The sequence below is a fragment of the Thyridium curvatum genome (genome assembly GCF_004353045.1).
Source record: "Thyridium curvatum strain D216 chromosome Unknown NODE_106_length_115904_cov_88.197656, whole genome shotgun sequence".
Lineage (NCBI taxonomy): Eukaryota > Fungi > Ascomycota > Sordariomycetes > Thyridiales > Thyridiaceae > Thyridium > Thyridium curvatum.
In genome coordinates, this window is record NW_022156861.1 from 1 (window position 1) to 115,904 (window position 115,904).

General features: G+C 57.5%; 33 protein-coding genes across 33 annotated transcripts; 19 read left to right on the forward strand and 14 right to left on the reverse strand.

Annotated features, from left to right (window-relative positions):
- Nucleotides 1-1,801, reverse strand: E0L32_011417 (uncharacterized protein; the record flags this gene model as incomplete). The annotated part of the gene is made up of 1 exon (XM_031134144.1): nucleotides 36-1,801. A coding segment is annotated over one exon (1,766 nt), but the record flags the coding sequence as incomplete, so codon positions are not given.
- A 2,908-nt stretch (nucleotides 1,802-4,709) lies between these two features.
- On the forward strand, nucleotides 4,710-6,059 carry E0L32_011418 (uncharacterized protein; the record flags this gene model as incomplete). The annotated part of the gene is made up of 1 exon (XM_031134145.1): nucleotides 4,710-6,059. The coding sequence occupies one exon, from the start codon at nucleotides 4,710-4,712 to the stop codon at nucleotides 6,057-6,059; it is 1,350 nt and encodes a 449-aa protein (XP_031000577.1).
- Nucleotides 6,060-6,386: 327 nt separating this feature from the next.
- Nucleotides 6,387-8,984, reverse strand: E0L32_011419 (uncharacterized protein; the record flags this gene model as incomplete). Its single annotated transcript, XM_031134146.1, has 5 exons — nucleotides 6,387-7,058; nucleotides 7,160-7,336; nucleotides 7,404-7,972; nucleotides 8,032-8,669; nucleotides 8,752-8,984. 5 exons carry the CDS (start codon nucleotides 8,982-8,984, stop codon nucleotides 6,387-6,389), a joined length of 2,289 nt encoding a protein of 762 aa, XP_031000578.1.
- A 969-nt stretch (nucleotides 8,985-9,953) lies between these two features.
- On the reverse strand, nucleotides 9,954-11,363 carry E0L32_011420 (uncharacterized protein; the record flags this gene model as incomplete). The annotated part of the gene is made up of 2 exons (XM_031134147.1): nucleotides 9,954-11,105; nucleotides 11,169-11,363. The coding sequence occupies 2 exons, from the start codon at nucleotides 11,361-11,363 to the stop codon at nucleotides 9,954-9,956; spliced, it is 1,347 nt and encodes a 448-aa protein (XP_031000579.1).
- A 992-nt stretch (nucleotides 11,364-12,355) lies between these two features.
- E0L32_011421 (uncharacterized protein) lies at nucleotides 12,356-14,476 on the forward strand (the record flags this gene model as incomplete). Its single annotated transcript, XM_031134149.1, has 1 exon — nucleotides 12,356-14,476. One exon carries the CDS (start codon nucleotides 12,356-12,358, stop codon nucleotides 14,474-14,476), a length of 2,121 nt encoding a protein of 706 aa, XP_031000580.1.
- A 389-nt stretch (nucleotides 14,477-14,865) lies between these two features.
- Nucleotides 14,866-16,673, reverse strand: E0L32_011422 (uncharacterized protein; the record flags this gene model as incomplete). Its single annotated transcript, XM_031134150.1, has 3 exons — nucleotides 14,866-15,439; nucleotides 15,556-16,306; nucleotides 16,430-16,673. 3 exons carry the CDS (start codon nucleotides 16,671-16,673, stop codon nucleotides 14,866-14,868), a joined length of 1,569 nt encoding a protein of 522 aa, XP_031000581.1.
- Nucleotides 16,674-17,955: 1,282 nt separating this feature from the next.
- E0L32_011423 (uncharacterized protein) lies at nucleotides 17,956-18,624 on the forward strand (the record flags this gene model as incomplete). Its single annotated transcript, XM_031134151.1, has 1 exon — nucleotides 17,956-18,624. One exon carries the CDS (start codon nucleotides 17,956-17,958, stop codon nucleotides 18,622-18,624), a length of 669 nt encoding a protein of 222 aa, XP_031000582.1.
- Nucleotides 18,625-21,127: 2,503 nt separating this feature from the next.
- Nucleotides 21,128-22,277, reverse strand: E0L32_011424 (uncharacterized protein; the record flags this gene model as incomplete). Its single annotated transcript, XM_031134152.1, has 3 exons — nucleotides 21,128-21,328; nucleotides 21,393-22,037; nucleotides 22,275-22,277. 3 exons carry the CDS (start codon nucleotides 22,275-22,277, stop codon nucleotides 21,128-21,130), a joined length of 849 nt encoding a protein of 282 aa, XP_031000583.1.
- A 447-nt stretch (nucleotides 22,278-22,724) lies between these two features.
- E0L32_011425 (uncharacterized protein) lies at nucleotides 22,725-23,906 on the forward strand (the record flags this gene model as incomplete). Its single annotated transcript, XM_031134153.1, has 1 exon — nucleotides 22,725-23,906. The coding sequence occupies one exon, from the start codon at nucleotides 22,725-22,727 to the stop codon at nucleotides 23,904-23,906; it is 1,182 nt and encodes a 393-aa protein (XP_031000584.1).
- Nucleotides 23,907-24,157: 251 nt separating this feature from the next.
- E0L32_011426 (uncharacterized protein) lies at nucleotides 24,158-24,652 on the reverse strand (the record flags this gene model as incomplete). The annotated part of the gene is made up of 5 exons (XM_031134154.1): nucleotides 24,158-24,178; nucleotides 24,245-24,339; nucleotides 24,399-24,402; nucleotides 24,462-24,554; nucleotides 24,605-24,652. The coding sequence occupies 5 exons, from the start codon at nucleotides 24,650-24,652 to the stop codon at nucleotides 24,158-24,160; spliced, it is 261 nt and encodes an 86-aa protein (XP_031000585.1).
- Nucleotides 24,653-25,327: 675 nt separating this feature from the next.
- On the forward strand, nucleotides 25,328-28,852 carry E0L32_011427 (uncharacterized protein; the record flags this gene model as incomplete). The annotated part of the gene is made up of 3 exons (XM_031134155.1): nucleotides 25,328-26,096; nucleotides 26,156-26,203; nucleotides 26,259-28,852. 3 exons carry the CDS (start codon nucleotides 25,328-25,330, stop codon nucleotides 28,850-28,852), a joined length of 3,411 nt encoding a protein of 1,136 aa, XP_031000586.1.
- Nucleotides 28,853-29,954: 1,102 nt separating this feature from the next.
- On the forward strand, nucleotides 29,955-31,833 carry E0L32_011428 (uncharacterized protein; the record flags this gene model as incomplete). The annotated part of the gene is made up of 4 exons (XM_031134156.1): nucleotides 29,955-30,027; nucleotides 30,098-30,167; nucleotides 30,223-30,458; nucleotides 30,515-31,833. The coding sequence occupies 4 exons, from the start codon at nucleotides 29,955-29,957 to the stop codon at nucleotides 31,831-31,833; spliced, it is 1,698 nt and encodes a 565-aa protein (XP_031000587.1).
- Nucleotides 31,834-33,180: 1,347 nt separating this feature from the next.
- On the forward strand, nucleotides 33,181-39,545 carry E0L32_011429 (uncharacterized protein; the record flags this gene model as incomplete). Its single annotated transcript, XM_031134157.1, has 5 exons — nucleotides 33,181-33,280; nucleotides 33,423-33,527; nucleotides 33,676-37,304; nucleotides 37,455-39,347; nucleotides 39,435-39,545. The coding sequence occupies 5 exons, from the start codon at nucleotides 33,181-33,183 to the stop codon at nucleotides 39,543-39,545; spliced, it is 5,838 nt and encodes a 1,945-aa protein (XP_031000588.1).
- An 871-nt stretch (nucleotides 39,546-40,416) lies between these two features.
- Nucleotides 40,417-43,503, reverse strand: E0L32_011430 (uncharacterized protein; the record flags this gene model as incomplete). The annotated part of the gene is made up of 1 exon (XM_031134158.1): nucleotides 40,417-43,503. The coding sequence occupies one exon, from the start codon at nucleotides 43,501-43,503 to the stop codon at nucleotides 40,417-40,419; it is 3,087 nt and encodes a 1,028-aa protein (XP_031000589.1).
- Nucleotides 43,504-44,638: 1,135 nt separating this feature from the next.
- On the reverse strand, nucleotides 44,639-46,605 carry E0L32_011431 (uncharacterized protein; the record flags this gene model as incomplete). The annotated part of the gene is made up of 3 exons (XM_031134160.1): nucleotides 44,639-46,256; nucleotides 46,320-46,354; nucleotides 46,426-46,605. 3 exons carry the CDS (start codon nucleotides 46,603-46,605, stop codon nucleotides 44,639-44,641), a joined length of 1,833 nt encoding a protein of 610 aa, XP_031000590.1.
- An 857-nt stretch (nucleotides 46,606-47,462) lies between these two features.
- On the forward strand, nucleotides 47,463-49,823 carry E0L32_011432 (uncharacterized protein; the record flags this gene model as incomplete). Its single annotated transcript, XM_031134161.1, has 3 exons — nucleotides 47,463-47,805; nucleotides 47,865-49,672; nucleotides 49,773-49,823. 3 exons carry the CDS (start codon nucleotides 47,463-47,465, stop codon nucleotides 49,821-49,823), a joined length of 2,202 nt encoding a protein of 733 aa, XP_031000591.1.
- Nucleotides 49,824-51,055: 1,232 nt separating this feature from the next.
- On the reverse strand, nucleotides 51,056-52,231 carry E0L32_011433 (uncharacterized protein; the record flags this gene model as incomplete). The annotated part of the gene is made up of 4 exons (XM_031134162.1): nucleotides 51,056-51,256; nucleotides 51,325-51,547; nucleotides 51,621-51,761; nucleotides 51,825-52,231. 4 exons carry the CDS (start codon nucleotides 52,229-52,231, stop codon nucleotides 51,056-51,058), a joined length of 972 nt encoding a protein of 323 aa, XP_031000592.1.
- Nucleotides 52,232-55,344: 3,113 nt separating this feature from the next.
- On the forward strand, nucleotides 55,345-57,180 carry E0L32_011434 (uncharacterized protein; the record flags this gene model as incomplete). The annotated part of the gene is made up of 1 exon (XM_031134163.1): nucleotides 55,345-57,180. One exon carries the CDS (start codon nucleotides 55,345-55,347, stop codon nucleotides 57,178-57,180), a length of 1,836 nt encoding a protein of 611 aa, XP_031000593.1.
- Nucleotides 57,181-61,250: 4,070 nt separating this feature from the next.
- On the forward strand, nucleotides 61,251-62,207 carry E0L32_011435 (uncharacterized protein; the record flags this gene model as incomplete). Its single annotated transcript, XM_031134164.1, has 4 exons — nucleotides 61,251-61,501; nucleotides 61,563-61,650; nucleotides 61,716-62,130; nucleotides 62,191-62,207. The coding sequence occupies 4 exons, from the start codon at nucleotides 61,251-61,253 to the stop codon at nucleotides 62,205-62,207; spliced, it is 771 nt and encodes a 256-aa protein (XP_031000594.1).
- An 871-nt stretch (nucleotides 62,208-63,078) lies between these two features.
- Nucleotides 63,079-64,527, reverse strand: E0L32_011436 (uncharacterized protein; the record flags this gene model as incomplete). Its single annotated transcript, XM_031134165.1, has 1 exon — nucleotides 63,079-64,527. One exon carries the CDS (start codon nucleotides 64,525-64,527, stop codon nucleotides 63,079-63,081), a length of 1,449 nt encoding a protein of 482 aa, XP_031000595.1.
- Nucleotides 64,528-65,755: 1,228 nt separating this feature from the next.
- Nucleotides 65,756-68,197, forward strand: E0L32_011437 (uncharacterized protein; the record flags this gene model as incomplete). The annotated part of the gene is made up of 1 exon (XM_031134166.1): nucleotides 65,756-68,197. One exon carries the CDS (start codon nucleotides 65,756-65,758, stop codon nucleotides 68,195-68,197), a length of 2,442 nt encoding a protein of 813 aa, XP_031000596.1.
- A 2,791-nt stretch (nucleotides 68,198-70,988) lies between these two features.
- On the forward strand, nucleotides 70,989-72,441 carry E0L32_011438 (uncharacterized protein; the record flags this gene model as incomplete). The annotated part of the gene is made up of 3 exons (XM_031134167.1): nucleotides 70,989-71,068; nucleotides 71,116-71,972; nucleotides 72,047-72,441. 3 exons carry the CDS (start codon nucleotides 70,989-70,991, stop codon nucleotides 72,439-72,441), a joined length of 1,332 nt encoding a protein of 443 aa, XP_031000597.1.
- A 1,307-nt stretch (nucleotides 72,442-73,748) lies between these two features.
- E0L32_011439 (uncharacterized protein) lies at nucleotides 73,749-75,068 on the forward strand (the record flags this gene model as incomplete). The annotated part of the gene is made up of 1 exon (XM_031134168.1): nucleotides 73,749-75,068. The coding sequence occupies one exon, from the start codon at nucleotides 73,749-73,751 to the stop codon at nucleotides 75,066-75,068; it is 1,320 nt and encodes a 439-aa protein (XP_031000598.1).
- Nucleotides 75,069-75,652: 584 nt separating this feature from the next.
- E0L32_011440 (uncharacterized protein) lies at nucleotides 75,653-76,597 on the forward strand (the record flags this gene model as incomplete). The annotated part of the gene is made up of 1 exon (XM_031134169.1): nucleotides 75,653-76,597. One exon carries the CDS (start codon nucleotides 75,653-75,655, stop codon nucleotides 76,595-76,597), a length of 945 nt encoding a protein of 314 aa, XP_031000599.1.
- Nucleotides 76,598-77,243: 646 nt separating this feature from the next.
- Nucleotides 77,244-78,434, reverse strand: E0L32_011441 (uncharacterized protein; the record flags this gene model as incomplete). Its single annotated transcript, XM_031134171.1, has 3 exons — nucleotides 77,244-77,929; nucleotides 77,994-78,201; nucleotides 78,270-78,434. The coding sequence occupies 3 exons, from the start codon at nucleotides 78,432-78,434 to the stop codon at nucleotides 77,244-77,246; spliced, it is 1,059 nt and encodes a 352-aa protein (XP_031000600.1).
- A 2,430-nt stretch (nucleotides 78,435-80,864) lies between these two features.
- On the forward strand, nucleotides 80,865-82,194 carry E0L32_011442 (uncharacterized protein; the record flags this gene model as incomplete). Its single annotated transcript, XM_031134172.1, has 3 exons — nucleotides 80,865-80,997; nucleotides 81,068-81,203; nucleotides 81,291-82,194. The coding sequence occupies 3 exons, from the start codon at nucleotides 80,865-80,867 to the stop codon at nucleotides 82,192-82,194; spliced, it is 1,173 nt and encodes a 390-aa protein (XP_031000601.1).
- Nucleotides 82,195-83,064: 870 nt separating this feature from the next.
- Nucleotides 83,065-85,843, reverse strand: E0L32_011443 (uncharacterized protein; the record flags this gene model as incomplete). Its single annotated transcript, XM_031134173.1, has 3 exons — nucleotides 83,065-83,567; nucleotides 83,663-84,618; nucleotides 84,678-85,843. 3 exons carry the CDS (start codon nucleotides 85,841-85,843, stop codon nucleotides 83,065-83,067), a joined length of 2,625 nt encoding a protein of 874 aa, XP_031000602.1.
- Nucleotides 85,844-92,382: 6,539 nt separating this feature from the next.
- E0L32_011444 (uncharacterized protein) lies at nucleotides 92,383-95,240 on the forward strand (the record flags this gene model as incomplete). The annotated part of the gene is made up of 9 exons (XM_031134174.1): nucleotides 92,383-92,467; nucleotides 92,523-92,594; nucleotides 92,650-92,723; nucleotides 92,782-93,160; nucleotides 93,272-93,385; nucleotides 93,447-94,514; nucleotides 94,608-94,731; nucleotides 94,790-94,983; nucleotides 95,041-95,240. The coding sequence occupies 9 exons, from the start codon at nucleotides 92,383-92,385 to the stop codon at nucleotides 95,238-95,240; spliced, it is 2,310 nt and encodes a 769-aa protein (XP_031000603.1).
- A 184-nt stretch (nucleotides 95,241-95,424) lies between these two features.
- On the reverse strand, nucleotides 95,425-96,351 carry E0L32_011445 (uncharacterized protein; the record flags this gene model as incomplete). Its single annotated transcript, XM_031134175.1, has 1 exon — nucleotides 95,425-96,351. One exon carries the CDS (start codon nucleotides 96,349-96,351, stop codon nucleotides 95,425-95,427), a length of 927 nt encoding a protein of 308 aa, XP_031000604.1.
- Nucleotides 96,352-97,626: 1,275 nt separating this feature from the next.
- On the forward strand, nucleotides 97,627-99,074 carry E0L32_011446 (uncharacterized protein; the record flags this gene model as incomplete). Its single annotated transcript, XM_031134176.1, has 4 exons — nucleotides 97,627-98,158; nucleotides 98,217-98,764; nucleotides 98,812-98,952; nucleotides 99,009-99,074. 4 exons carry the CDS (start codon nucleotides 97,627-97,629, stop codon nucleotides 99,072-99,074), a joined length of 1,287 nt encoding a protein of 428 aa, XP_031000605.1.
- Nucleotides 99,075-99,227: 153 nt separating this feature from the next.
- On the reverse strand, nucleotides 99,228-104,622 carry E0L32_011447 (uncharacterized protein; the record flags this gene model as incomplete). The annotated part of the gene is made up of 10 exons (XM_031134177.1): nucleotides 99,228-100,483; nucleotides 100,542-100,654; nucleotides 100,710-101,658; nucleotides 101,724-101,756; nucleotides 101,817-102,153; nucleotides 102,864-102,933; nucleotides 102,985-103,170; nucleotides 103,224-103,363; nucleotides 103,427-104,233; nucleotides 104,302-104,622. The coding sequence occupies 10 exons, from the start codon at nucleotides 104,620-104,622 to the stop codon at nucleotides 99,228-99,230; spliced, it is 4,212 nt and encodes a 1,403-aa protein (XP_031000606.1).
- Nucleotides 104,623-106,547: 1,925 nt separating this feature from the next.
- E0L32_011448 (uncharacterized protein) lies at nucleotides 106,548-109,501 on the forward strand (the record flags this gene model as incomplete). The annotated part of the gene is made up of 8 exons (XM_031134178.1): nucleotides 106,548-106,774; nucleotides 106,831-107,187; nucleotides 107,409-107,493; nucleotides 107,542-107,559; nucleotides 107,613-107,700; nucleotides 107,757-108,164; nucleotides 108,229-108,319; nucleotides 108,373-109,501. 8 exons carry the CDS (start codon nucleotides 106,548-106,550, stop codon nucleotides 109,499-109,501), a joined length of 2,403 nt encoding a protein of 800 aa, XP_031000607.1.
- Nucleotides 109,502-111,116: 1,615 nt separating this feature from the next.
- On the forward strand, nucleotides 111,117-115,658 carry E0L32_011449 (uncharacterized protein; the record flags this gene model as incomplete). The annotated part of the gene is made up of 8 exons (XM_031134179.1): nucleotides 111,117-111,815; nucleotides 111,874-113,241; nucleotides 113,297-113,397; nucleotides 113,443-113,450; nucleotides 113,528-114,136; nucleotides 114,206-114,447; nucleotides 114,511-114,996; nucleotides 115,080-115,658. 8 exons carry the CDS (start codon nucleotides 111,117-111,119, stop codon nucleotides 115,656-115,658), a joined length of 4,092 nt encoding a protein of 1,363 aa, XP_031000608.1.
- Nucleotides 115,659-115,904: the final 246 nt, after the last annotated feature.

Sequence of the window (115,904 nt, forward strand, 5' to 3'; positions counted from 1 at the left end):
GGGGAGGGGAGGGTAGGGGCTGGAGATCGACATACACAGCAGGCTTCGCTTCCTCCTGGACGAGCGGGCCCGAGTACACAAAGAACCCGTCACGGCTCGCGGCGGCCTGCTCCTCCCAGAGCATCTCCGAGTCGTCGACAAAGTCGTCGTCCTTGTCGTACTCATCCTCCTTGAAATTTCGCTTCTTGCGCACGGGCTTCGCAGGCGCGCCGTCGGGCCCGCTGGTGCCGCCACCGTTGGGGCCCTCGGCATTGCTTCCCTCGTCGCCGGACTGCAGGTCGACAGACATCTCGTCTCCAGACTCGCGGCCCGAGCCCTGCTTCTCCAACGCGGCCGAGGCGGCAGCGATCCGTGCCTTGCGGTCGCGATGTGCGGCTAGGCGGGGGTGGAGCGCGTCCCAGCCATACTGCTCCTCGGCCATGCGCATAAAGTTGATGTACTTGTTCGTCTCGCCGTTGAGGGGTACGTGCAGAATGATGGATGGTGCAGTGGCCTCCTCGCCGGGATTGACTTTGCCAAAGTCCAAAATTGATCGCTCCGGGAGATCGGGAATGGGCGGCAGGACATCCTTGAGGCTGACAAGCTTGGGAGATGAAGCCCGGCTGGAGCCTCGAGGCTGCTTGCGCTCCTGCTGGGCGGCAGACGCGGACTTCTTGCTGGATGCCGATGTGGTGCCGGACATGGTGACGTCTCTGCCGGAAGTGCCCAGGGCTGCCGCCTTGGCCTCCTCGGCCTTCTTAATGGTGGTAGGCGCCGACGGCAGAGGTGGGGCCTTCTTCGTCTCAGTGCTGCTTGCCTTGGGCGCCGTCGGCGCCGCCGCAGCTCCCGAAACACTACGAAGGGTATTGGAGGGCGATGGCGGATGGGATCCAGAGTCAGGATATCGAGAGGCACTGGTAGCGGCAGTGCTGTAGCTTTGACCAGGAGACCTCATGTTGGAAAAGGGAGGAGGGTCAACCAGGCTGGCGATAGATGGAGACGCACTGGTGCGGTTGGGAACCTGGGCAGGAGCCCGAGGGGAACCGAGGGGGCCAGTGCCGTAAGGGTCGCGGGAAAGCATGGTCTCCCGCACGGGGTCGTAGGTGGAGGAGCGAATGGGGTCGTAGCTTTGGCCGCGACTCATGGACTGTGAATGGGAAGGTGGCGAGTGCTGAGTATGTGGTGGGGGGTCGGCATTCAGGATGCTCTGCATAGACGTCGGCATGGCTTCGCGCTTGGCCATCTTCTCGGGAGGTTGAGAGGACCCGACCGACTGGGGACGAGAGTCAATGTCCATGCGCATAGAAGTCAGCTCCGTGATTTTGGGCTGGCGGCCGGAGGCCGAGGTGAAGGTGGTGGGCTCGGCAGCGGCGGGCATATCGGCAGGAGGCGCACTCTTCCTCTTGCGCTGGATGGGGGGCGCGTTGGGATCGCGAGGCTTCCTGGGCCGCCTCACCTTGGGAGCCTCGGTGTTGGTAGAGCTGCCATCAGCGGCAGGCTTGGGCTTGACGGTGGAGCCGGGCTTCCGACCTGGCTTCTTTCTGGGAACTCCGTGCACGGTCAGGCGTACACCTTCGGGATACTGCTGCTGCGGTGGCGGCTGCTGGACGTGTGCCTGTGTCTGGGGCACGTTGAGCCTGCTGCCGGTGGCCAGATCGACAATGATCTCGTCCATCTCGTCTGTGGCGATGTTTGCCCTGCCAGCATTCAGACGCGAGGGCGAGCCAGGCTCGGAGAGGGAGCCCGAGGGGGGTGAGGATAGCGAAGTGGGGGAAGAGCTGTAATTCCTCATCTCAACATCCTGACCATTCAGGCCTACCATGGTCCTGCGTCGCTCACAGGACAACAAGGGAGGAGAGAAACAGGCGCGAGGGACGAGGGAGCCCGGGAGTGGAATGGGAATTGACGGATATGGATCGACGTGCTATTCGCGATATGCGGCTGCACTTCGATTGCCAATAACCAGGCTTGCCAGGCACCTTGAAAGTTGGCCAGGATTGGAATTTAGCGGGCCGGCAGCAGTTCGAAGGGTGGACGGGTCAGACGGAGCGCTAAGGCTCGGGGAGGACTAGGGTGGCTAATTGGATGGACGGGCGGGTGGCCCAAACTCCAGCACGGCTAGCCTCAAAAAACACCACCTGGGCACCCACTGCCACTGCAGAAAAGACAGTCAGGTACTCGGTAAAGAGCTGCTCCCTCTGCAAGCAGATTTGTCCGATTTCAAGATGGCCTCAACGCGCACCGACAAGACAGAATGCGCCAAAACCGGGTCTAAACCGTGGAGATGGCGAGATCGAAGCGGCGGGTTCGATGCGGGCGATTGCACGGAACCAAATGGTGGTGTTTTGGAGATGCGGCGGATGGGGCGAGGGTGGCGGATTGATGAAGTTGGTGGAAACACCAGAAAGTGGTGGTGATGTTGTGGGTGGAAAGAAGAGAAAAGAGGAGAGAAATTGGCGATGTTGCGGGAGTTGGGGATGGCTGCACTTTTGGGAGCGTTTTAGTTTTTTGGGCAGGACGGGGGAGGGAAAACCGGGGCGCTGCGATGTGGTGACAAGCATCAAGTTGAATGGAATCAACCGAATTGATTATTTGGACAAAAGAGGCGAATGAGAAACACCAAAAAGTGGTGACTAGAGAAGAGCTAGCAGCTGGGAGCACGGAGGCAGGGGGCGTGGAAAGAAAGGGAAAGGGAAAGGGAAGGGGGGGGATGGGAATGGGAATGGGATGTGGATGTGGATGGAGACAAGGACCAGGGACAAGACGAGAAGGAGAGCGACTACGAGACAATAAACCATCGAATCCATCAGTCAGGTCCAGCATCAAGAGAACACGACGCACACCACGCACACCACGGAACCACACGACAAGACACGACACGACACGGACCAGCTGACGAGCATGGCGGCGGGCAGGAGGGCCAGCAGAGCCACGGGCTTAGTCGAGAATGGGGATGGAGACAAGACAACGTGAACAGCACAGGCAGGCATCGAGATGGATGGAGATGGGGTCAAGGGGCGGCCATCGAGCTGCCTAGGTAGGGACAGGGCGGCGGGACATGATACGCGAGAGAGAGAGAGAGAGAGAGAGAAGACGAGAGTGCGTGCATATGAGCACCCGGAATGGGCTCAAGTGGGCAAAAAAAAGGGAACCCCAAAGAAGAAAGAATCCGACAGGCGAGAAGAGGCAAAGGCGGCGACTGGACCCAGAACGAGGCGAGGGAAGCCAGGCCGAGCGAGCATGGAGGACGGAACACCATGAATGAATCAAGACGAGGCAACTGGACCGACGACCAGACATCTGGATGTGGTCCATGCTTTGGCACCAACCGGGACGAGGAGTTCTTTGAATGTGTGCCACTGCAACGCACCGCATGCACGCCATCTGTGGTTAACTAGTGGGCACTGAGAAAGGGAGAAGAGGAAGAGCGCTGCCGTGAGCGGGCAGACCAACCAGCAGCCCCCCTGCAAGCTTGTTTTTATCCCGAGCAGCAAGCCGGCGCTGCTGATGGGCGCTGGCGTGGGGAAGAAGCAAAGGAAGGCCAAGAAGGGAAACACAAGGGAGGGAGGGGGCATGGCAGATGCACAATTGACGAACAAAGGCCCCGTGTGAGTGGTGGGACCGTTCTGCCCAGAGCGGGCTGGGTGGGGCTGCACATCTCCAGAGTTGGAAAAAGAACTGGAAACGATGCACGCAAACCCGCGCACTGGCGTGACTGGCTCTCTGTCAGCAGCCCCAAAAAGGCCTGTCATAGGCGCTGAGGCACGTTAATAACCGCGCCGAGCCACACAGATAAGCGGCTGCCCCAGTCCCGAAGCGGACTAGCGCTCCCTTTCCTTGCCGCAATCCCAACCTTTCCAGAAAAGTCTTAATTCTTTAATGAAACAATCAAAGAGGCCATCTCCCCGACGCAGGAGAAGTAAAATCTAGATGCAAGGTATATGAGATAAGGCGATAGGTGCATTGTCGGGCCTGGTCTTGCATGAGGTTCGTGCATCTTTTATTGCTGGCACCAGAAGAGAGACCATCAGACAGGAAAAAATGGATTGACATTCAGCACCGCCAGGCGCTGGAAATGGCCTAAAAATGATCATTCCGAGCCCCATCATCAAACACTACCTCTGGGCTGCCCACCACCAACCCGGCCAGCAATGCAGCGCGAACGAGGGTACCGTACATACACTTCAACGACAACAAATACTCTCGAGTCTCCCGGCAAATTTTGATATTTGCAAATGTGCTGCTGTCCTCTGATGGCACGGTCGTACAAAGTGCAGCAACACATTGTATTTTTGTATTTTTGTATCTTCTGCAAATCTGCGCTGATCGACGCTAATGCAGGGTGGGGGTGTGCCTCAGACCTGCCGGGGCAGCCACAACCTTAAAACCCAGAAGTGTACAAACCTCGCCCAAGTAGCCCAGGTACCTAATAGGCCCAAAATGGCCCCTAGTAACTCAGGCTCGTGCCTGCAGAAAATCGCCCAGGCTGCCCACCGTAGCGATCCTCGCCGCCCAAAAAATGTACAAACGGCACTACTCCGTACATACAGGCTACCAGGCACTTCTAGCCCCCCCACCACAACGTCACAACCATCTTTTTCCTCAGCCGTCGCATTTCAAATCGGCTTCCAAGATCAACTTCACTCTTACACGGCAAACCACACTGCGGCTGCTTTGGATCCTTCCCGGGACTCAAGCTCCTCGAAAGCAGTTCTTCCTCACCATCCATCATGGATCCCACCCTGCTGATCCACGACGTCCAGGAGAAGGAAGTCACCAGCGTCAAGCCGCCAAGCTTCCCTCTCCCCAAATCCGGCCTCACCGGTTTCCCCGAGCACAAGAAGCGCACACGCATCTCCGCCTTCAAGCAAAAGAAACAAGCACAGGAGGCCGCAAATGCAGCCGGCCCGGCTCCAGCTCCCGCTCCCGCTCCCGATGCTGCTGGCTCGTCCTCCCATGCCCCGCCAGCGTCGACCGCGACAGACGAGAGGAGAAAGATCGACCTCGAGAACAAGGAGAGGATACGAAACATGTCGCCTACAGAGATAGCAGAGGCTCGGGAGGAGCTCATGAGCGGACTCGATCCTGCATTGATACAAATGCTGCTCAAACGCGCCAACCTCGACGATGCGGCCGCGAAGTCGCCCTTCCCAGAGTCGGCAGAGGCATCCAGGCCGGCTTACCAAGCACCCAGCATCGAAGTGGAAGATACCGATCGCCCGGTAAACAAAGACACAGATTCAAAGCCCAAGAAGACAGTATCGTTTGCCGCAGACCCCGAACCCAGCGGTCCACCCGCAGCAGCGAAACCTCCCGCGCCGTTCTACGACGAAGACGCGCCCCCCGCCGTCCCCCCTCCAGACCTCTTCCCCATAGACTCGCAACAAGCCCAACAAGCCCACCACGGCCACAAGCACGGCGACCACGATCACGACCACGACCACGCCGACGACGACAACGGCCACAGCGCGACGCACTTCCCCTCGGCGCCGCCGCTGCCCGACCTCGACCCGGCGGACCCGGACTTCCTCCAGCACCTGCACGACAAGTACTTCCCCAACCTGCCCGCCGACCCGGCCAAGCTGGCCTGGATGGCGCCCCTGCCGACCGCGCACTCCCCCGCCGACCGCGACTCCCCCTACTACCCGCGCCAGGACTCCCTGCCCGTCTCCCAGCTGCGCTTCGACTTCCGCGGCGCCCTGCTGCCGCCCCGCATCGCCCGCGCCGTCCCCGCGACCAGGGGCCTGCACCACCACGCCGAGGCCCCCGAGGCCGCGGGCTACACCGTCCTCGAGCTCGCGCGCCTCGCCCGCAGCTCCGTCCCCGCCCAGCGCTGCATCGCCTTCCAGACGCTCGGCCGCATCCTCTTCCGCCTCGGCCGGGGCGAGTGGGGCGCCGGCGACGACGAGATGGCCATGGGCCTCTGGCGGTGCTTCCAGGAGGGCCGCGTGCTCGAGACGTTGAACGAGGCCGCCGCCGTGGAGGAGGGCAGGGGCCACCAGGGCGCGAGGGCGTACGCGATCGAGGCCGTCTGGCTGTACGAGAAGGGCGGGTGGAGGGAGCGGTGGAGAGGGAGGTGAAAGGACGGGAAGCGAGCAGAGGTGGTGCAGTGATGAGTATTGGACACGCAAGACAGAAATGGACAGTATACCCCCCTTCGATAATTGAAGCACGAGTACTCTGCCCCCTCCAGGCCCGACCTCCGGGAACCTTCACGTAGTAACAGTACACACATTGAATTCGCTCGTAAATTTTTGGTTCCATGACCTGTTTTTTCTCTCTCTCTCTCTATAGCATTTCTCATTTATTGTTCCACGCCCTTTTAATTACCCTGCAACCACCACCCCGGCCCCCACCTACAAACACACACAACACACACACACACACACCATCTCCCCTGCCCCCCCTTAGAACAGACCCAACAAGTCATCCCCGCCACTGCTAGGCTTGTTCTGCTGCTGCTGCTGCTGCTGCTGCTGCTGCTGCTGCTGCTGCTGGAGCTGCACCCCAGGCGGCGGCGGAGCGCTCGTGCCCGAGAGGTCCATGCCCGCGAACCCGCTCATGATGTCGTTCATCCCGCTGCCGCCCATCATCGTCGCCGCGGTGCCGTTCTGGCCGCTGCCCCCCATCGTCTGCGGCTGCTGCGCAGGCGGCGGCGGCGGCGCATCGAACAAGCCCATCATGTCCGCCATGCCGCCGCCCGCCGGCGACGCCACGCGGTCCGGCGTGCCCGTGGGGTTCTGCTCGGCGCTCGCCGGCGCCGCGCCGTCAAAGTCGATGTCGAGCAGGTTCTCGATGTTGCCGCCGCCGGCGCCGCCGGCGCCGCCCTGCTGGCCGCCGGCGCCCTCCTTGGCGACCGAGGCGGCGATGGGGTTGTCGGCGGCGTTCTGGCGCTGCTCCTGGATGGCGGCGCGCTGGATCTCGTCGGCGCCGAAGCGGCCCTTGCCGACGAAGGACTCGGGCGGCTTGTGGTAGACCGAGGCCAGGGTCGAGAGCTCCGTCAGCAGCTGCTCGAGCAGGGCCGGCGGCAGCGAGGTCATGGTTGTGGTGATGGCGGGCTTTTGGGAGAGGACGATGTTCTATAAGAAAACAAGGATTACACACACAAAATGTCAATAATCTGCGTTTCTTGTAGGTAGGTGTAGTTAATCGAGGGGCACAGGAAAAGAGGGCGACGCACCTTGGCGATGTCGAGATCGCCGGACAGCAGACGCCAATAGACGTAAGCTCGGTCTCTGATGTCCGGGTTATCGTTATCCGCCGTAGCCTCCTGAAGCACCTTCTGCACCAGGCCTTGCGTGTTGCTGGGCTTCTTGAGGAACAGCTTGACGACCGCGGTCAGGATCTGCAGTTGCGTCTGAGAAAAGGGGAAAGTGTTAGTGTCGTTGTTCAGAGCTGTCTGAAGAGAGATATCCTGAGCATACCTGAGTAAACTCCTCCATGAACCCGTCCACAAACGTTGACAGGATCTCGTCGGCGTTTGTAATCTTCTCGGCATACTCGCCCACGATCCAGATCAATGAGCCGCGCGCTTCCGGCTCGTCCAGCTCGTCGATGTATTTGCAAAGCGTCGGGATAACACCCTCATAGCCTGGGTACTTCCGCAGTATGTCCTTGATGACCACGATAACCTCCTGTACTACGTAGTTGACTTTCGTAGAGATGAGATCGAGCAGGGCGTTGACACACTTCTCGCTCGCATTCTCAATCTTGATTGCGACCTGGCCGATGGCCTTGATCGCCCTCCGCACAAAGTCCATGTCGACCTCGAGTGCATATTCCTTCAGCTCGGCCAACAGCTGTTCAAAGTTCTTCTCGTTTGCTATCCGGACCATGATCTCGAGCTTCTGAAGCTTGACGTACGGCGGGTCGTTGTACTTGCAGAAGAAAACGCGAAGCTCCTTGCTAAGAATGTCGGGCTTTGCTTGAAGAAGGAGGTCGATGTTCCTCAGCGCAACATACTGGACCTCGGGGGCAGATGAAACCAGGGTGACTAGGGACAAGTCAATATCGAGCTCGGGTGGCACACGACTCAGAATGCGAAATTCTTACCCAATGGAGGCGCCATCTTCTTAAGATATGACCTCACGTGGTCCTGCCCGATGATCCTCATGTGGATAAAGACCACCTTGACCGCCGCAAGCACCACGCTGGGGTTGACGTGTTGGAACTGCGGCGCGACCCTTTCGCAGATGTGCTCCGACTCCTTCACATCGACCGGCTGGTAGTTGGCGAGCGTCGTGAGGATGGTGACTCTCCCCCACTCGGTGCACTCGTTGAGCGCCATGAGGAGCTTCTTCAGCGTCGCGGCGGTGACGACCAACGCAGAGGTCTCGGGAGCCGTTTCTGTGATCTCGGAAAGAGCCTGGACGGAGTTGGCCACCACCATCGGGTTGGGGTCGCCGATCAGCTCTTGCAGGGTCTCGAGGAATCCATTCTCTATGCACATCGTGGGGTTCAAGTCGAAGAGTTTGGCGACGCAGATGGCTGCCGTCTTTCGCACGTAGGGTGACTCGTCTCGCAACGTTTTCCGCAGAGGCTCTTCCATATAATCGACCATCTTGTCAACGCGAATGCAGCCCATCGTCCGGATTGCCAATGCCCTGATGAGAGGGTTGGGGTCCTCCGAGTCTTGTACGAAGGTGTTGACGGCCAGGATACACAGATCGGGATGGGACTTGGCGTAATTCCTGCGAGCAAGGCGCATCAGTACTGATGTAATCCAGCATACAAGCAACGAGGCGGTGTCTCAACCGCAAGATGGACGCCTACATCAGATAAAGATAGACCAGCTTCTTCTGGTCGAGGTCGCCTGTGGCAATGTTCTTCAGGACGTCTGGGAAGAGAGCCGACACGTCCTTCCCCAGCGTCATGGCCATGATGGTCTTCTGGATAGCCTCCTTCCGCTCGTACGCATACTGGGAAACCAGCCCCGCGCGGAGCTCAAAGGTCTCTCCTTTCCGCGGCACCGCGAAGGCGCCGCGGATCCGGTTGACCGCCGACATCTTGGGGTTTGGTCTCAGAAAGAGTGGAGGATGTTGAGAGAGGTGGACAAGAGACGCCCTTTGGGCGGTGGGAGAACGAATCGCGGATCGAGGACAGGTATGTCCAGGCTCGTTCAGGAAGGGCGCATCCACGGAAAGGGTTGCTTGTCGTAGGATATGAGTATGTACAGAAGCCGCTCTTCCCCGGGGCCTTGACTGCAAAGCGATCGGATACAGGTGGGGGATCACGACTCGGCCAGATTGATCAGTGGTGCCGGGAGGTGATGATGATGGTGGAAGACCGCCGCCGCTCTGATGCTTGGCTAGCGTGGAGTGGTGACACCCCTGGCCCCTCCTAAATTTCGGCCTGGCTCTCTCAGCTGTGTGCTTGCGACAGCGTGTCGAAGCTCGAGCCAGCCAGGTATCAGGGATAAGTGGGGGTCCGTTTCTCATCCATGAACAACGACAAACAACTTCAACCTCATAAACCAAGCAGTGAGGCAACTCTCTCCTGCTGTATTCAAATCACTCAAAGACTTTCAGCTTCATCAGCGCCGCCATCACATGGTAAGTGATCTTGATTAACCACAGCATGGCCGCCGTGCATCGTACTTCAATTCATGGCAAACATCAGACTAAGAACTCTCTAGGCCAACTTTCCCAATCTGAGACGACTCTTCATCGAAGCTCGGACGGACAACGAGGAGAGAGAGGTCTCACGGAGAGCCGTAAGCAGTGTAGCCCTTGCTCACGATGACTCGGTTCCATACCATTAGCTAACTAACTATCGCCTAGTTTTACAATGCCGTCCTGTTCATGGGTTCCGTAGCTGTGTTCAGTTTGATAGCCCAGAGAATGAACGCCTCCAAATAACCCCACGCCGTCCCATACTTGTACATGTGTATCATTTTACAGGATCAAAGCCAAATACGCGTCGCAAGCACCCAGACATGAATCGCTTGAAGCGAAGAGCCAGCCCCTTCCCACCCATCAATCTGAATCGCTCTCGCTCTCGTCGCCCAAGAAGGCGAGGTCTGCCTTGTATTTGGCCGACCCTCTCGACTTGGCCACAGGCTTTGATCCGCCATCGTCTTCGTCGGCATTTTCGTCATTGTTGTCTCCCGCCTCGCCTTCATTGTCCTCGTCGTCCGAGCTAGGCTCCTTGAGTGACTGCTTCGCCCGGCTCCGCGACGCCCGGCGGCCACCGTCCAACCCCCAGTTCTTGTTCATCTCTTGGACCGCCTCCAGGTCTGCCTCGAGCTCCCTCCGCTCCTTGATCTCTCGCGCCTTGGCCTCGGAGAACCGGCCATCCATGCCGGCGTCCTTCAGCATGTCCCTGAGATGTCTGATCTTGGCTTTTGCATTGTCGCCGTACTCCTTGAGCTCAAACGCCCAGATCTTGCGAATGCCGCACTTGACAAGCTGGCCTTGCAGCTTCTTGACTTCCGCCTCGTCAGGAGACAGTTCGCTACTGGCCTTGGTGCTGGCCTTCGCCTTGGCTGCCTTTGGCGGAGCTTGTGATTTGCCCTTGCGCTTTGGAGGCTCGTCGAGGACCGACGACAGCGAGCTATCGGAGTCATCGTCCTTCTTGGCTTTCGACGATGTGGGTGCCTGTGCCTTCTTGCGCTTCGGAGGCTCATCCAAAACCTCCGACATCTCGCTCTCATCATCGTCCGACAGGGGCTTGTCCTCCACGTCTTCGTCCTTCAGATCGCTCAAAGGTGACGAATCATCAGACTCGTCCTTCTTGACAGCTTTCATCTTCTGCGCGGGCTTCGCGGCCTCACTCTTTTGCACTTTGGCCTTTTTCCTCGGCTTCTCGTCTTCAAAGTCGCTCTCGCCCTCGACGCTGCCCTCTGCAAGCGAGGATTCGCTCTTGAAACCATCGTCACCGTCATCCTCGTCTTCATCTTCATCCGACTCCGCAGCCCGCCTCTTCTTGCTAAGTTTTCTCTTCTTGGCCGGCTTCTTCGCGCTGTCGGGTTCCGGTTTCTTCGCAGGCTTGGCCGCTTTCTTGGGTCGCTCAATCTTGGCTCGCTTCTTGACTGGGGAGCCCTCTTCCGCCGGTTCGCGGTTCGCACCGTTTTTGGGCGCGACCTCGGGTTGCGCAGATGCAGCATCGGCTCCCTCTTCCAATTCCGTCTAGCAGTAGATACATTAGTCCTGGGAGCGCGCCGTAGGATTGTGCGTTCGCAGCTGACTTACAACAGTAGACGTGATGATGTCCTTGCTGCGAGCCTTCCACTTCTCCGACTTGAAGAAGCCCGGGTCGAGATCGAGCTTGTCTTCGACCAGCTTGCGAACGGCATTGACAGTGAGCGAATCTCTATCAGCACCCTCAAACAGTTCCTTGGTACTCGACTTGAGCGATGCCTCGAGGGCGGCATCTCTGGGAGCCATGGTCAAAGCGCGGCAATGTCCGGCGCAAAAAGGTCGCGTAGACTTCCAATTGAGTCTGGACAGTTGCGATGGCACTACTGTTGAAGAGTCCGCGAAAAAAATACTAAGAAATACACAAGAAAGCCGGCGGAATATCGCTATACTCTAGACTTGCTCGTATCAAGAACAATCTTTCTGAGAAGAATTCGTCCAGGGGCCTCAGGCAGGATTAAAGGGCCTCGATACTTGTGATGAACATCAATGGATTGAATTGGGAGGCTAGCTGAATCGCGTCGCATTGTTTGAGACGCGAAATAATGGGCGGGTTGCGGGGAAGCTTACTGGGATTTACTAGGGGCTGCACTACAAGTACAAGTACCTGTCGTCACGCATGGTCCGAGCTTTATGCGGGCTGCGAAAAGACTAGGTAGTTACTTGTTGAGTAGAGCATGGCTTGAATGTTTGCATCCCTCCCGCTTTTCTGTTCTTTTTGCAATAGATTGGCTCCAGATCTAGGCCCTAGATGTTGCTTTCCAACTCCTGTGAATCATTGGTTCTATATCTCCGCTGGTCCCTACACGAACTCGAGAAGCCAGAATGACTCTACCTCTCCAGGCTGCTTTCCCAGAAGGAATCACTGGTGGGGTTTCAGAGTCATACAGGCTGTTCTGCCTGGAGCTAGAGGGCCTTGACTCCCAAAGAGTCCTCTAAGAGGATCCGCCTGGGCGGCACTCTCTTACTTTGTAGCACTCGCTCCAGCACAGCTCTAGTTGCAGGGACCAGTGAAATTTCAGCTTATGACGTCCCACATACAAGGGTCCTTTGCGTGAAGGAGTAGAGACTTTTGATAACGACAACGCAACTGTCATCTCGAGTCCAGGATTTTTAGTATAGTATATTTATTGCCTTGAAGCAACTCCCACGTCTTCGTTCTCGATTCATTCCAACTTATCTCCAAAAATACCACATACATGTCATATCATCACGGCACCTAGCCCACACACACTCCCGACATGAGGCAAAGTCTGGACAGCCTGCCAGACGACCTCTTGTTTCCCATATTACATGGCCTGGACACAGCCGGCGACGTGGCACGGGTCTCGGCATCCTGCCGCCGTGTGCGCAAGTTCGTCCAGGACGAAGGGTGGCGCATATTCGCCAGGACGAGGTTCCCGTCCCTTGACCTCCCCACCAGCACGGGTTTCGGCTGGGACAGGATATCGGACTCCCTGACCTGGCAGAGCCGGTGCTGGGACCGGAGGTCTATCTCCTTCCAGTTCTACGAGCCTCCGCAGGAGGAGAGGCCCGTCGACAGGCGTGGGCGCCAGAGACCTCGGCGCGGGCCGCCGCGGCGCCCCTACCAGCCCGTGCTAGATGCCCACTTCGACCTGGAGACGGGCGAGGAGCTGGTCGCTTGGGGTGCAGGCGAGAGTCTCGTGGCCAGGAGGCGGGCCAGAGCCAGGGACAGCCAGACGTCAACGTCAGTGTGGAAGTCGTGGGATGGGCAAGCGGCCGGGCACACCCCCGGAACAGACGACGTCAAGGCGTTGAAGATCGTGCCGTGCCCAGGCGCCCGCCACGGAGAACTTGCTCTGCTCACTGGAAGAGAGACTGGGGATCTGGTCCTCCACTCGGCAGAGGAAGGCAATTTCGGAGAGGTGCTCGCAAATTTCGTCACCAACGTGAGCGAGGACGCGGACAACAATCCGGAGAGGAAGTCCGCTGCTTCAGGGGGGATCCAGTCTCTCGACCTGAGAAAGAATCAAAACCGCCTAGCCGTCGCAGTCAACAAGGGCATCTTTCTATACGATCTACCGCAGGATGAAACCTCAGAGGTCACGCCGACCGCATTCCTTGATCTCCGTGATCACGTCGCGGAAGGCGATAGCGTCCTCCTCCAGCGAGCAAAGTGGATCGCCGACGACACGCTCGCGCTCGCCTTCAAGAGCCGCAGCACCCCTCTGCGCTGCCTGCAGATCACACCGTCCGGGTTCGAGCTCACGGCCGTCACCTCAGACACAAGCGTGCACATATGCCCGACCTCCATCGAGCCCGTGAGCCCGCCCTCCAGCAGCGGCAGCCCCTGCTCCTCTCTCCTCCTCAGCGCCTGGCGCGACGGCACCTGCCGGCTGCGGGACCTGCGCACGCCGTCCGCGCCCTCGGACGCCGTGTACCGGGACGCCGTCAGCGTCTGGCCCGCCTTCGACACCGTCTACCAGGACAACGTGAACCCGGGCCCGGCCTTCGAGGCCCTCCTGCCCTTCGGCACAGAGCGCTTCGCCGCGGGGGGCCTCTCGGGCTCCACGGTCAAGATCTTTGACTTCCGCCGCACCGCCGACAAGGCCTACCACCACACCGCGGGCCTGCCCTGCCCCCGCGGCCCCACCGCCGCCATGACGCCGCCCTACCCGGCCCCACACCAGCCCTTCTTCGCCCGCGCGCCGGCGCCCGGCCCGCGGGACCGGGCCCTCACGCCCGACGGCGGCGCCTGGCCCTGCCGGCCCCGCGAGGGCCGGCGCTGCCTCTGGCACCACCTCTCGCGCGACGTCTACTACCGGCCCAACTGCAGCCTCTTCTGGTCGCACCTCGCGCCCCCGCCGACGGCGGCCAGGGGCGAGGGCGGCGTGTGGTGCCTCGCGCGGGCGTCGGACCTCTCGCCCAACTTCTACGTCGGCGTGCAGGGCGCCGTCGTCGAGGCCAGCCTGCGGGACGTCGAGACCGGGGCGGGCGACCCCAACTTCGGCTTCCCCGGCAGTGCCGGCACCTTTACCGCTGCTGCCGGGTTGGCAGGCGACGACAGCTGCGCCGCCGCCGCCGCCGTGGGGTACGCGGCCAGCCCGCTGCGGACGGCCATCGTCGAGACGGGCGACGGGCTGGCGCACCCGCACAACGACAGGAACATCCGGCTGCCGCGCATGCGGCCCATGTTTGCGGACAAGGTGGCGCCCGGGGTGCCGGCCGAGTGGCGCCGGCGGCACCGCCTGGACCCGGCGTTCCAGCACGATGCTGATTTCGAGGCGTTTCGGGAGTTTGAGGCGAGGATGAAGATGGCAGAAGAGGAGGAGGAGGGCTGTAGCGATGTTGTTCATGAAAGGACTTTGAGCGAGGCGTTGGAGCGGATCGAGGTCCGATGAGCGAGTTTTTTGTATTGTTGCATATTGGTAGTTACGGGGTGGGCTTCGGTTAACACGGTCAATGAAGTCACGATAGAAAAATGTATGGCTGGGCAAAAATAGATACTCTGGTACATTAAAAGGCATCACTTCATTCTTTGTCTACCCTCCTTTTCCCCATCTCTGCGAGCATAGTAATGACGAGTCTGCCTCCATAGTGATGCTGCACTCCGACGTTTAGGAGACGGTCCCATGTCAACGTCAACACAGACACCTGCCACCCACACCCCCAAGTCCACTTGTCTCTCCTCCAATTCTATAGAAAATAACAACAGAAAGAATATTACACCTCGACACAGCTCTTCCATTCAACTGCGAACATCCCCCCCCCTTCCCTTAGCCTCCCTCTTTCAAAACCCCTCGATATACGTCCCCACGCCCTTCTCCTTGGCAAGCTCAATCAGCCTCATCCCCACCGCCAGATCCATGAGGCCCAGCCCGACGCCCTTGTAAACGATATTTCCCGAGGACATCCACCGGGCCAGATGGTCCGTCTCGTGGTCCTTGCTACTGCTGCCCTTGGCATCGTGGCCGCCAGACTGCTGAGGGCGGTGGTGGTGGTAGTGGTGCCGGTGCGACGACTTCTTACGCTCGTGGTGGCTCCCGCCGCTCTTGCCGCCCGACGTGGACCGGCGGTGGCCGTGGTGCGTCGAGGAGCCGCGCTGGGAGCCGTCCTCGGAGCCGCCGCCGCCGTTCTCGGACTCGTTACAGGGCAGCGTCTGCTGGCTGCTGTTGGGCGACGAGGCGCTGTCCTGCGTCGTCGTCGAGCTGCTCAAGGTGCTGCTCGACTTGAGCGACGAGGACGAGCTCATGTTAAGGCGCTCGAACTCGGCGGCGGGGACGCTGCACGTGTTGTCGTTGTCGTCGTCCCGCTCGGCCTCCCCCCCTATGGCGTTCCTGCGCAGCATGACGAGCTCTCCTAACCTGTGACGAGAGAGATATGGTTAGCATATAAGCTCTTCGTCACAAAAAGATGTTTCTCTCATGGTTCGGTTTGGTTTGGGGATGGGTTAAATGCTCAAAAAAAAAAAAAAACGTACTCAACAAGCTGGTTCGGCTGCAGGCCCGCCTCGATAATCTCCCCGGCCTCCTGCAGCGCGCCGTCGAGCGTGTCCACGACGATCACACCGCCCTCGATAGCGTGCTTGTGGTGATGGTGGTGGCCGCCCTTGGACCCCTGCCTCGTGGCCTGGCGGAGCAGCTCGACGGGCAGCTCGCGCATCTCGCGCTTGTAGCTGCCGATGGCGACGATGACGCGGCCCTTGGCGCGGGCCTCGTACGAGGTCAGGATGGCGGGGTCGAACAGCGGCTCCGTCGACGGCGTGCAGCAGAAGATGGCGTCCGACTCGACGAGGTGCTCCTCGACCAGGCGCGCGTAGTCTCCGTACCCGGGGGTGAGCAGGCCGATCTTGGCGTCGGCCCAGCCCTCGCGCTCCTTGACGGCGCCCGGGGTGGAGGCCAGCCTCTTAAAGATGAGGCGCGCGTGCTCCGAGAAGCGGCGGTTGATGATGTTGACGGTGCGGATCGAGTCGCCGCGCATCAGCAGCGCGAGCCGCACGTGCCAGTAGGCCTGCTCGCCGCAGCCAAAGACGGTGATCTGGCGCATGCGCTTGCGGCGCTGCAGCAGGCAGGTCGAGGCGAGGGCGGTGCGGAAGGCCGTGACCGTCTGCGCGGGCACGAAGCCGACCGGGTCGCCGACCCTGTTGTACAGAGTGATGGCGCCTCTAGCGCGCACGAGGTTCTCTGATCCAATGGCGTTGTCCTCGGCTTTCCGGTCTGGAAGGGTGAGGACTATATGCATCACGTTAGTCTCTTGTGCGGCAGAGATCGCAAAACTCTGAAGCCATGCGCTTGCATGGAAGAAGTAGTGAGTCTAGGATCACAGAGTGAGACCCCACGCCTCGCCTTACCTACCTTTCATACTGACGCCTCCTATGTTCGACGACGGGACAAACATCACCTCGCTGCCGTTAGACGACGAGGTGATGGCCGTCCGGCGGGGCTGGTGAATGTCGGCATTCTGCGAGGACTGTGTTCCCGTAGAATAGTCGTGCAGTGCGGCTCTCAGCGGATCCCGGAAGGACTCAAACTCATCGTAGGTCAAGTTCTCCAGCAGCGCCCGGACTTCTGGCTCGTTGAGCACGGTTAAACCGGCCATCGCACAAGGGGGGCCCTCGGTGTGGTCGACAGTCTTCCAATCAATAAGTCGACCTCATGCGCCTACCACCGGACCCTGTTATTTAACGATCTTCGTGTCGCATTCCGATAGAGGTGCTGCTCACCGTTTACAAACGTAACAGGAACCCAAGCTTCTGGGAAAGGCAAGTTGATGAAGCTTGGCTTGGTCTTGGGGAAAGCTTGACTGTGTTGTATTCTCCACAGAACAGTGGAAAATGAGACAGAGGAAGGAAGGACAAGCCTTTTTGTTCTTCTTGGGACTTCTTTGAAATCAGCTGTTTGGCCCAGTCGGCAAGCTTGGCGTTGACTGAGGGGGCAAAGATTCGCAAGGTTGGATCGGGACGAGTTACAAAAACGTACGTACATATGCCAAGCAGAACACAGACACGCACATCAATGACAAACGGTCCAGATTTCTGGAGGGGGGCGAATTCGAGCCGAACAGTTTTGGTGATTGCCTTACTTTGGCTCGACGGACGGGACTGTCCATCCTTCAAGGTTCCACAGCCGTGGATGGCAAAGACGGTGGGAGTTTAGCATATCGCCCGAACTGCTCGTGTGCTTGGCAGTCGGGCTTCGGGCTTTCTCAAGCATTGCCTCGCCCGAAGATCGGCTCGTTCGGCTCGACCCAGCTGTTCTACACGGACTCGTAAGACTACCTTTTACAGGACTGACAATGAGGCAGCCTCGATCACCATTGCTTGTCAAACCCAAGCTGCAAGTCCGCTACGGCAGGTCGGAGATCCTAAGAAGATAACGCCGATCGCGGCTCCGGATGGAGCTCTGGAGGGGGTTCGTGACTCGATGCTCTATGATGACGTGTAACTAGAGGGGTTTCTATGGCCCGCATAGGCTGCCTAGTGGGTGAGCAGGACCCCTAAATTAATCAGTTACAGCGCTAATCAATCACATAATCACGAGCCAATCGCCTGACTGAGCCAGCCCGTCCCCTCGAGCAGATCTGTCCTATGCGAACGGAGATATCGGCGTACCATCTGGATGGCTATTCGCTGTGACTGAATGTGCCTTCGAGGTAGACGATGTTACTGGGGGCTGTTGATCGCTTTGAGCCCTCATCGGGTACACAGACAGAAAGATGCATTATTCGATGGACAACTCAATTGCAGAGGAGATGCTCCCTAACCGACCCTGACCTACTTAACGAACCTACCCAAGCACTTTACTTATCCCAACCCATCCAACGTGAACGCCAGGCAAAGTCCCGAAGAAGAAACCCCCACAAGCACAATCCCTTCCATGCCATGTATACAGACACCAACTCACTCATGGCAAGCTACCTATCTGATGGCCATGGACGCGCCCCCGCCCCGGAAGACGAGCATGCCGTGGTTGCCCCTGACCATGCCCTCCCCGGCGGGCCCGCCGGCCCTGCCCTTGCCGGTGCCGAAGCCGAGGTCCCGGATCCGCCCCGTGCCGATGTCGAACAGGCACCCGTGCACCTCGAGCCCGCGGTCCCGCACCGCCTCCTGCACGACGGCGTTGGCCATGAGCGTCGCGACCCCCTGCTGCACGTTGAGCTCGGCCACGCGCACGGCGCGCCGCCCTTCGTCGCCGATGGCCCGCAGCTCCTCGTCGTGGGCCGCGCGCACGGCGCGCAGCGGGGTCAGCCAGGTGTCCAGGACGCCGCCGACGCGGGACCCGGCCAGCGCGGCCAGGGCGCCGCCGCACGACGAGTGGCCGCAGAGCACGACGTGGCGGACCTTGAGGTGCACGACGGCGAACTCGATCACCGCCGACGTGTTGATGTCGGTCGGGCTGACGATGTTGGCGATGTTGCGGTGCACAAACACGTCGCCCGGCTGCAGGCCCAGGATCGTCGTCTCGGGGCAGCGCGAGTCCGAGCAGCCCAGCCAGACTGGCGGTGTAAAAAAGGAGAATTAGCAAGTGCCGGAATAGCCGCACAGAAATAGGTACTGAGGTAAAATGATACAAAAAAAAAACAAGCTTCACACGGCCCCTGTCTGCCCCTGTAATGAATGACACACGTGGGGGGGAAAAAGGTATGTGAGATCTCATTCAGGTGGGGAGCTTTCAGGGCACCGGTGCAATTCAGGGCAGATTTGGGTACAAGCTGGCATGGGATTTCAGGGCAACTGTGGGCACAAAAGCCCGCTAATGGGATCACTCACGGATCTGAGGCGATTGCCCGCTAGCCAGCTTAGGGAAGAACTGGGGATTTTGATGGGCCTTGTAGCCCGCCCAGGCGTTGTTGGAGCTTAACGCGTAGTGGAACACATCCTCTTCTGTTTCTCAACATGTTAGCCTCTTGAGGTTTGTTGACCGCCGGTTCCTCCTGGTACTGCTCCCAGAACCGTCCACGTCTTGGACACAGATGAGAGAGACACAGAGAGAGAGAGAGGTCTTTGTGTATGGATGAGCCATGAAATATACTTACGGTTCTGCGCCATATTGATCAAGTCGTGGAATGGGAGAGAAGTGTAGGGGCTCGGTCTGTCGTCGCGGCGTTCGAAACTCGTCCCGGGTACTTCGAGGCTGGCTCTCCTTGGATCTCGAGGAGGATGGGAATCTTATAGCACAACCTCGGGGTTATGCAAGGGCCTCACCGGACTGCGCGGGATTTTTTTTTCTCTCCCCCCTTTGCCCTTGGCTGCTGTTCTACAACAGCTGACGAAACGTCTCGCGGTTGAGGCGCCAAGCTGCTCGTTCTCCGCCTTCGACCTGCGTCCAGCGATGGCAACCTGCCGTCAGTGCGGCGGCAGCGTGGGACTTTGCTGGACTGATAAGCAGGGGTGCGTGAGACCGGGATGGGGGAGAAAGAGAGATGCGAGTTGCGCGTCAGGCTGGTCGTGGGCGGAGCTGATATGAGATTGGCACGCTTCTTCTCCTCGGGGACACACACACACACACACTTACTCACACACAAAGAGAAATGCCCGGTGTCTTTTCGTCTCTTCCTCTTCCAATGGGACAGCTAAGGCAGGGTTACGGCACTTGGGACGAAGTCGTACGAGGGGATATGTAAGTGATGCTGCGCGAGGTACCCAGTAGCGCCCGGCATGGGATCATTCGTGGCTTGATTGTCGTGGATCGGGGTGTGTGTGGGAAGCGGCGGAGAACGGGGAGACCAACAGCTTTGTTCTGTGCAGGAGGATGCTGGTGATGCCTGCGCAATAAGCGGCGGGTCCCAAAGATCAGACAGAGTATCTTGTCAGGAAAAAAAAAGACCGAAGCGGAAACAAGACACATGCAGACGAATGCGGAGGTCGAGGAAGAACAAGATGCACGATGCAGCCCAGACGGCGACCGAGATGTTCCATTTGACTCTTTTAAATTTTACCAGATTGGCCCCAAGGACTCTGCCGTCTTGGTATCATCTACTGGAATGACAAAAGGTTGTCTTTGCCATCGTGGTTGACGATGAAACTCAAGCCTCTTCAGCCAGGGAGTGCCGCGGTCACGGCAGATGTAGCACATTTTGCCCTTCTGCCCAGGAACAAGGTGTGATGGAAATGTCTGAGTGCGACGGGGGTACTGATGCTCGGCAGAACCAACCAAGATGCTGGGATTGCAGGACGTGAGCACTGATACGAAAAAAGAAACACACAGACAGAGCGAGTGAGAGACCCCAGAGAGCGAGACCGAGACGAGTGGAAGACAAACCTGAAAGCCAAGAACCATGAAAAAAGGCGGTTCCCCCCGTCGGTGTCGACCGAAAAAAGCGCCCCTCCAACAAACCTACATTGTACCAACATGATCCCATCCCTGCCACTAAGTATGCATCTGTATCAAATGCACCTCTCCCTCTCTCCAATAGGACAAGGCCAAATCGCCATGGTGCTGGCTGGCCCTGCAGGAGTCTCAACGCATCTGATCGGGGGTGCCCTGTAGGGAGGGAAGCCCGCCTCGCACTTCCCATTGCGGCATGGCATTATGGGATGGGATTCGCATAAGTGTGCGCCCGGGTCTGTGAACCTGGTGCGGCGCCTCCAGTCTTCTCGCGCAACCATGGCGTCCCGTGTGCCGCTCCTAGCCATTTCGGCTCATAAAGATCAACGGCCTCTGAAGCACGGAGATCCTGCAACGGTGTCACAGCTGCGCTACGGCTACGGTATGGGTGGTAGCCCCTGTCCCATTCAAGTAGAGTAGCCTGCCGTTCGGCCGTTCAGCCGTTCGCCTCTTGTTGGTTACGCTACATGGCCAAGGCCGTCTCACATAAACCCCCATCTCTCTTGCAGAAGCTCGACAGGCAAGACGGCTGATCAGCGACAGAAGCACAACGATAGAAGCACTGTGATTGGTCAATATCGGGAGGGGGAACATATCGCGGCGGCACACAAAGAGACACAGTACTGATGGCGGCGGTACTTGAATTGAATTGTTTCATTGACCTTTTGACCCGACCGAACGCCGAAAGTGCAACCGCACGCCATGCCTAACATGCTGGTATCATATCTAGACCTTGAGGGCCGACTCCGCGGCCTTGCGCTTCTTCTCCTGGCGCTTGTTGGCCTTCTCGCCCATGATACCACCACCCCATCGTCGGCGGGACTCCTCGCTCTTCTCCAGGTAGCCCTCCTTAACGGCGGAGACGAGCTTGGACAGCTCGCTCTTGTCCTCAGATCGGACCTCGGTGATGGCAAGAACGGCAGCAGTCTGATAGTAGCCTAGTTAGAAATCGTACATTGGCAAGGAATATGAACAAGCAAAACGGACTGACCTTCTTGTGGACGACGGTGCCGAGTCTGGCCTTGCCCTTGACAATGGCATAGGGAACGCCCATCTTGCGGCAGAGCGAAGGCAGGAAGACAACGAGCTCGATGGGGTCGACATCGTTGGGGATCAGGACGAGCGAGGCCTTCTTGTTCTCAATCAGGCCGACGACGTGGTTCAGACCGTACTTGACAGTGTAGGGCTTCTTGCTGACGTCCTCCTTCTTCTTGCCCTCCTTGACGGCGGTAGCCTCCTGGAGGAGACGCTCCTTCTTCTCGGCCTTGGTCTCAGGGCGGTACTTGTTGAGGAGCTTGAAGGCCTGGGCAGCGGTGTTCTTGTCCAGGACGTGGGAGAACTGGGCAATCGCAGGCGGCACCTTGAGGCGCATGTTGAGGATCTTCTTCTGGCGCTGGAGGCGGACATACTCCGGCCACTTCACCATGCGCGAGACATTGCGGCGGGGCTGGATGTCCTGGCCGATGCCGAAGTTGCGCGGGCGGCGCTCGAGGAGAGGGTTCTGATCACATGTGAGCATACCTCCGCCGGGATCAGGGTGGGATATAGAGGAAAGGGGACTGACCTTGGCGGCCTTCTTACCAGCCTTTCCCTGGGGGAAAGGGGCGGGCGCAACCTTCTTGCCGGACTTGGGAGGCTATCATTGAGAAAAGAAGACATCAGCAAATGTGTTCCATTGACTGTAGTCTTCCTTTGAACTCTAGAGAGCTCACGAGTGGCATTTCTGCGCACATCGCGAAGCTCAAGCCATTCTTCACCCGGTCCGAGGACACGAGCGGAAAACCAGGCTGCTCGATATGAAAATCGAGAGCGCTGGCTCGAAAGCGCAAATTGCGCGATCGAGAGAGTAATAATCAATGCATCATGAGCTTACCATCGTGTTTGTCGTGGGTTGTCTCGGGACGTTGAAAGGTGATGGTCAACCGAGTTGAGAGTTTGGCGATGGTCGAAAAAAAAGATCACGGGCACAGGGCAAGAGAATGGAAATGTGTGGATTTAGGGCTCGAACTTTTCGGCGGAAAAATGTCGGCACCAGTGGCAGGTGGGATCCGCAAGCACATTGATAGTGGGGCTGCGCTCCATCCTTGGGACGCTTTGATGACTAAGCGAAACACCATGCAGGGCTTTGATGTCCAAGTTGCTCTAATACAGAAACTTTTGGCACCAGTGACTCCTCAGTGGCGATGCGGTAGATGGATATCAAGAATTTCAACGGCATCCTGTTCGACTTCTATGCTGTCTTGAACTCCAAAATTACACAGGAGGCTTTTGCTGGCGCTCCCTTATCGCTTCGATCCAAGCTAGGCTCAGACGTTTTCCCGACATGGCCCCCGCGCCCTGTGCCATCTGCAAGACAGAAAGAGCGCTGATCAAGCGGCCCAAGAATCACCAAAAGCTGTGCAAGCAGTGTTTTATCACAATTTTCGAAGATGAAGTCCACCATACAATATCCTCATCTCAGCTCTTCTACCCTGGTGAGCGGGTGGCCATAGGCGCCTCTGGAGGCAAGGATTCCACAGTCTTGGCCTCCGTCTTGAAGACACTTAATGATCGTCATAACTACGGGCTCGACCTTATTCTTCTCAGTATAGATGAAGGCATCAAGGGATATCGAGATGATTCCCTTGAGACGGTCAAGAGAAACTCTCAACAGTATGATATGCCCCTCAAGATTGTTGGCTACGACGAGCTCTATGGCTGGACAATGGACCAGGTCGTCGAGACCATTGGCAAGAAGGGCAACTGCACATACTGCGGGGTGTTCCGGCGGCAGGCCCTCGACCGGGGTGCGAAGATGCTGGACATCAAGCATGTCGTCACTGGCCATAACGCGGACGACGTCGCGGAGACTATTCTAATGAACCTCCTGCGGGCTGACATTGCCCGGTTGTCCAGGAGCACCAACATAATGACTGGAAGCGATGCCTCCGAGGTCAAGCGCAGCAAGCCGCTTAAATATGCTTACGAAAAGGAGATTGTCTTGTATGCACACCACAAGAAGCTCGACTACTTCAGCACCGAGTGCATCTACAGCCCCGAAGCATTCCGAGGCAGCGCTCGTGGTTTGATAAAGAGCCTGGAGAGAGTGCGGCCAAGTGCTATTCTCGACATTGTTCGAAGCGGTGAAGATATGGCGAGGCTGGTCCCAGGCGAGGTATCTGGGTCCTGTGAATGCAAGGGAGGCGGGCAGTCATTGGACAATGAAGTTGGTGGCGGCTGCGGGTCACGGAACGGGCAAGGAACCAAGAAAGAACTGGCCGCGCTGGAAGCGAAACAAAGCGAAACCGAGGCAGCCGAAGCCCTGGAAACAGACATTACTACTCAAACCGTCCCCGTCACGAGGAAGGTTGCCCTGCGTCCTGCCCCGGGTGCTAAGAGAGCCACCGTCACTCAGCAGGTGCTGGGAAGGTGTGAGAGTTGCGGCTACATGTCGAGCCAGGCAAAGTGCCAGGCATGCATGCTCCTGGATGGTCTGAACAAGAACCGAGCCCAGATCCAGATATAGATGACTCTGAATAATACCCCGAATAGACTTGCAACGCACCACTTCCATAGCATACCTTGGTCAAAATGTAGGTTTGCAAGAGCTTTTCGCTCCCGAAGGGACTCATTCAAGTGCGTTCAATGTTGTCATATTGTATTGTATTGTCCGCGGACCAGCGTATAGTACAGTCGTGCCAGCTCGGTCGCCCTCCCAACCTTCGATGCTTGGTGTAACCCGTGGCGGCCGCCCAGTCTTCTTCACTCAACCATGACTTATGAGAATCGCTTCTCCACCTGTAGGAAGCCATTAGCTTTTGCCGCACATGAGTCGAACGCATGCGTATTCTCTCAAAAACCTACCCTCCAAGGGTTGTTCAATTCGAAGCCGGCTGGCGCTGCCGTGTTGTCCGTTTGACCTCGTAAATAGCCTGTGAGTCTGCGGTCGCGGTCCATCACTTGATATCGTTGTCAGCAGATGTCTACAATCCCAGTATCGGTCGTCCCGGAGCCTTACTTTGCTGTGAGGGAGTTAGTACAATATCGAGGAGAAGCTTCGTGACGGAGAGGAAATGCTCACCCTATCCCACTGGTCCACGGAGTGTCTTGACCGCTTTCCACCTGACTGCATGTGCTTGATCTTGGCCAAGCCAGCGCCGGAGACTCCGAACATCTATACTTGGTAAGCTTTGGATGCATGGTCGGAGAGTAGGAAGCACCTACGGCAATCATGATTCCATAAGGAATCAACGTCTCGAAAGGGACCGGCATGGCTGCGTCGATAATCGGACCTGATCAATTGGATATGTCAGAAGCCAGGCAGCATTTATCCTCTGGCCACAATACTTACAACTTTGGGGATTTCGTTGTCTCTCGTGATCTGCTCGTTGGACTGACTGTTCGACCAATCTCGTCAAAGGTGATTGTGATGCCGGCTCTGAATTGGGGGACTGCCAATTTAGCTCTGCCTGAGGCACTAATTTCTGGACGGGCCTGGGATCTCTACATTCCCAGTGGCACCCGATACCACATTACCTAAGCAATATCCAACCCCCAGATGTTCCATCCAGTATCCACGATCAACTTCGCGCTTTCAGACCTCTCTCACGGTCAGTACGACCTTGTTTCTACGTGTCAAGCTCCCTGTTTGAGGATCTGCTCTCATCAACTTGTCAAATAATTGCCCGAACGACCCAATTTGGCGCGTTCCTCTCACGACAATCCCCTACGACTGTCTGCTTCAGCGCCGCGGCGCCCTCAGTCGCGATCGAGTTCAAGCCCGAATCATTAATATCCTACGAAATCTACGGTGTTATTCTTCTTTGGGATGAATGGAAGCGCATCAGCCGTGTATCTTCTTCCGCATCCAGCGTAAAGTCTAGCTAGGAAGGACCGGCCAGACGGACTATACCGCAAGGCGTCCTGTGCGCACGCGAGGAGGGCCCCATGGCGGAGATGGCAAGCGCGCAGCTCATGGAGGAGGAGCTTCAACACAGCGTCATGGTCTCCGAGGAGGATGGCGATTTCGAGGTGGATGGAGCTGCAGGATCGACCGCCACAGATAAGGCTGACACAGTCGCGTCAAGCACGGAGATCAATGTTCGCGGGGATGATGACGGACCCGAGGACCAGGATATGGATGGTGAGGGCGCGTCCGAGGACCTTGAAGAGGAGGGATCTGGAGCGAATCTCCAGGAATCATCTCAGAACGGGTCTGCCCAAGAAAGCCAAGACATGGAAATCGAGGATGGTGCCGAAGATGAGGATGCTGAGGGCGAAGATGATGATGGCGCGTATGAACAAGATGCCGAAGGAGAAGAAGACGAAGAAGACATGACAGTTCAACCCGCCATATCACACGGCAACGCCCTGGAAACGCCGGATGATGCAGATCAGGATGCCGAAGGCGACGAGGACGATGAGGGAGTCGGGGCTGTCAAAATCAGACCCGGCGAGGATGATGAAGAAGAGGAAGAGGAGGACGAAGATGAAGGTAGTGAAGCCAGCGCAGGCTCTGAGGCAGATGCGCAAAGCGCCAGCGACGAAGAATCAGAGGGGGAGGAAGCCTGGGAGGATAACGCCGAAAATGAAGAAGACGACGAGGAAGAAGAGAATGTCAATTCGAATGTCTGCATGTTCTGCAAACAAGACGAGGAGAACGACCCCAGTGAAGAGTTCGAAACCTTTCTTGCCTGTAAAGGGTGTGGTGAAAATGGTACGTGGTCAAGCTTTTCTTTAATTGGTAGATTGAAAGTCTAACTGACAACACAATAGCACACCAGCAATGCGCCCGAGAGAATGACGCCATTGATCAAAGAAACGGTATGTCTTTGTGCACAAATCGCGTGGTTAATAATCCAACGCTAATTTTCACCAGGCCCCGAGAAATGGAAATGCCCAGAATGCTACGACGCCGAGCGTGAAGATGCTCTGCTCGAAGAGGGTGAGGGCGAGGATGCCGAAGGCGAGGAGCAAGAGGGTGAAGGTGACGAAAATACGTCACCAAGTAGTAGGATATCAAATGGACGACTTGGCCGAGAACTTCTGCCGGCCCCAAAGCCAAAGCCGGATTCGCACTCTGTCTTCAACCAGCTCGTGCTTGACGAAGATCCCATGGACGGTTCTCGTGTGCTTAGGAAACGCAAGACCTCCTCTGCGGAGGTCGATGAGGAAGTCATGTCTTTGCGGAAACGCAGGAAAGACACGGGCGATGAGATGAGTGTGGATGGGGAGACCGATGGGGAGGAGACGCCCCGACCGCGGTCGTCGAGGTCTCTACGGCAGAAAGCTACGAACACCCCCTCTTCTGCTTCGATCACGAAGAAGACCCGCAACAGTCTAGTGGTTAAGGCGACACTAAACGCTGCGGAGCTTAAGAAGATCACTTCGCAGAAGCCGAAGGGCGCTCTTAAGCCGGCCAACAAAGCAAGCACCTCAAGATCATCGCGGCCGGGCACGTCGCGAAGTTCAGTTCACGTTGGCGTACCCCTGACGGCACCCTTCGTCTCAACGAATTTCACGCAACCGTTCTATTCTTTCTTTGACAAAGATACAGACGAGCTCAAGGGCAAACCCTACGGCGGTATTCTGACAGAGGCAGAGGCGGACACGTCCAAGACACTTCCCACAAGTGAAGATCGCCGTCGCTTCGACGAGGCGAAGCAAAAGGCTGAGGAAGAATGGCGGGAGCGGCTTCTCAGGATGCAAGAGGAGAACGAGCTTCCGGTCAAGAAAGCGAAAAAGGCATCTGGCCCAGCTAGCCAGATCGAGTGCATCGAATTCGGCGGGTGGGAGATCGACACTTGGTACGCAGCTCCGTACCCGGAAGAATATAGCAGAAACCGGGTTCTCTACATCTGCGAGTTCTGCCTCAAGTACATGAACTCGGACTACGTCGCATGGCGGCACAAACTCAAGTGCCCCGCCAAGCACCCTCCTGGAGACGAAATATATCGGCATGGCTCTGTGTCGGTCTTTGAAGTCGACGGCCGCAAAAACCCAGTCTACTGTCAGAACCTTTGTCTTTTGGCAAAGCTCTTTCTGGGCTCCAAGACACTCTACTACGACGTGGAGCCTTTCCTCTTCTACGTCCTTTGCGAGTTCGATGACCTCGGCTACCACTTTGTCGGGTACTTCTCCAAAGAGAAGAGAGCAAGCAGCCAGAACAACGTCAGCTGTATCCTGACTTTGCCCATCCATCAGCGAAAAGGCTATGGCAACCTCCTCATCGACTTTTCCTACCTGCTCACTCGAGTGGAACAGAAGACGGGATCGCCCGAGAAGCCTCTCTCAGACATGGGTCTTGTCTCGTATAGAAACTATTGGAGGCTGGTTCTTAGTCGCTACCTGCTGAAGCACGTTCCCGAGGACAGGTTTGAGCCCAAGGGACTGAGCATCAAGCAGATCTCCGACGATACAGGCCTGACACCGGACGATGTGATTTCGGCACTTGAGGGTCTGAGGTGTCTCGTTCGAGATCCACCGACGGGCGTCTATGCATTCCGGGTCGACTTGGCATACTGCCAGGAATATGTGGCAAAATGGGAAGCGAAGAAGTACGTCACGCTAAACCCGGCCGCCCTCACCTGGACGCCATACGTGATGGGGCGCAACAACGTTGCAAACTTTGAGCTCGGACCAGCCCTCACAGCTATGGCCTCAGCGGGCGATGAGGAAGAGCCAAAGCCCACGAACGGTGAGACATCTGCAGCGCACAAAGCGGTGAACGGAGACGGACCCGCCCCCGGCGAGGTGGTCAAGGCCGAAGTGGATGTTGATGCGAACGTCATGGAGTCTACTGAACCCAACGAAACATCAGCAGATACGAACGGGTTGGTGAACGGGGAGGGCCAAGCCAAGCCGGATGGTGAGCAGGAGCAGAACCACAACGCGGCCGGCGCAGGCTCGGTCGAGCGATCGCATTCAAGTGCCATTTCGAAAAAGGCAGAGGACGAGGACTGGACGAGTGCGTACAAAGCCATACCGCCAACCCGGTTTGTGGTCTACCCGCCTTTGAATGCTCGCAGGGTCGACAGGCCCCGGCCCACGCTGGGTTCGGTTGCCACACCCGTCGTGCGTACTATGAGTGCATCGCGACCGCGCCCGCGACGTTCAATAGGCGGTGGCTCGGCCCGGCGTGCCTCGGCGTCGAAGCCCAAGAGCTCCTCCAAGAGGAAAACGGGTGGGACAGGCAGAGGCCCGGGTCGTTGGCCCAAGGGCACCAAGAAGAGCGACTACGGCGGGGCTGACAGCGGTCCCGGCATGCCCCCGGGCTGGCTCGAGAGTCGCAAACAGGCACAGGCACAGGCTCAACTCAAGAGGGACGAGAAGAAGGCAGAGCGAGAGGACCAGGCGGAAGACACGGTCCAGGTGCAGACAATAACCACAGCGAACGCTGTGAACGGAAGCCTCCATTCTGCTGAAGGGGGCGGAGACGTGGTCATGGCGGATGGAGATGGCGACGACGAATGAAGAGCGTCTTTTTGGCAGGGCACGGGTTTCAGGCCATGATATCTTCTAGGGCGCCGACAAGGGAGCGATGAGTTTTGTCACGAGTAACCATGTAACACCAGATCGGGGTCGTGAGGTTAAGCACGAGCCTATTGTGCGATTACTTAGAAATAACTTCTGCAGCATGTCTGCCTCTATTTTGCTGACAGGATTGAACCCGTCAATATCGTTCGTTGCCGGCTGACTGTGCATGTTGAGTGGCTTGTGGCAAGGCTACACGCGGCTTCTCAGGAACCAAGACACGACACCAGACCGCCCGTTGCTGCATGTACCTCTGGTGTGTGTGATACGAGGCTAATAGTAAAATACTAAAATATACCTACCTACATAGGTACCTTACCTACCACCCGACGCTTCCAGAAGAGTTCAGTTCATAGTGCCGACTCTGCCTGGGTTCGCCGGGTGTGGTCGTGCGTGGCGCCTCTTAGCGCTGCGAATGCGGGATTCGTCATAAGTGGACACCCTCCCAATCGAATCGGCACCCAAAAGCATAGGGATCGTCCACAAGTCATGCAACACGGCGCCAGTGTCGAAGAAAAGTGGTGGATTTGACTAGAGGTAAACTTGACCTCTTCTGTTTCATACACCTGCAGACCCTTCGACTCTCCCAAAGACATTCCCAACTGTCCACCCTAACCAAACTGACTGCCATCAGCGCTCCAGGCTACAGAGAGAGTGTTTTGAGGCTTTTCTCCAAAGGCCCAGCACCAACCTTCGTCATCCTGCGTTTCCGGATCCTGGGCAGCCCCGGGTCCCGCTTAAACAGAGACTGACTGGCTCTGGCCAAGGCTAGTGGCCGAGCTTCGCCCCTCTCTCTCGCTCTCTCTCCCAACCTCGCGACTCACAAGCTCATATCTGGTTGCCATTCCGGTGCATGCGACAAGTATCTGCGCTGCCAGAAGACACTCGCTACCAAGGCCACCGCACCCTGCGCGACCTCATCGGGCAACCCAGCTGCCTTGCTGCTCTTCCTTGCGCCTGGATCTTCGCTGGTCGGCCACCAACTGAGTGATCCTCCCGTTATCCATTCCACCACGTCACAAACACCCCGACAGCCGCCAATATGTCCAAGGTCATCAGGAGTGTAAAAAATGTCACCAAAGGCTACTCCAGCGTCCAGGTCAAGGTCCGCGATGGTCCGTACAAACCCACCCAATCGCCTTGGAGCCCGCGATAGTTTGATATACTGACGTTTGATCCGTGCAGCGACCAGCAACGACCCCTGGGGCCCGACCGGCACCCAGATGGCCGAGATCGCTCAGCTGACCTTTAACTCGTACGTCGCTCTATGCCGCTGATGACGGATCGCGCAATCGTCGCTAACCCTCGAGGCCCGAACCTGACAGGTCGACCGAGTTCTACGAGATTATGGACATGATTGACAAGCGACTTAACGATAAGGGAAAGAATTGGAGGCACGTCCTCAAGGCGCTCAAGGTGCTAGACTACTGCCTGCACGAGGGCTCCGAGCTGGTCGTCACGTGGGGAAAGCAGAACATATACATCATCAAGACGCTCCGAGAGTTCCAGTACATCGACGAGGAAGGAAGAGATGTAGGGCAGAACGGTAGGCGCATGCCGGCACATCCGTGACCCAACACGACCAAGCTGACCAGATTGTAGTGCGTGTCGCTGCGAAGGAGCTTACGTCACTGGTTCTCGACGACGAGCGACTGCGGGCCGAGCGGAGCGACAGGAAGTCGTGGAAGTCTAGGGTGACGGGGCTCGATGAATACGGACCTCCGCCACATGCCGAGTCGTCGCAACCGAGACGGCGCGAACCACGGCGCCAATACAGCGACGAGGAGGATGCCGAGTACAAGCTTGCTATCGAGGCCAGCAAGTTCCAGGAAGAGGAGGATCGCCGAAAACGCGAGAGCCGCAGCGGCGCCAACGAGGAGGACGACGATCTTGCCAAGGCGATCCAGCTGAGCAAGGAAGAGGAGGACAACCGACGCAGAGAGCTGGAGCAGACCAATGCGGCCTCGCTCTTTGACGACTCGCCGGTCCAAACCACCCAGAGCCAGCCACAGTACACCGGCTTCAACCAGGGCTATCAGCAGGGAAGTGCGGTTGACTTCTTTGCCAACCCGATCGAGCAGAACCAGATGCAGACGCAGCCCACGGGATACATGCCCAATGCGTACACGGGCTTCCAGACCCAGCCTACCGGCTATCCCAACGGTGCGAACGGATTTGGCATGCAACCGACGGGCTATGATCCTTATGGCCAGCAGAACATGCAGAACATGCAGGGCATGCAAAGCATGCAGTCCTTCCAGCCGCAGCCGACAGGCTACAATCCCTATGCCCAGCAGACACCAGTACAGTCGCCGCAAGATCCCAACCCGCAGCCCGGAAGCAACAACCCCTGGGCCACCAACAACACCCAGTCGCCCTCGGGCATGCAGCCCATGAAGACCGGCTCCAACAATCCGTTTGCTTCCAACATGGCGCGCCCGCAGACCTTCAAGGCGCCATCGATGCCGGCGCTCAGCAGCCTCCCGGAACAGAAGACCCTCAGCAGCTTCAATCAGCCGCAGCCGACCTCGTTCACTCCTCCTCCTCCATCCATGCAGAACAGCAACGTGAGCGAGCACGAGGCGAAGCTCAACGCGCTGCTGTCCAGCGGCGAAGGTCAAGACACCTTTGGAAATACTGGACAGCTGCGTATCCCGGCCCAGCACACCGCGCCCGGCACCTTTGTCAACAGTGCTGGCTCTGGTGTCAGCAGGCTGACGGCCGACGCGACGGGGAGCAACCCCTTCCTGCGCCAGCAGTTTACCGGCATGCCCAACATCTCTTATGGCCAGCAGATGCCGGCGGCTACTGGCCCTGCTAACATGAATGGATTTGGCGGTCAGGGCACCAACAACCCATTCGCGGGTCGGCCACAGCAGCAACAGCAGCAGGGAGGCCAGGGAGATCTGATTCAGTTCTAGCGGGGGTCGGTGTTGACGATATGTCTCTTGGGCCATGGTGGACCTCTTTGATTCCGCACTACATCTCTCGTCATAGTGCCATGCGCTCCCTACTGTCTCTTCTTACTACACATTGCATGTGACGTTGCTGCCTTGTTCTTTTTGATTTTCTGCAGGGTAGCGGGAGGTACGAGAAAAAGCTTCTTTCGGTGCTATCGTCCTGCACCTTTACACCAGATGAGATAGCCGCTTCTCCTTTTTTTTTATACACCAATACAGTGTTTTTTTTTGGCAGTGGATGACGGCAACGACATTGGAATTTTTCAAGATTATGTCGAGAGCGTGTATCTGTATCTACATATCCATCTATACATGCACGAAGCGCAGGAGGAGATATATGACTTGGAGGATGTGTGGTGGGTGAGATAGGTCACAGAGAATCGATGATTTGCAATCAAATGCGCACAGCCACAGTACAGCCCTTGTTTTCGTCGAAATTAGTGACCATATGACCTGATGATGAACAAAGAGTGTTTCACAAAGTGGAATAGGATTGAAGGCATTCACGGTCGCTGCCTCTTTACTGGCAGGTCTGGGCAGCCTGGCCAATCAGGCGAGGGAATTGGCATTAGGCAGGTGAGTGGTCTGCTGCCTGAGGTGTTTTGGTAGGGACAGCTGGTCCTCAAATACGGGCCCCACTCTGCGACAGAGCTCAGGCCCGCCCACCATTTTCCTACTTCACTACCCGACTTCACTACCTTATTCCCTAGCCCACTCAACCTCGAACTCCGTCACCACATCTTCTCTGGTCACTGGCAGGGGGGCACTCATACATCAGAGAGCTCCAGCTGCCTACCTAGTGCGAGAACAACTCCAGCTCCATTTGCGGCTTTGTCCTCTGTCTTCGAGGAGGGGTCTCTTCTTTGTCTCCTTTACCGCTTTCATTCGTTTCCATTCCCCAATACCTTTTTATTTTCCTCACTCCTGCCTCACGTAGGCTCGAGGTCTTGGCTTTGCAAGACGGAGGCTTCCAAGGCTGTCTCCACCAGGATTTTACCTTAGCTGGCTGCAAATGTCAACCAGCCTCATTTAAAAAATACCTTTCATCCCCTCGACCCAAACAACCCACACCCCCAAACGGAGCTCTCTCGACCGCCCGCCGCTATAGCACGCGCGCAGTCGACTGTATCTCCGTACGAGCATCATTCCCTAGGTCGGCAAATATCGGTGCGTCGTCTTTGATTATCGAAACAAAGGCCACAGGCTTCGACCGTTCCCAACGCGTCGGGCGCGCGACACCTTGCCCTCGCGACCTGCGACTGTCAACCCAAACCATCTTGACATCAAGCTCTCGATAGCAGAAACAAGATGTCTTTTGGCGGCGGCGGTTTCTCTGGCTTCGGCCAGCAGAATCAACAATCCTCGGGTGGATTTGGTGGCTTTGGCTCCCAACCCTCGACTAGCGGAGGTAAGTTTTGTGTGTACTGTCATTTTGCTCCCTGCATCCTGCGCGTCCCGTCCTGCTTTCCGCTTTTTCTGCGTCGAGATCCGTCTCGGACCCCATCACCATCGGGACACACCGAGCTAACGTCGTGATTCCGTGCCATCAGCCTTTGGCTCGACGAGCGGTGGCTTCGGCAGCACCCCGGCCCAGAGCTCGGGAGGAGGTCTCTTCGGTTCCTCCTCGACTGGCGGCGGTTTCGGCACCACAAGCGGTACGCTTTACTTCCTCGTTCTATACCCGAGACTTCCTTCCTTCCTCGCCTATCGATCAGAACGATGCAATGAGCTTTTTGCTTTACCTGTCAACTTTTTAGTGATGGTGCACAGCAAACGCGTTACTAACAAGAGTCTTTGTTCTAGGCGGTTTCGGCTCAGGCACTGGTGGCGGTTTTGGCGCCAAGCCCGCCTTTGGTAGCACGACCACGACAGCCGGCGGTGGTCTCTTTGGATCTTCGACGACGGCTACTGCTGGCGGAACGGGATTCGGCAGCGGTGGCTTCGGCTCGAACACCGCGTCGTCATCCACCCCTTTCGGCGGCGGCGGCGGCTCGTCGATGTTTGGAGGAAACAAGCCCGCCACCACCTTTGGCGCTGGCACGACCGGCACGACCGGTTCATCACTGTTCGGCGGCGGCGCAACTGGTGGCTTTGGCAGCGGAAGCACAGGATTCGGAGCTACAAGCAACCCTGGTATCGGCACCAATGTTGGAGAACCCCCAGGCACAGCTCAGGTGCAGTTCCAGCCGACCGTTGAGAAGGAGGCAAACAACCCCAGCCAATCCAACTCCTTCCAGAATATCCTCTTCATGGAGCCGTACAAGAAGTGGTCTGCCGAAGAGCTGCGGCTTGCCGACTACAACCAGGGCCGACGACATGGCAATGCGAGCGGCTCGACTGGAGCTTTTGGTGTGAGCTCCGGATTTGGTAGCGGCGGATTTGGAAGCACGGGTTCCGGGTTCGGCAGCACCAACACCGGTACTACTGGCGGCGGCGGTCTGTTCGGTAGTACCCAGCCTGCCTCGACAGGTTTCGGTCAGGCAGCCACAACCGGCAGCGGCTTTGGCTCAGGCACCTCCGGTGGTCTTTTTGGCCAGCAGAACAAGCCTGCAACCGGCCTCTTTGGGTCTACATCACAGCCTCAACAGACCGGCGGCCTTTTTGGATCGGCATCCACTTTTGGTAGCACGTCCGCCGGCAACGCATTCGGATCTGGCGCTAATACCGCCGCCACCACTGGCAGCGGCCTCTTTGGATCTGGTACCACACAGGCCAAACCTTCTTCATCTTTCAACTTTGGTACAGGAGGCGCGCAAACTGGCTTTGGCGGTGCGGGCACGACCGGTGGCTTCGGAAGCACCACTGGCACCGCCACCGGTACCGGAGGCGGTATTTTCGGCGGTGGAGGCAGTCAGACCACGGGCAGCGGCCTCTTTGGCGGCTCAACCCAGGCGGGTACCGGCAGCGGCTTTGGTGGTGGCTTTGGTGGACAGGGGCAACAACAGCAGCAGCAGCAGCAGCAGCAGCAGCAAGGTGGAGGTCTCTTTGGTAACGCACAACAGCAGAAACCAGGTGGACTCTTCGGAAACACGGGAAACACCAACACCGGCGGTGGCCTCTTTGGTAACGCGAATCAGGCACAGTCAGCGTTTGGTGGTGGCCAGACTGCTCAGCCTTCAGGCGGCCTGTTTGGTAACAAGCCGGCAGGATCGACAGGCGGTGGTTTGTTTGGTAGTGCCACAGCCACCCAGACAGGAGCAACTGGTGGAGGTCTCTTCGGCGGTCTTGGTGGCGCCGCCCAGACCCAACAACAACCCGCCGCTCAGCCCGGCGGTCTCTTTGGCGCAAGCCAAGCCAAGCCCTCGTTGTTTGGAGGATCTACGCAGTCGACTGGAGGTGGTCTGTTTGGTGCCCAGACCGCTCAACCCCAGTCCCTCTTCGGTAACACCGCAACGCAACAGCAGCCCCAAGCCACCAACCCCTTGTTCGGTGCTTCTCAGGGCGCGCAGAACACTCCTCAGTCGTTGACGACTAGCATCAATGATGTCTCTGCCTTCGGCACACCGTCTCTTTTCCAAGGTCTAGGCGCCGGCGAAGTGCGCGACCCTGGTCCGCTGGCTACTCCCTTGTCCGGTAGCACCACCAAGACGCCCCGACGCGGCTCCATTCTGCCTCTTTACAAGCTTAACCCGGGCTCGGCTTCCAAGTTTGTCACTCCCTCGAAGCGTGGCTTTGGGTTTTCATACAGCAACTTTGGCACCCCCACCAGCCCTTCGAGCGTAGCAAGCACTCCCGGAGGGTTCGGCCAGAGCCTCCTCATGGGCAGCACCCGCGGTCTGAGCAAGAGCATCTCTTCCAGCAGCCTCCGCCGCAGCTTCAATCCCGAAGACAGCATCCTCGCTCCTGGCGCTTTCTCTTCTACATCCGGACCCAAGTACCACACCGGCACTGGGAGCGTCAAGCGACTTGTCATCAACCGTGAGATCCGCAGCGATCTCTTCAGCACTCCCAACAAAGAGAAGCAGCCTGCTGAGCTGCTCAACGGCTCTCGCAAGCTCTCTAAGCGTGTCAGCTTCGATACAAGCACTGTCCCCGCTATCGAGAACGGTGTTGCGGGCGGAGAGGCCGTTGAGGAATCTGCCCAGGACTTGGGTTTCATCCGGCCATCCACGCGCACCAGCAACAATGCCAACGGGTCGCGGCCCAGCTCTTCCGATGCCAACCCCGAAATGGAGCAGGTCAAGGGTAACGAACTGGCCATCGTACACGAGGAAGGCTCCCCGACCGTCACCAAGTCAGTTGAGCCCCCCAAGATCAACGGCGAGTACTGGATGCGACCTTCTATGGAGGAGATCAACGCCATGAATCGCATGCAGCGCCAGCAAGTCTCAGACTTCACTGTCGGTCGCAAGGGCATTGGTCAGATCCGATTTAAGGTCCCCGTCGATCTGAGCAACATCAATATCGAGGACATCCCCGGTGGAATCGTCCTGCTGGAGACTCGCTCTGCGACCGTCTATCCTGTCGCCGCCAAGAAACCCCCTATGGGCAAGGGTCTGAATGTTCCTTCTGAGATCTCGCTCGAGCATTCGTGGCCGCGTGGTCGCGTTCATGAGAAGTCCGGCCCGCGGGTTGCGAAACATGTAGAGCGCCTGAAGAAGATTGATAACACCACCTTCATCAACTACGACGCCGACACGGGTGTCTGGACTTTTACTGTGGAGCACTTCACTACCTACGGCCTGGACTATGACGAGGACGAGGAGGAGACCGAGCCGCAGGCCGACACCCAAGAGCGAGAGGATCTGCCCGTTCTCCCTCCTCACCAGCCGGTGCAGACCTTTGTGGCGCCCCCGGAGGTCGACGATGATGACACGTTCGAATTTCGTAGGAACCGTAGGGCCGTTCCCGGAGCTTTCGATGATGAAGCTATGTCGGATGATGAGATTGTGCCCCAGAAGCAGTCTTTTTTATCTAGTGGCTCCGCGGAATACGTATCCGCTCGCTCCGTCGTGCCTGTGATTGCAGACGACGAGGAGATGGATCACGGTGATGTGGCCTTGGAGAACGAGGATATGGCGATCTCGACTTTCCAGCCCCATCATCCCGCGGAGCCCCAAGCAACGTCGCCACAACTAGGCTCGACTATGGTTCCCGACACGCCCGCCGGCATCGTGCGAGCGAGGATGCGGGCGATCAAAGAGTCTGCTACACCCCTCAAGCTCCAGGTCGCTGGCGGTGATGACTGGATGGACATGCTACGTAGGACTGTCAGTCCTCAGAAACGTGACCGGGCTGCGCTCAGGGCCCTGAACGATGTTGAGCTTCATGGGCCAGGTGTACAGGAGAAGGCACCTGTAGTTAGAAACCGCCTGGTCTCGGACGGCAGGGGCTTTGCGACGAGCATCGACCTGATGAACTCGCTCTTTGAGAAGGCCCAGGCGCCTGTCCAGCCCACACAGACCATTACGCCCGCAACGGGCTTCATGAAGGTCGGTTCTTAAATTTGTTCTTTTACCGCTGTTTGCCACAAAGGCAGCAAAATTCAGAGCCATTGTTCTGCTTTGAGCCGCCTTCCCTGTTTTGCAATGTGATTTCTGTTCATCTCTACCGTTCCATGCCGTCACTAACTCAGTCTACAGTGGCCCTACAAGCGACAGTCAAAACAACCCGAGAACGAAGCAGACATGGACCCCAAGGATCGATCTTTCCACGACTCCTTTAAGCCTTCTTGGGCTCCTGATGGGGCCTTCCTGGTTCGAAACAACAAGTTGAACGGCTTTTCCGACGGTGTCGGTGTCGTCAAGAGCTCTGCATTCACCGGTGACTTCCCTATTGAGAACCCCCTCGAGGGTATTGCCGACCATCGGGATTTGGTGGACATTCATGTCGTCAACGGCGTCCCCACCGTCTCGACTCAGCGCGTTCCTAATCTCAAGGCCTTTTCAACTTTCAGTTCCGCTGCGAAGCGCAAGCAGTCGGATCGCCTCGACTCGATCTCGCGAAACATCGACTCCTACGAGCGATCGGTGTGGGAGTTGGCGAGTGTCCTATTCGACCCCGTCGACCGTGCTGTCAGCGCCGTGGAGGAGAAGCGCATCCGCAAGGTCAACCTGGCCAAGTTCTGGAGAGGCGTCGTGCAAGATGCGTTCGCCAAGAACCTAGACCGCGCCTTCACGGCCGAGGAGAAAGCTATCGCATACCTGTCTGCCAACAAGGTGGCCGAGGCCTGCAAGCAACTGAGCGACGGCAAAGATCTGAAGCTCGCCACCCTTGTAGCGCTCATTGGCACCAGCGATGCGGTTCAAAAGGACATGAAGGAGCAGATGGAGGAGTGGCACGATGGCGATGTCCTCTCCGAGTTTAGCTTGGCCATCCGGGCCATCTACTCGCTTCTGGGTGGCAGTGTTACGGAATGCAAGGGCAAGAAGGGTGTCGGAGTCGAGAACCGCCTGGACACCGAGAACATTGCAGAGCGGTTTGGCTTGAACTGGAAGCAGGCCTTTGGTCTGCGTCTGTGGTATGGCATCTCCTCCGAGGACGACATCACCATTGCAGTGGATAAGTTCCTGGATGATGTGGAACATGGGAGCGTGCCCGCTCCTCAGCCCTGGTATGTTGAGCAGGGTCTGCAGGCTGGTTACGAGGACAACAACCTTAACCGCCGAGAGGATCTCCTGTGGGGCCTGCTCAAGGTTTTCGCCGGCCGCGCTAAGCTTGAGGACATCCTCCAGCCGGAGAACTCACAGCTCGCGCCCTTCAACTACCGCCTCTGCTGGCAGCTGAGCCAGGCACTGGGCGCCAAGAACAAGCACCTCTTTGGCGACAAGGCGGAGGCGAAGGCCGACGCGCTCACTGTTTCCTTCGCGACCGAGGTCTTATACTACCAGAAGGAGGGCAGCTGGGTCGCCGCCATCTGGGTCCTCCTGCACCTCAGCGACCCAGCCGCGCGCGCCAAGGCTGTGCAGGACGTCCTCAACCGCAACGCGGCGGCCCTCTTCACGCGCGAGTCGCGCGAGCACAACTACCACGACCGCATCGTCGAGGACATGAAGATCCCCCCGGCCTGGTTCTGGCAGGCCGCCGCGCTGCACTGGCGCAGCCGGCAGGACCGCCCCGCGCTCGAGGCGCGGTGCCTGCTCAAGGCGCGGGCCTTTGCCGACGCGCACAAGATCTTTGCCCGGGAGCTTGCGCCGCGGGCCGTCGTGGCGCGCGACTACACCGACGCCGTGGCCATGCTCGTGCGCTTCCAGCCGCACCGCCAGGCCATCCCCGACTGGGCGCTCGGCGGCGAGGTCTACGGCCACTTCTTCGAGCTGCTGGCGGAGCGGGCCGCCGCGGGCGGCAGCATCGGCGGCGGGCAGAGCAGCAGGGCTTCGGCTTCGTCGGCGCCGCGGCTCGTCGAGGCGCTCATGGCGAGCCTGCCTGCCATGTACGAGGCGTGCGGCGAGTCGGACACGACCGAGGTGGCGGCCATCACCGAGATGGCGGACGTGGTTGCCGGCGAGGCTATCGAGTTGGCTGGCAAGGGACGGGTAAGTTGTGTGCCTACACACAGGATATCATTGTCCATTAACGTTGGGGGATGAAATTTGGCTAACTAAAAGTGTTTGTTATTGCAGATGGATCTGTCCAAGATCTCGCGCCTGCCGCTCACGGAGGACCGGCACCTGAGGTACTCGAACGACCTCGCCTCGGCGTACTACCGCGAGGTTATGAGTGCGCGAGGGTAAGATGAGATGGAATTTCACGATTGAGAACAAGAAAAGGAAGAGAATGTGGCTTTGCATTTCCCATCAGCGCCTTTTTTTTCCGGCACCCAATTTTCTTTTGACCAACTCTTCCCGGTAGCGTGATGGGGGCGTGATGGGAGCGAAGCAGAGCGATGGAACAGGAGAGAGGTGGAAAATGGGGGAGAGGAACGTAGCATTGATCGACATAACATAATTGCACGAGTTTTCTTCGGTTTGGTCTCCTTCCGCATAGCAACATGGTTCGGGGACGTTATTCCTTTTTGGAGGGGAGAGAATCCTGTGGAGAGAGCATAAAAAAAGATGGGAAGAAAGGGGGGGGGATAGCAACACCAAGAACCACCGTCTGCAGAGGGAGAGAGGGATGAAGAAAACCTCTTCGAAGTGTAGTAGATAGATATGTAACACCCCAACACGCGCGCGCGCAAACACAACAACATCCGATGCTCATGAAGCTCATGAGAATTTGGACCCTTAGATAGTTTCCCCCCTTTTTTTTGCCAAAATAAAAAGACATAAAAATGTCTTTATACATTCTCCATCTGTCCCCGCCGCCTTCACTGTGCGTGATATTGGAAATCTTTGGCACATTTGTAATACACGATGGGTTATCGTCGAAATCTCCTCGAATACCAGAATCGTTTTTATCCTTCTACAAGTGAATCTAACACCACAAGTTGACACAATCCATGCATGCCCCTTTGGCACAGGTGGAAGGAAGTCTATCGAAGAAGAAACTCCGTCGCCCTCATCCATCCCTTTAGGCCGAAAACGCCCTGAACGCCACACCATCCATCCATCCATCCATCATCGTCATCGTGCGTGCCATTGTCGTATCGTCCTGCGCCGCATCTTACCATCGCCGGTCGTACACAGGATCCCTGGCCTTGGGCTTCTCGACCGCGACGCCTCCTCCCCTGCGCATACCGCTCATGACACCACCCACATCCTGCACCGCCGCCGTGCCGTCCGTGCCGACGTTGCCCGTGTAGTAGTCCATCCTGCTGCCGCCGCCGCCGCCGGCAGCGGCGCCGTCGTGCTTGAATAGATCCAGAATCTCGTTGAGGCCGAGCTTAAGCGCGTTCTTCTTGCGCATGCCGCCCTCGATGGCCTGCTCGGCCAGCAGCCTCTTCTTGTCCTGCAGCTCGAGGATGCGCTCCTCGACGGTGCCCGCGACCGTCAGGCGGTAGACGACCACGTCGACCGTCTGCGTGAGGCGGTGCACGCGGTCAATGGCCTGCTCCTCGACAAAGGGGTTCCAGAAGGGCTCGAGGATGACGACGCGCGTGGCGGCCGTCAGGTTGAGGCCCAGCGAGCCGCACTTGAGGCTGCACAGCAGGATGCGCGTGCCGGCATCGTTGCGCAGGCGGTGCAGGCTCTCCTCGCGCGCGTCGTTCTTCATGCCGCCGTCGTAGCGCGTGAACTTGAACCCTTCCTTGCGGAAGAAGGGCTCGACGAGGTCCAGCATCGAGGTGAACTGAGAGAAGACGATAAACTTGTGCTCGTGGACCTCCTTGTGCAGGATCTCTACGAGCTGGCGGATCTTGGCAGACTGCATGGTGTGCTTTGATGCCGAGGAGCCTCCCTTGACGCGCGATGTCAGGCGGCCTGGCTTATTATGGAGGAATCGGCCGGTGTCATCGGAATCGATATCCGATTCCGATACGCCCGTGTCCTCGTCTGCTGACTCGTACTCCGTCTCCGAGCCCGTGTCAGATGCAGAGGCCTGCGAGCGCTTCTTCTCTTCGACAACTTGAGAGTGAACCTTTGCGATGGAAAGGAACGTATCGTCATCAGCAGTGGCATCGGCCTTGCTCTTATCTGCGCCACCCTCGTCATCCACGACGAAGCTGGACAGGCGGCTACCATCGTCTTCGTCCTCGGAACGATGTATCGAGTCGTCCGAGTTGATCCAGTCGCCCCCACCTTCCGCATTCTCGTCCTCCTCGCCACCAGCCTTGCCTAGGTGGAGAGATCCTTGCTCATCCTCCGGGACCAGCCAGCTCCCAGCTTCCTCTTCATCGTCGCTGTCAATAATGGCACGCCGGTTCCTCGGTTTCCTCTTCTTGACCTCCACCTTGACTTCCTCTTGCACGACCTTCTTGACCTTCTTCTTCTTTGACCGCTTCCGCTCAGGACTATCCTGGTCGAATTGGGCGCGGTCCTCAGCACACGCATCACAGATGGCCCTGCCGTCGGCGGCAGCGTCCTTGGAGAGCTCGCTCATGCACACATCGCATTGCTTCGTCTGGATCCCCATGCCGCCAAAAGCATCGGCAAGCGCGTCGAGGTCGTCATCTGCAGCCTTGGGCTGCACAGTCGTAGTAGTGTCGGTGGAAAGCGCATCCTTGTCCTTCTCCAGCTTGCCATCCACCAGTCTTGGGTGGTTGCATGCCTGCCGTAGTCGAAGCAGCAAGACTAAAGCATTAGCATAGTTGACTTTGCCCTTCATCATCTTCTCGAGACTCTTGTCGGCACGCTCCGCGAGCCGGTCATAGAACTGGCGCTCAGCAGGCGAGAACTCGGCAGACATGGTAATGACCTTGCGCTCCGTCACCTTGAACGCAGGAGCTGGAGCAGCAGGGCCTCCACTCTTGGCAGCGGCTTCGAGGGCCTTCTTGCCGCCTGGATTGAGGGCGCCCTCCTCCTTGAGGATTTCTTTCGTACGCCGCTTCATGAAGCAGCGCAAGAGACTATGCAGTCTCCGGATTGCGATGTGGCCCTTGCCGCTCTTCATGGGCGCATCGATATGGGCTCTCCATTCCGACAGGTTATCATAGGGCGTAATTCTCAGGAAATTGACCAGGCTCTGTAGCTCATCGAGGTTGTTCTGCATCGGCGTACCGGTCAAGCACCAGCGGTATTCTGACCGCAGCGCGCAGCACGCCTTCGTAGCTTTGGCGTTGCGATTCTTGATGCTATGAGCCTCATCCAGAATCACTCGGTACCAGTGCAAACCGAAGCAACCAGCCATCACTGAGTCCTTGCACTGGCCATGCTCGGATACCAGAATCTGGTATGTGGTGATGACAACGTCATATCGCGCAAGGTCTTGGAACCTCTTGGTTCGGTTCGGGCCATGATGCACACAGACCGTGAGTCGATGGCTGTTAGACACCTTCTCCTTAATCTCGGTCTCCCACTGCCGAATCAGCGCAAGGGGCGCAACCACAAGGGTAGCTCGCTCGACCTGGTCGAAATGCTTCTTCCAGCCTTTCTCGTCGTGCTTTGGCTTCGGGTTGCTAATGATCAGAGAGATTGACTGCAAAGTCTTGCCCAGACCCATATCATCGGCTAGAATGCCGCCTTTTGGCAGTTTTCCCCTCTTGATAGGACCAAGCTCACGACCTTTCATCCACTCTACGCCCTCGACTTGATGTGGCAAGAGTTTGACCTTGACACCCTCAAGCACGCCATCTTCCAGTCCTTCGTGGGCTACCTTGTCTTCATCCTCCTCTTCCATGCCGCCTTCAAGCAGAGCCTTGAGATCCGCAGACGCCTTTGCGGGGTCTGTATAGAAGTGCACGTCGTTGTAGGCTGACGGGGTGTATGTCGGGGCAGCGTCGAGCGAAGGTAGGGAGCTATACAGCTGAGGCGGGGTAGGCTTCTTGTCCTCGTACTTGGGTGCCAGTGGACCTGCCACCCTGTGTACCGCTCTATGGTGCTCAGGCCTGTTCTTCGGCTGGTAAAACATGCTGCTCTCCTTCTTCTTCTGCTGCTTGATCTGCGAGTGCATCAGAGTGGGGTGGCCAAATGTCGGAGCCTTGGTCGCAGGGCTGTGCGTCAGGTCGATGGCGGCGCTGTTGAGGCCCAATGGTCGGGCGGGGGACTGGCTGGGAGTCTGATTGAGACTCATGTCCGCGAGCTGGGAGCTTATCGCTTGCGAACCGATTATCTTAAGGTCGTCCTCCGAAAAGGAGGAGCTCCGGGAGCGCGCCATCTTGGTAGTGGATAGAGACTGTTGAGATGCCTTGTTGGCAGAGGTAGACTCGAGTGGACGACGGTGATCGCTGCCGGCAATGGGCTTCTTGCTGGGTGAAAGAGGCAAGTCTGGTTTCGTTGCTGCCCCAAGATCGTCTCTTGGCTGGAAACCAAATCCAGCGCCTGGTTTCCTGCAGAAGGGAAGGCAGGATTAGTTGCGTTGCTTGTCCAGCGGTAGGCTTTTATTATGCAACTGTTTGCATCGGTATGACTGGGGGGTTCCGTAATGGAAAGGGGAGACGTACCGCATTTATACAAACAAAGTGGTCGCAGCAACACGGACTTATTACGCGACTGGGATGTTCGTAGTTAATTGACGAGAAGCGAAAACCGCGTTGGCGCCTGTTGAAGACCCCTGGAATTTGGGTCGCTTTCTCTGCTGCCTGCCTCTGCTGGTGTGTTGTTTGCTCTTACTCTATTCGGCCTCACCAAATTTATTATGTCATTGTCAACATGGATGGCGGGGTGGCGCGGCAACGGCAGGTGCGACAGGGTGCCTACTGTCCCCGCTGTGAACTGGTACACTTGCTGCTAACACTCAACACTAGCCTTGCGGAGATAGGAGGTTTTATGCCCGTTGTGCAACTTTTATGCGACATCTCCCACTAACAAGAGCTCATGCACACCTGCACAACATGATGAAATTCAACAGATGCCTCTCGTCAAGCAAGTGATGCTCAGATTAACTGACGGGCTGCGAATAGAAGTACTTGACTATCAATCAAGCCCATCTGTCTTGGGTAGTGGGATACTACCTCAAGATACCAGAGCAAGAAAATGCATTGTTAATATTGAGGTAGCTCTTGATGAACTTCTGTCAATTATTCTGACATTCACTTGGTCAAGGTGTCGTAACAATGCTAGGAAGCATGAGAATTTTAATTTTATCAAGACGACCGAACCAGGAGAGTGGCCAACAAATTACAAAGGAAGAAAACGATGGATAATCCAAGACGAAATAACACACAAACTTAATCACTCCACCAGAAACCTGCGATATCTTACATCGTTGAATTTAATCAATGTTTCTTGACTATGTAATTCACACTAGACAGACAACTAACTCGTTCTATGGACGACAGCCCAAGTGCCGTCTATTTGGAAGGGGTATCAGTGAAAGGATCAAAGCCAACCTTTTTCTTCGTCTCGTTGCGAACCTTCCACCTCTCCTCCCCCCTCAGGCCAGTAGTCGAAGTCTCCTCGAGGAAGAAGTTGATAATGTGATCTGGCAAGGAAAGGTACGACGCCTGTTGACACTCCTGCAGACTGGCAAGGCGTATCAACATTTCCATGAGCGAGAGCGATGTCGTGATGGCTCCGAATGGAGACCGTGATATGAATGAGTCGTGGTTGACAACCTCTTCCTCCTGGCTGTCGCCTCCAACAACCCCATCCTCAACGTGCAATGCCTTGGGAGGCCTTTTTCCAGCCGATGATCCAAGGGAGACATTGCGAATCTGAGTGATCAGCCTCGAGTCCACAGAGGACCGTGGGCGCGATCGTGTCTTTGGCATTTTCAGGGCTTCGTCGTCGTTATTATCTTCCAGAAGAAGACCCGCTTCCAAGTCACTGTCATCGTCGCCAGAAGGATCATCGTCTTCCTCAAAGACTTCAAATGCCAGCCACTCAGGGTCGAGGTGTGCCGGGAACTTCCAGGACGACTTCTCTGGCTCCTGCTGCTCTGTGTCGACAAACACGCCGCTCTCGTCCGCTAGCTGCTTGTCGATATCCTGCTGTTCGATGCTGTCAGCGGTGCAGCCTTGACGATTCTCGGCTAAGTCCTTCAGCATCTCGGTGGAGGTTGGGGCGAGTGCATCCCGCTTGAAGAGCAAGATTGGGTTGCTCTCAAGACCACCGTCGCCACTCAAGTTGAGGATCCTCCCAGTGTCCGCATAGAATATTTTGGAGATCTGATGGAGAGGTATTGACTCTCGAATACCCGCATTTCGGATGTCGTCAAAATGAGCTGGGAAGTCACCCTCATCCTCGTGAACCCGGCCATCTTCGAGATCCTCAATAATCTCAAGATGGTATGCAAACTCATCCGAGTTGCCAACGCCGCGATGCGCCAACGGGAATGGCTCAAGTCCGGCCTCCCTATGCTGGTCTTGTGGTGGGACATATCCGGCTTCTCGGTCAAAAGTCCAACCCAGAGGAGTCCTGCACAAGCGAACACGAGCCTTGTGGAGTACTTCCTGCCATACTGGTGCCCTATCATGCTCGGGCAGCCGAGTGCCAGAGGGAGTCGTCGAGCTTGCGACGCTATTGGACGGCCCTTGGTGAACACTGCCATGGGCTTGAAACAACATGTACAGTGACAGTGAAAAGGACGGCCCAACCTGGACGGCACGGGTTGGGTTGCTTGCGAATTGGGTATCTCCGAAGATGAGGAATGTATTGGCTTGCAGCAGCCTCGACGGCGACACCCCAGACGGTATCGATGCAGAGAGACTGACGCCAGATGTTGAGATGGCAAGCTGCAAGGCTGGAATATCTTGGTCTATACGCCGCAGCAGATCTCTCATGTCTTTGACAATGAGCATCAATTCCGCGAGCTGAGCCTCTGTCGTGCAACCTTGGGCACTGGCAGTACCTAGGCATTCTTCTGCTACCGCAGCAGCTTCCAAGCGCTTCCCCAGAGATAGGATGTCTCGCCGTACCGACTTGGCGACATCAACGGCTCCTTCCATGAAGACATTTCCTCGCCCTGATCTACCAGGCCATCAATCATTAGCACAAGTGTGAACTTGAAAATAGGTTCTCGCCGATACTAACGCAAACTCGATCAAGTCGATGGCCGGGGAAATAATCTAAGCAGAAGGGTCAGGTTAGCAACCAGCTTTCCAGACCTGACATGTCTCCAGAGTTGTGACATCATTACCTTGATCTTGTTGTTCAACGACTGTTGTAGGTCTTTGAGTTCTTGACGGATACCTCGATCATCCACCGTCCTCAGAAGTCGCGAGCATTGGTTGAATGCAAAATTCGAAGTGAAAGCAATGCCACAACGGAACGTCATGTTCAAGGCCTGGCTGCCCAGTCGGGCAAGGAGGGCGTCCATGGTATCTGGACTTGGGCGCTTGCCATGGCACAGCACAATGCAGTGTACTACAGGTGGAAGCTGGCTTGGGGGACTGGAGAGGGAGAGAAAGATGGTGGTGATTTTTTTTTTTTTTTTCATCTGAACTGTTTGCTCTACATGGACCACTTTCATTCACGCGACGTGCAGACGCGATGTTGGTGAGCTCAAGGTCACCCTGGTGACTGAAAGAAAGCAGTGACTCTGTGCGTGTCGTGTTCGTTCATTCTGTGTTAGTGCTCCTGTGGATGTTGAAGTCGACTTCCAAGCCCCTTTAAGTACAACCCAGTCGAGAGGTTACAGGGGCCTGCTTTACGGCTCCTCTGGGCACTGTGTATCGAGACCAGGACAAGGTGGGGCAAATACAGTGCACAACAGGCTGCCGACTGTACAAGTGGGACCAGTTGACACTGCTGGCTGGTCTCCCCCTCTGGTCTTGGTGGCATGGTGGGGGGGGGGGCTGATAATGAATTTGATCTTTCCCTCCCGCCTCATCGCCTCGACGTCGCCGAAATTACAAGGCCTCGATAAACAGCCTGGCATCAACGTCCTGACCCTTGGTTGTAGACATAGCTGCCTGCTTGTTTGCATGCTGGTGACTCAGAACAGCCTGACGACCCTGCCATCTTCAGCCCAATCAACCATCGGCACCTGAAGAAGCTTTCGCGGGGGAAGTCTTGCCGCCAAAAAGTGGGTAGGACGACGATTTTGCGACCCGAGCCTTCGACACCTCCTACGCCTTTTAACAACCTCCCACCTCCTCTCTTGCCCGGACGAGCAATTCCCTCTCGGTTGTTTCACTGCCATCAATTCTCGTCCCCCTAATTCAACCAGACGACATGTCGAACCTCAACTCGTGGGAGGACGACCCCGCTGCTCAGGATGACAACCTGGCGCAGCAGGCAGGACAAATGAACCTGGGCAACAACCAGCAGGCCGGACGTGGTGGCTTCCGACCGGGCGTCTCCAGCTTCCAGCCCGGAGCACAGTCTTTCCAGCCCGGAGCGCAATCATTCCAGCCAGGACAGCCCTACGGCGGAGGCTTTCAGCAATACCAGCAACCGCAGCAATACTATAACCAGGGCTACGGCCAGGTCTATGGCCAGGGCGGCTACGGTCAGCAGGGCTATAATCAGGGCTACGGCCAAGTCTACGGTCAAGGCAGTTACAACCAGGGTTACGGTAGGCGACTGTCGGTCTCTTCTCACTCTACGACCTCTCACTGACATGTTTCACCACAGGCCAGTACCCTGGTTACCAGCAGCAGCAGCAGCAGCAGCAACAGCAACAGCAACAGCAGGCTCCAGCTTCCCAGCAGCAGCCCGCTCCCACTCAGCCCAAGGCCACCCCTACGATCGCCAAGAGGCCGGCTGACGGAGCCTCCTCGGCCGATGCGCCTAAGCCCGTCGCAACCAAGGAGGGCGGGGCCAAGGTTCTGAGCATTGGAGCGGAGACGGCGAAGCCCAAGGCCAAGGTTCTTTCGATCGGCGGCACGGCAGCTCCCAAGGCGGAGCCCAAGAAACAGGAGGCCAAGGAGGCGGAGAAGGCTGAGCCCAAGGCGGCAGCGGCAGCGGCAGCGGCTGGAGCCGAGGCTGGAGCCAAGGTCACCGCGGCCAAGGCGATCGAAAAGACGACGGGGACCGACAAGACCACATCGAGCGGGAAGACCTCGCCGACCCCGTCCTCAGGGCGCTCTAGCCCGTCCCGCGGAGCCAAGTGCCCTGCTCGTGATGTCGACGCCGTCCAGAAGGAGCAAGCTGCTGATGTCGACGAGGACACCCTCAAGGAGATTTACGGCAAGGAGCACGTCAACATTATCTTCATCGGCCACGTCGATGCCGGAAAGTCAACTCTCGGTGGCTCCATCCTCTACGCCACCGGTATGGTGGACCAACGCACACTCGACAAGTACAAGAGGGAAGCCAAGGACATGGGACGTGAGACCTGGTATCTGTCTTGGGCTCTGGATTTGACCAACGAAGAGCGTTCCAAGGGCAAGACCGTCGAGGTTGGCCGTGGCTACTTCGAGACCGACAAGCGGCGGTACAGTATCCTCGATGCCCCCGGTCACAAGACGTACGTCCCCAACATGATTGGCGGTGCCTCACAAGCGGATGTCGGTATTCTGGTCATCAGTGCCCGCAAGGGCGAGTACGAGACAGGTTTCGAGAAGGGTGGACAGACCCGTGAGCACGCTATGCTTGCCAAGACCCAGGGTGTCAACAAGCTCATCGTCGCCATCAACAAGATGGACGACCCTACGGTCAACTGGTCGCAGGAGCGCTACAAGGAGTGCACCACCAAACTATCTCAGTTTCTCAAGGGTACTGGTTACAACCTGAAGACGGACGTCTTCTTCATGCCCATCGCTGCCCAGCAGCTCATGGGCATCAAGGACAGGGTCCCCAAGGGCGTCGCCGACTGGTACGACGGCCCCTCCCTGCTCGAGTACCTCGACAACATGCAGACCCTGGAGCGGAAGCTCAACGCCCCCTTCATGATGGCCATCAACGGCAAGTACCGCGACATGGGCACCATGGTGGAGGGCAAGATCGAGGCCGGCGTGGTCAAGAAGGGCATGAGCCTCGTCATGATGCCCAACAAGCAGTCGGTCGAGCCGGCGGCCGTGTACGGCGAGACCGAGGACGAGATCCCCATCGGCCAGTGCGGCGACCAGGTGCGCATCCGCCTACGCGGCATCGAGGAGGAGGACATCCTGCCGGGCTTCGTGCTCTGCTCGCCCAAGCGCCTGGTGCACTGCGTCAAGGCCTTCGAGGCGCAGATCCGCATCCTCGAGCTCAAGAGCATCCTGACGGCCGGCTACAACTGCGTGCTGCACGTGCACTCGGCCATCGAGGAGGTCACGTTCGGCGCGCTGCTGCACAAGCTGCAGAAGGGCACCAACCGCAAGAGCAAGCTGCCGCCCTCCCACGCCAAGCGCGGCGACAGCATCATCGCGCGCATGGAGGTCACCGGCGGCGCCGGCGCGGTGTGCGTCGAGCGCTTCGAGGACTACCCCCAGATGGGTCGCTTCACGCTCCGTGATCAGGTAAGCAGACTTTTCCTTCCCGACGATATGCACATGATATCAAAGTGTGCGTCTGTATTTTTCGGAGTCAATTATGTACTAATGCCGTTCTTTCTAATAGGGTCAAACCATTGCCATTGGCAAGATCACCAAGCTCATCCTTGAGGAGTAAATGCTTGGAAAGGGGAGGGGGGCTTTCACTGAGCTTAGCAACCCCCATTGAGGCATTTAGTAGAGATGATCGAGAGTAAAAGGGAGTCTGGGATGCATCTTCATCAAAGCAATCTGGGATAGAGCGGAGGGGGAGGGCCGAGTGGTTTTGTTCTCTTGACCCTGTGATGCCAATTTGCCGAGCAAAGCATGCATGGCCTCGATTTGTCTCCATCCATAGATACAAGGCGCAATTCAAAAGTACAAAATTATGGGCAATGCCAAAGTCGGTCTCCTTTGAATGTAGGTACTCCCAAGAAGAGTAGATCTTCGAGCCGATACCTCGAGAGAACATCTTGTTCAATCTTTGAAGAACTTTTTCTCATCACTCCTTGTTCTATCCCTTAGAAGCCCTTCTAAGTCATGCATTCCTTCTCCCCCCCCCCTTTCCCAGTTAATCGCCTACAAGGTTTCTTTTTTCCCTTCTTCTACAAGCATAATCTCCCCAGTGGCTATGGATCTACGTACGTACGGAGTAGACGCCCGCCCACCCTTGGAGCAAATCCTCCCTTGGCTGTTCCCGTCGGCGGCGGGGGCATGATGATGACCGTTTCATCTGCACGTTTGATCCACGCATTCCCGGCGCAACGTGCCTCAATGCCTAGACACATCACATCACATCTGCGCAAGTTAAACAAGAAAAAAGAAATCCTGGTCGACCTTCGGGGCATTTGGCCGTGAACAGTCGGTTCAGGTCATCTTGGCGGCAAGTCGAGGCGAAGGCAAGCCCTCCCCTCCCTGGCTGTGGTGATCATTCATCGACGCACGGAGAAAGGTCACAACGATTCTTTCAGATCTTGAAGCCAAGGGACAGAATGGTGAGAACAGTGGTCTGGTGCATGCCTATAGTACAATTGTATTGATGCGCTTCATTTTAACTACATGGCTCTGACGGACCTCCAAAAGTCAGCCAGGCACGTAGCAGAACCGGGTAACCCATAATTCTTGGTCCAGCCTTGTGACTGCCGTGAAATGAAGCGGCATATTTTCTTTCTATATCGTGGCAATCGTTCCCGCAATGAGCTCTGCTCACCGGAGCAATGCCCCCTTTCTGTTCTACACAATAAAAAAAAAACCGAAATAGTGTGGGTTGCTCACAGTGTCAAGTACTTCCTCCACCAGTCGATATAGTAAAAAAAGGTCTCCAAGCCCATCATGTCTCACAAAACGCCTTGTCTTGAAAAAAGACGCCTTTTATTCGTCGTCAAGGTCCAGAGCATCGTCGACGCGGGCAGCGGCGTCGAGGTCGCGACCGAGGAGCCTCAGCAGGTTTGCGATGTCCACGTTGCCGGCGGCGCCTCCTGCTCCAGCATTGTTCTTGCCGTTGTTCTTGCCGATAATACCGGCTCCGGCACCGGCACCGCCGCCGAGGATCTGGGTGAGCTGGTTCTGGAGCTAATAGATGGATACAGGTCAGCACTGTGCTGTTCCAATGCACTTTTTGAGATCGAAGAGAGCCTCACGTTCTGGATGATGCCGTCAATGCCGTTCTGCTGGCCTGCGGCCTTGCCCTTGTTCTTCTTGCCGTTGTCCTTTCCGTTGTTCTTCTTCCCATTGTTCTTCTTTCCGTTGTTCTTCTTGCCCCTGTTCTTGCCGTTGTTGTTCTTCTTGCCGTTGTTGTTCTTCTTGCCAGCGCCGGCAGTGCCGTTCGTGGCAGCGCCATTCGTCGGGTTGACGAGGGTAGAGCTATCACCCCGAGTTAGACCACATTGCATCCTTGGTCGAGGGGCTGTGTAGTAGAGGCGAGCTGTCGACTTACTTTCCAGCAGCCGCACCCTTGCCCTTGCCTGCAAGGTCGGCCTTGCCCTTGCCACGGTCCTTGCCCTTACCCTTCTTGCCCTTGCCACGGTCCTTGCCCTTGCCCTTCTTGCCCTTACCGGCTGGGTCAGCGACAGTGGAGCTGCCATCGAGTCAGTTACGCTGCTTCTCGAGAAGTTATGTGGGCAACAGATCGAGAACTCACTTTCCAGCAGCGCCGTTTACCTTGCCCTTGCCCTTGGCCTCCAGGTCGGCCTTGCCCTTTCCCTTGGCTTCAAGGTCGGCCTTGCCCTTTCCCTTGCCCTTGCCGTCGGGGTCGACGGGAGGAGGGGGAGGAGGGGCCACGCCAGTCCCGGCAGGAGGCGGAGGCGGGGGAGGCAGAGTAGCGGCGGTGGCCGGGTCGGCCGCGGCCGCGGCAGCAGTCCTCTCGTCCTCGGCGAGGTCGAGAACATCGACGCCGGCATCAGCCGCGTTTCCGTTGGCGCCCCGAGCATAGATCTCGAGGGCATCGTCGTAGGCAGCGGCCCGGGCGGCCATGTCTCCGGCGGGCATCGCGGCCACGTACGAGGCCGATGCTGCCAGCAGCACAAGAACAGATCCGAGATTCTTCATGTTGGGCAGGTGTATTGGGGATTCTGGATCCGGCCAAAGAAATGGGGTGAAAGATGAAAAAAAGTTGTTGAAGTTGACAGTAAAGGAGCTCAGCTGTTGAACGGATTAGTCTTGTGTGTCTCCCAGCATCCTATGTCCTTGAATACAAACCTCTGTGTGTGTTGACAAAAGGAGTCGTCAAGGCACGAGAATTGGAGAATGAAAGAAGCGAACAGCTAGTGTTCGAGAAGAAAAGGAATGATCTGAATCAGAAAGAGAAATGAAGGCGAAGTGCGTGAAGAGGAAATCATGATGAGATAGGATTGGAGAAGGGAAGCAGACTTATATACTACGTCGACTTACTACGTCGACTTACAGAGCAAGTCAACAATCCATCTCTTCCCCTTCTGGAACTTCGAGACGGGATGGGGCTGATACATCACACGCAAGAGAGCCAACAACCTACATCCTTGACAGTTGACGGCGTGCGAGCCAGGATCCCTGGCTGCTCACCTTACCTTATTCCCTTAGGCGAGGGTCTCCTACCTTGTAAACGGCGACTACTGCCAAAGACGTTTTCGGGGCCGTTGTAACAGCTATTGCGCAAGCTTCTGCCAGGGATATGATGGGCTGTGCAGCCGCCCTGGGCGTTGATCACAGCGATCTGAGGGCACAATCTGGAACCGTGGGTGTAGCTTGTTGTCCAAGGTTCTCGAGGCGTCTGGACTCGTCTCGCGAGGGAGGGAGTTGAAAGAGAGTCTTGGCGCCAATGTTGGGCCAGCCAAGGTGTCGGGTGCCCCCCTACCACGCGTGCCATCCAAAGAGCCTCGAGTGCAAGGAACGTGTTTCTCCCCAACTTCTCCTGCACAGAGCGTGGCCTAGCTAGTTAGGAGGCGGCTCTGCGGGTCGCATCGATCACACAGATTTTGCCTGGGTTGGACCCCGGTAGTTGAGGCAGTGTTCAGTGCTCCTGGTGGTGTGGGGCAATCTGATGCTCGGATCGGAGTCGCTCAAACGGCAGATCAAACAGCCGTGAGCTCCAGGCGCATCAATATGCTAAAGTTAGGTTGCACCAGTAAAAAACTCCTGATCTGATGTCAGTTAGCCCGCACAGCGTGTGTTGCAGCTGTGTGACAGCGAGCAAGGATCTTGTCCCGTTTCAAAACCCGGCCTTCTACTTGTAGCTCTGCTGGATGAGAGCATTGTCCCCCAGGCCCCCCAGCCCCCTCGATGGCTGGCAAAACAAGGTTGAACTGGGATGCGAGATTAGGTTTTGGAGTTGGATGGAGCTTGTGTGTTTCTGGCCCCTGCAACCGACCTTCCGCGGCCCTGTATGTCGAGCTGGTGGGAGAAGAAATGCCTCGCTACACTCTGTTGCTCCTGAATAACCCCAGCCAGGTCTAGGTAATCCGTCCGTGCTGACCAGTCCTGACTTGGCTCTGTTGCTGGGTCGCTGGTGCGAAGGCTGGGGAAGCCCTGGTACAGTTTCAATGCTCTCGGTGTTTCATCCCCCACAAGGTCTGGCCCACGAGGTCTAGACTCTGACATTCTCCGCTGACTGACAGGCTTTAGCTTGGCGAGGAACTTCAGGTGAAGGATCCGAAGTAGTTCAGTCCAATTGCTTTGGGATGTCCAGTTGGAATTCTCTCGGGGTTGGTCGCAGGCCGAATGTTGAGATGGTGTTGTTGCCGCCGCATGAATTACAAGGAAGGAGCAACACAGATGCATCAAAACCAAGGGCAAAGCTCTTGGGGGAAGGCAGGCACGACGCATTCACGAGTCATGACCGAGCCCCAACTTCAGGAGAGTCGAAAGTACCTATCTCGTAAGCACTTGACATGCCTGATCAACCGCACATCAAAGATTTTCTGTGATGTACATAACAGGGGCAATCATAAACCAAATGATCCTGGGTACGGTACTTACGGAGCCGGACGGCTGAGCAGAGGTGGAGCTCCAGACAACAACAGTGCGGGCTGTCTCCTTTCGCTTACAGCTGCCAGAGCCTGTGTGTTGATCTGCTTCAGGAAGAGCGCCGCCTAAGCTCTGCTGTAGCTCTGATCTACGGGGATTTGCACCAAGAAAATGGTCCTACCGAGATGTGCACCCAAGGGTCATTCTTTGTCTTTGAAGCTTGGCATCCCCGAGACATTCAACGATTCGAAACGGGTATTTTGAGAGATATACGATCGAACCAATCACCTATTAAGCAGAGGTTACATTCCTGATGGGAACACGAAAAAGTCATAACCAAGACAAGAGAGAAGAACAAGATAAAACAGAATAGGATATCAACAAAGGAAAAACCCATGGATTCCTCAGTTATTTCACCACCTACCTACCTACTGTATTAAAAGTTATCATATCCGATTCTCCTAAACGAAGTGACTCTCGATGGCAGGAGGTGTCCTCGATGACATCAAGTCACAAAAAGATGCTTGGAGATGTGCAACCGTCAAAAGCTAACTATATTTCGTGTGCTGGACAGCCAGCTGCGGTATCGTATCTGGACACCATCAAACTCTGTCCAATCAAGAAATGCAAGACGAGTCCGTAGCGAAATACGCAGCATGTATATTTTCACTTGCACCACTGCACTGACTTCCCTTTTAATGAGTACAAGTTGAGGACCTCTGCTGATTTGCAATAAACATCCTTCGACGCTTTGCTCTGCCTCTCCCTTTTACATCCCTCTCTCTCGCGCAGAATGAGGGCCTCTCCGGTCGGCTTAAGCTCTGAAGAGCACGGACCAACCCCGGCGGCTTGTCTCGGTAAAAGGTACCCTGTGATAGGTCGATTCAGTTCAAGCTCGGCTCAAGCCGCCTCTGACGGCTTTTTTTCTGGAGAACGTCATGTCCGCCTCGGCAACCCCCGACCGAGTCATAATCCTCTTCCCTCTCTTAACTACCACGGAGTCGTCGAATACTGCGTCTGCACGCGTATTTAACGGAGTGCTGCGCCACAAGTAATACAGGGACAACAGTGGGAGAGGCCAATTGCTCCTATCCGTGGCAGAGCGACAGCGGGAAAGAAGTAGAAAACAGTGTGCTCTTGGCCCTGGGCTATGTCGTTCTGACATCACACCTCCCACCAAGCTCCCCCGTATCATCAAACCCCCCGCACGCACGCACAACATGTCCGCACCTTCGCGGGCGGCGACACGCGCCTGTCGCAGGACAGTATCGTCCTTCCCCAAGTGTCAGAACGCCTCGAGGCACAGCTCGACCGCCGCCTTCGCCAGCCAGTTCCCCGCACGACGATCCACGACGACGCCGAGGCGGCAAAGACTGCAGACGCCGCTCCCCGCGAGACTGCAGAGCAGGTTCTTCTCCGCCACGAGGGGATGCCGAGACGACGAGGCGGCGGCGGCGGCGGAGGAGGAGACCTTCGACCCCAAGGAGATTGAGCGCGAGAGCGACGAGGTAGACGTGTGCATCGTGGGCGGCGGGCCCGCCGGCCTCAGCGCGGCGATCCGCCTCAAGCAGCTGGCCGCCGAGGCCGGCAACGACGACTTCCGCGTCCTGCTGCTCGAGAAGGCCGGCGAGCTCGGCGCCCACATCCTGTCGGGCGCCGTCATCCAGCCGACCTCGATCAACGAGCTCATCCCCGACTGGCTCGACGAGGACAACCCGGACCGCTTCGAGCACGCGACGCCCGCCGGCGCCGACAAGATGCGCTTCCTGACCAAGACCTCGGCCGTGCCGCTGCCGGCCCCGCCCCAGATGCACAACAAGGGCAACTACATCGTCAGCCTGAACCAGTTCACGGCCTGGCTCGGCGCGCGGGCCGAGGAGCTCGGCGTCGAGGTGTACCCGGGCTTCGCCGCCTCCGAGGTGCTCTACAAGCCCGACGGCTCCGTCCGGGGCGTCGCCACCAACGACCTCGGCATCTCGCGCAGCGGCCGGCCCAAGGACTCGTTCGAGCGCGGCATGGAGTTCCACGCCCGCGTCACCCTCTTCGCCGAGGGCTGCCACGGCAGCCTGACCAAGCAGGTCATCAACAAGTTCGACCTGCGCCGCGACAGCCAGCCCCAGACCTACGGCCTCGGCGTCAAGGAGGTCTGGGAGGTCGACCCGGACAAGTTCCGCAGCGGCGAGATCGTCCACTCGATGGGCTACCCCCTGCCCTACGACACCTACGGCGGCGCCTGGATGTACCACTTTGGCGAGAACCTCGTCTCCGTCGGCCTCGTCACCGCCCTCGACTACCCGAACCCGTGGCTGTCCCCGTACCAGGAGTTCCAGAAGCTCAAGCAGCACCCGCTGTACCGCTCCGTCCTCGAGGGCGGCAAGTGCATCTCGTACGGCGCCCGCGCCCTCGTCGAGGGCGGCTTCCAGTCCATCCCGAAAGTCGCCTTCCCCGGCGGCGCCCTGATCGGCGACTCGGCCGGCTTCGTTAACGTGCCCAAGATCAAGGGCACCCACAACGCCATGAAGTCGGGCATGCTGGCCGCCGAGTCGGCCTGGACGGCCCTGACCGAGGGCGACGCCGACGGCTCCGTCTTCCTCTTCGGCTACGAGGACGCGCTGCGCAAGTCGCCCATCTGGAAGGAGCTCAAGGAGGTGCGCAACCTGCGGCCCTCCTTCCAGACGCCGCTCGGCCTGCTCGGCGGGCTCGCCTGGTCCGGCCTCGACACCTTCCTGCTCAAGGGCCGCGTGCCCTTCACCTTCAAGCACCACCCGGACTACGCCGCCACCAAGCCCGCCGACCAGTGCAAGAAGATCGAGTACGAGAAGCCCGACGGCAAGATCTCGTTCGACATCCTCACGAGCGTCTCGCGCACCGGCACCAACCACGAGGAGGACCAGCCCGTGCACCTGCAGGTCAAGGACTGGGACCAGCACGCCGTCGAGACGTGGCCCAAGTTCAAGGGCATCGAGAACCGCTTCTGCCCGGCGGGCGTGTACGAGTACGTCGAGGATGCGTCCAAGCCCAACGGCGTGAGGTTCCAGATCAACGCACAAAAGTAAGTTTTCGTCTTCTTTCAATTCTATTCGTATCTTGCCTATCTGCTCCAAATGCTGTGCGCGCACACTCCACGCACGCAAACTAGAACACTTGCTGACTTTCTTGACCCTTTTCCAGCTGTATTCACTGCAAGACCTGTGATATCAAGGCTCCTAACCAAGATATAAACTGGCAAGTGCCTCAGGGCGGGGAGGGACCAAAATACTACATGACATAGATCAAAGGCAACATTTGGCTTCAATATACTGTAAATACCCCCATACCTATATCTGTGCTGCAAGTCAAGCGTACGGAGTAGTTGAACAGGCGCTGCGCAATGTGCAAGTGCGGGACTGCCCGTCGGCGTCGGGAATGTCCCAGAAAAACATCATGACAATGATATGCGACAGCTTACGTATACCTATCGGAAGGGAAATAGGTCCTACTTGGTGGATTATCGATTTTCTTTGGCGTAAATGGTTCCCGGTGCTTCCGCCAATACGAAGATCATGCCTTCTGCAGGCTGCCAGGAGAGAAAGAAACATATATAGGAATGCACGTCTGGAGCAAACATATTCTCCGCATTCCAGATGTAGCTTTCAGCTCTGAAACAAGGGGCTGGAGACGGCCAAGTACTTCGCTCAACGCATGCAGTCGCACGAAAACGACGCGCGCGTGTGGAGGGCGCGTGGTGTGTGAGCATGCATGGTCTAGAGTGCCGTTTGCATATGGCTGACCCCCAACCAACCAAACAGGAGGCATCCAGTATCGTTCTTAATTTGGTTGCATGGGTTCTTTGATTAAATAGAGCTGACATGCAGCCTTTGCCCAACTGCCATAGGGCCTAAGCGCTTTTTGTCCCCGGCCTAGCCAATGGCATCCCCCCGTTTGCCTCCTGTCGTCATCTGCTGTCAATTACCGTACCGACAAATGCAGGACTGCAGCAAGTGGGCACCCGTCGACGGCAAACAGCAAAAGTCCGACGCCTGGGTCAGAGCGAGGGAGCGAGGCGTATGGAGTACGGTGCAAAATCCACTGAATGGAAGCGAAGCTCTCGCTAACCCGCGATCACGGAAGGACTGGCTCGCGCTCAAAAGTCTCAGTCGAGCATATTTCAATGTCGCAAGCCACAAGCCACACGGACACATATGCAGTGCGAATGCGCCTGTTATGCGATGGATCAAGGCAGCCATGGTTCAGCCAAAGGTTGTGCAATCTGATTTGTGCACAACCAGAGACACGAATGAGTCATAGTGCAAGAAAGGGGGGGGCAAGGCTGGGACCGACACAATGCACAAACGAAGGCGAGCAGGAGCGGGTCAAGCACCGACAGGGATGCTTGCTGTTGGCGGCCTGAGCTAAGGCGTGATGCGGGTTGTACCTCTACATCTGGACATCCGAGGGGAAGGCATGCTCAGTGCGGCCTGGGCTTTAGGGCCTGCCGCCGAGGTTGGGAGGGGCCTCCAGGGGGTTTAGGAACGGGCCAGAACCTCCACCCCCTCTGTAATTTGCTCTCTGAACTGATAAGCCAGGGGGGTCCAACCCCCCCTGTGGAGGACAGGGAGGGGAAAGAGTTGGAAAGCATGAGAATCTTTTCCCACCTCCTGAGACGGGGTCTCGAGCGGCGTGTGTAAAGCAGATCTCCAAAGCGTGTGATGTCGGCGGCATCAAGCAGGTCTGCTCTGTCTCCTGTACGACCCAGGAGGCGGTCAAGAGACAGATCACAGGGATCACAGGGAGCAGGAACGGCTCGTAGCACGAACAGCTTGCTGTTGGGTGCAGAAAGAAAAGAAAGGTTGAGAGGAAAAGAGACTGCGATGCTCCAAAGATGACGGGTGGGATGGGAGAAGGAGGAGAACGAGGAGCGAGGAGGGGCGCAGGACGAATGGAAAGAAAATGAAATGAACAGGTCCTACCAGGCCCTAGGGTTGACAGGGATGCCTGAGGCTGGGGGCCAAGCTGAGTGGATCGCACTTAGCGGCCTGGTTATCTCCGAAAAAGCATGTTACACGAATCCGAATCCGCGCCGGCCACGGTCATGGGCTGGCTTGCTCGTCATGGTGGAGATTCGCCCGAGCCCAAGGGAGATGTGATAATCCTGAATCGCGTCGGGGTGGTGGGGAGGGTTCCGATAGAAACCGAAAAGCAATGCGCTTTCGGGGTTCGCGATAGCTTCGCCGTGCAAACAAGCACTCGACTCTTTTCCTGGCTTGTTGAGTGCGGCCTGTGCCGGGCAAAGATTCAGTGCGAGATCCGACGGGAATAAGTAGACAGAGTACAGAGCAGGCAGAAATGATGACGGCTTGCAGCCTGGTGCGGAAGCGGAGGTAGCAGAAGCTGCCCATCTCGTCGCCACATTTCTACCACGGCTCAGAACCCGTCCGCCATCGCGTCCAGACGCTTGTCTTCGCAATCGTGCAGCTGCAGGAGAAAACAAAAGAAAAGAAAGAAAGAAGTGATGCGCAGCATGAACGCTTGGGGCATTCCGTGATCGCATCGTAGGGAGAGCGTGTTTGATCGAACACGACTCGGTATGCGAAAAGAAGCGAAAGAAGATGCCTCTTGATCGCTCCCATCCAAAACACGAAAAAGGATGTGTGTAAGAAGAGACGAGTAGAAAATGAAAACGGAATCCAGCGACAGTTGACCAGCTTTGGCTTCGGCTGCTTGAGATAAGGAGGTGCAAAGTGTTTCAGAGGGAGGGTGTGGTGGTGTTGCATGTGCGCCCGAGTGTCGCCAGTCCAGGGTTGGATTACGAAAATCGGTGGGCTGGCTGTGGATTTCGCAGGAAAAGCAGCGGCATCAGTGGCTGCCAAGGACCGGCATGGCCAGCGCTCGACATGCGCAAGTACCGGTACTTCGAGCCATGGCATGCATCGTCTCCTGAGCGACAGCCAGAGAAGTGCGGTTTGTGGATCCCAAAAACAGAAAAGGGGAGGGATTAGAGCCGTTTGCGCCCGGTCATTGGCCCAAACTTTGCTAGTGGCCCCCCTGAACGACTGGCCAGGAAAGCTTCCCAGCAGCGGACCCGCCGCCACAGCCAGATCTTCTTGCCTGAGGTTGCCACAGCGTGCTGCAGGCGAAAATTATAAGAAGGCACTGCTCCCCTCGCCCGCCTGTTTTGAAAATTCTTGCGCGGAAGTCCCGACCGGCCCTACGTATTTGCTACATCTACGTTTGGCCTCATTTTTTTTTAATACCCACCCACACACACACCCCTCCCCCTCACCTTACCACACCGAACCCCAACGTCACCACGACGATTGCGATTCTCTTGGCAATAATCCCATTGCTATTTCCTCTCTCCGCGTTGTGTGTGCGCAAAACCCATATTTAGATTTTTAATCTCGTCGACGAGTCCTCAGGAAGACATCGCGACAAAGCCCACAGGCGTTCGGACAGACTGCGCTCGCGCTCTATCGACTCGGACCCTCAACCCTTTGTCGACGACGTCAACTTGCTCTCGACCGACGATCACCTAAGGCAAAACCCATTTGCACCACCCACGTAGTGCATCGCCGAAATCAAGAATAGAGTGTGCGGCCGTCGCCATACCTTCATTGAGTCTGATTTGGAGAGAAAGTGAGAGGATTGTTTGAGAATCCTTCACCAGTGTTTTGAGCATTCCACCCTCATCGCACAGCACAAGAGCCATCACCGCGGCTTGTGTTCCTGTCTGCAGAGTGCCCAAGATTGAAAAGTCTGGTCCTTTGCCCGTCCATCTCTAGAGCAGCGTCTAGTTGGGGAGGCATTCACTTGTTCATCTCCTGCTTCTGGTAAGTCGAGACTTTATGCTGCCATTCAGCAGCGCCTCAGAGCCAGCTTCACCTACCCGTTCACCCTGCCGTTCACCTTGGCCTCGTTTGAATCTCTGAGCGCGCCACCGCTGTCTGATTCACTGTGCCCCTCCGCTTCAAGTTTCGCCTCCCCCCAAAAAAGTATTTAAGGCACACCACTTCCCCCGCCCCACTGAAACTGAACCGCTCTACCACATTTTACATTCTGGGGATCTGGCTGCTAATCAGATCCGTTTCAGATCTGCTCTCATTGGTTTTTCACCATCAGAACGGATTCCCTGACCCTCTATTTCAATATGGAGGCGATTCAAACCCATCCCGCGAACGCGGCCCAGGCCAAGGCCTTTACCGCTCCGGGCTCCCTGTCCTTCCCCACCGGTCACAGCGAGTTGACACCTCCAAACGACGCGGTCAATGGCCAGCGCCCCGTCATGAACGGTGGCCAGCAGCCAGCCCAAGCCGTCAACGGTACCGGGGTGACTCCCGCGACTCCTGCTGCGACCCCTGCTGCGATCCAGGGAGGTAGTGGTTTGACACCGACTTTGCAGTATGTATTGCCCCCGCCTTGCATGCGTGGGTGTATCTGAAGGCTTATCACGCCTGTAAAGGAACATTGTTGCAACGGTCAATCTCGACTGCCGTCTGGACCTCAAGACCATTGCGCTGCACGCTCGCAACGCCGAGTACAACCCAAAGGTACTACTGATCCGTCATAGGAGACTTTGTTCTTTTTGACACAGTTGGCTAACACGCAAGAAAAGCGTTTCGCGGCCGTCATCATGCGTATCCGCGAGCCCAAGACCACTGCGCTGATCTTTGCCTCTGGCAAGATGGTCGTCACTGGTGCCAAGTCTGAGGATGACTCGAAGCTTGCCTCGCGCAAGTATGCGCGCATCATCCAGAAGCTGGGCTTCAACGCCAAGTTCACGGATTTCAAGATCCAGAACATCGTCGGTTCTTGCGATATCAAGTTCCCTATTCGTCTCGAGGGTCTGGCTTCGCGCCATCACAACTTCAGTTCCTACGAACCCGAGTTGTTCCCTGGTCTGATCTACCGCATGATCAAGCCGAAGATTGTCCTGCTCATCTTCGTGAGCGGCAAGATCGTCCTCACTGGCGCCAAAGTCCGTGAGGAGATCTATCAGGCCTTCGAGATGATCTACCCTGTGCTTCAAGGTTTGTTGACACTGATCTCAACTCATGCGCACACATGTAATTTGCTAACTGGATGGTCAGATTTCCGCAAGGTCTAATATCGACCTGTCGGTATCGTGTTGCACAGCTTCACAAACCCTCTACATCCTCTTCACTGTACGATACGACTTATCTCTCACCTGAAGAGATACCACAACCTCTTCTGCGTTCTTGGCATGTGGGGCATGTAGTACATCACCAGTACTACTCCCACCCCTGCCTGTAAAACTTTGTCGATTTTTTCCAACTTGCATTGCATTGGCGTTCAGAAGGACCGGCCTACAAAGGGAAGGGCCATACATCACGGTTGTTTTTATGGGCGGGAAGAAAAAGCCTCGTCACGATCCGTTTTTCTCTACGACAAACATCACGCACTTTTAGATTGCACCTGGCATATCACTCTGGCCTCCCCACTTGCGCAACAAGGCGGGTTGCGCTCTGGGACTTGGCCTTGCCGTCTTAATACGCGCTGCTTTCCCGGTAGAAGGGAGCAGGCGGTGGATGGGATGGAGTAGATTTTTTTTATGACGATGTTTGGATTGGCTGTGACTGACCTCACTGTCTCGCGACCCGACTGGCAATACTCCTTTCGCGGGCAGTGGTTCAGACCCTCACAGTGTGGTCAACACTTGCATTTATCCGTTAAGACAAAAACACAAACCATGCGCCTTGCCTTGCCTGTTTTACCAGATGAGGCTGATGGATTCTTTTTTGAGTCGCAGATTTTTTGTCCTGCGCCCTGTGCTCACAGCATTGCTACTCAGCAATTGCCTCAGCAGGGACTGGTCCTCAAAGTAGACAAATTCCATCTCATTTTTGCGCAGAAACCTTTTGTCATCGCTTCCACTGCATTGTGATCGTGTCTGCTGCCCCTTGGATCAATTGCTGGTGAGATTTGTAGATCGTAACTGTTGTGCAGTGTGGGTGGTTCTACAGCTTGGACCTCTTCTGCTCGGATGCCTTGAGTTCTCTCTCAAGTATCAGGCCCGGGATGCCACCTCGGCTGCCGTCCTCTGTGACGACAGAGTCCCAGGCGGAGAAGGTCCTGCTGTCTTTCAGCGACCACTTGCCCTTGAAGGCAGGAGGGCAGTTGCCAGACAGGGTGTCGACGATCTTGTCGCCGATGACGGGCAGGAACTTGAAGCCATGGCCGCTGCCGCCCGTCGCCAGGAACAGGCCCTTCCACGAAGGGTGGTAGTCGATGATGAAGTCGCCGTCGGGCGTGTCCGTATACCAGCACAGCCTGGTGTACTTGAACGGGCGGTCGTGTATGGCCGGCAGCGGCACCATCTCCCGCAGGCCTTCTCGGAGGTCGCGCACGCCCTCGTCGGGGATGACCAGGTCGGGGTTGGTGAGGTGTGTCATGGGCAGCGAGACCGTGGGCTTCGAGGGCGCGGACGCCGGCGAGGGCGGGAGCGGGGACAGGCGCGAGGACGGGTTGAGGTAGCCGTAGGCGTGGCGGGCGACCTTGAGGAGGCGGTTCGCGGGCGGGATGACGAAGACGCCCGTAGTCAGGTTGAGCAGGACGGGCATCTTTGACAGAGCGGCTTGCTCTTCCTCCGTGATGTCGATGTAGCCCAGTACCTGGCCTGTAGCCGAGGCGTGGCCGGTCAGGTCCAGGAGGGCGCCGGTCCAAGCTCCCGTCGCGAGGACGACCAGGTCGGCGGCGAGGACGGCCCCGTCCGAGAGCTTCACGCCGCTGACCCTATCGCCGTCACGCTCGAGGGCAGCGACTGTGCCGCTGATGAACTCGACACGTCCTGTGCTCTTGACGCGGTCGTAGAGCCACTTCATGCTGGCCTCGGCATCGGCCCACCCGCTGGCCGAGTTGAGGTAGCCTGAGCTCCCCGATGTGCCACCAGTGCGGACAGCATCGCGGATGGCCTCCTTGGTAGGCAGGAAGCGTATCCTTTCTTGGAGGGCGGGGTCCTTCTGGGCCATGGCCGAGATGTTATCCCAGCTGGCACGGACATAGCCTACGCCGTCCTTCTTGGCAGAGTCCTGGCCCTGAGAAGGAACGGAAGCGATGTCGCCGTCTGCCACGAGGGCGAGGCCGCTCTCCGTGTAGCGTCCCTGCCCGCCTAGCTCGTCAGGGCCTTGCCGGCGCCAGTGAACCTGGGCCTCGGCGGCGAGGTCGGCGTAGGCAGGGTCAGCATAGTCGGGCCGGATGATGCGCGACGTGTCGATGCTCGAGGCGTCTCGCGAGGGAAAGACGGCCTGATCGGGCGTCCGGTCTACGACACGGATGGCCGTGCCCGCGAAGGCAGGGCGCTGGGACAGAGCATAGGCTGTGCTGAGCCCGAAGACGCCGGAGCCAACGATGAGGATGGACGAGGGAGGAGAGAAAGAGGAGGGGGAGGAGGAGGAAGCAGGTGGCATTGTGTAAGAAAGGGAAGGAAAAGAGCAGGAATTAAATGTGGTCGGGTTGAGACAGGTAAAATTACCAAGCTTTCGTGCCTTCCGCTCCAACAATGCGTCCCGGGCCAATCAGGGGCCTGGCTATTGGCCCTGGAAGCCTGTAAACTCTGGGCAGAGTGGATGCGAGACTGGCAGTAGCGCGGGACTCGGAGCCAGAAGACGGACGCGGTGAGCCTGGTCCCAAGTCGAGACAGACACCTGATGCTGCTTTGGGGTGATCGATCGGTGAGCGGGATCAAGGCCTGGCTGGTATGCGTGAGGTATGTGGCTTCCGTGAGGTCTGGTTGGGCGACACGCCTCTGACTCTCTGGCGTGTTTGGCCACGCCAAGGTAAGGGAGGAATGGGCAGATTAAATGGGCAGCGATGGACCTCACGAAGCGGCTCCTCTATCGGAGCCAGCTACGGTGAGCTACCGCAGTCTAGTCCATGTGGGGAGGCTCGCCCCCTTAGACCGCACTTTGCCGGAGCCCATGATAGAGAAGGGCGTCCGAGAGGAGACCTGGGTCGAGTGGAAACGGAGCGAAGACACCGCGATCCGATCGATGTCGATTTCCCTTGGAAGTAGGATGCTCGTACAGAAGATCGAGGGATTCATGCAAGAGGCAAAGTCTTGAAGCGCAGGAAGGACACAGAAAAAGGAACACTTAATAAAGGATTGAATTGAGCCAGTATCTGAGTTACCTCCCAAGCGGAGTCGGGTACATATCTAGGTGGACTTGCGGTGAGCGCGCTCTCCGTTCAACGCATTACCGATTGGCGAGGTCATCATGTCAACGAAGACTTGTACTGCCTTCTCGACAAGCAAAATCCAGAGAGTAAAACGATAAAACGCTGATTAGGGTGCAATATCTGTGCTGTCTGTCTGACTTGCCAAGGACGTGAAGTGCGGTGGGGCAGCCTCGCCCAAAAATGGTGTCCTGTCCCCACTTGAGCTTGGACCTGCCTAATGAAGTTGCGTGGATCGCCTCAGCTGCATCGCGACGAGGCTCACGTCCAACGTCGGATCATTCTGTCAGCCAAGCCAGATAACTCGTTCTGCGCCTCCGCAGGCCAACAGAAACGCCTCAAAGTCCCTCAATCCACGTGTTCTACGACCAGATAGGTTCTCAGTAATCGAGGCTGCGGTCGAGCGCTCGGCTTGCAGGCGCCGATCCCTCCGTGCGCGTGCCGGCATGCACCTTGCCCACCATGTCGGCCTCGAAGAAGCTAGCAGAGTTCCCTGATGTCGAAGCGAAGCTCCAGAAACCAACCAAGAAGTCCGCATTCGAGCGGCAGAGAGCCGAAGCCGAAGAAAAGAGGAGGAGGGAAGCCGCCGAGACAGCAGCCGTCTACGAGGACTTTGTCAAAAGCTTTGACCGCGACGACGATGGGCCCAATTACAATTCGCCTCGAGGTGGCGGGCGCCCTCCGCATCCGAGCCGATTCGAACGGCCTGTAGGTCCGCCGACTCTTGGAGGCGCAGGAGGCAAGAGGCACTTTGGGATACCATCAACACCGTCGGGTCTAAAGAGCGGACCGGGTAGTCTGGGCCCTGCCCCGACCAGCTTTGCGAAGAAGAGGAACTTTGACGGCTTCAAGGACCGCTCCGAGAGCAGAGGGCGCCCCGGCAATGACGACCATGAGCCGCTGTCTGTTTCAAAGGCGTTCAATACTAGCGATGACGAGGGCGAAGCTACTGTGGCGGAGCGCGCTGAGGAGAAGGCTTTGGCGAGACCGACGCTGCGGATGGCGAATCTGCCGCCCGGGACGTCTCCATCGTTTGTCAAGACTCTTGTGGCAGCCAGCCTCACGGTAGAAGACGTCAAGATGCTCCCGCCTAGTGGGTCGGTCAGCCAGGCCCGGAAGTCCCTTACCGCCATCATCACTCTCTCCGCCGAGACAGCGGCGACAGACATAGACGCTACTGTCAGCGCCCTGCAACACCGCTATTTGGGCTACGGCTATTATCTTTCTCTTCATAGACATCTGTCATCGGCCGCCATCACTGGTGGCCTTGCCGATATCAACAGCCACTCGTCTACGTCCCAGCCTTTTGGCGCGAAGCGTGTGGATCCAGGAGCAAAGGTGCACAGCTCAGTTCCCCATGGCCATGGCAGGGCTTTTGCACCTCCCACTTCGTTCGATCCAATGATGGGGGCCGGCTTCAACCGGGCAGACATCTTCCATGTGCCTGTGCAGCCCCCCAGAGACGTCAAGCAGTTGAGAATGATACACAAAACAATCGAGGGTGTTCTGGAACATGGCCCCGAGTTTGAGGCGCTTCTCATGTCACGGCCCGATGTACAGAAAGACGAGAAGTGGGCTTGGATATGGGACGCTCGCAGCAAAGGCGGTGTCTGGTATCGATATCGTCTCTGGGAGATCATCACCGGGTGGAAGCGGACTCGGGGTCAGAAGCGGTTCGTGCCGCTATTTGAGGGCAGCCATGCCTGGAAGGTCCCCGAACAACCCCTTTCCTTTGAGTTCACTACCGTGGTCGACGAGTTTGTCTCTGATTCGGAGTACAACTCCTCAGACGAGGAAGATTACGAAGACGAGATCAAGAAGCAGCAGGAGCCCGGTAGCACCGACCAGGAAGAGAAACTCCTCAATCCGATCGAGAAGTCGAAGCTCACGCACCTCCTCGCTAAGCTACCGACCAGCCTTTCAAAGCTCAGAAAAGGAGACATCGCACGGGTGACTGCATTCGCCCTTACCCATACCAGCAGGGGGTCAGACGAGGTTGCGGAGTTGATCGTATCGAACCTGGAGCGGCCCTTTTCTCACACCTTGGCCAACCCGGACTACAAGCCAAATGACAAGGACAAACCTGCGGACGGTTCGCGGACCTCCACGCCCCCCGCCGCTGAAGAGAAAGCTGCCAACGAGCGCGACACGAGTGCCTCTATGCTCGTCGCATTGTACGTCATCAGTGATATCTTGGCTTCCTCGTCGACCAGTGGCATCCGGCACGCATGGCGGTACCGGCAGCTGTTCGAGGCAGTCCTGAAGGACCGCAAAGTATTCGAGGGGCTGGGCGTCATGCCCGAGAAGATGGGGTGGGGTCGACTACGGGCTGAGAAGTGGAAGAGAAGCATCGGGCTGGTCTTGAGCTTGTGGGAGGGCTGGTCAGTGTTCCCGGTCGAGTCGCAACACTCCTTCGTCAGCAGCTTCGAGAACCCGCCCTCGCTCAAGAAGGAAGAGGAAGTGGAGAAGCCCGAGGAGGAAGCCAAACAGGGCGGCAAGTGGAAGACCGTCGAAGCTCTGCCAACCAGCAAAGCCGGCGAGTCTGGCTTTAGACCCGCCCAGACAGACAAGGCGGCGGGCAGAACTGCCGATGGCGAGGAATCTATCGCTACGCCTGATGCTACGGACGACGACGAGGCGTATTCCGAGTACACGGATGACGAGGAGCTGGACCTGGCGTGCCTCGAGGAAGAGGACATTGATGGAGAGCCGTTTCTAGCCGGAGATCTCGAAGGCTTGTCCATTGACCCCGACGTAGAGATGGGTAGCGACGGGGCAGGTGGCGGGCCAGAAGTGAAGTCGGTTGGCGGCATACAGCTGTCCTCTGCCACCCTGGCGCCCACCAGGAGGCGGCCGCGCGCTGTGGACATGTTTGCAGACTCTGGCTCCGAGGACGGGAAATGAACGCGCGCTCACATGATCAAAAGATGGTGCTTGCGGGATTAGGAGTGTGTAGCCAAACAAAAAATGATTGATACCCCTTACCCCTGAAAGTGGCCTGGCGCACGTGCGTGAACTTTGTTTCGACTACACATTTAGTGTGGTTTGATGTTTTGTTTCACGCCTCTCTAGACCAACCCCGCCCTCGGCTTCGTACACTCAGGTCGCGAGAATGATTCATCGAGGTGGCAAGATGTTTCCTGCTATCGATGACACATGTTGTATCCGAGTACAATGTGTGGATGGAACAATGGGACGTCTGTGCATCAAGGCCCAGCAGGGCCAAGAAGTGAGGCTCTTTCCCCGCGGAAGTCGGAGCAATTGAGAGAACAAGAGATGAAGTTGACGAGAAAAATAAACAGAAAAACGCTTGAACTGGAGTCATGGCATGCGTCTTATCTGCTCGCTTTCCGGAAGGGCCAAGCAAGTTAGTCACCGAGCAAGTAGTTCGGTAGGAGAGCCAGCAACTACTCCGTACATCGGAACGGACCTGCGTGTCACGCTACCAGGTACCGAGCTAAAAACTTTGACAGGCTGCGCGAAGGGACAGCCTTTGGTCCTGAATAGGTAGAAACTAGCTCTGTCAACCAAGATTGAAGCTTGGCCCAGACGATCAAGTGTGAGTGTTCCAAGCTTTGACAGGTCCGTCGTTCAGATGGAGGAGAGTTGGCATTACATCACGCCTCGGGGCACTGGCGCACGTCAGAACATGGGACGGACATTGGGTCCCGGCAAAGGCGCTTGCTGCATGTCGAGAGGTGAGATGGGAAGCCGGAGTTGGCCCGCAAGCCGTGGTCCTGGACTCCTGGCGCGTGGCCCCCATGCCCGTAGCCGGTGCTAGGTAATGCCATGCAGTTGCCAGTGCGTGGGAGGGCCAGCCTCCCCCTTCCCAGCTTGTGTTATCGAGGCCATCTCGAATAGGGCAGGTCTGGCCGCCGAGCTGTCAGTCCGGTAGCGTCCGTGTGCCAGGCCCAAGTGAAGAATAAGACAAAGAACAGGCACAGGCTGACCCCTTTGCCCGCCCTGGTTGGTGTGAACCCCCCGCCGCAGCGCCCATCCGGCGTGGTGGTTTCCACAATACGGGTCCGCCCGGCCAATGGAAACTTGCTCAACCGAACCTCCAACTACAAGTACCACCCGGCGCCCCACCGAGGATTCCGCCCATTGAGGTGTTCCATCTTACATCTGACTTAGGTACTGACCCTGCCGACACAAGAGTCTGGTCTTGCAGGAAGTTACATACAATTCAGTCGCTTCTTGGGGAAGGCACTTCTGCTTCTGCTGCTGCTTCTGCTTCTGTGCTCTTGGCCTGGGCCTAGCTCTGCTCTCGCTTTCTTCCGTTTCATACATCGCCTCTCACTCTCTGCCTCAACTCGCCTGTGCTCTTCCACGGCCGACCGGAAAATCTTGTGAAAGAGCCGCCGCGCCGGTCCCGTCACCAATCTCAACTCTGGGAGGCGACGAGTCGCTTGACATCTTGCACGCCACTGCCAGAACCCCGCGCAATGTTTCGTCCGGGCCCGAAAGTCTAGGCTTTGCGTCATCCACGGAACCGCGCCTGCGTCTCCTCAGGATCCGAGACTTGTTCAGTCCGGTGCGGGCAGGGGCTGGGGCTGTGGTTTCCGTGAACCAGACTTTCTCCATCACATCCTGTTCCGCGTCCCTGGATCGGTCTCGACGAGACCAGACGACACTGACGAGGAAAGGGCTGTGGTTCGCGTTGCTGGCCTACCCGCTGTGACTGCTCGTTTTCATGCTCTGCGCGCATACCGCTCGAAGCTCGTCAGAGGCGGCCGACCCAACCACGCGGAGAGTACTTTTGCGCAGTATCGCCACCGGAGCCTGGACCGGACTTGGGGCTTTGCTGGACTCCTCTGTCGAGAATACGCTCACCTGCTGCGAGTCCGCATGATTGCGCTGGTGTCCGTCGTTCAACAATTGGCTCTCTGACTATCACTGGTGCTCAGTGTTTTTGTGTACGTCCAGGCCGCATGGAGCGAATCACTCCCACGAGCGCATATTGCTTATCGATAGACTTCTGATTTACCTTGGTCCTTGTGCCCAGCTGTCTATAAATCCGGACGGAGTCCAACCTCTTCTGTTTCACCTCGATCACTCTCACCTTAACTCAATCTGCGATTAACGCGAGCAGGGAAGCCATAACTTATGCTTTCCTGCTCTGGAATATCGCCGCCACCATCCTCCAGTACCACAATCTCCCCATATATTCATCATCCCCAACGCTCGACTTCCTGGCACGGCACAAAGCATCGCGACGATAGCGTCGCTCTTGCAGGCCCGGGCCCAACCAGCTCGTCCAAAAGAGCCCTCTGATATCTTCACTCTCAGGTCAGTGTTCTCGTCTTTTCTTGCTCTCGACGCCATCGAGACCATGCTGGTGGTGGAGGACAATTGAGCAAGATAGGTTTACTCTGCTTTGGCTCTCATGCTGACTCTTTCGATACTAGATACAGCTTGCTCACCAAGCCCAGTTGACCTTCTGTCGACTTCTGCTCGCCGCCCTGTCGATCCTCGGGCTGGTACGAACTGAGCAAGATGCCCATAATCAATGGACAAAAGATGGCCTGGTAAGTGGTTATGCCCTCTTGACGACCCCGGTCTGCATGCTTTTTGCGCCGCCTCTTTTCATCGTCCAAGGTACGCCCTTGGTTGGGATGGATGACTGGGGCCTGTTGTCGTGATCGTTCCATTGCAACAAGTATTGCGTCGAGGATCCGGTTATGCTAACGTCGTCATGTTCACAACAGCGAGCCATGCATTCGCGGCCATCGATCGACGAAATGCAGCCACGGGTCCGAGAGGCTCATGGTCCCGGTGAGGAAACCGGGCCGGCCCCTGAGCAGCTGCCCCCATCCGGCCAGCGGCAAGTCGTGTACGTGTGCCGGCGTCACTGCGGCCATCCCGAAATCGCAGAAATGCTGCTGCGGAGCCAAAGGCTCTGCAGGAATCAAGTCGGAAAACTCGACCCCGCCCGCTCATCACCGTAACTACTCGATAACAAAGAAAGGCGCCGAACGACCGGCCCTTAGACTCGACGCAGAGACCTTGGCAAGAATGCACCCTAGCCTGCTGAATGTGCACTTGCCCCAGGGTGTTACTGGAATCGCAAACCCGCAAGCGACGCTCAACGCGATGATTCATCGTGACTTTGTAGCCCGGCTGGGACTGGACCCCGCCGCGATGACGTCTTATTCTACGACGGACATGTTTAACGGACAGTTCATGGGCTCCCCCGCGCCACAAGCCGTACAGCCCGGCTTCCCTATGAACGGTGTTGGCAACATGAGTATGAATGGCGTTGCTCACACGAATGGGAACCTGGACGGGAACCTGGACGGGAATCTGGACGGAAACCTGGACGGGAGCCTGGATAGTCTACCCGGACAGGTAGCGCCTTGGGAAACGTACCAATCGCCCCCGCTGCAACCGGAGCAGTGGGGCCAGACGACAACGACTGGGCTGACGATGGGTGATATCAACCCAGCGCCGCCGGCCGTGCCCATGCCCATGCCCATGCCCATGGGCATGACGCACGACTGCACCTGCGGTGACGGCTGCCAGTGCGTGGGATGCCAATTGCATCCCTACAACGCTGCATCGTATGCCTACGTCCGCTCAGCGATGACCCTGCAGATGCAGGACCCGCACCACGCCTCTTCCTCGACATCGTCTTCGACGTCCTCCGCCGCCGCCCCCGGCGCACCTGCCCTGCAGAACGGTAACGGGCCGATGTCTGCCCAGAGCGGACTTTCGAACACCACCATTAACGTGACTACCGCTAACAATGTGGAGGATTCTCAGGTGTGGTCGTCGATGACGGCGCCAAGTCCGGCGGTCGACGAAACGGCGTCGCCAACGCTGGCGCAAACGCCGTCGGACGCATCAGACGACCAGGCGTCTCTGCCGCAGATGTCCGTGGAGGACTACCTATTCGTAACGTACGATCTGAGTGCGGTGGGGTGCGACGGAGGCGAGTGGACGTGCCCGTGCGGGGAGGACTGCGCATGTCTAGGCTGCCTCCGACACCCGAAGAAGAGCACGACGACGACGACGACGACGACGACGTCAACGTCAACGACGACGTCGTCAACGAGGTGATGAACCAGGGGGACGCCTCAACGAAAGACGCCCCCCCGCCACCCTACCCTACCCACGTCGCCCACGATACCGACGAACGAAAGATTTGAAAGATGGAAGAGAGTTTACGGAAAGGGCTCAGGGGGTTCCTGGAATCCTGCTGGCAGTTTACTGTTGGTGGAGAATCCGGTGAAGTAGACACATCAGATGTGGTGTCGACCTTGGCCCTGCTTTGGCTTTTACCCCCTCAGTTCATTTAGATTGGGAACGAGGGGGCACGACGACGACCCCCCCACGAACGAAAGATTGGAAAGATACGACAGACTATACGAAAAGGGCCCGACAAAGACCCCCGCGAACGAAAGATTCGAAAAGCTATGACAGAGTATACGGAAAGGGCGCAAGCGATCCCCTGCTGGCAGTTGCTGTCGGCGGGATACCGGTGAAGATCACCGGGATGTGTCGACTTGGCCCTAGGATTTTCTTGGCATTTGCCCTCTCCGCTCATTGAGATTGGGAGCGAAGGGGTTGGCTAGGGGGGATTGTATGATTCATGGGACGATGCGATGAGTCCGGATTCAAAACGTGTTTTTTTTTCCTTCTTTTTTTTCCTTCTTCTTTTCTTAAATATTGTTTATTGGCTCTTGGGCCATTCTGGATCGATATCGTTGATCCTGCACTTGGGAGTTGTATGGTTCGGTATGGTTTTGATGGCTTTTTTTCTGGATGGATCGATAACCTCGATCCTGCGCTTGGGGGCGTTCTATGGTTCTATATGTTTTATGGCTTTGCTGGATCGACACCCTGATCCTGCACTTGGAGGCTCTCTGGTTCTACATGTTTTATGGCTCTGCTGGATCGATAAAGTCGATCCTACGGTCTTGCCTAGGAGTTTTATGGGTTTGCTGCGTTGATTTATCTATATCCCCGAAACGGTTGTTATACTGTAACACACAATGGGGCGGTCAGAATAGTTTTAGGCTCTGTTAATGGACAGAATTGTTGTCTACTTCTACTTGCAGAATGCTGTGCATTGTGAACATTGATCAATGACAGTTCGGTCGTCTATCTCTCTCCTGATGAGCATCTGCCAATGAATGCACCCTTCCAACTGAGTGAGACCTAATAACAGGGACCAGGCCCCGGCTCGGCAGGGCCCACTACAGGCATGTTCCCTCCACTGGGGACTATTCTTTTCTTATCTTAGCGCTGTTTTTCTTTTGTTTGAATTCCGTCATGCTACGAATAACTCCAGAGTGCAAGGTGTGCTGTTGTCATCGAGGACTTGCACCTTGTCTTCATTATAATATCTGCCAACCTTTGCAAAGAGCTCTCTCAGCCACCAAATCCACACTCATTTGTTTGGTGTGGAAATCAAAGATCCGCCCCAGTGCTACCTAATATACAAGACACTGGGATGTCAGGTTCAAGGGACCGGTCCATGCCGCAGGACCTCAGACACTCGGAGGACAGACGACGACACAGGACGAGCTCAAGATCGCCTGATCGCTCACATCACCCCAAGAGCTCACGCGACGATGAGAGACACAGCAAGCATAGGGACTACCGAGAGCGGGAGGATCGCCATGAGAGGAGCCACCACCACGGGGCCTCAGAGAGGTCCAAGCACGGCTCGGAGCGCAAGCACAGGCACAGCGAAGACCCGGACGCCTCATCCAAGTCCCACCACAAGCGCCGCCGGAGACGCTCTCGCTCCCCGCCCGGCTCGCGCGCCCTAGAGAAGCCTTCTTCTTCTTCTTCAGCAGCAGCAGCAGTAGCGACCATGGCGGCGGCGCCGGCGCCGCTGCCCTTCGACGCGCGGGCCCTCTCGCGCGGGGACTACGCCGCCTTCGAGCCGCTGTTTGCGCACTACCTCGGCCTCCAGAAGCAGCTGTACCTGCCGGACCTGGACGGCCGCGAGGCGAGGGGCCGGTGGAAGAGCTTCGTGGGCAGGTGGAACCGCGGGGAGCTGGCCGAGGGCTGGTACGACCCGGAGATGTTTGCGCGGGCGCGCGAGCTGGCCGAGGAGAACGGGGTCGGGGCGGCGCCGGGGAGGAAGATCGCTGGAGGTCGTCAAGGCGGTGATGACGATGATGATGATGGTGGTGGTGGCGACGGCAAGCATGCGGAGAGCAGGAGAGATGGCGACGCCCGGCGGGAAAAAGACGACGGCGACGAAGAAGAAGAAGAAGAAGAAGACGAGTGGGGCCCGACGTTACCCGGGGCAGCAGCAGCAACGTCCACCAGCAGCAGCAGTAGACGCGGGCCCGCCATCCCCAGCATGCAGGACCTGCAGGACCGGCGCGAGCAGGACGGGGAGGACCGCCTCGCGCGCGCCGACGCCCTGCGCCTGGCCCGGAGGGCCGACCGCGCCGAGCAGAAGGAGCGGCTGGACGAGCTGGTCCCGCGCGCCGAGCCGGGCACCCGCGAGCGGCGGCTCGAGAAGCGCGCGGCCGTCAACGACAAGATGCGCGCGTTCCGGGACGCCTCGCCGGGCGGCAATGCCGTCGACGACGCGGAGCTCATGGGCGAGGGGGGCGACGGGGGCGGCGGGATCGAAGAGCACAGGAGGGCCGTGGCCGCGGCGGCGCGGCGGCGCACGGAGCGCGAGATACGGCGCGAGGAGGCGGACAGGGCGAGGGCGGAGGAGCGGGAGGAGAGGATGCGGGAGTACCGCGAGCGCGAGGAGGCGACGGTCAGCAAGCTGAGGGAGCTGGCGAGGGCGAGGTTCGGGTGATAATCTCTGGGTGTCGTGGCCGTGTTGGAGAAATGGATGACTTGAGTTCGTGAAGTGGAAACTCTAGGAGGTATTTCATGACGATGAATACAAATCCATTAGGGACTTGTTGGGCTACATCATTGTGTAGTAGGGTTGAGGTTGTTCTGGAGAAGTGCACTCTTGGTGTAAATATGGTCTCAAGGAAAAGACTAAGATTAGGTAGGGTTGGTTATATGACAGAGAACTAATACTACACATTATCATCATATACCTGACACTACACTTATTGACTCTGTTTCTTTCAAGCGTTGATCTAATACGAGTTATCGACGCAGGACTTGAGATGTCGATCTGGGCATGGTGTTTGGTGCTCGAGGTTATCCTGAAGCCCATCACATGATCCACTTTTCACGATTCAAACAGAAATTTCCTCTCCGGACCACCAAGCCGGCCTGTCGGAACCACTTGGGCAAATAACTGTTCGCATCTTGATCAAATTTTATTCATTTTTGTTTCCAGAGAGGATTTAGCCGTTCAAGCCGCACCCACGGGCTACAAGGGACAAAAGGGCTCACTTCCGTTCAACCGCCGGCCCAGTCACCATGCCCGCCGAGCAGGACCCGGCCCGCGACCCCGCCACGGCGGCGGCGGCGGCGGAGGACGTCGTGGTGGTGGAAGAGGACCCCTCCACGGGCGACCTCTTCGCCGACCCGGAGGACTACTACCCGCCCACGCCGCCGCCCAAGCAGGAGTCGTACACGCTGCGCTCGGGGGAGCGCGTCACGCTGCACCTCGTCGGCAGCAGCCCGCTCGAGGCGCACCACCTGTGGAACGGCAGCCGCGTGCTGGCCGACTACTTCGAGGCCGACCCGGCGGGCACGGTCCGGGGCCGGACGGTGCTCGAGCTCGGCGCCGGCGCGGGCCTGCCGAGCCTCGTGGCGGCCGTGCTGGGCGCGCGCAAGGTCGTCGTCACCGACTTCCCGGACCCGGAGCTCGTGGCCACGATGTGGAAGAACGTCGACGGCGTGGAGGACCTGGTCCTCGCGGGCCAGAAGCAGAAGCAGCAGCAGCAGCAGCAGCAGGGGACGGGGGGCGGCGACGGCGACAGGCGGCAGACCGCCCTCGTGGCGGACGGGCACGTCTGGGGCGCCGACCCGGCGCCGCTGCTGGCGCACCTCGACGACGACGACGACGACGGCCTGTCCCCGGCGCCGCTGCCGGTCCGCAAGTTCGACGTGCTGATCCTCGCGGACCTGCTGTTCCGGCACTCGGAGCACGGCAACATGCTGCGCTCGGTGCGGACGACGATGCGCCGCCGCGCCGAGTCGGCGGCCTACGTCTTCTTCACGAGCTACCGCCCCTGGCTGCGGGAGAAGGACCTGCGCTTCTTCGAGCTGGCGCGGGAGCAAGGGTTCCTCGTGGACCAGGTGCTCGAGCGGAGGATGGACAGGCCGCTGTTCGAGAACGACCCGGGCGACGAGGAGGTGCTCAAGACGGTGACGGGGTGGAGGTTGCGGTGGCCCGAGGGAGAGTGGGATGAGAGTTGAGGACAGGACGAAGGGTGGGAAAGGGGGGGCATTTGCATCGGGGTCATGGAAAAGCATGATGGGGTTTTTTTTTGGAAGGCATTACCGGCTTTGCATCGATCGGAGGGGTTGGCGTCAATAAAAAGGATACCATACCAAGACAGGAATGATCAGTCACTTCAAAGTGCGTTCAACGTGCTCAGTATTATTTATATTGTATTATGATTATGGCGATGCGAAGTATTTCGCTCTGGCCAAGTCTCCGGGCCCGGCTCTCCGAGGTTTCGAAGCCCTCCCCATCTGCTGCATTCGTTCCCATCGCTCAGACGCGCTCCAGGCCTGTTCGTTGCTATACGGGGGTGCAAGTTGGAACTCTTCATCTACTGAAGGTCTTGTTGACGAGCCAAAATGGACTCAGGTCTGTTCTCTGTGCTGGCCCCTTTCCCGGCGAGATTACGGTATGAACTCGCGAATCGATCTTCCGCGCGGGCCATCGGCGAGCCGAGTCCACCTTCAGATCGAGGCTCTCTACGCATTGAAGCGGAGGCTTGGCTTTCCCCGAGCCCGATGTCTCCGGGAGGCTTGTGCCTGAGGTGGCATTATTAATGGGTCGTGAGCGACCCAAATATCGGTAGCTGTGTGAGTCTTCTCCCAAAGCACCCCTCTTTCAAGTCCCGGGATAGCGAACTGGACTCGCAGGCCTGCTAGAATACTCGGGCAGTTGTTCACTCTGGCCAAAGCCATCGCTCACGAGACACCTGTTGACAGCAACAGAGTAGGTCGTCTCCATGGACACGCGCGGCGCGGAAGGTGGCTCGCCGGCTGAGAAGCCGTCGGACACGGTAGCCAGGTTGGCGTGGTAGGACCACGTCGTCTCCTGCGACAGCCGGGAGCGGTAGGACGGCGGCGGGGTGTTGTTTGGGTGCGACTTGTCCTTCTTGGTGCTGCTGGCGTTCGACCCTACGCTGCTTGCGCGGCTCCGCGACAAGTGGCGGGAGACGCGGCCGACACCGGGTGCCGAGGTCGTCTCCATGGCCATTTCGGTGTCTCTGCCAGACCCGTCCGCTTCCACAGGAGAGTTGAGGGCCTTTCGATATTTATGAAGCCTTACGATCGTCAGGATGATCGATAGAATATAGGTAATGCTGAAAAGGGATGGGTTAGTTTGGGAGGTGTGCTTCATAAGGTCTTGCAACGATAATACGAACATGGTGAGCGCAGACAACCAAAAGACCACAAAAGAGGTATAACACTGCTGGTCGACTTCGTCCCTGCCCATGAACGAGCCGATCCGGAAGATGGACTTGGCCAACTCTCTGAAGGGGTGGTGGTCTCGAAGTTCGTTCTGGAAGTCTATAACAGCGCCGGGAGTCAGCTCAGCCGGCCGGGACAAGACCAGATCGAGATGGATGCTTACACTTCTCCCTGATCACATCGTGGCACTTCTCGGGCAGCTTGGAGGAGCCGATGATGATGATCTTGGCGAGGAGGAGGCCGATCATGTGAAAGTCTCCAGAGACGGAGACGACGCCCCAGGCGAACCAGGCCTTTCCGAGCCTGCGGGCGAGGGAGCAGTAGAGCACATAGCCGAGGAGGAACAGCGAGTAGAAGAGGAGCGCGGAATCCTGCGCGTCAAGGTCAGCCTTGCCTGTTGCTGCTTGACCAAAGTGTATCATTGCATTCGAGAGCATACCAGGTACGGAATAACATCAATCTTCCGGCCCTTGGTTCCGGGAACAACATCGCCATGCAGCTTGACGAGGCCGAAAGAGGCGAGCAGGGCAGAGAACCATTGCAGATGACGCAGGATGGCAAGACCGTAGCCCAGACGCCTGGAGGGCTTCTTGTCGTCCGACATGGTGGCTGTCGTCTGCTTTCTACCGGAGCATTCGTACACCGGAGAGGAGAGAGAGGTGGTGAGCGAGGAAGGAAACAGCCCTTCGATAGATAGATAGACTACTCCGTAGAAACAAGAAAGTGGTCAAGGCCCAGGGCGGAATGCCAAGAGCTGATGAGGTGTGTTAAAAGCCGGGGCACAGGGAGAGGTCCACAGGGCTGGCGGACAACGTGAAAATGCGTCAAAATGCGTCAGGATCCGGAGACGAGCGCGGCAAAGCAAACGACTCAATGTGGGAGATGTGGTGGATCCCGTGGGATGGGACCAGAGTAAGAAAGGTGCTGGAGTGGCTGACAGCTTTTCTGGCTTCCTCTTTTGGACTGAGCAACAGGGAATGTGTGTGCTTCGTCTCTTTGTCTGTCTACGAAGTACCTAGCAGTTGCACATATATGGCGCCTTAGTAGAGTGCTGCCTAGAAGCTGGGTTGCATATGTCAGATGACTAACGGCCTCCGCGCTGCTGACGGGCCTGGCGAGTTGGCTGCATCAATGTGTCGAATCAGAGCCGACGAGGCGGTGCCCTCCTCATCCCGCAGCCATTGGGCTCCCGTCTCCATCTGAATGGTGTTCTTGACAATATTCCCACAAATTGTCTCTTTCGAGAACCCTGTCAAGCACAAGCTGGACCCGCCCTTCCCGAGCTTGTCTGATGGGCGGCGGCCCAACGCCAGGCGCAAAGGAGACAAGCGTATCGCTGCGATTACGCGTCTCCAAGCAGACCACATCCCACAACCACACCTTACGGCGTACCTGACTTTTCTCCAAATCGCCTGCTTTTACGTTGTCACCAGTCATCTCAGCCTGTGCCAGCGACTGGGGAGAAAGGGGCGCGGGTCGACTGCAACCCCCTCCTCGCGCCAGGGCCATCAAGAAAGAGAAGCATCAGCAGCTCGCGTCTCAGCCTTCCCTCCCCCCCGTGGACAATGGGATGGGCATGGATGGACATGGGCCGCGATAAGGCTCAGCTGCTCGCAGGCCTCCAACAGCTTGGACGCAGTGCTCGCCTGTCTATTCTGTGCCTAGACTCTGTGGATTACATCAGGTCCATCGCTGATACCAGCATCTTCTTCAACTCCACGGTCCAGGGAAATACGAGTCTCCAATGAATACGCATCGAGTAACTACAAACAAGTAACTACAAGCGCCAGCACTAACTACAAGTAGTGATCTCCAACTACTCGGAATTCGCCGGCGTCGCCGTTTCCACTGCTGTACCTCGTCACCGTGCCTCGATCAGGGTTTGATGCCAATCAGGACTCATCCACAGCCGTCAAGACGGCACCCACGGCACCCAGGCTCTGTATCGGCAACTGGGGCGTTGGTGCGTGCCACCACTCTTACTTGTGCATACCTGGCATCCTGGCACCATCGACAGAAGGCCGGGTCCATCATCCGGGGTCTGGAAAGCCAATGTAGTCCCACCACGGCATAGGCTCAGCCCCTATGCTCCGCTCCCTCAGGAGACCATCCCCCAACCGGTCACTAGTATGGCTTGCAAGTCTTGGGGCCCTTTGCTTGGCTGATGTCTTTATTGCTCAAATGGCAGATCCTGGCCTCTGCCCTGCCCATCTCGCTTTATCTACCTGCACTTGCCTCCTCCAGTACAAGTAGTCTCTCGCGCAAAGATTGGCACAGATGCGTTGCAACGGCACGGCCTTCTTGTCGTTCCCTTGCGTCTGCGTCCGGTGAACCTTGGCAGCCCGGCCTGCAACACCCACACACGCTGCACCAAGGGCTTCGGCACTTGGCTTGCTCCTCTCCCTGCAACACATCTCGCCGTTGCTGACCCATTCCGTGCATGCTTGCAGCTGCACAGCCTCTCGCTCTGCTAGACGCCATCCCGCTTTCCTCTCCAGTGCGCATCGCGTGCTGTTATCTCCTCTCTCTCTCTCTCCCTATTCTGACGGGACTCAGCGCGACTTGTCGTCTTTTGTTTCGTTTCGTTTCTGGTCTCGTTTCCTCACTCACTAAGAGAGATTGGCTCCGTACCGCCCGTGTGTGTGTGCGTGTGTGTTCCTCTCTGCTCTGCATGACCAGACCTGACGGCATCCTCGAGGAAAATAGTCTTCTGCAAGACTTGAGAGATGGCCTGGGACATAGCGTCATGGCTCATCCTCATTCGTTCCGGCCAGATGCTGGCGGCGTTTGTCTGTGCCGCCGTCAATGGATATCTCTTGGGGCTCATCTACCTTAAGCACCTCGGCTTTACAAGCACTCTGGTTGCCCTGGAAGCTACGGTGCGTATACTTCAATGCTGCTGTCTCGATGTCTCGATCTGACATCGAAGCATCGGGCTCGTTCTTCCATTGGATCGCCAGCTGACAGCGCCCAGATATGCCTGCTACTGTTCTTCACGGCTCTTGCAGCCATCGTCCTACACACGGGGCCCAGGATGCAGAAGACGTCGTGGCTCGTGGCATCCATCGTCACGGACGTGATCATGAGCGGCCTGCTTGTGGGGATCATCACCATCGCCGCCCGTGCCGGCATCCCGTCCAACTGCGGTGGACTGACAAAGAACCCTCGTGAGTATATCCGAGTGTAGGAGAGAGAGGCCGGTTCAACAAGACGACGAGACTGACTCCTCGCAACCAGCGCTCGACGTCAAGGAGCCACCCAAGGAGCCTTACACAACGCATGGCTTCAGCAACCAGTCTGACGGCAAGAAGGGCAAGCTCGATAATCTCTGTGCTCTCGAGCGCGGGTACTACTTCATCGCCGTGGCCATCATGTAATGCTCCCTCGCTCAAATCATGTCCTCCTGCCTGTGCCTCCTGGTATCTGACACACTTTTCTTCCTTTGCGCCCACAAAAACAGGTTCAGCTACATCCTCACCATCGTCCTCACCGTCCTGGCCATCGCCAGGGACGCCTACGCCCGCCGCTTCAAGGCCGACTACCGCCTGCTCTACCGCGGCGGCGGCACCGCCGCCGAGCGCGCCCTCTTCTTCGGCAACTCGACCTACGAGCTCGACGAGTCCGACAAGCCCTCTGACGACCCGCGCCTGCAGACGCCCCGCTCCTCCCCGACCGCGGCCGGCGCGCTGCAGGGCCAGCCGCCCCAGGCGCCGCCCAGCGAGGGCGTCATGTCGGCCCGGCAGTCCCTGCGCGTCGCGCCCGCGCCGGGACCCCCCATGCACCACCAGCAGCAGCTCGCGGCGGGCGGCGGCCTGCACATCCAGGCGCCGCCACCGCCGCAGCAGCAGCAGCGTCACCAGCAGGCCTTTGCGCAGTCGCCGCAGGCTACATCCCCCGCCACGATGCACTTCATCCCCTCGCCGACGAGCCCCATCCGCCACCACCACAACCACCACCACCACCAGCAAGGCCCGCCGCCGCCCATCCCGCCGAGGATACCCACGCCGCCCTCCGGGTCCATGTCCCCCCCGCCCTCGAAGCCTCTCGTCCTCGTCCCGGGCCTCGCGTCCGACGAGTCGCAGTCCGACGCCGCGGCAGCGGCCATGATCACCGACGGCGCGCGGTATCGCGACCACCACCAGCACCACCACCACGCCGGGGGCAGCTCGTCCTCGTCATCGTCGGCGTACGGTCCTCATCACCAGGCGGGGCTGCTCCCGCCGGCGTACACGCCCTCGACGCAGGCCGACATGCCGGGCCACGGCGCCGGCGAGAGCAACGAGATGCGGCTGAGCGGGTACGTCAAGGGCGAGACGCGGGCGCAGGCCATGAAGGATTCTTCTGGGCGGGGGCCGGGGCTGTAGAACCGTACCAGCCAACCAACCTGGTTTTTTCGAATGGGCTCTCAAGAAAGAGGGGGGGGGGAGGGATGAGAGGGCAAAAAGATGCTGCCACTTTTGTGTGGTGAGGGGGTCATGATGATGATGATGGGAAGGTATAATGCTGGAAAGGGGCTGGAAGTCTTGCATACATCCACGGCGTATTCTGGGGGCACGGGGATAACAAAGCAGAGGCAAAGATTGGATTTCTTCTGGCTCATCTATGGGGGGATATTCTTTTTTTATGGAGTTGGGGCCAAAGAGCCATGGATGCTTTTCGTTTTTGGGAGGAAATTGGACCGTTAATGATACCACGACGCAGCTATCACAACAATGTATAATGTTCCCCGGGTCGGGGTTTCCGATATGCAAATATCCGGTGGGATTCTCGAGACCTAATGGCCCTTTGGTGATGAAATGCATCCGAGAAATCATGTTATCAATCCTCATGAGGTAACACAAGGCCAGCAGCATATATGCACAATAAAACCCTAACCGTGACATACTAAACGATCAACCTGGCGCAGTGTCAAATCCCAAAGATTCGCGAGGAATCAAGAAATGCAACTTGTACTCATATTCGAATCGATATCAATCAAACGCTTCCCTCCCATGTCTTGCGCCCCAGAAACTCTCAAAACTCAACCCCGGACGAAAAGAGACGAGATACGTACGTGCTAGCACACATAACAAGTCTCTCAACGAAGGGGGATGGGTATATGCTGAAATCACAGACTTTCCTATGCTCCCATTCCTCTCGCTCCCAAATCTGAAACAGGACAAACACACACACACACACACACACCTACCACATGCCACAAGCCCGCATCCCCTTGAAAACCCCCACGGGTATCATCAGCCAAGACTCGACCCGGACCCCAGCCGGCCCGCCGCACCCACGCCGCCGCCGCCGCCGCTGCCGCCACCGCCCACCACGACGAGCCCGCCCGGCGCCCGGTCCTGCTTGGTCAGCAGGTCGGCGTACCCCTCGAGCCCGACGCTCATGACCCGCACCATCTCAAAGATGTGCGTGCCCTTGAACGTCTCGGCCCAGAGCCGCACCACGGCGCCCGCCAGCTGCCGCAGCTTCTCCGGGTCGCTACTGCTACTACTATTACCAGCTGTAGTAGTCCCGCCGCCGCCCGGCGACGACGCCAGCGACGGGTCGATGGGCACGGCGAACTCGGTCTCGTCGAGCATGCGCCGGACCATCTCGAGCAGGGTCTTCTCCTCCGGGCTGACGGCCGGGTCGGCCACCGTGACGGCCGCGAGGGTCATGAGCCACTTCGAGAGGAGGATGGCGCACTCGAGGTTGCAGACTGGGTCCCGGGGAGATTGGTTAGTATGATCAAAGCCTTCTGAAAATACACATTTTGCTGAATGAAAAAACAAAAACAAAAAACAATAGATGGCATTGACCAGGAAAGAGAAGGAAAAGACAAGCAAAACTTACGGGTGTGTTGCATGCTCCACTCCAAGCTCTTGGTCCGCGCGACATAGTTGACGCCGACCTTGACCAGCAGCGACAGCGCGTGGATCGCCTGCCAGATGGCCCTCGTCAGGCGCTGGCTGCGCACCAGCAGCGGCGCCTCCTGGAACCCGTTGGCGATGAGCACGTAGTCCCGGCTCTCGAGCGTCCGGCTCGGGCTCAGGTCCGTGTACAGCCGGATGTACGCCAGCCGCAGCAGCGCCGTCGAGTTGAACGCGACGGGGCCGTCCCCTCCCCCTGCCCCTCCTGCCCCTCCTGCCCCGTGCGCGTCTCCGCCGCCGCTGCCGTGCTGCTGGCGGTGCTGCTCGAAGCCGACCTGCCACACGCGGAGCGCCTGCGTCACGTCCTCGACGTCGTCCATCTTGAGGCCGCGGTGGGTATCGAACGGCGACGCCGTGGCAAACGACGTCTGCTTGAGGAGGTAGATGTGCTGGATGAAGGCGTGGATGAGGACGTAGTTGCCCAGGCACGACATGTGCTCGAGCGGGCCCTGGGAGGGCCGGTTCAGGTACCTCGAGAACCCGTCCTGGAGGGAGATGTCGAGCGCCGGGCAGGCCTGCCGCGCCTCTTGCCACTGCCACGACGACTCGGCTCTCCAGAGCCGCGAGGGGTGCGGCAGGTGCAGGTATATCTCGGACGTGAGCAGCATCGGCGGCGTGTTGTACGCTATGCTGCAGAGGTTGAAGAAGCAGAACGCGATGAGCTTGGTCCGCTTGCTCCCTTCCAGCCTGATCCACGACTCCCAGTCCACCGGGGGTGCGGCCTCGGTAGTGAGACCTTCCTCCCGGATGAGAAGCGCCAGTTGGCTCTGAAGGGACAGCGCCTCGTGCAGGATCGCCTTGGCCCCCCACAGACCAACGGCAAACAACAAGAGCAGCGCCTGGATAGTCTCAAGACGAGACTGCGGTGTGTTGGGAGAACTATGGATGATGGTTAGTCAACCTACCAGCCGGTCATATCAGCTCGCTAGGACACTTACAATGGCTCGCGGTGAGTATCCTGCGTGATGGGGCGTTCCTGGTGGACCGAACTGAAAGAATGCCGATAGGTGTTGCTCGGCGAAGGACGAGTCGAGTGCGGACTGTAGGCCGCCTGCGTCGGAAGCAAGCCGTGCACCTCGTGGCTATGCCGCCGCCTGATCTGTTCCAGAGCAACAGCCTTGGCAGCATACCACAACGCATGCGCGCGGTGACTCTCGAAACGATATTGTGCACCCACGGCTAATATGGCAAGCAGCAACTCTGGAGACAGTTCGGCAGGCGACAAGGTGGGGATGTGCAGGAACGGAAGATGCTCGTGGAAGCCGGTGATGTAGCCCTCCAGGAATCGAGTCAGGGTATGCCGCGAGGGGAAGACGAAGTCGGCCGGCAGCACAGGCGAAAACTCGTCAAGTCTGTTCTTGATCACGGTGTGGTCGCCGGCGGATATCCTCCACATGGGCGCCCTCATGGCGTCGTCCTGCATGCTCTCGGCCGGATTCCGCATGTCTGGCTGCAGCGATGAGAACCTCGTCGATGGGAAGGATGACATGCCCTTGAGGGCTCCGCCACGACCTTGCATATCTACACCTTGCTTCGGCCAGAGGCCTGACGACGGATCTGAGTCCAGGGGTGGAGGGAGGAAGTGAGGCGATGAGGCAAACTCGTCAAGGAACAGATGGTAGTCGTCAAAGGAAGCCGTCGCGGGCTGTGCTGGGAACTGCCCGGGCATGGCAGCAGGCTCGTTCTCCCGTCCACGGTCTCCGTACTGCATCCCCTCGTCGTACTTGACCCTCCCCAAGCCCCCCGATGCCTGCGCTACGTCCGACATCAACGGTGCGATGGAGTGCACGCCGCCAGCGCTGGCGAGATGGGTCGCGGCATCGGACAGAAGATCAAGGTTGCAGGCAGGCGCCGTCCTCTGTGACAGTTGTGCGTCCGACGACAAGGACGAAGGCGCGGGCGTCATCATGGGGTCGGCATTGTAATGCGGCGGTGCCGCGCGATGCGGTTGTATGCCGAGCATCTGGCCATCGGTCCTGCTGTCGGGCGGCGGGCCCGTCTGGACGTTGACCGTCGAGGTTTTCCTCGGACGGGAGCCATCCTTGTTGTTCTCGTTGAGGTGAACAAGCTTTTCATGGCGAACAAGGAGGTCACTGATGTCCATATAAGCATGCCTTCACCGGAGAGGTACAAATTCATAGCATATGTTTTGGCCGCAAGCATGAGAACGGAGGAGGATGAAAGAGGAAAGAGGAGGAGGGGGTGTTTATCGGTGCGGCACAGGAGTGAATCGCCCGCAAGAGCAGGATTTGGCGCATGTCAACCGCTAGTGGGTTCACAGCATTGTGCAAGAGGGGTAGGGGCAGAGCGTGACAGTTGTACGAATAAGAGACTTGTGTGTGTGTGTGTGTGAAGAAGAGACTCGAGACTCACCGGCGCCCGAATGTCTTTCCGCAGCGAGCCCACGCGCAAGAGAACGGCTTCTCTTTGGTATGCGTTCTCTCGTGCCTCTGGACGTGCTCCACCCGCCTAAAGATGAAAGACAATGTAAGCTAATATGCGATAGAGAGAGCGCGGAGAGAGGGTTTCCAGCTCACCGAAAGCGTTTACTGCAGTACTTGCAGGGCAAGGTCTTTGGCTTCTGCTGTCTGGGCTCTCCATTCTCGCCAGCGAGGCCGGCGCGCGCCGGGCCGTCGACTGACTGTATTGGATGCATCCTGAGAGACCTGGTCTCCAACATGAGGGGCGTTGGGAGTCGGACGAGCGAGTTGTGTTAAAGGGAATGAGATGGTTCCAAACACACACTGCAGTGCAACCGGTGAGGGGTCCCAAAGGTCAAACACGGACGCACGCGGAGGCTGGCGGTTGATTGAAATTGTTTTGCGGGGTGAGACGCGTATGTGGATGGCTGAATTAGACAAACAGAACCATTCGTGCTGCTCGACTTGTGTGACGGAGAGAATGGGGAAATCGTGTGTGCGTCTCTCTCTCTCCGCTGGTTGTACCTACCCCTCGTCCGGCCTCTTCACTCCGCTGGTCGACAGGTCCGGTGCTGGTTGGCCCTGGCAACTGCCTGGTACCAAAGCTCTCCCTGGAGATTAACGCGGGTGGCAGAATGCCCTGTACGCTCGAGATGCAATGGACCGAGGATTAGGGCAGCAGGGCAGCGGGACCCAGGAGATCAACCACGCAGATGCGAGCTGGGAGGAGCCGAGAGCCAGGTGCAGATGCTTCTGTCTCAGCAGCACGGTGGCTCGGAGAGGTTGGTACGGCTCCGAAGAGGACAGGACCAGGACCCAGGGTTGTAGGGGGGCGGCGCAGATAGGATGTGCAGTTCGAGGGTGGTATAGGCCACTGCCGTGAGGCCTCTATGGGTGCTTTCCTTGACACGAAAGGGAACCGTCGCCAGCTTGGGGCAACTCGCTGCTACTGCCGTGGGTGGGTGAACGTGGCATGCAGTGGGTAGTGCCAAGAAATGGGGAGAACCCAACAAATCAAGGATGGATAAATGGCTCTGCCTGGGGGTCAAGACTGGAGGGACAGGCGGATGGCTCGAGAAGAAACGGGAAATAGACTCGAAAAGCGGAGAAGTGATGTTGAGAAAAGCAAGAGAGGAGGCCACAGTACCCCGTGGGGATGGAGTGCAATTCAAGTAGGTAAGGCGGAGCAGAGCGGGGAAGGCAGATGAGGGAGGAGAAGGTTGGGCGAACGACAGATGGGTGTGGTATTTTGGTTCCCGGGGTTCGGAAGCCAGAGCAGGGCCGCCGATGGACCAGAATATACTTTGCAGGACGCTCAGCTTGGATGAGGGGGTGACCGGAGGACGGCAAGGGCCAGAGAAGAGAGACAAATGGAGTCTGTGCAAGCGGCAAGAAGGCAGCAGGATAGCTGGGTGGTGATGTGCTCGATCCAGTCTCCCGAGAAGGACAACGGGAAAGTCGTTGGCCAGCTCGCTCGATCTGGGGTAGAAGAAACCGGGGAATCCTGGGGCTCGAGCCGTGCCTTTGCTGTTGCAGGAAAATGCCAATGCGTGGGAGCCCGGGCGTACTATGCGTGCCCGCCCGTTCCTGTTGCACAAGCACGAGCACAGGCACAAGGGAAGATGAGGCAGACAGCCTGGAAGAAAGGCGAGAGACGGAGGGACAAAAACCAGAATGACGAGGTTCCTGTCGCGCTGAGATCGTACATGAACAAGGTGAAGCTGCGGCTAGGTGAGGCGAGGCTAGACAAGCCTCCGGAGAGCGAGAGTTTTACTGGGGGATCAAGGTCAAGATCACCATGGATAACTGGATAACAGGATCTTGGGCCCTTCGAGTCTAGGAACCGAAAACTGTGTTCCGGGAGCAATGGAGCGATGGTGGCTAGTGGGTGGTGTGGGTGGTGAGCTCTCCGCAGTAACGCGAGGCGTTTGCCCGAGTCTATCCCTATCTGACGAGAGAGGCGGGTTGGGGACCAGGTCCAGAGGGCGTGTTAGTGGTGAACCAGCTTCCCCGCTCTCCTCCTTCTCGGTCTCTCTCCCTGGCATCTCCGCATTGGGGAAGAGCTGGAACGGAGAACGGGGAGGAAAAACAGTCGAAAGAGGGGCTGCGTGCCGCCCTGTTTGCGGTTGCGAGGTACCATCTGGGATCAGGGCCGTCACAATGCACAACCTTGTCACCTCCTCCCCTCCCACCTCTCGCGCGCACTAAAACTTCAATTTGTTGTCTTTTCCCTCTCCATGATCCAATATTCCCCCTCCTCAACTCTCTCTCCGTGAGTGAGACAACAAGTCAATCTGACGATGTGGAGACCCCATAAGGCCAATGAGACCGGCGATCACAACAGGCGGTGTCCATCAGGACCACTACTCAGCCTACCGAGTACTGAGGGTGACGCGCTTCCCCTCTTTTGATACGTGGCTCATCCTGTGCTCGAGAATTCAGAATTTGCACAACTGAGCAATGCCAGCGTGGAGCAGAAGCATGCGAGGTTGAACGCAGGCTGCATAAAAACTCTAGCCTGGACGAGTAAAGGGGCCTCGCTTGGCTAGCAAAGTCTGTAGGGGAGCCAGACGAAGGAGTACGCAGAGAGAGGAAGAGAGGGAAAATATGAAAAGAAAAGGGAAACCCCCACGTTGCCATCATGAATCCGACTAGGATTCGGCAGGATTGGGCGAACACCTGTCGCAAGTGTGTCATCAGCAAAGTCCCCGGTATGGCACACTAGACAGAGGCGTACACCATAGTTAATGTGTACATCAGTCTCGACTCGGCTCAACAGACGTGCTTCGCAACCATATCGCCATATCAAACTAAGGAAGTGAGCGAGTGCGTTCCGGCACTTAAGAGCACTACTGGTAGCGCGGCGTAGGAGATGATAGAGGGGAAGGCTGCGCTAGGTAGGCATTCATGCTTTTCAAGATGACGGATCTTGGGCAGGGTTGCCGGCCCTTGTCTCGCGCGTCGTGGGACGGAAACGCTTAAGCGCTCAGACGCTTCAGATTGGCAAGCAAGCTGTTACGTAGCCAAAATAGGAATGTCGAAGAGTGTGACGGTAGAAAGTCAAGGCCATCTCATTCGACCGACTACCATTGGAGGGAAGGGGAGCAAAGGGTGGGCACAAATTTCCCGACTGGTGACCTGCCTGTCGTGCCTGTGGAGGAGGAGGTGGAGCTGAGAAGGTTGGAGAACTGGAGAAGTCTGACAAGCAAAACCTGGTGAAGCTCCGAACGAAAGAGGGGGAATGGCAGACGGACCGGGCGGGGGGGCTGGTCGGCTGTCGGGCTTTGCTTCTTAGTTTTTCTGAGGTAATCTGGGGATGCGGAGAACGGGGTAAGGAGACGAGACGGCGCCCAGACAGGGATGGTGCACCTAAAAAGCCCTCAGACAAGCCGTGCCCTCTGAAGTCTGGAGGCCAAGACTGGAACAGAGATGATGAGGACGGATTGGCGTACCTCGTGAAGGAGGATCTGCCTGGCCTGCCTGGCCTGCCTGGTCACTACTTTGCGCCTCCTTCGGAGCATCAACGACCGTATCTTGTGCTCCTGGGACGCTTTCGTGATTTGGAAATGATGGATCTCGCGGCTATATATCCGGACACCGTTTCGAGCGCGCCTCAGGGCCCACAGCTGTAGCTTGTTAGCACTGTAACTACTGTAACTTGTTGGTACTTTTTGCTTTTGCTTTCCTTTCCTCCTTTCCCCTCTCTCGCGTTGGAACTAGTCCATCGATAACCAAACACTGCCAATCAAGAGCTGTCCGAGGCATCTTGGATTGCTTTGCATGCTCGCTTATCTGCCTCGCAAGAGAAATCGTCGGGTTCTCACCGCAATGACGCACTTGTGAATATCACCGGCTCCACAATGGTTTAGTGACCTTCCAGATAGCAGCAAGTGCGGTTCAAGGTTGTCTGATACAACTCACCTCATCTCGTCTCGTCTGTCCATTGCCGTTCGTCTTGGGACAGCTCTGGTTCGATGGCCGGTGCATGATCGACCTTGCGTGGTACGTTGGAGGGAATGCTGAGAGGGGGCCTGCAAGCGTTCAATCGCCTCCTTAGGGTTGTGCCTGTCCAGTTGGTGTATGGGCGATTCATGTTTGATGGCACGGCAGGAGTGAGTGCGAAGCGCCTTCCTGCCCACAGACTCAATGATCATCTATCGACTGTGACTTCGTTCCGATTCCGCACGGGATATTGTGGGCCCTTAGGATACAACTCAAGACACAAACACACGACAACCATCACGGAACCTCTTGTAATCCCAAGTCTCCTCCCCTCTTCGCCATTTCTTTCACGACACCCTCGCGCCTCCGGCAGGAGCCTGTTGCTGGGAGACAAGACACTGCCCGAGTCTGCGGGCAAGAAAGAGCCTAGATCGGCCCTAGAAGCATATGCCGAGGTGCAGCACGGGCGAACCTCCACACTGGTGGATGCACTCGATATGAGCAATATCGAGATATGCTGGATCATGTTCGCCTGCAACACTGATGACAGTCGACCGTGACCTACACGTGAGACTGGGACCAGCGGCCAGCAAGCCTCCCCCCGCTATTTTGCCATCCCAGAGGGTTGTTGGGTGCTGGCGGCAGAAGTGAGAAAGCGGGGAAGCCCTCGCGGGGACGCACGGCACATCGTGCATCTTTCGGCGGTGTAACCAGCCCGATCTTGCCATGCGACATGTTTTCCTTTTTGCTGTTTATGCTGCTGGAGAGGCTTCGATATTTCTCGAGAGATGCAGGTAACGTAATCACGCTTCCCAGGGCCACTCGACCGTGCATGACATGACGAAAGGCGGATGGCTCACATGTCGTTGTCACTCTCCCCAGCGCCTGGTTCGTCTGGCGGTCCTGACTGGTTGCTCGGGGTGGTGTGTAGAAATGGAGGGACACTTCACTCTAGTCACATTCACGCTAGCAGCTCCAGCACATGCAAGATCTCAACATATTCTGAGCCTGACCTGGACAGCAATGCAGACATTCGGCCTTCCATTGGGCACTGGGCCCTTCTTGTCCTCCTCCCCCCTCGCCTCCTCAGGCGACGATGAGTGCATCTTCCTGCACCAGAAGCCAGCCATCTTGGCCATCTTAGACATGATGCTGTGGGGAGCGCGAAGAGACGGCTCAAGCCGTGCTCCTGACCTCTTTGGACCAGCAAGCGGCTTCATCTCGATCCGCTAAGGGCGGCAGAATGTCACGAACTCCCGGTATGTTGGCTCGAAGCGGTAATGCCACTCGAGCGCCCGTCTGCACGCACGCACACCGCCATGTCCCTGACAAGGAGCATCCATCCCGCTGTGGTTGATGACTAGTAGCGTCCCTTTCGTTGTCTTCTCCATCAGCCCTGTCCATCAGTTCTGTCCATCAACATCACCCGCACTACTTCCCCTCAAAGGTCGCATGTCTACATAATTATTCCTGCCGGCGCGCCGAGGTCCGTCCGACCTGAGCCTGGACGTTTTTGCTCCCCTCGAGACGACGTCTAGTCCTCCCAGCTTCGGCGTTGCTGGCAAGCGCTAGCCATAGGTGCCGGAGAGCCCACTGAGCAGGAGACTGACAAGGGACTCTCGGCCAATCACTGTTCGCCATGGGCCTAAACCTTTGTTTCATACGCAATGTTCAATCTTACTCGACTTGATCTTAATGATACCACCCTCCTGCACCTATTGTCTTAATCTCCCCATCACCTCGCGGCTACCCGTCTTCTGACTGAGGCAATCCTGTCACGTTCCTGTCCGGGCGTTTGGGTAGATGATGTCAAACTGTTGATCTTTGACGCCGTGCCTAGAGTCTTGTGATTGAACTGTGAGAACGGCGGCCAGTTCTGGAGTTTCCCGGAAACAAGGCTGTTCCACAACCGGCCGTGTGCGAGAGAAGGTCAAGTGGCCTGGTTAGTCGCCCTGAACCGTTACATTCAGTCTTGGTGGTTGCTCTGGGGTTGAGAGATGCGCCCGAATCGGCCCTACGGCGGAGACCTGGGGTCGACGGCACCATTCTACCCTGTTCATTGATCTCACTTAGCTTCGGAGAAGTTATGCTTCAGTTGCGATCTCAATGAGAGTGGTCAAGTGGTGGTCCTGGTCTCGTGGACGGCCAGTGATTCAAGCTTTCAGGCCTGTGTATATAAATGAAGCTACTCAGACGCGGGAAACTCGAATAGATGAATGAATATCAACGTCTGGGGGAACTTGCAGACCTTCATCAGCTTCTTTCTACTGCGGTTTCAAAGATGCGTTTCTCTGCTGTCACGATCTTCACGGCTGTAGCCAGCCTCGTGGCTACTGCCAATGCCTACTGGATGGGAGATATTGCCCGTGAGACAACGCAATCATCGTCTTCAAGTCACTTGGTGCTAACCCCGAGTTTCAGACCAAGGTGTTGCTCCTTTTGCCGGGTCAGGGTATCGTGTTTTTCGCAATGTCAAGGACTACGGTGCCAAAGGTAGGGCGTTAACATCTATATCATATGACTGGAACGTTGTTTGACCTCAAGCTAGGTGATGGTGTCACCGATGATACCGCCGCCATCAATGCGGCTATCAATGATGGGAACCGATGTGGAAAGGGCTGCGTAAGCCGACATTTCTTTCTGCTATCTCCTGAGAGAGACTCGACCTGACTGTAACCAGGCTTCGTCCACCACCACTCCAGCTGTCGTCTACCTCCCGGCCGGGACATATGTGATCTCGTCTTCCATCCTGCCCGCCTACTTCACCCAGATCATCGGCGATGCAAACAACCCTCCCACCTTGAAGGCCACAGCTGGCTTCTCAGGGTTCGGCCTCATCGACGGAAACCCATACTACACATCTGATTTGAACTGGATCTCGACCAATGTCTTCTATCGACAAGTCCGGAACCTGATCTTGGACACGACCAACATTGCGCCCGCTACTGCAGCTACGGGCATGCATTGGCCGACATCCCAAGCCACCAGTCTGCAGAACATCGTGTTCAACATGCCAACTTCCTCGGACGTTGTTCACGTCGGCTTGTTCATTGAAAGTGGTATGGCTGCTGGCTGACCCTACAAAACTGTGATGTCACGACTAACACCGCACTTCAGAGTACTCGAGCGCATTTTACTAGAATTGTACTGCGATGACTGACCTTTGCTAGGTGGAAGTGGTGGCTTTTTGTCTGACCTGACCTTCATCGGAGGTGCCACGGGTGCCTCCATGGGCAACCAGCAATACACGATGAGAAACCTGACGTTCAGAAACTGCAAGACCGGTACGTCGTTCCAGTGCCAGCTGAAACGAGAAAAGTTACTCACCTACCTGCCTTACAAAAGCCATCATCCAACTATGGGACTGGGGCTGGACATACATGGGCCTCAGCATTACGGACTGCGGCGTCGGCATCGACATCTCGGCCGGCGGATCCTCGGACCAGAAGACCGGCTCACTGACTCTGATCGACAGCACCCTCACCAACGTCCCCGTCGGCGTGCTCACGGCCTGGACCCCGTCTGCCAGCCCGGCTACCGCAGGAAGCGTCATCCTCGAGAACCTGTCCCTCAACAACGTGCCCGTCATGGTCAAGGGCCCCAGCGGAACGGCTCTCGCGGGCAGCTCCGGCAGCACGACCATCAACGCCTGGGGCGAAGGGCACCAGTACATCCCCAGCGGGCCCCAGACCTTCCAGGGCAACATCGCCGGCAACTCGAGGCCGGCCGCGCTGCTCAGCGGGAACAGGTACTACACGCGGTCCAAGCCGCAGTACGAATCGCTCCCGGCCTCCTCCTTCGTGAGCGCCCGCTCGTCCGGCGCCCGCGGCGACGGCAGCACGGACGACACCGCCGCCCTGCAGTCCGCCATCAACGCGGCCGCCTCGGCCGGCCAGGTGCTCTACCTCGACTACGGCATCTACCGGGTGACATCGACCATCACGGTCCCGCCGGGGGCCAGGATCGTCGGCGAGACGTACCCGGTCATCATGTCGAGCGGCGGCGCCTTCGCCGACATGAACAGCCCGCGGGCCGTCGTCCGCGTCGGCAGCTCCTCGGGCCAGGCGGGCTACGTCGAGCTGTCGGACTTTGTCGTCGGCACGCAGGGCGCGCAGGCCGGCGCCACGCTCATCGAGTGGAACCTGGCTACGACGGGCGGCGCGCCGAGCGGCATGTGGGATGTGCACACGCGGGTCGGCGGGTTCCGGGGCAGCGACCTGCAGGTGGCGCAGTGCCTCAAGCAGCCGGGCAGCAGCGCCGTCAACGGCAACTGCATCGGCGCGTACATGCTCATGCACGTCACCGGCGCGGCGACGGGCCTGTACATGGAGAACAACTGGCTGTGGACGGCGGACCACGACATGGAGGACCAGTCCAACACGCAGATCACCATCTTCTCGGGCCGCGGGCTGTGTGAGTGTTCCCCCCCACCCGGCGATAGGCGATATAGGGCAGGGTCCCCTTTTGCATAACGAGCGGGCATAACTAATCACTTGTGTCTTTTAGATATCGAGTCCACGGTCGGCACCTTCTGGCTGGTGGGTACGGCGGCGGAGCATAATGTGCTCTACCAGTACCAGTTCTCCGGCACCAAGAACATTTTTGCTTCCCAGCTGCAGACTGAGACGCCGTAGGTTTATGGCTCGTGAGGAAGTTGGTATACAGCAAGAAGCTAACAGCATGACCAGATACTACCAACCCAGCCCCTTGGCCACAACCCCGTTCCCCGTCAACTCTGCCTTGAACGACCCCGACTTCAGCGCCTCTTGTGCTGGTGTCTCGGGCACCTGCGCCATGGCTTGGGGTCTGCGGATCATCAACTCGCAGAACATCCTTGCGTACGGTGCAGGACATTACTCATTCTTTAACAACTATAGTACGAGTACGTTGTAACCGCCGGAAGTGACATTTTCGAGCACAGGGCGCTGACGCAATATAGACTGCTCTACGGTGAAAGCTGGCGAGAACTGCCAAGCTCGCATCATCTCCCTCGAGGGCTCTCTGAGCAATGTCAACATCTACAACCTCAACACGATCGGCTCCCTGAGCATGATCAACAGGGACGGAAGGCAGCTTGCCTACTGGCAGGACAACATCAACGTCTACCCGGACACCATTGCGCTGTTCCTCAGCGGATAAGCAGGTCGGCACGCTGCTATGAATTCAGCCGGTCCGGAGGAGCTATCGTCACTTGAAAGATCACTTCCGGTATCGTAGGACAGATTGAAAAATGTATAAATGTATATACAAATATAAATCGCCTAGAACAAAGCTAAAGCTGCCTGCAGTCTTTCTGCAACTTTGTTCGAGCCATCCACGTCAGTCAGTCCTTCAGAGAATAGCCAACATCCCCGCTCTCCCTCCCCAGCTTGATCAGCCTCTGCCTCATGCCCTCGGCCCTCGCCCTCTGCGCCCCGTCCTCCAGCACCGAAAAGTCGCACCGCTCGACCCACTCCCCGACGCCGTGCTGCAGCACGTTGCGCGCCCGCAGCTTGCTGCCCCCGGCGTGGCCCACGGACCCGTGCAGCGTCATGCGCTCCCTGGCCGAGTCGTACACGCCCCGGTGCAGGATGTTGTTGTTGTAGAAGGCCACGTCGCCGGGCCGCAGCCTGACGACGAGCTGGCCGGGGAGCTCCCTGGCGAAGGGGTCGGCGGCGCGCTCGGCGTCGGTGCGGGCCCGCAGGTGCGAGCCGGGAACGACGACGAGGGACTCGTCGTCCCACAGGGCCAGGTTCCACTGCGCGTGCCAGGCGGGCCGGCCGAGGCGGCTCATCTCCTGCTCGGCCGTGGCCTCGGGCGGGACGTCGTCGCGGTGCCAGCGCAGCTCGTAGTCGGCGTCCGGGCGGACGAGCATGTTGTACAGCTCCATGACCAGCTGGTCGCCTCCTCCGCCTCCTTCTCCTCCTTCCTCGCCGCCGCCGTCACCGCCGCCGTCGATGAGCAGGGCCGCCGTGTCGAGGATGCGCGGGTGGAAGTAGCTGCGCGTGAAGACGGCCGCGTCGTCGGGCGGCAGGTCCGGGTGCAGCAGGTGCTGCACGCCCCATATGCCCTTGTGGATGTCGGCGGCGGACCAGGGCGGGAACTGCTTGCCCAGGGTGCGGATGTGGGGCCAGGCGCCGGAGCGGGCGCGGGCGGTGGTCCGGGTGGCGGCGGCGCGGAGGGCCGAGAGCTCCGACTCGGAGAGGACGGAGGGGATGACGACGAAGCCGTCCCTGTGGAGGGAGGATTTGATTTCTTGCGGGGTGGGCATTGTTTCTGTTTGTTTTTGCTATGGAAGGGTATAGATGATGGAATGAAGGCCTATTGGGAATTGAAAGAGCAGGTCTTGATTTATGAGGTCGAGTACGAGATCGGCCGGGGTGAGGGCAATTGCGGGGTTCGTCCACCCGGCTGTCATCGCGTGGAAGAGCTGAAGCCGTTAGGATGGATGGGGAACTGTAACGTGTGATGGGGCCTCACCATCTCAGAAAGGAGCACGAAAGCGAGCCTCGAGCCGCTTTTCCTACTATTCATTGGAGAAACTTTGAAGTGTAACGTGGGCGATTCTCTTAGTTGAAAGGCTAAAATATCGCAAAACTAGCATTCCCAACTCGGACTTAGATCTGGTTGATTATTCGTATTTGACGTTGCAGTTCAACTCTGGCTACCTATGTAGGTATCTACCTGTCAACTTCTTAGCTCCAGGATATCTGTATGGTGGACAGGACTCGCGAACAGGTTGAAACGTTTCGATAGCTGCGTCACGAGGCTTCCGTAGAGCTGAGAAATAACGACACATTCCATTGATCCGATATACAATTATCGCATCGACGGCGGGAGCTTCCGAGAAGCAAACATCTCGAGCTTCAGGAAGCAACCCGGCCTCGAGACGCCCGGGAGGGATGGCTGTTTCCAAGCGCAGTTCCACCACCCCGCCCTTACAGCTTTCCAACCCCTCTGTTCTCTACTCTTATGTCATGAGGGTCTAATCCGAGGATGCCGATGCAGCAATAGCTTTAGGCAGAACAATTTTGTCTTGAAGCGTGGTCGACCAGGCCCGTTCCCAACTCCAGCAGTCGTACAACGACTCTGGACTTGAGGGCTCGGAGGAATGCCTGTCCACTTCCAGTTATGCAGGTTGAATGATGGCAGAGGTGCCACTGAGGAGTGCCTCGTAGCCCTTGCCGGGGACGTTACTGATAAGGCTCTAAACGTTGTTCTTCTAGCTGACAGCTAATAACATTGAAAGATTGAAATGTCGGCTCTAGGATGCTGTCAGCGCGGGCTAATTTCGCCGCCGGCAGGGGGCTTTTGATGGATGTCCCGTGACCGCGCGTCGTGGATGGAAGATCCCATCGCGTCAAGACCGTCCATTGCGTCACTCTCATTCCGCGACTTGTCTTTGTTCAGCTCCCAGAAGGCGAGCCATCAAAGCGCACTGTCCGGTACAATTGGATATATCTCGAGTTAAAAACAAATTGTTCGTGGTTGCAATTACTATCTCTTCTGCTCGTTCCATTTAGTCGTCGCAAGCCTTGACTTGACCATGCCTCCAAAGAAGCGTCAGGCTCCCGCGACACCCGAAACCTCGGGCCGCAGGCGGTCCGGGCGAATTAGCTCTTCGGGCAAGAAGAGCGTATACTTTGAGGCCGATTCGGATGATGAGCTTGGCGATGACCAGACCTACCACACACCGAAGCGCATCAAGTCAGGCGGCAGCCGCCGCACATCTGCCGTCAAACGTGCCAAGGTCGAGGAGTCTGAAGAGGACGCCTATCAAGACGAAGAGTCAGATGACAATGGAGGAGAAGAATCAGAATCGGATGAGTACCACAGTGCACAGGAGGAACAAGAAGTGAAGATCAAGAAGAAGAGAAAATCCCAAGTCAGTAATGGTGACGTTGAGGACGAGGACGAGGACGAGGACGGCGATGATGATGGTCCTCAGGTGACCTTCATACCGCATAAGCAGCTGAGAGACCTGGATGGTGTCGACTACGAGGATGGGAGGATACACAAGAACACGCTGCTCTTTCTCAGAGACCTGAGAGCTAACAATCTGAGATCTTGGCTCAAGTGTATGGACTTCTTGGATCATTGAACTTGCGATATAAGCACGCAGCTGACAGACCTTAGCCAACGATAAAGAATACCGACGATCCTTGACCGACTGGAACTCATATGTCGAGGCTCTGACAGAAAAGATCATCGAGGCTGATGAGACCGTCCCCGAACTTCCAGTCAAAGACGTCATCTTCCGGATCTACAGAGACATTCGGTTCAGCAAGGATCCCACCCCATACAAGGTCTGTGAGAACCCCCCCCCCGCCATTCATATCAGGGGTGGTTTGGCTGACTCTATGCAGGCGCACTATTCGGCAGCCTGGTCTCGGACAGGGCGGAAGGGGCCCTATGCATGCTACTACGTGCACTGCGAGCCTGGCAAGTCTTTTATCGGTGGGGGCCTCTGGCATCCAGATGCCGGCCAGCTGCACAAGCTGCGTGCGAGCATCGATGAACGACCGCAGAGATGGCGCCGTGCACTCATGGACGACAACTTCCGCCGCACGTTCTTGCCAAAGGCCAAGAACGACGAGAAGTCTGTGATCAAGGCGTTCACCGAGTCCAACAAGGAGTCGGCGCTCAAGACGAAACCCAAGGTTAGCATTCCTGTCTGCGTCTGGGTAAAACGCTCAAAAATGCCGTGCCTCGATTGCTAATGTGTGTACAGGGCTTCCCTGCCGAGCATCGGGATATCGAGCTGCTCAAGCTGAGAAACTTTACTTTTGGCAAAAAGGTGCCCGATTCCATCTTTACCGATGAGGATAGTTTGGACAAAGTCTCCGAGATCATCGGTGCCATGGTTGGTTTTGTAAGTTTGCTGCCAATTCTTGCACTCCCTGTCAATTCTCTCTAATGTTCCGCCAGGTCACACATTTGAACAAGGTTGTTATGCCCGACCCTGGTGACGATTCAGACTCGGACGAGGAGTGATTTCGAGGATGGCCTCCATGCTGAGCTAGATGTGACTAGTGGTAGTGAAGAAAATGCCTGGTCTCTCAGTGTTCATCAATTGTTTATCGAACAGCTTTGTTTTCTGAAAAATATGAATGATATATTTGCACTGGGCTCCCCTCTTCCATCTACTCATGTCGTCTGGCTTAGAAGCGGATAGAAACTAGGCGGCAAGTCTTCCTCCGCCGTCCCCCAGCTGCCCTCCTTGGTGCCGACCTTGAACTCCAGCACCCCGCCCCTCAGGAAGAAGTCGTGCCCGATCCAGCTCTTGGTGTAGGGCTTGCCGTTGAGCGTCGCGCTCTGGATGTACTTGGCCGCGTACGTGGGGTCAAAGTTGGCCACGCGGATCACGGCCCTGCCGCCGCCGAGCTTGGCCCGGATGCTCACCTCGCGGAAGAAGGGCGGCGTCAGCAGGTACACGTCCTGCCCGGCGACGGGGAAGAAGCCCATGAGCGCCATGGCCGAGAAGGCGCCCATGGCGCAGTCGTCGTTGCCCGGGATGCCGTTGACGCTCGCGTTGAACAGGCTCGGGATGTACTCGTGCGCCCAGTAGCTGCTCATGCCCGGGCGGCCGCCGTAGTGGAACTGGAAGACGGGCAGGAAGGTGGGCTCGTTGCCCATGTAGGCGATGCCGGACCGGTGGAAGAAGTCGAGGCGCCGGACGAAGGTGTCGGGCCCGCCCATGGCCGCCACGAGCCCGCGCATGTCCTGCGGCACGAAGAAGCTGTAGAGCCAGGGGCTGCCCTCGTACGTGTCGTGGCTCGTGTCGTAGTAGCACGAGTGGAAGTTGTTGACGGGCGAGCACAGCCGCGTGTTGTGGTACCGGAAGGACCCGTTGACCAGCCGCGGCTGCATGAAGCCCGTGAACTCGGTGCCCACGACGTCCTGCGTGTCGGCGTCGCGGTAGACGTCGCGCTGCGCCGGGTTCCAGACGTTGCGCCAGTTGGCGCCCCGCGCGCGGTACTTGTCGGCGTCGGCGGCGCGGCCCAGGCCCTCGGCCATGAGGCTGATGGCGAAGTCGTCGTAGGCGTACTCGACGAGGCGCGAGATGGTGCGGCTGTGCGGGCCCGTGCCGTTGGTGTCGACGTCGTCCCAGGGGATGTAGCCGAGGCTGTGGTAGCTGACCAGGTTGCCGCGCCCGGAGGTGCCCCAGTTGCCCGGCTCGACCTCTGCGTCCGACACGACGGCCTCGTACGCCGTCTTCCAGTCGATGCCCTCGGTCAAGTTCTTGACGAAGGCGTCTGCGAGGACGATGTCGGCGTTGGATCCGCCCTGGAGAGTTGTGTAAGTGGTCATGCGACAAGGTTTGGGAGAGGAAGAGGCGGTTTTGGGGATTGTTACCTGTGAATAGCCTTTGCAGAAGCTCATTCTGCAGTCCGGTAGCTTGCCTGTTTATTATATTCAGCACCAGTCATGGCATCCATGTCTGCCAAGTAGGGGCCATACCTTCATGCCGATAAATGTCAATCAACGCGCGGATCATGTCTGTCTGAGCGGCAGGGTCGATGATGGTGAGCAGGGGGTGCTGTGCTCTGAATGAATCCCAGATGCAGTAGAACCTGACCTGGCGATCAGCACACAACATTCAATATCGCCCAAGACCAACAAACTCACGAGTCAAAGTACGGCTCGTCGGACTTCCACAGCGGGTTCTCCCCCGTGTAGTTCTGAGGCGACAGCAGCGCACGGTACAGGCCGGACCAAAACGTCGTCTGCAACTCCTCACTGACCCCCTTGGCATCAACCTCGATGACAGATAGCTTCTCCCTCCACTGATCCTCCGCCTCTTTCACAAGCCGGTCGAACCCAAAATCGGGCACCTCCCGCTCCGCGTTGGCGCACGCCTGGTCGGTCGACATGAAGGACACGCCCACGCGCGCCAGCAGGTAGTCGGCGGGCCTCTGGAACTGGATCCAGGCGCCCGCCGACCCGGAGATGCCCCAGCCGGAGCCGACGCCGTTGAGCGCGAGCTCGTCCTCGGTCGCCTCGGTGCCCGAGTACGTGCCGCGGCGGCGGACGTCGGCGCCGCGGAAGTCGGCGCAAAAGTAGGCCTCGTAGTTGCCGACGCCAAAGGACGGCGTGAAGCGGCCGTCGCCGATGATGCGGCCCGACTCCGGGTAGACCTGGATGCCGCCCCAGCTGCGCGTCGAGCCGAGGTCGTTGAGGTCGACGAGCACCAGGGGGCTCAGCGGGACCTCGACGCCGTCGGCGTTGAGGGCCGTGTTGGCGCGGGGGAAGGAGAAGCGGTAGAGCGCCGTGTGCTCCGAGGCCGTCATCTCGGCGGCGACCGAGTTGTTGAGCCCGATGGCGAAATAGCCCGGCCGCGCGGTGGCGGAGCCGTTGACGCGCGCGACCAGGCGCGACATGGTCGTGTACTGGCACCGCGTCACGTTGTCGCTGGGGCAGCCCGGGTGCACAAAGAGCGGGAAGTTGCCCAGGGAAGGGTTGCCGCCCGTGCCCGAGTCGTGCATGTGCGAGAAGCCGATGACCCCGTTGTCGTCCGAGACGAAGCCCGCAGCGTTCTCTGCGTGGCTGTGGGTGTCCGCGACGGCCTTGGCCATGCCTGAGGAAGGGCTTGTGTGTCAGCGAGCCATGTGTTTCGAGGATGACCTCAATGGTAAGACATACCATATGGCAGTGTAGCACCCGGGAAGACATGGCCTGCGGATCTAGATTAGATTCGGTGCACACGAAAGGCTCATTAAGTTCGGTGTCACATACCTCCGTTAGTCGTCCCGATCAGAGGGTCAACGAATCTCAAAATGTCGCCTTGTCTGCCCCGTTGCGCGCCGGGACGGCCCGGAGAGAAGCGGCCGCCGAAGAAGCCACTGCCTCCGGGACGCGGAAGAAATGTGATTACACACACAAAGACCAAGATGATGAGGAGCACGCGACTGGGTCGGGGCATGCCGCCGTGTAAGTGGATAGGCGCTATCCTCGGCCTGTAGCCATAGGATTTTGCCTTTGCTGCCCAGCTCATAGTGTCTCGATATGTCTGCAACTCCTCAAAATGGCGAGATCGGAGTCGAATGCAGACTTGAACGTCTTTGTCACCGACCTTTATTAGGCCAGTCTCGTCGTCAAATGCTCAAGCCAGGGAGGTCGTTACAGATCTGCGAGTGGATCTGACCGAGCGCCTACACCAAAACGTGGAGGTGTGTCTATGGCATACTTCCCAAAGAACAAACTGTCGCTGCAACAAGACAAGACAATTTCATGCAGCGCCAAATCATGCAGATCGTCAAAACATTGAAGCAAAAACACAATTCAGATCAATGGCACGCAAAGAGACATAGTCAGCCTCGATCAGAAGCGAACACGTGTGTGGATAAGGTCCGGTGTGTCTGAGAAACGCCGATGCCAAGGCAATAACGGCAAGGATTCAGAACAGCGCTTGCAAGGGGGTCTCAGACCTGGCCATGCCACAGGCGGACATAAAGTGTCGCAGTTGCTACCCCACGAACGCGGAGAAATTCTTGCTGCACCTTGTCCTCCTGAGTCCCGTGCGATGAGGGTGGCTAACTCCCCATTCGTCGACTGTTCTTGATGAATGGAGATTTATCTTGTATCCTGCCTTTCGGCTGAATGCATCTTGAGCATCTGGTGCCCCGGTTTGCGGGGCATAAGAGGATATTCCACCCTTGCTTTTTCTTATTTTGTTGAATTATGACAGCTGAACCTCTTCCATGCTGTACCAGTGATCTGCTAACTACATTGGAGGATAGTGACGTGATGAATGCTTCTGTCTGTCTATTGGAAGCTTCTTACAAGCAGATGGGGTTTCCTCTCTTTGAGATCTAGCATCATCTGGCCAAAGAGGCCATTGGTCCACGCAAACCTGAAGAATTGTCAGTCTTTCGTCTCGAGAAGAATCTTGGGGACCACACACCATTGCCTGGTCCAGATCTTTTGGTTATGGGAACTGATGGACTCATGCATCAGGCCAAGCCCATCCGTCGAGGCTACCAGTTGGCCCAAGGCATCTATGATCTCAGCATCATCATCAGTGGTCATAATCTGCACAATCAGGGACATGGGCCAAGCCATGCCAGGTCCTATATGCGGTCCGCCAGTGCTATCACGGGATATCAGCATTTCCCGTTCCCGTGTGGCTCTTGTGTCACTTACGAGTTCATTACAGGCCCATGCATAAAGTAGGGATTGTCGTGGCTCAGAACAAACTTCCTTGTGTTCTGATATATCTCGTCCTTCTTGTCGAGATACCCCAGCATGGGTGCGCTGAGTAGGCTGGGAATGTTGGCGTCGTCCTGACGGTATTTTCTTATCAGCACTCACGCAGTCACCTTTGCCCGTTATTCGAGTCCACTGACCATCATACTATGCGACCCAAACCCATCGACTTCGTACGCGTATACGGTGCCGTAGTCAGGATGGACTGTCTTCCCATACTTTTCAATGCCTCTGCGCACATTGTCTGCGAAACCCGTCATGCGCCGACTGAGTTGCTGGTCAAAGGCCCGCATGATCTCAGCGCAGTCTCGCAGATAGCGAGCAAACTGCATGTTTGCGGGTATAAACAGCTGATAGATGCATGCGTCGTCTGACGGCCGGAATGCGCTCCTCACCAGACCGGTGCCGTTCTTGACAGGATTCCCCTCGCCAGCATTTGGCAACGTCTCGGAAGCAACTGAAGTCTGTCGCTGGAAACGATACGGAGCCTTGATAACCGTGCCGTCCGCTCCGTATGTACCAGTCTGCAGGTCGGTCGTTGTGTTGAGCAATGTCTCCACGGCGGCCACCCAGTCGTGTTTGCCAAAGAAGGCCTTATCACCTGTCGCGATGAAGTAGTCGTAAGAGAGTTGTAGGAATGCCGCAAGAGAGTCGAGCTCATATTTGCACTCGAACACCAGATTGACTGGGAAATAAGGGTCAATGAAGTCGCCGGAACTTGAAAGGTTGTTTTCGACGGTGAGGTTGGACTCGATTGGGGCTTGAAAGGCATTGCAGAAAGGTGCTCCTTTTACGTATCTAGCATGCAAGTTGATTGCTCCTCGAAATAGCGATGCCAGCGAGCTCCGAGACGAATTCGGCTTGAGGAGTGATTTGTAGCTTTGCAATTGATTTGCGCTGTCTCTGAGCCACATGGCATTGATGTCGCCAGTGGTGATGAAGGTGAGCTTGTCGGGCATGTTAGTCGTTTCTGCTGCCACGAAGACTATCCCCCCTGGGGCAGAAGCCAACTCACCTCCTCATCCTTCGAATCACTGGCCAATCCTTTCCAGGTGATGGCCGTGTCGAGTGTATTTGGGAAGCAGTTCTCGAAGAGCCGAAACAAATCTGGATCTTTCACGACATCCCTCATATCCTCGATCGTGGTTTCGACCTCGGTGAGGTTGAACTTGCGACATGCGGGAGCCGGCCTCTGGTATGGAAGTTTCAGCTTTCCCTTTGACACCGGCTCATGCGGCCTGCGAGCATACTGCGTGTAGTCCGGGCATTCGAAGAGCTGCGCCAGGGCAGTCGAGACGACGATGGTCATGCCCAGAACGATGAGCATGCGCGCCATTTTAGGAAACAGTCCACGGCCTCGTCTTAAGAAAGGTCTGGGCAGCGACATGGACAGCATGTCTTAGCACAACCTCTGCGAGCTACTCTATGCAGAAACATCACGATACTTGGGTCTATCGAGCTTCTTCCATGGCTCCAAAACGATGCCCGAAAGTCGTGAGAATAGAGTTGAGGTCGATGCCATCTCTACGAAAAAACCCAGGGAACCCAACCCATATTTGCGCTGCGAGTGATGGAAATGTTGAAAGGGCTCCATTGGTCCTTCCTTCCGGCTGTTTGTGGTTAATATCGAGGAATGGAGATGTGGGTGAAGTTTGCTGGGCGCCTTCGGTGCTGCTGCATGGGATGGTCTCGGCACATCCCATTCTGGACGGCGGCTGGTTGTATCCCGAATGACCAGAGCGCTTTGGTTGACAATACAGCTAATGATAAGGACCGCGTGCAGGCCATGTGTTCTTCCCGTCTTCCCCAGCCCTTTGCCGAGTACAGGTACCACAAGCTGTCAACACATCAGCCCCGTGCACAGTTAGACACCTGTGCAAGGGTGCGCGGATCATGAAGCTGGACGCCAGGAAGATGTTGAAAATCCTCAAGTAAGAGGGGACGAGTCTAGATCCACGTTGTGAACCTAGTTAGGCCAGGTGAGATCTCTTTTCACAAACATCGAAGAGCAGCATGGACGGTGTTGTTTGCCGACGTTGGCCTGTTCAACTATCCAGTCTTGTTCCCTGCGATCGTCGTCCCAGTGGCGTACGGGCCCAAGCAGTTTGCGCAACATAGCCCAACTTCCATGTCGCACAGGAACACTGCAGCGCGTCCAGGCATACAGCAATGATTCGACTATCGCAGAGACATCGTACGATTTGGAGCTCTTGATCTTTCTTTGGGTTCCAAGGTGAGAGGACATGATTGCTTGTAGACCGAGAAAAGTCGGCATGGCTGAGAGCGGCGGTTGCCTGGATCCCAAACGGCGTCGTTCTTGCCGTCCCTCGCTTGTAATCCAGCACTTACCACTTTCCGACAAAATTCGGGGTCGCGCTTAACCAATAATGAGCATAATCAGGCCATTTTCAATTGCGGCAGTCGAATAGCTAGGCGAGAAAGGGGCCAAGTCTTGGTCTTATGGAGCAGGTATATTAGACGTCGCTTCCCCTCTGAATAAGAGAGAGACTGAATGTTGTCAACTTTGGGTTGTTTTTGGAAATCCTGGGCACCGAAGAGTAGGTGTGGCATGCACTCACCACCACGCCCAAGGTGAGGCTCATTAAGTTACTCTAACCCCTCCAGAGTCTTATTCACGCCGTCCAAGACTGCCCTGGTGGAAAGTCCTGGACGGTCCAATGGGTGGGCGGCAGCGTTTGCTTGGTTTACATCAGCTACCTACCTCCGTTTCCACAGGACATCGGGTCCGACCTCTGCAGTTCGAGCGCTGTTCATCAAGTGTTCGTCCGTTGACGGACTGCATCCATGCAGACCGGTCATCGAAAGTTACCGAGCAACCTACCATGTGCCTAGTGGCTCCTGCACAGGTGCTTTTCGGACCTTTCGCAGTGGATTGGCGAGGAGATGCCGCCAATGACCGAAACGAGGCGTCACAAAGAGCGGAGCGAAGCTGGACACCTGAAAAGCACACCTGCGAGGCGCCATGCTTTCACACCTCGCCAAGGCGAAGTCAAGATCGACTGTTCTTCTTGCTTCTTACGTGGGAGAAGTGGAAACCGTCCTGAGAGCCAAGTGGCTGGTCTGTCTCTATGGGTGTGGCATGCTCATCTCGACACCAGACCGGGTTCCAAAACAACCAAGGGTTGAAGTCATTGTCATTCCCGATGAACTTGACCCGAGACAAAAGAGGCGGTCTGACAAGCCTCCGAGCATCTTGCACTGAGACAAGAATGGCAGGTCTCAACAGCCCACCATGGAACTATGGCAACAACCTGGACCGCCTGTGTTACCCAGCACCAGCTCAACAGTCCTCCGCAGCGGTCTGCCAATACCTCCGTGTATGCAGGGCTGTCCCGAGCTGCAGCTGCGATTCGCTGCGGAAGAGACATTGATGCTCCCCTAGAGCAACTCGCAGAGCAGCTGACCGAGGCGGTGTTGATATCCCTTGATCGACTCGATCCTGAAAGCCATGAACCCTTGCCTAGCGGGTAAGACGGCCAGGGCAAAACAGCAGGCTGGCTTCACACTCAGCAACGACCAACAGGGGTACTCTCACTGGTGGTCGAACCGTTCGAGAGCTGCATTTTAGGGGCAGGTCGCTATGCTTTCGGTCGTCCCAACCGGGCCTTGGCCAGCGCATTAGTGCTGGAATTAGTCACAGCATTTCTGGCGCTTCATTGGGATCTCGTATTGTGCGACCACATCCCATTTCGACGCCAACTGGATTCTTCTCGGGCTTCTCAGGCTGGCCAGATTCTGCTCTGGCTTTCATCTCTTCCCCAGCCTGTGATTCCAGGCCACAACAGCAGAACAATCTAGTATGGCTCCCGGAACAGACAAAGGCAAAGGCGGCGGCCGCTCCTTCACGGCCTGTCTTGAATGCCAGCGGCGAAAGCAAAAGGTACTGGCCATTTCCCGATCTCATTTTTTGTCTATTGACTCCTCTCCAGTGTAACCGCGAGTGGCCTTGCAACCACTGCCAGGCCAGAAAAGTACCGCAACTCTGTCAATTCGTTGCCAGAAAATCCAAATCAGACAGCGAATCGCCGTCCAGTGATCCATCTCTTCAGTAAGGGCACAACTCCATAATGATATCTGTCTTCTGATCGTTTCCTCCCTCAGGGAGTCTAGGAAGCGTCGAGGTGATGATAGTGAGGAGAACCTAGGGCCGATGCCTGAAGCCCGGGACATCGATGCCAGCGATGTAGTAAGAGTTATGGGGTTCGGAATCGATCATGAATATAACGACCCAAAGTTGGGCCCAGTCACTCGCGTATGCCTGCCCACCACTGCCATAGCCGGCAGCATTTGCTAACATGGAGCAAGGTCACACGAGCCAGTTCGGATGATTCCCAGGGACAATCGGAAGAGATTGATGAAGCCCTCAAGGTCATGCCCAACAGGTACTATACCGGTATGGATCAATACTCGAATGCAGCCGTACTGCTAGCCCTGCTAAGGCCATTCTAGATCTTCTTGTGCAGAACTTCCTCAGCAGAGCGAACTACTACTACTATATCCTGTACCCTCCTCAGTTCTCAAAACAGTATAGCGACTGGTGGAGTGACCGTGCGGCCAACAAGCCCCTGACACCCGAGCTCACTTCTTTGATCTTGCTCACTTGCGCTTGTTCCTGCCAGTTTCTCAAATCCGACCTGCGGGATAGGGTCGAGCCCGAGCTTGGGGTCAATGCCTCGGTCCTCAACCAGAGATTCGCAAAAGCTGCGAAAAGACTGAGTGCTACAATCTCACCGGGTCGGGGAGGCATGACTCTTGTTGTGCAGAAACTTCTGACAGCATTCTGGTGCAAGTCAGAAGCCCTCTTCATCGAGGCGTGGCATGTCCTGAGTGCTGCCATTCGTGAAGCACAGGAACTTGGTAAGTATATGTGCCGCTCCCCGATACCACGTCTTGGTAGACTTATGAGCTGACTGGGCTGGAGGTATTCACAAGAACTCGCACCCTCGCGGCTTGAGCGAATTTGATATCGACATGCGGAAGCGCCTCTGGAGCCTTTTGTACATGTGGGACTGGTAAGTGTTGACCAAGTTTATTCCTGGTCATATGAATGCTCATCATCGTGCAGGGAGATGTCGCTAGTTCTTTGCCGTCCATTGATTATCAATTTTGCCAACTGCACATTCGAGCTCCCCCGCCTGGACGCAGACGAACTAGAACCGCCTGCAGATGGCTCTCTCGCTGTAGCTAGGCCTTCGACTCCTTTCACTCATATCCTTCTCCAGTGTCAGTTAATCAAGCTGATCGACAAGAACTTTGGAGTTCTGAACTTGCCGCTCCCTGCAGATCTTGCTGCAACGTTGTCGAACACAATTCAGGAGTGGATAACCACATTCCCTCCATCCCTTCGCACCGAGAACCCCGACACGAGATGGGATGCATCTCACCCGTGGCTGCCCGTGGCACGACCGTATTTCCACGCCATCACCTTCACCATGATCGTTGTGCCACTCAAACCACATATCATCAAGTCTGTTCCCCGCAATGGCTCGAGCCTCGAGCGCAACATCCGGGCCAAGGGGGTCGATGCCGCCCTGAAGCTTGTTGCCGCTGCGCAGCAGCTCTTCACGGATATTTACCCCAATGATGCGAAGTTTCACTTCTCTTTCTTCTCTTTATTTGACACCGCAGCCTTGTTGTGCTCTGCCATCAAGCACGATCATAATGGGACGCTTCCTCGACGCGACGAGCTTGTGGAGCCGATTAAAATGGCACTGGATGCGCTCAATAAACTCAGCACTGTCACCGAGACTGCCGACACTGCCTATAAAGTGCTCAGAACTCTGGCAAACGACTTGCCGCTTAGCCAGAAGGAACGCGCGATCTTTGGTCGCCACCTGCCTGCGAAGCGGCTTCGGGCAACTGCCGGTCCTCAAGATGAGGGTGACCCGGTTCACCAACAGCCAGAGGTTCTCCGAGATCTGGCCACTACTGTTGATGCTGTGGAAACGAGTATTTTCCCACCGATGGTCCTGCCTGAGGTCGAACACGTTCCCATGCACCCTGGTACAGCCATGTTCGCGCCTGGTGTTCCAGATCTTCCGACAACACAAGACTTTTCGGCAAACCAAATGTTTGGTCTCAATGTGGTACCAGAAGTCACCGACTTGTCCAGCTTTGAGCTTGGAAATCTCGGCTATGTCTGGGATTGGCACAGTCTTGACCTCGGTCAGGAGTTTCCTCCGCCGCCTCAGTAGATGGCAAGGTTTTGGTTTCTATTCTACCTTTTCCATCATCGAAACACGACGTAAACAGCCAAAAAAAAAGCAAGTTAAGGACTGCGGTGCAAGAGTGTGTTCTACTATCTTTTTTTTCTTCACAACGACCAACCCATACCATTCATTCGGCATTTGGCAACCGACGGCAACACTTCTCACAGTTTGAAAACACACATACGAAGTATCTTCGAAGGAGTGGACCGAAGAATAGGATTGTGTTAACCCAAGCTGAGATGCGACATCCTCTATTGCTACTGCGATCAGCCACCTGAGGGGTAGGGGACACTCCCAAATGGGGAGCCTTTCGTGTCGCATAGGTTGACAGAACTACAACTGTCCAGATCGAAGGTACACACAGCAAGAGATCTGAGACTCGTACTTTCCAAAGGGGTCTGGAAGAACAAGCAACATGTCATTACTGGGTATGAGCATTAGATGGTTTTAGCTGTCTCACATTTCGTCATTTTGGGCGAAATACATGCGTGATACTCTGCGGATGCATCCAAGGATGATATTCAGGAAAGGCCTGGCAAGCTGGAATGGAATTTGGCAACTTGGCTAATCATCAGCTTGAGAATTGTCGTATGCAAATCCAAAATTTCCGTTTTCTTCCACACTTGGTCCTCCTTTGGACTATCACCAACACAGATGGAGTTCCTGAGAGTTGAAGTGAGCCTTCATGCGTCCTTCCGCAGCTTACTGCCCTCATCAACTCAGTCTCCACCAAGGCAATGCATGTATTGAAAGCGGCTGACCGGCTGGCAGCCTGATATTGCAGATCTACCTAGCTTGGAGGGTGGCTCAGATGACTCGGGCATGCCTGTCAGCAGAAGGGTGCGCCGGCGTCAATGTGACCTTCTCGAGTCTGCCTGTCGCTCCATCGAGCCCCTAGCGGAAGTCGGTAGCGCATCACCCGCCCTATGGGGCCAAATTTAGCTCTCGTAGGGGGATGGAGTCGTTCCAACGGCGGGTCATCCCGTCCCCAGCACCTTGGCTCCAGCTTCTCAGTCCGTTCCCATTCTTCTCTTCACACATAGTGCCGAGCCTACGTATCCCAACTTGGAGAGATGAGTAATTTCACCACCCATGTCCGTTCGCCTCGTACAGGCAGCCACCCAGAACACAACACCAGGGCTGGAAAAGACGAATCGGCGTGAGAAAAGATGGGGACTCTTTCGTTCAAGGTAATGATGGACCCTGGAAAATGAATATGTGCAGCGACTGTGCGGGATGCGGGTTGCCAGTGCCACCACACCACACCATCACTTGCACGAAACCACCACGCTCATCCATCCATCCCATGTCCGAGATGCGATGGCTTTGACGCGAGACAGAGGGTAAGCTGACCGGCGGGTCGCCGCGGCTCTTGCGCTTGGCTTTTATATTGTTCGGTTGAGTGCTTCAACTTTGTCCTGAAGCACGAGTTTCTTCACTTGGAACATATTTACGGGTTCTTTTCTTTTGTATGACCACGTCCAATTACAACGATCGTTTGCGTTGCATCTCTCATGTGGCTTTGTGAACACACATATGGCTTAAGTAGTACCCTTGAGGAGAGAGCCTTCCAAACATAGCACATCCAAGGGCACTTGCAATGGCGTCACACCAGCAAGGCCATGACGAAGGGCCGGCCGCCCGTCTCGGCGACACCAGAGCGCATTCCCTAGACCGGCCCCGTAGCAGCGGCGGCCGGCCCTCCCTCAGCGCGCACACTCACCCGGAGGCCGGGTCCAGGAACTCGGACGTCTCCGGCACCTCGGACTTTGTCCGCGCCACGGCCGAGCACCTGGCCGAGGTCGACGCGCGGCTCAAGCCCCCCCGGCACGGCAGCGCGGACCCGACCCCGGGCTTCGCGCACATCGACGGCGACGTCGCGGGCTCCGGGACCGGGTACAACGAGACGAAGGTCGATGTCGTCTGCGTGACCTGCCCCGGGGCGGACCCGGTCGAGACCTGGACGCGGGACCCCCTGCCGGACGGGTACTTTGACCGCGAGGAGGAGGAGGAGGACGGCGACGGCGGCGACGGCGACGACGGCCCTGCTGCTGCCGTGAAGATGCCGATGCACAACGGCGGCGCCATCAAAGAGCTCGCTGGCGAGGCGATACTGTCGCCGGCCATCAACCGGCACCTGCCGAGGGCGGGCCAGCTCTGGGTGCGGCAGGGCATACGCAAGTATGTCAGTACCGCGCGGGTGATGCTGTATCGGCATCGGGAGCTGCGTGACGGGATGGACATTGCGTCGCTGGCGGGTGACTTGCTGGACCAGGTGCTCAAGAGTCGGGAAGGATTGGTGAGCAAATCTGAACGAGTAGACTTGTTATCAAAGTGGTTGCTTATTGTGAGGTCAGAATGTCTCTCGGCCTCTGTTGTTCATTGCCCATAGTGTGGGTGGGCTCGTGGTCAAGCAGGCGCTTCTAAAATCGTCAAAGGACGATGCATACCGGAGCATCCTGTACAACTGCCACGGAGTCACCTTCTTCGCCACCCCCCACCGCGGCTCCAGCTACCTCTCCATGAAGATCCTGAGCCAGAGCATCCAGGAGATAATGCGCTTGCAGCACCCCCTGCCGCACTCACTCGCCCACGAGCTCAAGCTCGGCAATCTGCAGCTCCAGAAGCTGCACGACGAGTTCTGCGACATCGCCAGCGAGCTGCAGATCTGGACCTTCTACGAGACCATCGACTCGCAGCTGTCGGGGTCCGGGTCGGGCGCCTACGCCGCCGCCACCGCCGCCGCCGCCAGCGAGGTGCAGTTCAGCGCGCCGCTGTGCTCGATAAAGTCGGGCCTCGTCGGCGTGCGCCAGGAGCAGGTCTACTCGCTCGACAGCGACCACGCGCACTGCGCCTCGTTCGGCCCGGGCAACCCGCGCACCATGCGCTCGTACCTGCGCCGCCTGGCGGCCGCCGTGCGCAGGGCCGAGGAGCTGAGCGCCATGTACGTGCACACGCCGCTGCGGCTGCCCGAGCACGTCAAGGTCGAGCTCATCGGCTTCTACGACGACCCGGACGCCGACGACGCCGAGACGGCCGTGCGGCTGTACTTTGCGAAATACCACCTGGCCGACTTCATGCAGAAGGGGCCCGAGAGGTGTCTGGAGGAGCGGCTGGCCAAGGTCAAGCGGCGTGGGGCTCTTGCGTCCCTGTCTGCTGGCCGCACGAGAGCCGCGACGGAGGGTGCGGAAATCAGTGGGGGGAGTAGAGGTAACAGAGGGCTGGGGATATGGACGAATGTGCAGAGGATGTTCCAACCCAGCACCGCAGAGGACTCGGCACCACCGGAGGGGTCCGAGGCGCAGCCCTCGCCCGACATTGTGGTTACCAGGCCGTCCCCAGCTACGGCTTCGAGGTCCCTTCCGGCCGAGGCCATGCGCCGTGTTCAGTCGCTGACTGTACCACCGCTCTCCACACCCGGATTCGACAGGCCAGCCAGCCGGTCCAGCCAGGGTACGGCGAGTACCATGTCTGAGCCCATCTTGGAAGAAACATCGCCCAAGTCTGACCGCAAAGCAGCCGAGGCTGAGATGGAGTCGACCGGAGCATCTGGACCTGCCACCGAACCCAAGGAACCTGAGAGGAGCCAACAACAGGTCCGGGCCGAGAGGTTGAGTAAGGGTTCCGCGCTCAGGGACCTGACGGCCGGCTTTTCCAGGCCGGATCCGACACAGCGGAAGTTCATGTGGATACATTTGCCATTCACGAATCCGCTCTGGGTCAAGGTATAATGATCTCTCTAGGATCTCGGCCAGAGCAGATGACTGACAGGTTGGACAGGATATCTTCAACAAGATCGGGGAGAGCCAGGGGCACGACTTCTCCAAGCTCTTTAACACCGAGCACTGGGTATCCAAACACGTTCAAGGACGGCACTCGAGGTCTCAGCCATCCTTTGTAAAGCCAGCATGTAACGTGATTCCCAGCGATCCTCGTAAGTCTTCACACACGAACACCCTCATCGCCTTTACCTCCACAGAGGAAAAATATAACAACGAAACCCCTGATCAGTCCCCTCACCCAAACCATCAGCCGACGGTATCAGCACCACCGTCAGCAAACCACGCTCCCCACGCCTGCTCTATGTGTACCTGCCCTACCTCAACTTCGACACCTACCTCAACGTCCTGCGCCGGCGCTACATCGTGCAGAAGCGCATGAGCCATGGTCGCGCGCGGCCCGTGCCCAAGGAGATCGCCGAGCTCGAGTCCCTCGAGGCCCGCGTCATCTGGCAGTACCAGGGGTTCGACCCGCCGCTCAACGTGCGCCGGACGCTCGACCAGTTCGGCTACCCGTCGCTGCAGGACACGTACGCCCGCGACGACGACCAGATGCTGTACAAGCTGACCAAGGAGTCCGGGCCCGTGCCTCCCGTGCAGCGTCTGCAGCAGCAGCAGGCCAGCACTGGGTCGGGCCCGCCGCCGGACAAGCTTGGGTCGGTGAAGCGGCTGAGCTCGATCCCGCTGACGCCCGGGTCGAGTGAGCTGGGTGGGGAGAAGGCGGGCAAGAAGGCTCGGTTTGACGACTATGTTGAGAGCGATATTGACGCCGAGGCGGACGGCTACAAAGAGGGGAATGTATTGATGGTTGATCAGTTGTGGCTTTGGGCTATCGACACAAGTAAAACCTCCTCCTATTCGTGACGAAGATTGGGATATGTGTCTGACACTGACTTTTGTTCGTTTGTAGAAACTCTGGCCACCTTCTTCCCCAGGCGAGAGTCGCGCCCCAAGGAAGGGCCCCTTTTCCAGCAGGCGGACCTGCGCAACAGCGTCTACAACGAGCTCAACGGCGACCTCACGGGCCACACCGACAACGCCCTGGACCTGGCCGCCTTTATCGTCCTGCACGCCGTCACGGTGCTGCTCGACCGGACCTCCCACCCGGACCTCGAGATCTTCCGCATCTTTGAGGAGGCCATCGGCATGCTGGTATTGTGTCCCTCCCTCCCTCTCTCCCCCCTCCGAACCCATCCAATATCCTCTCCTCCTTAGCCCAGCAAAAGCTCCCCCTATCGAAAGCTAACGATTATTCCTCCTGCCAAAAAGACCGAGAGAATGACCTCGTCCCTCAAGTCCTTCCGCATGCAGACCTGGAAGCAGATCAACATCGACGACTCGGACGACCCGGACGACCCGGAGGGCTCCGCGTCGGCGGCCTCGATCAAGCGCCGCCACAAGCGCGAGCTCGAGCAGGCCGAGCGCGCGAACCGCGAGCACACGTCGGCCCTGCTCGAGCTGCGCGACCTCGAGGACGAGCTGACGACGCTGCACAAGCTCTTCGAGACGCAGACGGCCGTCGTCGAGGCCATGCGCGGCTACAACAGCGGCGGCGCCCCGCCCGGAGAAGAAGGCGGCGGCGGCGGCGAGGGGCTCACGGCGCACGGCCGGGCGTACCTCGCCGAGGCGCTGGCGAGCCTCGACGAGTACAGGGCGCAGACGGTCGAGATGCTGCGGCGGGTCGACACGACGCGCAAGGACGTAAGAACACCTCTCTCCCATCCTACCATACACACACACACACACACACTAACAACTCCCTTCCGGGGTGGGGATGGGGGCAGTACGAGAAGCTCCTCGAGATGGCCCAGCGCCAGGCCCAGGTCGACGACGTCCGCTGGTCCCGCATCCAGACGGAGCTGGCCTCGGCCCAGAACCGCTCCGTCATGGTCTTCACCACCTTCACCATCATCTTCCTCCCTTTGTCCTTCTTCACCTCCGTCTTCGGCATGAACACGCTCGAGTGGGGCGGCGACGGCAACCTGCCCCTGTCGACCATCGGCTCCATCTCGCTGCCCCTCTCGGCCGTGCTCATCGTCGGCAGCCTCGTCGCGGCCTTCAGCTTCCGCGTGCAGAGCGTCTTCACGCGCGTGTACCGGTACGGCAAGAGGGCCGTCGAGGGCGGCAAGGGGTACGCGCGGAGGCTCGAGCCGCAGGGGGCCAGGGACGCCAAGGCCAGGCGCAGGGTCGACCGCGAGCGGGCCGAGTACCTGGCTGCGCGGAGCAAGGACCGGAACTACGACTTTTGGGCCACGGTGCGGAGGCAGCGGACGTCCGAGTATCGGATCCCCGATGTCAATCGCAAGTTGGAGACGGGTAGAAGCACGTTGACACCGTCGACGTGGAGGTCCAAGTGGACGTAGGGGTTGTGTATGGTGTGTAGGTAGTCACCGAGGAGATATTGTACTCATATATTAGGAATCACATTTCAGGAGAGAGATCAAGGACACTCAGATGTGAGAAGTAGGACAAACACCAATATAATATTTTGTATAGCACACCAGAGCCGCTTTGGATCTTACCTCTTCCAGATGAAAAGGAAAATGAGGCGCTATCTTGTTTATCTCCTACTCTGAACTTGTACTTCTCCCATCTGATTTGAACCCCCC